Genomic DNA, 136,170 nt, shown 5'->3' on the forward strand with positions numbered 1-136,170 from the left:
AGTTCACACACTCCAGATCGCTCAGCATTCAGAGCGAATGCTCCATGGAGTTGATCAGAGAGGAGGATGCAGCAGGGAGCGAATGCTGTCACCCTGTATAACACACCAATATGCATGACAACTAATCCACACTCGGTTACAACCTTCTCGAATACAGGGGATTCTATATATTCTTGGAAGATTCATTGGCAACCAAAAAGATGTTCCAGGAATATCAGGAATGTCAGGCCCATATAAGAACTATCCTCAGATGCATTATGTCACATTAAGAATGTCAGGAATGAGGCGAAAATGAAATTCGTAACTCATTGTGCCGATGTGTAAACGCACCTTAAAACAAGTTTTGCTGTCGGATAATACTGCGACAAGAAGAGTGGAGGATTTAGTGGAGGAGCGTTCTTCAGCTCTGATCACCGACTTAAAGAAGCAGAATCCAGAAAAAGACTTTCTGATGCAACATCTTGGCCTCAGGATTGAGACGACAGGATTCATCAGAGGGATTTCCTCATCACATCGCTGTCACTTTTCTCACTGATTGGTGAGTGAATTCATTTATCTTTGTTTATTTGGAAATCTGACTAGTTCATTATAACAGAGAAATACAACAATAGTAGTAATAAGTTCATTTATATGGCAGCTTTTATACTTCAAACGCAACAGATCACAATTAAAAACAAATGGATGAAATGAGAACAGAAACAAAAGCAGCATTGAAACAACAATTGGAATTTAAAAAGGAACAAACTGAAAATCGCTCCCTGTATCTCTGTCTCTGTCTCTGTCTCTGTCTCTGTCTCTCGGTGTGAATAATGAGATAGTTGGTTTTACACATACTTTTTTCAAGAGTACTTTTTTATGTGACCCTCAATACAAGTTTTGAAAATCCCAGGCTTCAATCATTACTACAACCATCTTGACTACTACTACTACTATAATAATAAGAAGAATGGTAACATCAGCTAAAACATCTGCAATTAAAACAACTTTTACTGACATAGAGCAAAAAACCTGCGGCTGTTCCGGCCCTTGGTTTGGCATGCTGGTCTGATTTTGGCCCTCGAGGGAAACTAATTGAGGACCTATACGTCTATACGCTATACGCTACATGCAACACTCCACATGTTACACACAACAGGTTACACACTACATACTACACACTACATGCTTCACCCTATGGCCCTGTTTACACGACAACGTTTCACGCGACAACACCTAATCCGCTAAATAAAAGTAGAGTGTTTCCACTGCAGCAGCGGACACAGAGACAACAATGTAGTTAGTATGCCGGGCCACTGGAGGGCGCTGTTGCTTGATTTTGTAATGAAACTACACAGACGTGTGCAGAGAACAAAACACTATAAACGTGAAGAAAATGGAGAGAACCCGACATCCACATGGACTGATGACACATCGGATGCTATCAGGGGAGAGTCTCAACTATTAAACTACTGATCTGGACGATAAAAGTAGAATATGGACCGCGGGTCGTACCACTACGCGGCCGCCATGTTTGTTTACAACTGAATGAGCAGGAGGGAGGGGGGGAGATGTGCATGCGCAGTAACAGGCTCTGTAGCCTCCATCAGTCTCCGCAAGAGGGATTAGCTCCGTGGATGAATCTTTCCACCTTGGGAGCCGGATTAAAAACTTTGTGGATACAGTGGATCCGCAATCTGGTGCCGTGTAAACGGACCCCCCAAAAGTGAAGAAAGTTTTGTGGATACACTCGAATTCGTTGTCGTGGCCTTAAAGTTTATGTGTATCACGTGTTGTGCTAGCTGGCCATTGAGGTGATTAGCCTAGCGTTGGCATGCAGTGTGTGTGCTTCACAGGTAGAGTCACCTGGACACGAGAAGATTGAATGGGAATGTGTGAGAGTTTGAAGCTGCTTTAAATTTTAATGTTCATCTCTTTTAAGGCCAAAAACCGTTTTATTAATTTAACACGCTCACCACAAAAGCAACAAAACATCGGCACAGTGTGTGTGTGTGTGTGTGTGTGTGTGTGTGTGTGCGTGTGCGTGTGTGTGGGTGTGTGCGTGTGCGTGTGTGTGGGTGTGTGCGTGTGTGTGTGTGTGTGTGTACTCTGTACAAACAGCTTTAAATCCACTCTGCAGTCAAGCAGCATGTTTCCACTCAGGCACATTTCAAGCCTCAGAAATCAACTTAAACCCACAGTGAAGCCAAACACTCGATTAGTCTTCACTTCTCTATGTTTTCTTCAGAACAACCAAATCACAGCCATGTTACAAAAAGATACCTTCTTCTTTTATGTATTTTATGTATTTATTTCCATTGTTTTGCAGGTATCTATATATTTGTTTGTCTTAAATAGAAAAAAATCCAACAATAAACAATCGAAAATTAGGTTTTGAGGTCTTAAAGGCAGCTGCTGGGAACTGATCGCTGTCAGCCAATCAGAGGTATTCCTATGGATCAATAACCGACTCTACAATCAGCCAATCAGAAACCTTGTGAGCATCGTGAAACATCCAGCTGGTTCCAGCTCGTTCTCTTCCACACTGAGTGAACGTCGTTCTGCTCAGATTGAACACTGAGAATACAAACTGAACCTGAAGGTCTCGTGTTGCCTTCGCTGACCACCCGCATCACAGGAAACGGCAAACATTCAAACAGCCTCTTTTAACAAACACAAATTATTCCGACTGTGGCAGAACCAACGCTGACCGGAGAACAATACTTTCAGAACTGTTGAAACCTCTCGAGGAACCAATACTCTCTAAAACAGACAAGCAACTTCCACCAGATAACAGGAACCATCACAGTAACTTCCACCAGATAACAGGAACCATCACAGTAACTTCCGCCAGATAACAGGAATCATCACAGTAACGTCCACCAGATAACAGGAACCATCGCAGTAACTTCCGCCAGATAACAGGAACCATCACAGTAACTTCCGCCAGATAACAGGAACCATCACAATAACGTCCACCAGATAACAGGAACCATCGCAGTAACTTCCGCCAGATAACAGGAACCATCACAGTAACTTCCACTAGATAACAGGAACCATCACAGTAACTTCCGCCAGATAACAGGAACCATCACAGTAACTTCCGCCAGATAGCAGGAACCATCGCAGTAACTTCCGCCAGATAACAGGAACCATAACAGGAACCATCACCGTAACTTCCACTAGATAACAGGAACCATTACAGTAACTTCCACCAGATAACAGGAACCATCACAGTAACTTCCACTAGATAACAGGAACCATCGCAGTAACTTCCGCCAGATAACAGGAACCATCACAGTAACTTCCGCCAGATAACAGGAACCATCACAGTAACTTCCGCCAGATAACAGGAACCATCGCAGTAACTTCCGCCAGATAACAGGAACCATAACAGGAACCATCACCGTAACTTCCACTAGATAACAGGAACCATCACAGTAACTTCCACCAGATAACAGGAACCATCACAGTAACTTCCGCCAGATAACAGGAACCATCACAGTAACTTCCGCCAGATAACAGGAACCATCACAGTAACTTCCACAGTAACTTCCGCCAGATAACAGGAACCATCACAGTAACTTCCACTAGATAACAGGAACCATCACAGTAACTTCCACCAGATAACAGGAACCATCACAGTAACTTCTTATTGAGTCTGAATTTAAGGAGCTCTGAGCAGATGAAGCTTCAGACAACTGTGATGTCAGAATGTCCCTCAGGAGAGCCATGAACCACGGGTGGTTCAGCTACCGACCGACACTATAACTTTTTCATTAATCGCTGAGCAGTCGTGTCCTTGGGTGAGGACGCGGAGTCGGGGGACTCGTTCAACACCGGGGGGGGGGGTTCGATTTCTGAAGGCTTTCATGGCTTTTTGCCCCGAAACACCGACGTCTCCATGAGGGTGAAGAAGAAATGTAACCGTGGGAGGAACGAGGAAGAGAGGAGATAGACGACAGGAACAAGGAAGTGTTGGAGATACAGAAGCTGAAAGATGAGAGATAAATGATGTGTGAGACCGAAGGGAGGAGGTAAGAGATGAAGAGTGAGGACAGCTGTGAATGGCTGAGTCCTCAGCAGGACCCACCAAGAACCGACACAGCGGTGAGCGCTGCGGCTAACACGTGAACCGCGAACCAGAACCAGGTGAGTCGTTAACGTCTTTAGATGCTTCGCTGGAGTGTGTGTGTGTGTGTGTGTGTGTGTGTGTGTGTGTGTGTGTGTGTGTGTGTGTGTGTGTGTGTGTGTGTGTGTGTGTGTGTGTGTGTGTGTGTGTGTGTGTGTGTGTGTGAGTGTGTGTGTGTGAGTGTGTGTGTCCTGTGGGAGATGCTAATCTCGTGTTACGTTCTTTAATGTGAAACTGCTGATAAGTGACCCGTGTCATGTGAGCGTCGATTTAGGATTTAGAAGCATCAGCTGGAGGCAGGATTAGGTTGGGTTGCCGTGGGCAACGTAACCTCATAGCTCACTGCAGGTTAGCATCGATCGCTCTACGGGTATTACCAGAGAAGTTGGGACAGCAGCAGCATTCGAAGCCTTTAAAGGAGCTTCCTGCTTCCCTGCTCTTCATATCTGTAGAACAAGTGAACAGAAGCTTATTTCTATGTCTGTGCTTCACGGAGTTGAACTACAACCACTGTGAACTTTGAATTGTGAAAGTTTACCTCGGGTGCATGTTTTTAAAAAAAATGCAATGCCCAAAAGGAGAAGACGCAAACTGCTCCACCTGGAGCTTGGGACCTTCTCACCATTGATTAACGTCAACAGAAAGATCTGAACGGCTCAACAGAAAGTCTCTGAGAAGTGTGAAATGTGTTGTGATTGACGATGTCAGCAGAATCAATAAGACGAAAGATTTGACATTTGACGGAACAATGGAGTGAACTCAAGAGTGTTTTTAATGGGAAATGTTGTCAAGACTGTAATTGAAAACATGAGCTTCCAGACCTCCTCGGGCCTGGTGGTCCAGACCTCCTTCACAGCTTCCCGACTAAACCTCACAGCTTCCCGCTTTGTATTGGTTGAGTTTGAGGATCTTCAGTTGAGTATTTGTAGAACTCTAATCTGCCTACGCACACAAACAAAGCTGCCCACTGTTTTATCCATTTGTCTAGCGGTGAGCACACAGACGGAAGAACGGAGAAGCTGGAGAGAAAGAAGACAGGAAAACACAGAGAGGTACTCACAGAGCGCGGTGACGCCAGCCCAGACACTTTCACAGGATTCCCTGGGATCACCGAGTCCAGTTTAAAATCCACGGCGGTGGGGGGTGGGGGTGGGGTGGGGGGGGTAGCCTCGGGGTATCTGCCACCGAGGAGGAACACAACACAGTCTCTGCTCAGCCACTTTTATCTGAGTTGTGATGTGGAGACGCCTCGGGGAGACTCAGAGGATCAGACAAACCTTCTCCGGCCTGAGGAACCTCTAAAGAGCAGCCCTGGACCAGAAGACGAGACAGAGCAGAAGACGAGAGAGTCGGGCGAGATAATGGAGCATATCATCAGCGCCTGCTCTGCCTCCTCTTCACTTTCCTCCGCCTGCTTCACCAGGAGGATGAAGCTATGATCAAACAGTCTCACGGCCCCGGGGGAGGCGACCCCGGCCTGTCAGTCACCGCTCGGGGCACAGCAGCCCTCCACACCTGCTCCTGCCCACTCAGCTCGGTCTGGTGTCACCTCTTTCCTGTGGCCATATTCTGCTCCTACTTCCTCCTCTGGATTACCCAGAATGCCCGGCGGCGGCGGCCTCTCTGCTTTTTCCCTCTTTGTGTTTATTGGCTCTTCTTCTCCTCGGGTCGAATTCACATCTCGATCTGCTGCTAATCGGTTTCAGGTGCGAAGAGGGGGAGTGTGGGAGGAAGGGGCAGGAGGGGGTGGGGGTGGGGGTAGGGGGTGGGTGTATGTCACGCTGTCGTCACCATTAATTAGAAAGATGATTGCTCAGAATAAAGAGATTAAAGATGAAAATAGGAAGCGCAGCAGACGATAATAAGGTGGAGAGCTCAGTGCTACGCCAGCAGCAGCTTCTCCAGACGTCGGAGAGGATCCACGCGCCTCCTCCACAGAATCCACATCTCAGTCACATAAATCCACGTCTTTCCAACGAGGTCACATCCACGAGAACAAATCACCCCAAACCGATCAGAGGCAAAACCCAGAATCCCCTGCTGCTCCTCTCTCAATCTCCTGGAAGTCCTCAATGCTGAAGGAGGTGAAGCGACAGGCGTCCTCCTCCAAGCTCACGCCTGAGGCATTCTGGGTGACGTGGTGCTTTGAGGCCACGCCGAGGAGGATCTGAGATCTGCAACGACAAGAAGAGTTTCAGAGGTTTGACACAGCGAGACCAAGAACTTTGTTATGAGTTGAATCAACCACAGCGGCAGGACGAAGCTGCAACATTTCAATCCGCATTTATTCATCCAACAAAAACCGAAAACAACCGAATGACGAAAATGGTTCCTTCTACAACCGAGGAAACCTTGTGGCCTTCACCTCCGTGTCACTTCCTGTTCCTTCTCCCAGACTCTCGGCCCCGCTGCCGATCAGGTCGGAGTGTAGAGAACAGGTCAAACATGTCAAAGAAAGTTAAAGGAGCCATCTGCTGGTATTTTCACGAATCCAGTGTGAAGATAATCCCTCATGGAGCTGGTTCTGGCTCTTTTTCATACCGTAACTTCCTGTCTGAGAGTACATGGGAGATTTTGATGGGGACTGATGTTAGGCGTGCTGATTGGCCACAGGGACTGTCAGTCATGACAATAGCATAACATTAGCATAGCCATAGCACAGCAGTCCTTTGCACACATGAAAAAAAAAATTTAAAAACCAATGGTGAAGCGTCTAGGAACGTCCAGCCGCAGAGCAACGCGCACGGAGATTTGAAATGAAATATTTGTGACTCGCATGGTTCAATGTTTATACCAGACCTGTTAGCAGTTAGCCAGTTAACCAGGGGTGGTTTACAATATTTGTGATGACGACAATCAAAACGTCCCGTTTTAGGGTGCGCCCCCTTGTGGGCAATTCTGATTTGAACAAAGAGCCCAAACAAACAATGTCAGCCGCCATAAAACTCCAAATTTCCAGTTTCATCTGACGTCCAACATTATCAATATTTCAACAAGAAAAGTGGAATTTCCAGGTGACGTCTCCGTCATCACATTTCTCCTCCAGCATCAATACAGAACTTTATTTTTAAGAAACAAAATATCATCAGTTTCCCTTCTTACAATGGAGCTGCTGCTTCATAACAGCCCACCCCTCCATCACCTCTCCATCAGCCTTCCATCAGCCTTCCATCACCCCTTCTCCACCCACAAATCACCCCTCCATCACCTTTTAATCACCCCTCCATTACCCTCCATCACCCGTCCATCCCCCCTCCATCCCTCCAACACCCTTCCATCACCCCTCCATCACCCCTCCTCCACCCCTCTTTCCCTTCTGGTTCACAAACCTCAAGTAAACCTGCGAGACAGTCTGCGGATAAAGTTGAACTTCTACGACTGGAGAGCAAAACTTAAAACGAATCGTACTTTATTGAGCCTTTGGTGAAAATTCTTCTCTCTGCCTTGACTTATCCTATTTCTCGGGGCAAGGGGTCAAGAGTTGGGATCAGCCACCCACAGTGGTGACCTGTCTGCTTTGGGAATCCAACCTACAAACTGGAACTTGCAAAACCTAAACCGTGAAAACGATGACCCACAGGGAAGTCCCTGGAAATGCCACCGCCGGATGAGGCGGTTAAACTTCTGTCACATTTTCAAGACGAATCTGTACGACAAACCTCTAAAGATGATCCAGAGAATCAAAGTGAAAATGCAGAAATGAGCTAGGATAACACAAATCAGCTCAATCAAGAAAAAAACTATTGGGAATCTTGGAAAATGGCGTCTAAAGTAACTTTCTGGGATTCTCAGTTGATTCCGTAAAGTGAGTTTAGTTTATCTGGAGGATCTGCTGAGCGTGGAAAGCGTGCGAGCTGCAGCTGCGTGAACAAAGCTTTGGTCTGATGAGTTTCACTTCCAGCGACGGAGGGTGTTCCAGAGTGAGTGGCGGCCGGCGAGGATTTGAGCTGATAAATCAGCTGCAGGACGACGCACAGGAACAACAATGCAGAGCTTGCAGATGAATCACGTTTCCACACATCAGCAGTGTTTCTGAGCCTCTGCCAGCCGCTCAGGCTTGTCGATAACCGACGGGAAGGACGGAGCCTCCGCGGCGCTGCAACGCCGCCGGTCGCCACTGATGAAGGAATTTATGTGTCGAGGTGAGATCTGCTCAGCTGCCCGTGAAGAGACACTCAATCAAGATCTGTAACGAGTTCTTTAACTTCTTTTATCTTTAACTCTGAACTCGTTCTGTTTGTTTTCCTCGTTTTGCGTTTGACCTCTGACCTGCTTAAGACTGATGTGAAGAGTTTTTCAGGCGAGCTTTGGATGGTTTCAGTTTAACTACTTTCAGGCTGGTTTAAATCTGAACTCAGTGACTTTTGGTTTAGTTTAACTCTAGACTCAGTGATGTTCAGGCTAGTTTAACTCTAAACTCAGTGATGTTTAGGCGAGTTTAACTCTAAACTCAATGATGATCAGGCTAGTTTAACTCTAAACTCAGAGATGATCAGGCTAAACTCAGTGATGTTCAGGCTAGTTTAACTCTGAACTCAATGATGATCAGGCTAGTTTAACTATAAACTCAGTGATGTTTAGGCTAGTTTAACTCTAAACTCAGAGATGATCAGGCTAAACTCAGTGATGTTCAGGTTAGTTTAACTCTAAACTCAATGATGATCAGGCTAGTTTAACTATAAACTCAGTGATGTTTAGGCGAGTTTAACTCTAAACTCAATTATGATCAGGCTAGTTTAACTCTAAACTCAGTGATGTTCAGGTTAGTTTAACACTAAACTCAGTGATGTTCAGGCTCGTTTAACTCTAAACTCAGAGATGATCAGGCTAAACTCAGTGATGTTCAGGCTAGTTTAACTCTAAACTCAATGATGATCAGGCTAGTTTAACTATAAACTCAGTGATGTTTAGGCTAGTTTAACACTAAACTCAGTGATGTTCAGGCTCGTTTAACTCTAAACTCAGAGATGATCAGGCTAAACTCAGTGATGTTCAGGTTAGTTTAACGCTAAACTCAATGATGATCAGGCTAGTTTAACTCTAAACTCAGGCTACTTTTGAGCTTGATTTGAGCTACTTTGCGCTGGTTTATGGTTGAAAGTATAAGACAAGTTTTGGACTGATTCAGCAGACAGACTGTCCACTGCACACTGTCACCTACAGATTACTGCAGGTTTGCCATTGCATGCTGTAGCTCTGTACTTCTGCATCTCTGTACCTCTGCAGCTCTGTAGCTCTGCAGCTCTGTAGCTCTGTAGCTCTGCAGCGTTCTCGCACAAACAAGCTACAGGGAAGAATCAGAGTCGAACACAAACAATTATCAAACAGTTGAGCTACAAATCGAACCGCACGGACCGATTTAAAAAGGCAGCTCCTCTGTGATGAATTATTCATAAACATCCTGTGTGTGTGCTTTGTGTTAACAGCTGAACACCAGCGTACACACACACACACATGCACTCACGCGCTCTGTGCCCCTGTGGAAGTGTGTCATCATGATTCAGTGGGTTTTTGGGGTTTTTGTGTGTTCTTTGGGGGGTGGGTTCCAATTGGAGGAGAGGAAGCTGTGTGTGTGTGTGTGTGTGTGTGTGTGTGTGTGTGTGTGTGTGTGTGTGTGTGTGTGTGTGTGTGTGTGTGTGTGTGTGTGTGTGTGTGTGTGTGTGTGTGTGTGTGTGTGTGTGTGTGTGTGTGTGTGTGTGTGTGTGAGAGAGGCAGGCAGATGATGGATGAAGAAGAGGATGGAGAGATTATCAGGGTTCAACCCCAGACTGTCGATTTTATGTCAACTGTGATGTTACTCAGCTTCAGACAGACCACTTCCAGGGAAGTGTGTGTGTGTGTGTGTGTGTGTGTGTGTGTGTGTGTGTGTGTGTGTGTGTGTGTGTGTGTGTGTGTGTGTGTGTGTGTGTGTGTGTGTGTGTGTGTGTGTGTGTGTGTGTGTGTGTGTGTGTGTGTGTGTGTGTGTGTGTGTGCGTGCGTGATGGCTGCAGGAGGAAGAAGATGTGAAGGTGAAGAAACCAGGTGATCAATGTTGTTGTTCGATGAATGAAAATGAAGAAATGAGGAGTCACAGTGACGAGGAGACGAGGCGGGAAAACAGCAGAGAGCTGGAAGAGAACAACCCCCCCGACCACCACCTCCCCACCTCCCTTCACTCAGTCACACTTACCCATCTGCTTCTGCTCCCTGTAGACGAGCCTGAGGAGGTGCAGGAGGAGATGCTCAGGGAGCTGGCACAGTGAGGAGGGGTGGGGGGGGGTGGGGGTTGGGGGGTGTCCCTCCTCCGGTGGGGGTGGGGGAGGCAAGATGCAACAGACAGAAAAAAACTCCAGCAGAGGAAAAATCCTGCAATTACTCCGAATCATCCGGTTGAGACACACACACACACACACACACACACACAGGCACGCACACACACACACACACAGATAGACTCGTTCACACACACACTAAGACACGCCGTCGCAGTGATACCATCAGGCTGACAGTGTGAGAGGAAAAGCAGCCCAGCACCCCCTGTGTGAGTCCGTCACAGAGACTGAGGCTCCCTGTTCCTCCTGCTCCTCCTGCTCCTCCTGCTCCTCCTGGTTCCTCCTCCTGCTGCTGAGGAGTCGCTCCTCGCTGTGTCCTTCAGCGGTGGACTGATGCTGCTGCTGCCTCACAGTGCAGAGTGGAGGCTGCACTGCATCCAGCTCACTCTGCTGCTGCTGCCCCCCCCCCATCCCCTCTTCTCCTTCCTCCTCCTCCCTCTCTGCTGCTGATCAACGCTCCTTACCTCCGACAGCTCGCTGCATTTCATTCATACGTCTCATAATTCTTCCGCTTTCTCACACTTTCAATTGTTTAGCTTCACATCTGAGTAACAAGTTACTATCATCCATCCATCCATCAATCATCCATCATCCATCATCAATTCCATCCATCATCATCCCTCCATCCATCATCTATCCATTATCCATCTATCTATCCATCCATCATCATCATCATCATCATCATCATCATCATCATCATCATCATCATCATCATCATCATCATCATCATCATCAGCAGCAGCAGCAGCATCATCATCATCATCATCATCATCAGCATCAGCATCATCATCATCAGCCTCCATCTATCATCTATTTATCATCCATCTGTCCATCCATCATCATCCATTAATCCATCTATCCATCCATCCATCCATCATCATCCCTCTATCCATCCATCCATCCATCATCATCCCTCCATCCCTCCATCCATCCATCCATCCATCATCATCCCTCCATCCATCCATCCATCCATCCATCATGTTTTAGTAAAGTATCAACAAAGTAACTGAGTGTCTCCGAGCTGATGACAAACAATGAGATTTAAATGTCTGTCGTTGTAAACCTGGCACCGAACATGTTTTTTTTTCTTCCTGTGAAATGTTGTGTGATGAACTCCTGTTAATGATTTTATACAGTGATGGACTTCAAGCTCACCGGACTGATCCTGGCAAATTTACTGTCCCAGCAGCCAAAATCGGATTTTTCTCCCTCGATTGTTTGTTCAGCAGAGAACAAACAAGAATTTAGGCCGTAGGGTTTAGGGGATGAGAACGAGTGGACAGAAAGCGAGGTAAAGGAGAGTGAGGGGATGGAGAACAAGGAGCTGATGGGGGGATGGGGTCATGGAGATAGAGACAAGAGCCGGACAGCAAGGAGATCGGGAATGAGGGTTAGTGAGAGTCCCGGAAGGCTGATTTGGACAGGGGGATGGAGTGATGGTGACGGGGTGAAGGGGGGTTGGTGTGGTGTGATGGGGGGTGGTGGGGTGGGGGGGGGGGGGGGGGGGGGGTGATTGGGTGAAGGCGTGGTGTGATGGGTTGACAAAGTGAAGGAGTGGTGGTGTGGTGTGGTGGGGTGTGGTGTGGTGTGGGGTGAAGGGGTGGTGGGGTGTGAGGTGGGGTGAAGGGGTGGTGGTGTGGTGTGGGGTGGTGTGGGGTGGGGTGAAGGGGTGGTGGTGTGGTGTGGTGTGGTGTCGTGTCGTGTGGTGTGGTGTGGTGGGGAGTGACGGGGTGTTGGTATGGTGTGGTGTGGTGTGGTGTGGTGGGGAGTGACGGGGTGATGGGGTGGTGGTGTGGTGCGGTGTGGTGTGGGGTGAAGGGGTGGTGGTATGGTGTGGTGTGGTGTGGTGTGGTGTGGTGGGGAGTGACGGGGTGATGGGGTGATGGGGTGGTGGTGTGGTGCGGTGTGGTGTGGTTGGAGGGTGACAGGGTGAAGGGGTGGTGATGTGGTGTGGTGTGGTGGGGAGTGACGGGGTGAAGGGGTGGTGATGTGGTGTGGTGTGGTTGGGGGGTAACAGGGTGAAGGAGTGGTGGCGGGGTGATGGACTGACGGGGTGGTGTGACGGGGGTGACGAAGTGAAGGTGTGGTGGTGTGGGTAGGTGGGGGGGTGACGGGGGTCAAGGGGTGGTGTGATGGGGTGACGGAGTGAAGCAGTGGTGGGGGAGTGTGGTGGGGGGGTGACGGGTTGGGGGGGTGTGGTGTGCTGGTGTGGTGAAAGGGTGAAGGGGTGGTGGTGTGGTGGTGTGGTGACAGGGTGAAGGGGTGGTGGTGTGTGGTGTGGTGACAGGGTGATGGGGTGGTGGTGTGTGGTGTGGTGAAAGGGTGAAGGGGTGGTGGTGTGTGGTGTGGTGACAGGGTGATGGGGTGGTGGTGTGTGGTGTGGTGACAGGGTGATGGGGACGAGGAGGACGAGGAGACAGACCTGATGTGAGGAAACAGAGGAAGCTCAGGATGTAGATGAACCAGTTTAATTGTGATCGATTGGAGTCCGGTGGTGAGTGTGATGAGGTGTGACGAGCTCTGACATCGGTCTGCATTCAATCATTCGTTCATTCGTTCATTCGTTCATTCGTTCATTCGTTCATTCGTTCATTCGTTCATTCACCCACTCTGCTCCAGCACAGATCAACGGATCAAAAGCATGAGTGTTAACTGCTAAAGAACCACTTTGACTCGTGGAAATCAATTCTATAAACTGAAGGAATCAAAGCCAGAAACTCTAATAAGAACCTCGACGGAGAACCTCTGGTCACCTCCACACACCTCCCCCTCCACACACCTCCACACACCTCCACACACCTCCACCTACACACACCTCCACCTCCACACACCTCCACACACCTCCACCTCCACACACCTCCACACACCTCCACACACCTCCACCTATACACACCTCCACACACCTCCACCTCCACACACCTCCACACAACTCCACACACCTCCACCTACACACACCTCCACACACCTCCACACACCTCCACCTCCACACACCTCCACCTCCACATCTCTCCTGGATTCTTCAGACTGACAGAAACCGACTGACAGTCAGAAAACAGGCGGATCAGGAGGTTCAACACCGACACGGGAACTTCTCGACGTCTGGAAGTCTCAATGGAACTCGTTCACCATGTCATCATGCTGAGTCATCATTTAGTCGTCATGGAAACACGTGAAAACGCTTCTCATGTCGTCATAGAAACACAACACTTCTCACTAGTTCAACTCCAAACTCAGGGCCTCTCTGAGTGTGTGTGTTTAAGTGGCGGCCATGATAAGGAGCGCTGGAATTCTCACTAAGCTAAGCAAAGGAGGCTCAATGCTTCTTTTAGAACCTCTTTAGTCGAGGAAACACTGATGCTTCCTTTAGAACCTCTTTAGTCGAGGAAACACTGATGCTTCCTTTAGAACCTCGTTTAGCCGAGGAACCACTGGTGCTTCCTTTAGAACCTCCTTTAGCTTAGGAACCACTGATGCTTCCTTTAGAACCTCTTTTAGTCGAGGAACCACTGATGCTTCCTTTAGAACCTCTTTAGTCGAGGAAACACTGATGCTTCCTTTAGAACCTCTTTTAGTCGAGGAACCACTGATACTTCCTTACCAAAGGAGACCACCTCATGTTCCCCCACAGTTCCTTGCGGTGACAACATTTAAAGGGACCCGCTCATCGCAGCGTTCAGGGAAACTCACCATGACTCAACACAGATCATGTTAAGTTCCCAAAGCAATAATCTGCCTTGAACAACTTTAAATAATCTAGAACCAGATCCCAACTAGGAATGTTATGTGGATGTTTTAAAACCAACACAGTAACTTTTTGTGCAGCCTGTTCTCACTCTGATTGGTTCTTTATTCACTTGGCAGCTGCTTCACTTTAGTTCCTCGTAGCCTGGAGCCTCTTTTCCTTTGAGTTACATTCAGACTTTGTGATATTTGAGATTAAATCAGCAGTCAGAAGGGGAAAGTAGTAGAAATGTACTTTTTGTAGTCGTTTCAGACAATTTGTAGTTTTTTCACCAAGACAGACGTCATTATCTTCACCGCCGTCAAATTATTATTACATCACCCAGTGGAAGTGGGGTCGGATCGTCAAGACAACATGATCGCCTTTCCCTTTAAGGAGTCTCCTAACACCTTCTCCTAACTCCTTTAGGAAGCCTCCTAACACCTTCTCTTAACTCCTTTAAGAAGTCTCCTAACACCTTCTCTTAACTCCTTTAGGAAGCCTCCTAACACCTTCTCTTAACTCCTTTAAGAAGTCTCTTTACACCTTTCCTTAACTCCTTTAAGAAGCCCCCTAACACCTTTCCTTAACTCCTTTAAGAAGCCCCCTAACACCTTCTCTTAACTCCTTTAAGAAGTCTCCTTACACCTTCTCTTAACTCCTTTAGGAAGCCTCCTAACACCTTCTCTTAACTCCTTTAAGAAGTCTCCTTACACCTTTCCTTAACTCCTTTAAGAAGCCCCCTAACACCTTTCCTTAACTCCTTTAAGAAGCCCCCTAACACCTTTCCTTAACTCCTTTAAGTAGTATCCTTACACCTTTCCTTAACTCCTTTAAGAAGCCCCCTAACACCTTCTCTTAACTCCTTTAAGAAGTCTCCTAACACCTTCTCTTAACTCCTTTAAGTAGTATCCTTACACCTTTCCTTAACTCCTTTACGAAGCCCCCTAACACCTTCTCTTAACTCCTTTAAGAAGTCTCCTAACACCTTCTCTTAACTCCTTTAAGTAGTATCCTTACACCTTTCCTTAACTCCTTTACGAAGCCCCCTAACACCTTCTCTTAACTCCTTTAAGAAGTCTCCTAACACCTTCTCTTAACTCCTTTAGGAAGTCTCCTAACACCTTTCCTTAACTCCTTTAAGAAGTCTCCTTACACCTTCTCTTAACTCCTTTAAGAAGTCTCCTAACACCTTCTCTTAACTCCTTTAAGAAGTCTCCTAACACCTTTCCTTAACTCCGTGATGTCATCCACGGGGTTGAGGAAAAGTGGATGTGAAAGGAGATAGGAGGGACTATTCAGACACACCCACTGAGGTTTCCCAATGTGGCCGTAGTTTTCAGGAATCATCGTTTGGGGTGAGTCATCGCTGCATTCATGTGTAAATGCGAAGCCCGAACACAGAGAAATATCACCGTGTTTTAAATGCCAGGTACGTGTGAACGTGGCCTCGGACGCCAACGTCTCAGGATTGAATGAAAGCTGCTTGTAACTCACCTCAGGAGGATGAAAACACTCCGACCTCCAACGACCAGCTCCAAATACCAGATAACCACAGCTAATGCTAACCACAGCTACTGTGGATACAGGCTAATGCTAATCACTGCTACATGCTACTCAGAGCTAATGCTCATCAGCTACTGCAGACACAAACTAACGCTAATCACTGCTACATACTAAATGTCAGTGGAGCAGTCGCCGAACTCTTCACTGTAAATAAATCGTTTTATAATGCTAATGCTAACAGCAAGCAAGAAATGGCGGGAGACAGCAGCTTTGTGACAAAAAAAACCCCCCAAAATATTCAAATTAGATTCCAAGCTTGATGTTTTATCATAGCTGCAGTGTTAGCATTAGCATTAGCATCAGCTAAAGTTGCCTTCAGTCAGCTGCTTTCGTATATTCACACACAAGAGAGGAGAGGCGGCAGCGGGGGGGGGGGGGGGGGGGGGGGGGGGTCTAGAGAGCCAGGAAGAGAAGGATTGAGGAAGAGAGAGAGAGAGAGTGAGATGGAGGTGAATTTACTCTCCCTCTGACTCCTGCTGCTCGCTGGCAGAATAATGATGAGCTGCTCGACATGCTGGTCACATCTCTCCACTATCAATGAAGGAGGGGGGGACAGAGACAGGGGAGGAGAGAGAGAGAGACAGAATGAGAGAGGGAGGGAGGGGGAGAAAGAGGGAGAGGCAACAAGGTGAATAAGAGGAAGGAGAGACAGAGGTGCAGTGAAAGAAATATTAAAGAGAGGGCGAGTCAGGCAGGTTATAAAGGAGAGAGAGAGCAGGAAGAGGAGAAATGCAACAAGGTGACTAAGAGGAGGAGGATGTATGAGAGGGAGGAGGAAGTGAGAGAGGGAGGAGGAGGTAAGAGAGGGAGGAGGAGGTAAGAGAGGGAGGAGGAGGAGGTGAGAGAGGGAGGAGGAGGTAAGAGAGGGAGGAGGAGGAGGTGAGAGAGGGAGGAGGAGGTAAGAGAGGGAGGAGGAGGAGGTGAGAGAGAGGAGGAGGAGGTAAGAGAGGGAGGAGGAGGTGAGAGAGGAGGAGGTAAGAGAGAGGAGGAGGAGGTGAGAGAGGGAGGAGGAGGTGAGCGAGAGGAGGATGAGGGGAAATGAGATGAAGGGTGGTGATGAATGAAGATTTATGTGAAAACACAAACAAGCAGCAGAAAATGAGAAGAAGATGGAGGAGGTGCAGAGAAATGAGAGAAAGGTGTGATTCTGTTCACCAGAGACAATAAACATTGTGGTGATCAGAAAACATACTGGAACTGAATGCACCACGAGACACCTGAACACACCACAAGACACCTGAACACTCCACAAGACACCTGAACACACCACGAGACACCTGAATGTACCACAAGACACCTGAACACACCACAAGACACCTGAACACACCACGAGACAACTGAATGTACCACAAGACACCTGAACACACCACAAGACACCTGAACACACCACGAGACAACTGAATGTACCACAAGACACCTGAACACACCACAAGACACCTGAACACTCCACAAGACACCTGAATGTACCACAAGACACCTGAACACACCATAAGACACCTGAACACACCGCAAGACACCTGAACACTCCACAAGACACCTGAATGTACCACGAGACACTGAAACACACCACGACACACCTGAACACTCCACGAGACAACTGAATGTACCACGAGACACCTGAATGCACCACGAGACACCTGAATGTACCACAAGACACCTGAACACTCCACAAGACAACTGAATGTACCACGAGACAACTGAAGGTACCAGGAGACACCTAAATGTACCACAAGACACCTGAACACACCACGAGACACCTGAATGTACCACAAGACACCTGAATGTACCACGAGACAACTGAAGGCACCACGAGACACCTGAACAGAGACCAGACGGTACACAAATCTATTGATCAGTGAAACAGGATGATACTGATCAACTAGATGAGCTGGAACTTTCTGCTTCTGAACTCAGAAAACAGAAATCAGACATGAGGCCCAGTTTTCTAAAATGCAAGCTAAGAAGCTAATGTAAGCTGAGAAGCTAATGTAAGCTGAGAAGCTAATGTAAGCTGAGAAGCTAATGTAAGCTAAGAAGCTAATGTAAGCTGAGAAGCTAATGTAAGCTAAGAAGCTAATGTAAGCTGAGAAGCTAATGTAAGCTGAGAAGCTAATGTAAGCTAAGAAGCTAATGGAAGCTTGAGAAGCTAATGTAAGCTAAGAAGCTAATGTAAGCTCAGATTCTCAACATCTGAAACCATCTGAAAGACAGAAGCATTTAAAGCTTGACTTCTATAAATGTGCTTCCTGTTAAATGATTGTGTCTAATTTAAATGTTCCAAATGCTCTGTAATGACAGTCACGGGGAGCCCCCAGTGTCGGCGAGCACCGTGTGGGAGTGAAAACAGACATGCAGAGAGGTGACTGATGGTTTCTGGTCCTCGTGCAGAAGCTCACACACTGAACAGGTAATAAAAAAAGAGGTGCTAACGTTTAGCGAGGCTAATTACATGTGACAGCGGCTGTTAGACGTCAGTGTGCCTGAGGCGAGAGCGTGGGGACGGGGTGGGGGGCGTGGGGGGGGGGGGGGGGGGGGGTACCGAGTCCAATGTGAAGTGAATGAGTGAGTGACGATCACCATGAATTAACCAAACTGCTGATTCTCATTAGCAGCCGGCTGTGAAATGAGTTGTGACAGGAGAAGAATGCAGCTGAATCGTGGCTCGGTGACAGACGGGCCACGTTAGCGCCGCAGAGGACAGTTTGAAATATTCACACACACACACACACACACACACACACACACGCACACGCACACGCACACGCACACGCACACGCACACGCACACGCAAACAGCTTCACTTTGCTGCTCACACCGCCTTGAGGCAGCCGCAGTTCTACAGCGGAGATAAATTCATCAGCGCTGTTTTTAACAGATCAGTCTGGGTTCAGTAAAGATGGCAGTTTGTGGCTCATTAAACCAAACATCCTCCTCGTCTTCTCAATAAAACCCCATCATCCACAGAGAAACCAAACTGACCGTCTTAAGCCTCCGTACACAGAGGATACGCAAAGGCTCTGAGTAGCCTTGAAACCCCTCTGTGTAGCCTCGAACCCCTCTGAGTAGCCTCGAACCTCTCTGAGTAGCCTTGAAACCCCTCTGTGTAGCCTCAAACTCCCTCCAAGTAGCCTCAAACCTCCTCTGAGTAGCCTCGAACTCCCTATGAGTAGCCTTGAACCTTATCTGAGTAGCCTTGAACCTAATCTGAGTAGCCTTGAACACCCTCTGAGTAGCCTCGAACTCCCTATGAGTAGCCTTGAACCTTATCTGAGTAGCCTTGAACCTAATCTGAGTAGCCTTGAAACCCCTCTGTGTAGCCTCAAACTCCCTCCAAGTAACTTCAAACCTCCTCTGAGTAGCCTCGAACCCCTCTGAGTAGCCTCGAACCCCTCTGAGTAGCCTTGAACCTCTCTGAGTAGCCTCGCACCTCGTCTGAGTAGCCTCGAACTCCCTATGAGTAGCCTTGAACCTTATCTGAGTAGCCTTGAACCTAATCTGAGTAGCCTCGAACCCCTCTGAGTAGCCTTGAACCTCTCTGAGTAGCCTCGCACCCCATCTGAGTAGCCTCGAACTCCCTATGAGTAGCCTTGAACCTTATCTGAGTAGCTTTGAACCTAATCTGAGTAGCCTTGAAACCCCTCTGTGTAGCCTCAAACTCCCTCCAAGTAGCGTCAAACCTCCTCTGAGTAGCCTCGAACCCCTCTGAGTAGCCTCGCACCCCGTCTGAGTAGCCTCGAACTCCCTATGAGTATCCTTGAACACCCTCTGAGTAGCCTTGAACACCCTCTGAGTAGCCTTAAACCCCTTCTAAGTAGCTTCAAAGCTCTTCTGAGTCGCCCTGAACCTCTTCTGAGTATTCTTGAACCTCTTCTGAGTAGCCTCAAACTCGCTCTGACGTTGGTCTACTTCTGGTGTGGATCTGGATGGTTTGGAACTGAGTGGGCAGTTTTCTGGACCCCACCATGTTTTCTGACTGGTGTTATGGACTTTGTCTTGCTTTCGACTCCTTTGGGATCAGCTGTACACACTGCGGCTGTGGACTATTTCTGCCCAGCTCTGATCTCCTGCCGGACTCGATTCACCCCCTCAGAGCCTCCAGACAAAAACAAAATGTGACAATGACGAAACCAATAGGCAAAGAAACCCCAAAAGAGAGTGAGCGAAGCCGTCACAGCGTCTGGGAGATAACAATCAAACACTCTATCGGATCCGAAAAACTGTAAATCACACAAACTGTCCAACACGTTCACACCGACATGCAGAAGTAATCAGCTAAGTGGGGACATTCACAGTGTGTGTGTGTGTGTGTGTGTGTGTGTGTGTGTGTGTGTGTGTGTGTGTGTGTGTGTGTGTGTGTGTGTGTGTGTGTGTGTGTGTGTGTGTGTGTGTGTGTGTGTGTGTGTACATGTATCACACTCACTTTAATTAAGAGATGGAGATTTCTCCTCCTCTCGGGGTTCACCGGCACCAAGCTGGATTTAAAACATGAAATATGGCTCCAATATGTCCGTGCAGTTTGCCTCGGCCCCTGTAAAGGTAAATCAGACATTGTTAACGTGTCGGGGATCACGCGGTGGCGGAGGTTCAACAGCAGCGCTCTAATGCAAACGTAATGACGTGAAGGAACAATTACTTCTCGCTGCAAACTTCAATTTAACCCCAGAGAAGACAAACAGGAGAAGAACTCAGTAGGACATGAAGCATCAGGTCTTATCCATCCATCCTTCATCCATCCATCCATCCATCCTTCCTTCATCCATCCATCCATCCTTCATCCATCCATCCATCCATCCTTCCTTCCTTCATCCATCCATCGAGCCATCCTTCATCCATCCAGCCATCCTTCATCCATCCATCCATCCATCCATCCATCCACCCATCCATCCAGCCATCCATCCATCCATCCATCCATCCTTTATCCATCCATCCATCCAGCCATCCATCCATCGAGCCATCCTTCATCCACCCATCCATCCTTCATCCATCAATCCATGCTTCATCCATCCCGCCATCCAGCCATCTTTCATCCACCCATCCACCCTTCATCCATCAATCCATCCTTCATCCATCCTTCGTCCATCCAGCCATCCTTCATCCATCCTCCATCCATCCAGCCATCCTTCGTCCATCCATCATCCACGAGCAGCAGATCTCATCCATCCATCCATCCATCCATCCATCCTTCATCCATTCATCCATTCATCCATTTGTCCATTCATCCATTCATCCATGCATCCTTCATCCATTCATCCATTCATCCATTCATCATCCATGAGCACACATCCAACACACACACACATACCCACACATAGACACACACCCAGGCTCGGAGCTCAGTTCAGCAGGAAAAAGAGTGGAGGAGTTTCTTCTGATGATGAACTGAAACGTTGGAAGTGAGTTTGACGTCAGTCTGACGAGACGTCCCAGTCGTCTGCGAGCTCAAGATCACTGATTTCAGAAGACATCACTTCCCCGGAACGACAGAGAGACACATGTGGGAGGAAAATACGTGACATGAACATTAAAACTGAAGAGATTTTAAACAGATATCGGGTGCTTCCGAATAATCCCTCCTATCTTCTTTCCTATCCACTTTTCCTCAATCCCGTGACGTCATCCACGGGGTTAAGGAAAGACGTTAAGAGACTTCTTAAAGGAGTTAGGGAAAGGCCATCACATTGTTGTGACCGTCAGACCACACTTCCACTGGGTAATAATAATCCAACGGCGGTGAAGGTTAGTGACGTCTGTCGTGGTGAAAAAACTACAAATTTTCAAAAATGAACTACAAAAAGTACATTTCTACTACTTTCCCCTTCAAACTGCTGATTTAATCTCAAATATCACAAAGTCTGAATGTAACTCAAACTCAACTCAAAGGAAAAGAGGCTCCAGGCTACGAGGAACTAAAGTGAAGCAGCTGCCAAGTGAATAAACCAATCAGAGTGAGAACAGGCTGCACAAAAAGTTACTGTGTTGGTTTTAAAACATCCACATAACATTCCTAGTTGGGATCTGGTTCTAGATTATTTAAAGTTGTTCAAGGCAGATTATTGCTTTGGGAACTTAACATGATCTGTGTTGAGTCATGGTGAGTTTCCCTGAACGCTCCGATGAGCGGGTCCCTTTAAATGTTGTCGCTGCAAGGAACTGTGGGGGAACATGAGGTGGTCTCCTTTGGTAAGGAAGTATCAGTGTTCCCTCGGCTGAATGAGGTTCTAAAGGAAGCATCAGTGTTTCCTCAACTAAAAGAGGTTCTAAAGGAAGCACCAGTGTTTCCTCGACTGAAGGAGGTTCTAAAGGAAGCATCAGTGTTTCCTCAACTAAAGGAGGTTCTAAAGGAAGCATCAGTGTTTCCTCAACTAAAAGAGGTTCTAAAGGAAGCATCAGTGGTTCCTCAACTAAAAGAGGTTCTAAAGGATGCATCAGTGTTTCCTCGGCTGAAGGAGGTTCTAAAGGAAGCATCAGTGTTTCCTCGGCTGAAGGAGGTTCTAAAGGAAGCATCAGTGGTTCCTCGACTAAAAGAGGTTCTAAAGGATGCATCAGTGTTTCCTCAACTAAAAGAGGTTCTAAAGGAAGCATCAGTGGTTCCTCGACTAAAAGAGGTTCTAAAGGATGCATCAGTGTTTCCTCGGCTGAAGGAGGTTCTAAAGGAAGCATCAGTGTTTCCTCGGCTGAAGGAGGTTCTAAAGGAAGCATTGAGCCTCCTTTCCTTAGCTTAGTGAGAATTCCAACGCTCCTTATCATCAACACACTTAAACACTTCTGGGGTAAAGCAGAAGTGGATTTAAGGAAAAGTGGATAGGAAAGGAGACAGGAGGGACTATTAGGACGCACCCATCGGATATAAGGTAAAAGGAAACAACTGTGAAAGTATTGGATCTATATTTGTCGTCGTGATTATCGTCAGTGTGTCGACTCACAGATTCACCAGAAACTCTCCAACAAAAACATACTTATGATAGTTTATAAGAATGTTTAAGTTAATATATTATAAAGACTGTCCAATTCTAAAATATACGGATGACAAAGGGCAAGTAAAAAGAATCTGAAAATATGTCTTTAATTTAGTCCATTTTGCAACGTATGATTCCTTTTGCAGGTGTAGTAAGAAGGTCAGTCTTTCCATCTCGTGAATCTCCCTGATAACTTCAATCCAATTATCTAGTGTCGGAGCATCTTTCTGTGGACATTTACGAGTTCTTGCTTTCTTTGCTGCAGCAATTAGTGTTTTCAGCAGGTTTCTATCATGTCCCGTCAATCTTTGCGGTAAATCACCCAGATAAAGGGTTGTTACCCAAAACGTCCATTGAAAGTGATATCGACCAGGTTTAATGAGATTTTTGTTAATGTTGATCAGAACCTGGCTGATGAAACTCTTCCTCCGACGTGATGAAGTACTAATAGAACGAAACCCCAGTTCAATGGGGGTAATGTCGATTGGTAGAGGGGCTGTAATCTGTCTGTATAAATCCTCACCTTCTTTCTCATTCGGGAGTAGGATAGAACAACTTTGACATGAAATAAGAAAAAAGAAAAAAAGAAACTTTTTCGTGATTTGCATTGATGAAGATGAAAATGGGTATAGGATGTAAAAAGTTATACTTCTTCCTAAACCTCTTTTCAAGCATGTAGCGCACGTATTGTAAAATTGGAGTGTGTGTCAACCTGTCTCTGGATTACTCATTTGGTCTCTTTTTCTTTTTATTCATTCTGTTTGTTTCTCTTGTTTCTTTTATCATTTTCTTTGCACGTGTTCGCAAATAAATAAATAAATAAATAAATAAATAAACATTAACAATAGGAATACACAGACATTCTAGTGGACAAACGACCAGCGACCCCCTGAGGCAACGTGAGACGACTTGAGTTGGCGACCTGAGATGACCTGAGATGATGACTTGGGATGACCTGAGATGACCTGACATGATGACTTGGGATGACCTGAGATGACCTGACATGATGTGAGATGACCTGAGATGACCTGACATGATGTGAGATGACCTGAGATGATGACCTGACATGATGACCTGAGATGACGACCTGAGATGATGTGAGATGACCTGAGATGACCTGATATGACGACTTGAGATGACCTAAGATGACCTGAGATGACCTGACATGACGACCTGAGATGACGACCTGACATGACGACCTGAGATGACCTGACATGACAACCTGAGATGATGACCAGAGATGACCTGACATGATGACTTGAGATGACCTGAGATGACGAATTGAGATGAACACCTGAGATGACCTGACATGACAACCTGAGATGACGACCTGAGATGACCTGACATGACAAACTGAGATGACGACCTGAGATGACCTGAGATGACCTGACATGACGACTTGAGATGACCTGAGATGACCTGAGATGACCAGAGACGACCTGACATGACGACTTGAGATGACCTGAGATTAGACCTGAGATGACGAATTGAGATGACGTGGGGGCAATTGTGGATCAGTGGTAGAGTCGGTCGTCCAATAACTGGATGGTTGGTGGTTCGAATCCCACTATATCACTATATCATAGTCTTTGTCGTTGTGTCCTTGGGCGAGGCACTTTACCCACAGTGAATGTTGGTGGTGGTCTGAGGGGCCGTGGGCGTGAAATGGCAGCAGCACCAGGGCAGCTGTGGCTACAATGTAGCTTACCACCACCGCCAGGAGACGACCTGAGACAACTGGAGATGACCAGAGACAACTAGAGACGACCTGAGACAACTGGAGATGACCAGAGACAACTGGAGATGACCAGAGACAAATGGAGATGACCAGAGACAACTGGAGATGACCTGAGACAACTGGAGATGACCAGAGACAAATGGAGACGACCTGAGACAACTGGAGACGACCAGAGACGACCCAAAACTACTGGAGACGATCCAAGATGATCAGAGACTGGACTGGAGGTGACCGTTCACATCAACACATCTTCACACGTCGTTATTTCACAACAAGGGGATTCAACAAACTACGGCGTCAGCATGGAAAAGAAAAGTGATCAAGCTGTAGTTTCTTTGGCAGGTTTCATCCTGCTTAGTGATTCTGTTTGTTTCTTCTCCTGAGTCCTTCATGTTTATGGCTGCGCTGAATAAAGAGAATAGTGAATGAAGAGCAGCGTTATGAAGCTTGTCTCATGTGACTGATCATTTCTCGTCTTCATGTTCAGAGTCGGAGTGTTGGAAGCAGTGAGGCTGGGACGTCCATCTCCGATCCACTTGTTACAGGAATTCTGGGATTAATTCACAGAAGCAAACACAATCATGAGTGATGGAAGGGAAACAAACACGTTCACCTCAGGTTTCTTTCGTCAAACACAAAACATCACAGTTACACGCCGTCATCTTCAAACCGTAACACAGGGGACGGGATGTTTACCTTCTCTCAGAGGGAGTAAAGTTACTTCACTTTAGTTACTTCAGTATAGTTACTTGTTGAAGAAACTCTTGCTTTTCCGAATAGTTTCCCAATGGAAGTGTGTCAGAGTGCCGCTCGCAGTTAATTCTTAACAATCACTAGTTACTGTTTCTGTATGTAGATGAATTTACATCAGTTAGTGGAGGAAGATGCTCTATAATCTGGACTTTAGTGGAGGACGATGCTCTATAATCTGGATCCAAGTAGGCAGAGATGCTCTATAATCTGGATGTTGGGGGGGAGATACTCTTATCATCTGGATGTCAGTGGGGGACAATACTCTATAATCTGGATGTTAGGAGGGAGATGCTCTATAATCTGGATGTTAGTGGGAAGATGTTCTATAATCTGGATGTTAAAAGGAAGATGCACTATAATCTGGATGTTAGAGGAGGAAGATGCTTTATAATCTGGATGTTAGAGGAGGAAGATGCTCTATAATCTGGATGTTAGTGGGGGAAGATGCTCTATAATCTGGTTGTTTGTGGAGGAAGCTGCTCTATAATCTGGAAGTAAAGTCTTGACGAGATAATCTACCAATATAGTCTCAGAAAGAGAAGCTAACTGCTATTCAAGCATGCTAATGCTGAAGCTCCTCCTCGTTGGACTCGTTTCATGTTGTCAGTTGTTCAGATTAACGGGTTCCTCCTCTAGTAAACAGGAGTTTCTACTAACAGTCAAGACAGCTCAGTTTTATCAGCAGTCAGTCACAGTTCGTCCTGCAGCTTCACATTTCCCAGCAGCTCAATAAAACGTCAAAACTTATTCAATGTTTTATCTGTGAAACGTCGACGTTTGAGGAAAACGAGCAGCAGGCTTTGATTTGGACGATAATCTCCTCCTGTGATCTGCTCCAAGAGCCTCGTCAATCCCTCGACCCCTCACCTCACGGCAGTCCGGGCCTCTGGTCCGTTCCTTTTGGAGGAGGCAGAGGCAGCGGACCATCTCCATGGCAACCAGTGACTGACAGCCGTCACAGCCGTTGTGAGGATACAAGCTGAACACAACAAGATCCTGTTAGGGTGGAAAGATAAATCCAGAGGTGACCTGTGACCCGAAGTAACTTCTGAGGAGTGGAGGAAGAGGAAGAGGAAGAGGAAGAGGAGGAGGGCACTGCTGGTCCTTGGCACAGTGTCTGCTGCTGTACAAACTAATTCCTGCACCGATAAAAAAAAGCTACTGAGTCGACAGTTTGGACCACAGCGTTTCATAACCGGGCCGCGGACATTTGGACGGGACTCAAACTCAGCGTCACGTTTCTGCTCCGAGTCGAGCGATCCGCCGTGTCCCTGGCGCAGGTTTCCCCTGCTGGAAAACGAGCTCTCCGCTGGTCCACTGTCTGTGGTCAACGACTCCGCACACATTCAGCTGTTTAAACGGTCCTTTGCTCACGGTCTGTGGTCATTTCATTGTCTGTGATTGTCCCGTGTCTGTGGTCACTTCATTGTCTATGATTGTCCTGTGTCTGTGGTCACTTCATTGTCTATGATTGTCCCATGTCTGTGGTCACTTCATTGTCTATGATTGTCCAGTGTCTGTGGTCATTTCATTGTCTATGATTGTCCAGTGTCTGTGGTCACTTCATTGTCTATGATTGTCCAGTGTCTGTGGTCATTTCATTGTCTATGATTGTCCAGTGTCTGTGGTCACTTCATTGTCTATGATTGTCCAGTGTCTGTGGTCATTTCATTGTCTATGATTGTCCAGTGTCTGTGGTCACTTCATTGTCTATGATTGTCCAGTGTCTGTGGTCATTTCATTGTCTATGATTGTCCAGTGTCTGTGGTCACTTCATTGTCTATGATTGTCCAGTGTCTGTGGTCATTTCATTGTCTATGATTGTCCAGTGTCTGTGGTCACTTCATTGTCTATGATTGTCCAGTGTCTGTGGTCAAAACTTTTAAAGACTTTAGAATCATAAATGTCTGGGTGCTGAACAGTTTAGCGTCTCCTGCAGTCTGAATGCTCGAACAGATCGAGCACTGGACGGCTGTTACTTTAAAGGCCAGTGGGTCGCTGGTTTTGTTTTGACTGTATTTCCCAGAATGCTTTGCATCTCAATGATGCTGTTTTCCGTGTTTACCCGGACAAATCCCGCCAAAAACATTTAAACCAAAAATGTCTATAAACCTTATAATAATGGTCAAAACAACACAAAAGAGCTTAATAATATACTGGAGTGAACAATGTGCACCGGAGAATTCTCCATAAAGGAACAAATAGATTCCAAAAGACGACAGTTAATTACTCCACGACTACCTCAGCAACGGACCAGCAGCTATGGAGGCCCGGGAGGGACGAACAAGGCGGAGCGCAGGAAGGTGAGTCACACCATCAAAATCAATAAAACAACAGCAATTGACAATAACCCATCAAAATGATGGACTCAGTTTTAACTCAGTTACATGTGGCTTCACTACTGGAAACAAACAACAGGGTGCACTGGTGAGCCAACGTGAAAACCACATGGCGTTCAGAGCGCCGCTGTATAATCGTGAACATGTTCTGTGACGTGTATTTTCCTATATGACATACGGATTATATGATATATCATTGTGTCCTTCTCCCATGTGATCATATAATATGCAGTGTTTCAAAATCAGGCTAAGAGTTAAAGTTCCACCCCGTTATGGTGACGGGCCCCTGAGCAAAGATCGATGTTTTGTGCTTATTCTGATGTTCTGATTATTATCATATCTTTTGTTATGCACCGAATATGTAACTTACATGTTTGCCGTTTCTTAAACGGTATATAAACCAGCCTGAACTTTGATACTGGGGGAAAAGCATTTTCGAAACCAGCTTCTCCCGCAGACCTGTTCCACCGGTCTGTGGTTTTCCTGATGCTGTTCAACATTAAACATCTTTAATTCAAACAAAGAAGCATCATCAAAGCAGTTCTTTTTCAAGCCTTTCATCTCAGCTGATTTCCTTCATCTGAAACACATAAACAATCTTTCCACAGAAAACATTCTATAAACGAGATTTTATTCAGTGAAAGGTTGTCAGTATTTGTGAGAATACGGCAGATTGACGGGTAAATTAATTCATCTTTTAGTTTTAGGCACTTTTAGTTTTAGACCTTTGAACCCTGAAGAGGAACAGTTCGTCCGGTTCTGCCCGCTTCTGCCCGCTTCACATGGCAGGATAATGAGGCCGATTTTGGCCCCGATTCTCCCGTTCCGTCAATCTTAAGGACGCTCAGATTATCATCAGATAATCTCATCAGATATTCCTGCCATGTGTGGTGTGTTAAGACTGCTCTCGTCTGCTTGGAAGGATGTCGGGACCGCTCCGATCTCCAATCGGGGACATTCAACATGTTGGATTGTTTTGGCCCGAGTTCTCATGGTGTGTGGTGTCCCTCCCGGGGGGGAAAACCAGCACCAACCTGTTGACTGTCACGCGTACCCAATCAGAAAGCGAGGTGGCGTAGTGGCGAGGAAACGCCGGACCCGGACCGACAACCGTGCTCCCGTTGTCTCCACTCTGTTGACCGACGCCTCTTCTTTTTAAAAGGTGGTTTTTACCGATAAAAACACCACAAACGATCGCCAATGCTTCCTCTTCGTACGCCATGTTTGTTGACGTCTGGGAATCACGTCGGATCTCGAGAGGTTTTGCGAGATTTCCCGTCTGATCTGGGGGTGTTCCCGAGTGGAATCGGTTCATGTGTGGTGTGTTGATGTTGCCGTGCGGCTGCACGCCACACACCGTTACGACCAAGCCGTGTGTGTGTGTGGTCTCTTAGGTTTGGGAAACCTGCCGACAATTTTCAAATCCTGCCGTGTGAACCAGGCATTGGCTGGTGGAAACATAAAAAAATCTTTCCTGGCTTGGTTGGTGGAGTGCTCATTTTCCAATTGGAGGGTTGCAGGTTCGATTCCCATCTTCACCTGTCCACACTGCCTCTGTCGGAGTGTGATTTGCGTATGAATGGGTGAATGTGATTGCAGCTGCACATGCAGTTGAAAAATGCTCCACAATTGAAGGTCAATTCCAATTTCTTTCTGGCTGTGTGTGGAAATGCTCACACACACACACTTCCCTGGAAGTGCTGCTGGTGGAGTCAGAAGACGGGTGTAAGGCTGTTTGTTGCTCCTCCAGACCAGCTGGAGCTCCGGTTCAAATTATCATCCTGTGTGTGTGTGTGTGTGTGTGTGTGTGTGTGTGTGTGTGTGTGTGTGTGTGTGTGTGTGTGTGTGTGTGTGTGTGTGTGTGTGTGTGTGTGTGTGTGTGTGTGTGTGTGTGTGTGTGTGTGTGTAAGAGAGAGCAACAATGATTTCTTTTCTTCATTCAGTCATTCATTCTCACCATGTGTCTCAGTTCGACGTGTCACTGAAAGTAGGTCTGTCGTCACCATTTGTTTCAGTTGTGTCTCTTTATTTCTTCCCATGTGTGTCAGGAGTTATTTTCCTCCTGCTGATTGATTGTCTCTGTCTCCCTCTGTTGGATAAAAACAGGAAGAACAACAGAAACCTCTAGTCAACATGATCATCTCTTGGTCATGTGTCATAATAAACTCCTTTAACATTGGGAGAGACTCATGTTGGAAACCCGACAGATCCGTAAATGGTTCAAGCAGAAATGTCAAAAAATCAACTGAGCTGCTCCTCCCTCTTTCTCCTGAACAAAAAGGTTCGAACGAAGCGTAATGATTGGGTCGTCACAGGACTGTCCACGTAGATGCAAGCTAAATGTTTCAGTAGCACAAAGACAGATTTATTAGCACAGACAGGTGCACATCTTAATATTTATATTTGGTTAAATCCATTTGATTGTGGTAAAAAAAAAAAAAGGTATTTGCTGAGGTTGTCTGGCAATTAAACTGATTCCTTCAGTAACAACTTTCTGACATAAAAAATGCTGAATAATTTTTGAACTTTTGAATATCAGATGATTATAATGCAAAAATTATACATTTTGATATTATATAATTATACTTCGTAATGTTCTGCCTCTTACTGAACCCTTAAGTAAAACAGTAGATAGTATAATAGACCTACTTAGTTTGAAACTCAATACAGCCAATTTGGCCAATGAAAATAAAGATTTGTTCTTTTCCAGTAACATCTGATTCAGCGCAAAGGTCTGGCCATGAAAAATAAATCAGAGTGATACCTCTTACATCTAATAGACAAGCTTAGTGTCTCGCAGACACTCAGTGCTCCTGCACTTAACAGCCTTGAATTCAATAATCTGAACGTCGGAGGGTTTCTTCAGTGTCAAACATGAACCGACACACAGCAGGTTAAAAGACAATGACCCGAGTCAAGGAGACTAAATGTTTCTTCCTCTTGTCATTTGCAGCCATAAACTGCTCACATCTTGACTTCTTGTTCAAAAAGTCTCCAAAAAGTAGAATAAGTCTCAACTTACTACGAGCAAGTGTAACGCACATTTTAATTAAGTTACAAGGTTAAAGCTCAGTAGTGCAATGGACCCAGATTCGTTTATAGGAGCTTGGGGTGAATGAAAAGCGGAGACACAGAAATCAGGTTTTGTAGGTGAATTATATTGAAAACAAAATAGTTAAACACATTGAACATATAAATATTAATTAGTTTAAAGTGTACATGACAATAACAAACACAACAATGACAACAATAACTACACGAAGATACGGTTTAACAAAAACCCGTATGACCTTTAGTCAGCGTTTTTTAGTGTTTCTGTCAAAAGAAAAGCAGAATCTTGTTTCCAAAAAAAAAACAGAGTTCAGAGTTCGTCAGATTCTTTTTCCAAAAACAAAGTTCATGGATCAAAAAGAGAATGGAAAAGAATCATAATCCAACAAAAATGGTATCCGGTGGATGCAACCAAAAAAAGGAATAAAGGGGGTCCTACCGGATCGGCTTGCCACCTCTCGCAGAGGAATACTGGGGCAGGAGGGGGGTGGGGGGGGAATAAAAACCTGATCTGAAAACAAGGTCAGGAGAAAATCTTATAAATTTCACCAAATTAACAGTTCATTTTCATAAATAAAAATAACTTCTTTCCCGAATCACTCATCAAATAACAGTTGCGCAACACAATCAAAAACAATCTGAAATATAAACACTTTAAATAGTGATATCCGCGATCGCGGCTCCCGCTAACCCGGAAGTCGCGATTTTCACACAAAATAACTTTTTTCCTCACTGCGATCAGAAATCCAACGTACTGGTTCAGTGGAGACCGGGCTTGGACCACTCACCGTCAAATCTTGTGAACTGTCCTGATGTGGTTCCAAAGTTATGGTACTTTTCTGAAGGTTTGTTTGTATCTCGAGTCAGTACGTTGTCGCAGCGGAAGCATTGACTTGCCGACCGGAAGTGCCGGCTGTCGGCCATTTTTATGCTAGCGCCACTTGTGGCGGAGGGCTGAAGTGCATCAGCCGTCTGCAGCAGACATGGGTACACAAGCAACTAAATTTTTTAACTTTTTAGTGGACTTTTATAAAACATCTGCTGCTATATGTTTCTCTCTCAGTGGAGGACTCTGCTGCTTTTCCGCCCTGGGCGAACCGCCCCAACCCCACCCCCACCCACGCAACCCCACCCCCACTCTGCCGAAACTTGGGCACTGTGCTGCGCATGCACGTTCCACCTTGCTAATGACTATCCGTCATATTTTAATCATGTTTAGCTTGAAACGTCACTACTGTGTGAGCCCCACAGCTCGTTAACGTGTGGGAGGGCGGACTTACGTGATGCACCTGAACGCATCACTCAAAGCCGTCAGCGTTTTTCAACTTTTCAACAGCTTATTTGTTTTCAGAAATATGTTTCTCTGAAGAAAAGTTTGTGTCCAAGTCAAGATGTTGGTTTTTACTGCAGGAGCTGATGGCTGTGTGCACAGACAGGGGGCGGAGTCAGAAGACGTATCTGAGCCGGTGCTCGGTGTTGAACTTGCGCCCTGGACAGTCGTCCACTTCACCCAGAGCAAAATGCACCACTGGAACGTTAACCTCTTTTTTATTTTTATTTCTTTTATTGAACTTCAAGCATTAGTCAGAATGAGAAGGGATTTGAGCCACACACACACACACACACACACACACACACACACACACACACACACTGCACACCGTGTGTCAGACGGAGCCTCCAGTTGTTGACGTTCTTCCAGGTTGTGGTTCTTCTTAAAACGTCGTTCCAGGATTCCACAGTTTCTGGAGTTTCCCTCTATCTGCATTCGTGACGCCCCAACACCACTTTATTCAATGACGATTATTTTTTAGTCCAAATACTAACCTTTAGGTACATGCCGATACAAAGTACTGATAAGAGTACTTTTAATTAAATTCTGTGAAGCCTCATTTATACTCGAAACGATACATGAAGGCTTTGTGACCATGAACTACCTCCACCAGCCTCTGTATCAACGCTACGTCACCTCCACCAGTCTCTGTGTCGACGCTACGTCACCTCCACCAGCCTCTGTGTCAACGCTACGTCACCTCCACCAGCCTCTGTGTCGACGCTACGTCACCTCCACCAGTCTCTGTATCAACGCTACGTCACCTCCACCAGCCTCTGTGTCGACGCTACTTCACCTCCACCGGCCTCTGTATCAACGCTACATCACCTCCACCAGCCTCTGTGTCGATGCTGCGTCACCTCCACCGGCCTCTGTGTCGACCCTACGTCACCTCCACCAGCCTCTGTGTCGATGCTGCGTCACCTCCACCGGCCTCTGTGTCGACCCTACGTCACCTCCACCAGCCTGTGTGTTGACGCTACGTCACCTCCACCAGCCTCTGTGTCGACGCTACGTCACCTCCACCAGCCTCTGTGTATCCTGAAGCTGATGTAATCCTGAAGGTAAAGTAATCCTGTGTGTGTGTGTGTGTGTGTGTGTGTGTGTGTGTGTGTGTGTGTGTGTGTGTGTGTGTGTGTGTGTGTGTGTGTGTGTGTGTGTGTGTGTGTGTGTGTGTGTGTGTGTGTGTGTGTGCGCGCGTGTGATCAATTCAGTTAAACTCACACTGGATTTTCGAACCTTTTTTTATTTCTACTTTGAATTTAAAGAGAACAAAGAACTAAATCATGATATTTTATAACAAGGTGAGAAAATGAGAAGCAATGAAACCATCAGGGGGGAAAAATGAATGAAATACTCAAAATGAATAAATTAAATCCCATCGGATTAATAACTAATCCAAAGACAGTCAAACTTAATCCAGACACCAATTTTAACCACATTTTCCTTCATGGTTAATCCCAGATTTCTTTTTCAAGTTAAAGGATTCCGAGGAAGGAAAACCATTTCCATGACAAGTTTCAAATTGAAAACATATCGTTTTAGTGTTTACACTCCAACATTGTGAAAACAATGTAGTTTTCATGTTGGGCCACTAGGTGCTGCTTGTTTTTATAATGAAAACCACACACAGAGAACAATCTGCTCGAAACATTAACAACGGGAGAACACGGACATTCTAGTGGACAGACCACCAAGTTGGATTGTCATTGCGATGACTGTCAAAATAAAACTACCCAGTCCCAGGAGAATATGGACTGGGAGTCATGACACCACAGAGGAGACATTGTGCTCGTTGTCCAGCTACTGAACATGTGCAGAACTACTAAGGTGGTGACCAGGAGCAGGACCAGGAGCTTCAGAGCTCCAGCATTTATGAGAAGGTGTGTTTTCAGTGGCTCCAGGCACTATTGTCTATTGTCGTGTAAACGAACGCAGATCACTATGAACGATTTGTGTTTTCACTTTAAATGTTGTGGTGTAAACGGGTCCAAAAACATGCAGGTGGAGGTTTCTAAACCTCTATATTATAATTATTATAACTCATAAAACTATTTGCTTTGAGCAAATAATTGATAGTTTTTCCTCATTCATTGATTTCTGGTTCAGTCTTGATCAAAAAGAGTTAAAAAAAAAAGAAGCAATAAATACATTATTCAGATTAGCGTTAGTTACACATCACGCATTGAACCCAGAGGTCAAAAACATCTGACGGATTATATCAACTCTTTAGGTCCAAACGGCAGAAGTCACCAACATCAGCAGAACCAGGCTGCTGGTCTTCAACACATGTAGGATCAAGGCTGAAGACTCTGTTGGGAAACAGTCATCTGTAACGGTGGTCATTCCCATGGCAGCAGCGGTGGTTGCTGTTGGGTCAGGGGTGGTTGTTGTTAAGTCTGTGTTGGTTGCCATGGCAGCAGTGGTGGTTGTTGCTGGGTCGGTGATGGTTTCCATAGCAGTAGTGGCGGTTGCTGTTGGGTCAGGGGTGGTTGTTGTTAAGTCTGTGTTGGTTGCCATGGCAGCAGTGGTGGTTGTTGCTGGGTCGGTGATGGTTTCCATAGCAGTAGTGGCGGTTACTGTTGGGTCAGGGGCGGTTGTTGTTAAGTCGGTGTTGGTTGCCTTGGCAGTAGTGGCGGTTACTGTTGGGTCAGGGGTTGTTGTTGTTAAGTCGGTGTTGGTTGCCTTGGCAGTAGTGGCGGTTACTGTTGGGTCAGGGGTTGTTGTTAAGTCGGTGTTGGTTGCCTTGGCAGTAGTGGTGGTTACTGCTGGGTCAGGGGTTGTTGTTGTTAAGTCGGTGTTGGTTGCCTTGGCAGTAGTGGCGGTTACTGTTGGGTCAGGGGTTGTTGTTGTTAAGTCGGTGTTGGTTGCCTTGGCAGTAGTGGTGGTTGTTGCTGGGTCAGGGGTTGTTGTTGTTAAGTCGGTGTTGGTTGCCTTGGCAGTAGTGGTGGTTACTGTTGGGTCAGGGGTGGTTGTTGTTAAGTCGGTGTTGCTTGCCTTGGCAGTAGTGGTGGTTGTTGCTGGGTCAGGGGTTGTTGCCATGGCAGCAGTGGTGGTTGGATCGGTGGTGGTTGCTATGGCAGCAGTGGTGGCTGTTGTCGGGTCCGTAGCCGACTGTGTGTTGCTGGAAGCTGTTCAGGTGATTGATCATTGTTACTCTGAATTTCAGAAACATTTGAATTCTGTATTTGCTGAACTCACCAACAAACAGCAGCAGTGTCACACAGATCTTCATCAACATTGTGCGTCACACGTCTTCCTGTTTGAAAAAACTTGTTGTGAATAATTTACATGTCAGATAAAAACTGAACTTCATGGTTTTAAGATCTAAATCCACAAAAACGACATTTTATTTGAAATGTGTTTTTTAACTACATGAGATGGTTTGTTGTTGTTGTTGTTGTTGTTGTTGTTGTTGTTGTTGTTGTTGTTGTTGTTGTTGTTGTTGTTGTTGTTGTTGTTGTTGTTGTTGAAAGACAATGACAATTTTCCAGTTCCTGGTCACATTATTGCAGTTTAAATATTTCATGCAGCATCTTATTTCAAGATATTTCAGGTTTTTTCAAAGTTGATTGACAATATTTTTGACAGCATAGATAAATTAAATCATTTCAAAATACTTTAATAATACTATTATGTATTGAAAAAAAACATCTTAAATTTTATTGAATGTCAGCAGCAGGAAAAGTGAATTTAACCCGACAAATGTTGGTGAAAGTATCTCGTCCAGGGGACATCATGCTGGGATGTTAAATGAGTGTGTGATAAAATCACAGCCGCTCTAACTGTGACCGGTGAAAGTACTCACTGTTTCTGTGGTTTTCTTCAGATCTGTGATGTTTCCGCCGGTTGGCTCCTGACGACACGCGGCTGGTTGAACGTCCACGGGGAGCAGGTGAGATAACCCCCGTCCCCGAACAAAGACAGAGATTATGAGAGCGGAGGACGTCCGGCTGCGTCCACTCCTCCCTTTCTTCTCTCACAGTCGACACTGTTTACTCATCTCATGAGGGAAAAACTGGTCCAACCACAAGTCTGATTACACAGGATGATGATGATGAAGATGAAGATGAAGATGACGATGACGATGACGATGACGATGACGATGACGATGACGATGACGATGACGATGACGATGACGATGACGATGACGATGACGATGACGATGACGATGTGATGGTGGTGACGGTGACGGTGACGGTGACGGTGGCGGTGGCGGTGGCGGTGGCGGTGGCGGTGGCGGTGGCGGTGGCGGTGGCGGTGGCGGTGACGGTGACGGTGACGGTGACGGTGACGGTGACGGTGACGATGTGATGGTGGTGACGGTGACGGTGACGGTGACGGTGACGGTGACGGTGACGATGACGATGATGATGGTGATGGTAATGATGAAGATGGTGAATTTTATTATCGCCAGTTTATTATAATAAACTAAGAAAAACAAAGTGGTTGTCATGGCAACATAATTGTAACGTACTTATTACTACTATTTTTCTTTTCTTATGGAAAGGTCTTCTCTTTTCCTTGAGCTTAGCTTTATACTCTGAACATTCTAAGTTTATATGAACAATAAATAACTGAACTACGCCATGGAGGAGGGGCTACCAGCACATCACTCCACCAGGCAGTACGCTCCACGCCGGCCCCCGACGACTGATGGAATTCAGATGTGAACCGTTCCTGAGTTCAGTTTGTCCGGGGGTTTCACGGCTTCTCGTGTCTGGTCCCATAGAGTTCACCTGCTTGGGTTTGTGAGCACTGGGGGCATCACGAGGGGGGATCATCTCAACGGCGAGGACAAGAACTGCATGCAGGCCGGCAACTTTATTAAAGTGAGAGTGAAGATTCACCCTCATGCGCAAATAAAAAAATAATTTAAAAAAAAAAATAGCCTAATTTTACACATGATTGTGACAAAACTGAAAACAAACAAAAAACCCAAATGAAAAAACATAATTTTACCCCCCAAGATTTTACAAATCATGGCTCCTGGCCCCCCGTAGTTCGCACCCTGGTGGTCCCCTTAAATCAGTTCAATTCTTATCTAATGCAGTCTAATCTAATCCAGACTAGTCCAGTTTCATAGTCTATTAAGGTTTAACGAATCTGGTTTAATCCATCCAATCTGTCTCGTCTAATCCAGTTTAATTTGATATTTTCTTGTCTAATCTAACAATCTAACAACGTGTAAAGATTAAAAAGAGATATTAAATAAACCGTTTTTTAGTAGAATTGCTGTCGGTTCATCTTAAAAGCTCCACGTGGTCGGGTCTGTCTTTAATTCATAACTCGACCAACAAAGTCCAACAGGAATTAAAGCTGCAGGCAGCCTCGGTCAGGACCTCCCTTACCGCGGGACGGCTCCGTGAGTTTTGGTTTGACCGTCGGTCAGTTTCTCTCTACGACGTTCCTCCAGACAGTGACGGCTGTTTTTCACAGGTTTTCCCACGAGAGCAGGCAGACGGTGGGATTAGGGACTCGAACTTACGCCTAATAAACTCCAAACTGCTCCAGTTATTACAAAGTTCGACACAAATCTTCAGCAGAAACGTCTCTCCTGTCATTTAACAGAAGTCTAGTCCAGTTTCATAGTCTATTAAGGTTTAATGAATCTGGTTTAATCCATCCAATCTGGTCTGAACTAATCTAGTTAAACCGAGTCGGGTGTCTCGTCTAATCCAGTTTAATTTGATATTTTCTTGTCTAATCTAACAATGTGCTCTAGTGTAAAGATTAAAAAGAGATATTAAATAAACCGTTTTTTTAGTAGAATTGCTGTCGGTTCATCTTAAAAGCACCACGTGGTGATGAAGTCACTCCTGCAGTGTTTTGACCTGACGAGTCCAGATCAGCCTGCGGCGGATTCACCGAATAATGGAATCAGAGAGAGAGCGAGAGCGAGGCTGGAGCTCTGCGGTCGGGAAAACAAACAGAGAGACGCCGATGTTTGAGGCAAAGCGGCCGCAGACGGATAAACACGCGAGGAGAATGAGACGTGATTTACAGCCGGGACACGCCTCGGGTCTTTGTGAGTCTCTGTTGTCACCGGGATGGCGTGCTATAAAAATCATCATCCTCACATCACGAGACCTCAGCCGACATCCGACAGGTGCAACCTATCCCGGGAGACGAGCGTCACACGGTGAGATCCTCATCCAGTCACCATTCCCAAAACTCTTCACTTGCAGATTACTACAACTTCAAGGGATTAACAGAAGATGGAATGTAATATTTAAATCAGGTGGAATAAACTCGTTCAAATTTAAAAAAATTTTTAAACAAACCGGGAGAATTCATTAAAATTACTAACTCATTTAAATTAATGTTATTCTAATTTAGCTCATAAATTAATAAGACAATTCATTTAAAATGAACTGAAGTGATATAATTACAATAAATCAGTAAAGGACAATTATATAACTAGTCAAGTATAAAATTCAGTTCAATTCAGATTATAAATAGATCAGATACACAAAACAGAAAATGTAAGACGGCGTAAAAAGAAGCCTACATTCTGTAAAATTGTATTAAAATAAACTAAAGTTAAATAAATCAAGAATCAATTCAATTCAAAAAATAGTCAAATCAAAGTCAAATAAAATAATTTAATCAAATAAGAAAGAAGAGATCACAAAACAGTCGATAATAATCCGCCAAATCCAGTTTTATAAGAATGAATGAGAATAAATTTAATTAATAATAAAGTGTGGAAAAACAATAACATAATGTAACAATATAATTTTAATAAAATTGTATGTATATGAAATAATTACGGACAATAGAAATTAGGTACATTTTTATTTAAAAAACAAACAAACAGTGAATAAGCGAATAAAAAAAAACTTCAAATAAATCTGATTAGTTACAATGACTTAAATCAACATTTAAAAAAGTAATGAACTGAATCAAAATGAATTCATTTTATGGCATTTTATGTGATTGCGAGGATAAAATATTAAAATAATCTCCTGAAGATGCTGTCACGTTCTCAGACTGTCTCATCCAGAACAGCTCCAATAATCCAGAGAATCCCACTGGGATTATTATTCCTCCAGAAGAACTAATCCGAGTCAGAAATTAAATAAACATTCCCCGGAGCAACTTTGTGATTCTTTGAATGTCGACATGTTGTGTTAGTGAAAACAAACAAATGTAATGTGTAATAAAAATACACAAAAAAAAAATACCCGCAATTTGATGTTAGTGGCGAGGAGACGTTCAGCAAAACCTGAAAAAAGGTCAAACAAAAAACTGCAAAAGGAAAATGTTCCAAAAACATGATCCAACATTTCCGAACTTTTAAACTGAGCTTTGCTTGTTTTCACACTCGGTCCCAACTTTTCTGGGACTGAACTGAGATTTATTCTAAAAGATGAACGATTGAAGCGGTTCCCGTTTTTGTGGCTCAGTCTTCTGACCGAATGCTCCGCCTGCTGGTATAAAGTGGAACTGAAGCGCCTATTGGGCAGCTCGCGGAAGATTACAGCTCCTAGATCAGGCTGGCCAAGCAGTCAGAGACCAAGAGCCGCAAGAATCACGGTGTTAGTACAAAGAGTACAAATCTGTCTGACAAACAAACTCCCTCTCTCACATAGACACAAAATGACATAAAGTCAAATACATATACAACGGATGACACCATTTCCATATGGAACAAAAGTTAGACAACAATCGGCAAGGCGTGGATTTACAGCATTAAAAGAAGGATTTCATCCCCTCAGCCCACACAAATGGTTCAGGGACCGTCTGCAAGTTGTAAAACCGTTAGATGGACAGATACGACAAACCATACATCACTTTCAAACCAAGTGCAGTAGGATCAAGTGAAGCCTACAGCGATACTGCACTGAACTGAAGTCACGTTATTTGGTATTTTTTATGGCTTTTTGTCTTCACTTTTTGCAGCAGTTTGTAATTTGCAGACGATCCCTGAACTCTGGTCACAACCGGCCGAAGCAGTGTTGTTTCTGCTGCTCCAAAGACGGGAACGTTTGGCCAAAAAATGAGCTTGTAGCATATTTTCTACCGCACACTGATGAGAAAGAGGCGTCGTCTGTGTGTTGATGACGTTTCATTAAAGAGTTATTGATGCTGGAACTTTACCGAGCTGCTCCCAGCAGGTGTATCTGTGTCAGGTCAAATTCACCAATTAACTCCATCTTCTTCACATACCTGCTCCGTGTGGCGTTTCTGAAGTGTCTCTGTACCTGTAGTCTTTGTTTACGGGCCATCGTACGCTCTCAACTATCGCGACATGACAAACATAGCGTAGCAATGGCTGTGAGGTGAGTGAGCGGGACGTTGAGGTCATGGTGCTGCTCTGACTGGTGCACTTAAGTACAGCTTCAGGGAATCGGAACTCTGAGTTTCACACGTGAGCTATTACTACTTGGAGGGCTGCAACCTGACAGGTACGACCAGATAAAAGGTACCGCACCGTTAATCGCTGGGTTGTCTTCGCAGAATTCTGAACCTTTATGAAGATGTTGAGAGAGAAACCGTCTCCGTCAGTCATGGCGACGACCTGCGTCGTCCTGCTGCTGCTTGTTGGTGAGTCGGAACAACGAACGCCAGTAACTTCGCTCGACGTCAAAATAGTCGCGTGATATTATTACCGAGAATGATGACGCATTCGTGGGGATTTGTCAACAGCCAATCAGCAAATTGGAGGATGTGCAACCACCGCTCCTCCCACCACCGCTCCTCCAACAACCACCGCTCCTACAACAACCACCGCTCCTCCTACAACAACAACCACCGCTCCTACAACAACCACCGCTCCTCCTACAACAACAACCACCGCTCCTACAACAACCACCGCTCCTTCTACAACAACCACCGTTCCTACAACAACCACCGTTCCTCCTACAACAACAACCACCGCTCCTCCAACAACCACCGTTCCTACAACAACCACCGCTCCTCCTACAACAACAACCACCGCTCCTACAACAACCACCGCTCCTTCTACAACAACCACCGTTCCTACAACAACCACCGCTCCTCCTACAACAACAACCACCGCTCCTACAACAACCACCGCTCCTCCTCCTACAACAACCACCACTCCTACAACAACCACCGCTCCTCCTACAACAACCACCGCTCCTCCTCCTACCACAACCACCGCTCCTCCAACAACCACCGCTCCTTCAACCACAAATGCCTTAAATCCCCAAACCGATCTGGCACCCACCTCGGTAGCTCCACCCACCTCTGCAGCTCCACCCACCTCTGCAGCTCCACCCACCTCTGCAGCTCCACCCACCAATCAGATCCTTCTGATCATGGCAGTTTTTTTCTGTTTGGAACTGAACCAGAACGTCTGAACCAGAACCAAGGAGTGAAACACAGGGACTCTATATTCAACCATATCTAATCACTCTCTGCTTTGCCAGTGATTTTTCACCTCAAATCTAAATTTTAGCCTCATAATATTCAAGTGTTTATGCTGACATTTGTTTACGCAGATTCAATCATTTTTCACAGCCAGCTTGGCGTAGCCACACAGAACCAGAACCAAACACAATAACACCGTCTCTGTTCTCTCAGTTGAGTTATGCTGTAGTGATATTTCCTTTGTTTCACGCTCTGCCTGCCTGCACGTCATGTGTCATAGGAAAACCATTAAAGGCTCAGAAATAAAACATCCAACTGTGTTTTTGTACGACGCAGCATCATCGTCGGGTCTGTCTTTAATTCATAACTCGACCAACAAAGTCCAACAGGAATTAAAGCTGCAGGCAGCCTCGGGTCAGGACCTCACTTACCGCGGGACGGCTCCGTGAGTTTTGGTTTGACCGTCGGTCAGTTTCTCTCTACGACGTTCCTCCAGACAGTGACGGCTGTTTTTCCCAGGTTTTCCAACGAGAGCTGGCAGACGGTGGGATTAGGGACTCGAACTTACGCCTAATAAACTCCAAACTGCTCCAGTTATTACAAAGTTCGACACAAATCTTCAGCAGAAACGTCTCTCCTGTCACTTAACAGAAGCCTGAGCAATGTTCGCCCTCAGAGGAGACGGCACATGCACCAGACCCAAACTGGGGCCCAAATCTTATTTTGAAGGGCAAATTGCAGACTTTCTGCTGGATTTAGGTCTGGCGTGTCGGCATGAGACCTTTTTAGATTTTGATGAGATGAACAAGTGAGTTTTGGTTTGATCTTTTGACGATATTCCGACTTGCCGCGGTGGCAAGTGTCTCTAGGTGGCGCTATAGAGCACATTTTGGCACTCTGTGGTTAGTTTTTACATTTTGATCACTTTTATGCCCGTCCTGGTGTCCATGTCGAATTTGGTGAGTTTGTGAGCATGTTGAGGGGTCAACTTTGGGTTAATGACACGTAGGTACAATAATCAGAAACAAAGAAATACTACACTGTGAATGCTAACATACATAATGAAAAAGATCATTTAACCAAACTCAGTTATTATTTTGTAATAATGATAACCTGCTGAGAACACTACTTTTAAATATTTAAGTAGTAATTTGGGGTTGGAAAACATGCTTGATGTATCCCAGTCACGTCACGTGTCTACCGTCATGGCTCAGTTGGTAGAGGGTTCGTCTGCCAGTCGTAAGGTTGCAGGTTCAATTCCCATCCTATGTCTGCCTACGTGCTGAAGTGTCCTTGGGCAAGACACAGAACCCTGAGCTGCCTATGTGTGAGAGTGAGTGAGTGGTTGGTGGTGGTCTGTGGGGTCGATGGTGCAGATGAGCAGCCTCTCCTCCGTCAGCCTGCCCCAGGGCAGCTGTGGCTCCATACGTAGTGTGAAGTAGAAGTGTCAAGAATATACATATTCCATAAATATCCATATATTATTATTGTGTTGACTTTAATATGATGGACTAAAACTAAGCACAAGCTTTCAGTTACTTTGAGTACTGCAAACTCAAAATAAACAAGTTATCATAATCTAAATTTCTTCAAAATACTGCAAACTCACAAGAAGTAATTTACGTTAACATTAATTAGTTTTTGTCAGGCAATGAGTTTGCATATTTTTTAAATGAAAGTCAACATGTTATTGTTTTACAGTGTACAGATACAATAGTCCTGGCCGACTTTGGGGCTCGGTCCCTAATTAGAGTCTAATTCTATGACTACTAGTGTCTGGGTTCCTCTGGTTTCTGAGAAAGTACTGACTATGTACATGTGTTTTTCCATAATGGACCCAGGCTCCGATGACTTTATATTTTCAGTTTATGGCCAAAATATTTTCCTAAATGAGGTCAAAACCAACTAGATGCAAATCAACAAAGAGCTCGACGTTTGGCCAAATTCAGTAATTACAGCAAAAAGAGGAAGAAGGGGAGTGAAGAGGTGAAACACCCCGTCTGTTCTGATCTCCTTTACAGTTTAGGACTGTATTTTCCACTCGTACCAACTCAGCCCTACTTGACTCACCTCCCCTAAAGTTGGACGATTTTTAAATTCCATGTTAGTACCTGGTACCAGGTACTTCCGTGGTACCTGTTCAGCCGAGGTTCCAAAGCAATGTGAAATGGATTGGCCGGCGAGTGAAAACGCCGATGAGTCAGCAGGTGAGCGGCTCGTTCACACCGCCATCCTTAAAACCCGATCACAACAAGAGCGCTCACGAACAGAGACAGATGCACAGAAATGAGGCCGACCAGAGGATTCAGGAGCTCGATGGAGCGACCGGCTGTGAGTACCGGGAGGTCTCTGAGCCAGGGATACCACCGGTATTTCGGATTAACTGGTTTCCCTGTTAACTGGTGACCAGCTTCCTTGAGTGTCCTGAGTCACGGCAGATCTCAAAAACCCGATCAAAATCCACAGCTGTTCTGGCGAACGCCATTTAACCGCATTTCCATTCAAGTTTAAAGTATTGTACCGTTTGTTTGTCTTATTTTAACATCAGCTGCTGCTAAAGGCTGGTGGACGGGGGTTAGTCACCAGGTAACATACTGTAGGCACAAGTTAAACCAACACACAGAACAGTGAAGCACATCTTGACAATAAAGCTTTATCGAAACAATCCACATTTTGCTATAATGATCATTTCAGCTGGAGTTATTACTCCACTCTTCCAAATGCATGTTTGCTCCACTCCAGGAGATTCTGATTCTATCAGTGGTGATTACTTGTGCATGAAGGAGAAAAGCCTTGAAGACTCCGCCCACACCGCGTTGGTCATTTATTGTAATGGTAAAGGAAGGAGGATGAGGCGAGGCGGGCAGACTAATGGAAAAGCACCATATGTAGGGGAAAAAACAACAGTGTGACTGGAATCAACTCAATACTCCCTATACTCATCCCATAAGACATCTTGGGTAGACTTTCTCCAGGTTTACAGACACATATAGACTGGAGTAGATTACTCCCCTTGATAAACCGTGAGGTGGTGAAGAGCTGGTCTGTTGGTCCAGGACAAAATCCTCCTGGATCCTCCTGAGGTTCCACTGTCGGTCCCAGCCTCCTTCCAGAACCCTGCTAGACTTTCCCAGGGAGTCTGGCAGGGTATTTTGAGAAGTTGGGAGGTGTTGAAAGTGACTTGTAATCTAACTTGGGCCCTGTTTACACGACAACGTTTCACGTGACAACACCTAATCCGCTAAAACAAATTTGTGCGTTTACACTGCAGCAGCGGACACAGAGACAACCATGTAGTTAGTATGCCGGGCCACTGGGGGGCGCTGTTGCTTGATTTTGTGATGAAACTACACAGACGTGTGCAGAGAACAAGACACTATAAACGTGAAGAAAATGGAGAGAACCCGACATCCGCATGGACTGATGACACATCGGATGCTATCAGGGAGAGTCTCAACTATTAAACTACTGATCTGGACGATAAAACTAGAATATGGACCGCGGGTCGTACCACTACGGGTCGTACCACTACGCGGCCGCCATGTTTGTTTACAACTGAATGAGCAGGAGGGAGGGGGAGATATGTGCATGCGCAGTAACAGGCTCTGTAGCCTCCATCAGTCTCCGCAGAAGGGATTTGCGCCGTGAAAGAATCTTTCCACCTTGGGAGCCGGATTAAAAACTTTGCGGATACAGTGCATCCGCAAACTAGTGCCGTGTAAACGGACACCCCAAAAGAGAAGAAAGTTTTGCGGATACTCTCAAATTTGTTGTCGTGTAAACGGGGCCTTAGGCTTTAGGCCCCGTTTACACCCCGTTTTGCGGATACACAAGAAGCCTTGTATCCGCCAACTTTCTTCTCTTTTAGGGGGTCCGTTTACACGCCACCAGTGTGCGGATGAACTGTATCTGCAAAGTTTTTAATCCGACTCCCAAGGTGGAAAGATTCTTTCACGGCGCTAATCCCTCCTGCAGAGACTGATGGAGGCTACAGAGCCTGTTACTGCGCATGCTCATCTCTCCTCCTCCCTCCTGCTCATTCAGTTGTAAACAAACATGGCAGCTGTGTAGTGTTACGACCCGTCGTGGTACGACCCGTAGTGGTACGACCCGCGGTCCATATTCTAGTTTTATCCTCCAGATCAGTAGTTTAATAGTTGAGACTCTCCCTGATAGCATCCGATGTGTCATCAGTCCATGCGGATGTCGGGTTCTCTCCATTTTCTTCACGTTTACAGTGTTTTGTTCTCTGCACACGTCTGTGTAGTTTCATTACAAAACCAAGCAACAGCGCCCTCCAGTGGCTCGGCATACTAACTACATCGTTGTCTCTGTGTCCGCTGCTGCAGTGGAAACGCACTCCTTTTTTTTTGTGGATTAGGTGTCGTCACGTGAAACGTTGTCGTGTAAACAGGGCCTTAGATACTTTTAAAAACAAGTAATCAGTAAGGTAACCAAGTCACTTTTTAAAGGAGTAACTAGTAATCAGTAATCGGATTACTTTTTCAGGGTAACTGCATCACTGTTTATTTGTTAGTTCATTAAGAGATTAAGTATCTCCAAGGAGAAGACAGCGGTGGCCGCACCTGGTTTCAATGTAATTTACTGCTGGATGGACGTCCTTCTGTCTTACCTTTGTCTTTTGTGCAATTTGTGTGTTTGTGTTGCTCTGTTTGTGGTGAAGCGACGGCCGTCTCACTGCTCAGTGATAAAACACTGGCTGAAGCTCAGAATGAGCCCAAAGCAAAGAGACGACACGCCCGTGACATCGGGACGTTTCCATTAACAATGACTTGTTTGCACAGCGACGCTCCAGCGGCGAAGGGAAACAACCCCGAGGACGAGTTTACGGGCAGATGTTTCTCCAAAAGCCAAACAGCCTGCAGCGTCACGCTCACCGGGCGACGGGAGGTTTTGGCTCCCTCAGGAGGCGTGGAGGAGCATTACCAGACATTTTGAAACTGGAGATGATGAAGATCCTGCGGGACTGATTGTTAGAAACATACTGAAGTTTTAATTATAATATGAACTCACCGTCTCGCTCTGCTCAGCTGGTGGCTTTGGCACAAAGTGTTTCCCCTCACAGTTACTATTTTATTAACTCCTGTGGCCTCGCTCTGATGGCATGAGCATTCGCCCGGAGCCACATTGCAGATTCATGGACGTCACACGGTGTTTCCTGATCAGAGTATTTAACTGTGCTATTTTAATCAGTCACTCAGGAACCAGACTGAATGTCGCTGCTTCACATGAATCGTTGGCTGACGTCAGTGTGAGTGAAGCGACAGTTTAATCTTCCGAGTCGTGCTTCACTGCCTTTCGTTTGAAAAAGTGAATACATTTGTTTTTCATATGTGTGTGTGTGTGTGTGTGTGTGTGTGTGTGTGTGTGTGTGTGTGTGTGTGTGTGTGTGTGTGTGTGTGTGTGTGTGTGTGTGTGTGTGTGTGTGTGTGTGAAAGGTCATTTAATATCCCAAACGTCCCCTCATACAAACACATTGATGTAATTTCAACAGACACCAAACATTTGGCAAAACCAAACAGATGAATTGTCAATGATGAAGACTGTAGCTTTAGCTCGAGAGCGACTGCATGTATTTTCTTTTGTCCTCTCTGACTCTTCTGTCTTCGTGCAGCCTGCGACTCGGAATGTCCTTCTCATAGCCGGCCCTGCTGGTTCCTGGACCGGGTCGGTCGCCATTCCCCGGCGGCCATTCAGGAGATCTGCTCCCAAGTGAAGCTGCACCCTCTCCTGGACTCCTTTTGAGTGGCCACAACTTCACATTCATATTTTTTTTTCATCTGCAACATTTTACAGAGCTCTATCATTCTTTTTCTTGCTGGCCAGCATTTCCGGATATTTTATTTTTCCCGAGAACATTCGGACATTTTCTGTCTTTCCGGTTTGACAGATTGTTATTTATACTCATCTCCCTTTTCTGAATGAGATACAACTGTTATAACTGTTTATTGTGAAAGTGTTATGATGTGGGATTGCACTTCTGTCCAATAAATGTTTTACATTTGGACCGATAGTAAATAGCTATCAGACTTTTGATTCTTCTGTCTGTTGGTTACATAAACTCCTCTGAATATCATGTTTATCTCCCATATTTGTATGACAGACTGACAGCATGTAACTAAGAGGAGTATCGGCACTTATTTTTTTTCCACTTATAGCACTGATATGACCAAATTTTACAACCGTTCTCTTTATTTTGACACCAAAAGAGCTACTCTGGCTTTTGACGGTCGGACTCCTGCAGTACATGGACTGGCCTCTGGGGGTCTCTGCGTCGAACAGTTTTCGGCAGGACGCAGGAACTGCTTCCGGTGAGAAGAAGAAGAAGAAGAAGAAGTAGAAAAATGGTGGCCGCTAACATTAGCTAGCTGGTTAGCTTCGTAAAGTGTTTCGTTTTTGTTTTTTCGGAGTTTTAATTATCCGAACGGCCCTCTGACTTTATTTATAAACCCTCCGCAAGTAGTGTGAAAGTTTCGTGTGGTGAACAGTTGATGGAGTGAGGGGTGTGAGCAGATTCCAGGCGGCGGAGTGTGTGTGAGTAACGGGAGGAGGGTGAACTGTCTCCGGCCACAGAGCCTCCAGAGAGCCGGGAGAAGGGTGGACTGTTTCCGGCCAGAGAGCCGGGAGGAGGGTGGACTGTCTCCGGCCACAGAGCCTCCAGAGAGCCGTGAGGAGGGTGGACTATCTCCGGCCACAGAGCCTCCAGAGAGCCGGGAGGAGGGTGGACTGTCTCCGGCCTCAGAGCCTCCAGAGAGCCGGGAGGAGGGTGGACTGTCTCCAGCCAGAAAGCCGGTCTGTCTGTGCCTGTGCCTGTGTCTGTGTCTGTGTCTGTGCCCTCGCGCTTTTGTTTGTTTTTTACCAATCGATCACGTTCCAAAAAGTTGGCACATATTATATTCAGACTGCAGTTCACCACACACATCTGGTACACAAATGACATAATATCAGTTATTTAGTATCCTGGAACATCTTTTCAAAATGTCAAAGTGTCAGAAGGCTCAATGCATCTTACTTTAAAGGTGAAATATACACATTGTGAAAAAGCTCCTGAACAACAAATCTTCTACCGACTCACTTCTGTCCCGTGTTTGTGATTATTGAGTTGTTTGTTGAGTGATTCCAGTATTTAAGGTTGCTGTGTGTGGACATAGTTTTTAGACGTATCAAGCTGAGGTTTGTAGAAAAGTTCAGAAAACTTATTTGTGTCTCTGTTTCAGTGCGCTGGCACCATGACGGCTCCTGTAAACATCCCAGCTCCCAGTAAGACCTGGGAGCTCAGCCTGTATGAGCTGCACCGCAGCCCACAGGTACCTGTGTGTGTGTGTGTGTGTGTGTGTGTGTGTGTGTGTGTGTGTGTGTGTGGGTGTGTGTGTGTGTGTGTGTGCGCGCGTCACTGGGTGTGTGAGCTGTTGTAGAAATTGTGGAGCTACTTATTGCTGCAGCGTTCCTTCAGCAGCAGCTCTGAAACGTGTTTGTGTTTGTGTGTTCAGGAGGCCATCGTGGATGGGACGGAGGTGGCTGTGTCTCCTCGCTCCCTGCACAGCGAGCTCATGTGTCCGATCTGTCTGGACATGCTGAAGAACACCATGACCACCAAAGAGTGTCTGCACCGCTTCTGCTCCGATTGCATCGTGACGGCGCTGCGCTCCGGGTCAGGACCTTCTGCTGCCGCTCCTCCGTCCTCCTCCCTCCCTCCCTCCCTCCCCATCCTCCTCCTCCCCCTCCCCCCGCCTTGCGAGCCGCTGGTCGGCAGAGCGGCTCTGAACCTGACTTGATTCTGTTTCCTCCTCAGGAACAAGGAGTGTCCCACCTGCAGGAAGAAGCTGGTGTCCAGACGCTCGCTGCGCAGAGACTCCAACTTCGACGCCCTCATCTCCAAGATCTATCCGAGCCGTGACGAGTACGAGGCGCACCAGCGCCGCGTCCTGGAGCGCCTCAACCGGCTCCACAACAAGGAGGCGCTGAGCTCCAGTATTGAGGAGGGGCTGCGGCAACAGGCCCGGTACAGGTGAGGAGGAGGAGGAGGAGGAGGAGGAGGAGGAGGAGGAGGAGGAGGAGGAGGTGGTATTGACGTGTGTGTGTGTGCGTGTGCAGGAACCACCGTGTGAAGAAACCCACCCAGGAGAGCGATAACACCACCTTCAGTGGCGGCGAGGACAACGGCGACTCGCGGTCCCACCTCTCACATGACTCCGCCCCCTCACACTTCCCCCACCCACCTGGACACACCCCGCCGGAGCCTGGGCCCAGCCGCAAGCGACCCCACGCCTCGGAGGACGGCTCGGGTCCCGAGGCAGACAGCGGCAGCCCGACTCCTCCTCCACCTAGGAGGCGCAAGGAGGGGCCGTCCTCCGAGATTGAGCTGGTGTTCAGGCCACACCCACAATTGGTTCACGCACACGACTACAACCAGACCAGGTGAGGCCCCATCGGCACCACCACGACCTCTCTAATCGTCACCGCGACGACCAGGTGAAGTCGTCCACATCTCGTCATGAATGCTGATGTCTCCTGCAGGTACGTGAAGACGACGGCGAATGCCACCGTGGATCACCTGTCCAAGTACCTGGCCCTGCGCATCGCTCTGGAGGACAGAGGCCCCGATGCAGAGGGGGGGGACAGAGGGAGGGAGGAGGAGGAGGGAGCAGGTGAAGCAGCAGCAGGAGGAGGAGGGGGAGGAGAAGGAGGGGGAGGAGCAGAGGGGGCGACTCTGAGCAACGTCAGTGAGAAACAGTACACCATCTACATCCTGACCAGAGGAGGACAGTTCACTGTGAGTACACGTTCACTGTGGGGACGGGGGGGTTCTTCTGTGCAGACCTCTGAGGTTGTTGTTTGTCCTCCTTAAGACGCTGAACGGTTCTCTGACTCTGGAGTTGGTCAATGAGAAGTTCTGGAAGGTCCGCAAGCCTCTGGAGCTTTACTACGCCCCCACAAAGGACCAGCAGCCTCCACCTCCTCTTCCTCCTCCCCCTCCCCCTCCTCCTCCTCCACCTCCTCAGGAGCGTTCTGACTGAAGGAACCTGTCCGCTGACAAGTTCTCCTCTGTCCAGAACCTTGGTTCTGGGTAGGTGAAGTAAACTCAGGCTTACCTCCGTCTCTTTTACCTTCACAATGTTTTTCCACCAAACGGCAGCTTTAAGTTCCACTGGTAGACGTTGTTCATTGGTCCCTTCAAGGTCAAGGTGTCTTCTGCAGACCAGAACCAGGAAGTTCCTGACGGGCTTTGGGCTGGGGAAACCACATCAGATCTCCATGTTTGGACCTGTTTGCCCTCCTGTAGAGTCTGTTATTTAAAATAGTTTCAAATTGAGAAAAGGTTATTTTTTAAGTTTACAACTTGTTGGATCTCCAAGGCCACCACTTCCTGGAGACACGAAGAGAACGTGGCTCCTGTGGTGGGATGTTCAGAAGAATCTTAACTTCTACATTTTTGTTCCTTCAAAAAGAAACTTCAGTTAAAATCTTTTTGAGTTTTCGGTTCTTTTAAGTTAATGAGGCTGGTGTAAAATTACAAGCTTATTTGGGCTTACTGGGGGAACCTCCTCTGTCCTGTAGAACCTCCTCTCTCCTGTAGAACCTCCCCTCTCCTGTAGAACCTCCCCTCTCCTGTAGAACCTCCCCTCTCCTGTAGAACCTCCCCTCTCCTGTAGATCACTGTCTCTAAACTCACTTTCACACTTCCTGTTGTTTGAAAGCCATAGTTCTCACCCTGCAGATCTAAAAGCAATAAATGACAGAGGCTTTTATTTTGAAATTAAAAACGTTCATTAAGCTCTTAAATTGAAAATCTTACTTTTAATGCATAAATCTTTTTCTATGATACAAACTTATAAAGTTTCTTTTTTTTTTTTCCAAGTCTTATTTATTTATTGCTCTTTTTCTCATTTTACGTTTAATTTTCACTTCTTAAAGGGGTCATATTATGCAAAATTCACTTTTTAAAGGTTTTCCATTAGTAATATGCGTCCTCATACCTGGAACGACGCCCTGGAAGTGAAGAAAATCTATTCTCTCGCTCTCGGGCTGTGTTGCTCCAACCAGCCAATCAGAAATCAAACCCTATATAGTGTCATCCGGGGGTTTAGCCAATCCCAATCAAGGTAGGCCCTCCCTTTGACTCCTCCCACAACATCCCTCTAACATCAGCACCCATACCACAGACGGTCCCGTGGTGCTTTTCACACGGGAGAATATGACGTCATGGTGAATGAGGTCCATCAGGCTACGTTCACACTGCAGGTCTTAATCCCAATTCAGATTATTTATTTTGCCGGTGTCCGTTTTTTTTTTTTTTGCGTGATCGTTCACGTTCCATTTTAAACGTGACCTCTATTAGCCTGCCGTCTGAACGCGATCGCACCCGATGGGTTCCGTCCTCACAGCGCGGAGGTAAATATGGGCGCCACGCCGGCGAGCACCAGGGTTGCCAGATGTGACGGACTTGTTTTCAGCCCAAACAACATAAAACTCCCACACCTCAATAAAAACCGGCTCAAATCTCAGGCTGTGGGAGATCATGTTCAAACCCTGGAACACGCCACCAACACACAAATAGATCAAGTTAAAAGAGAATTTGGTCGGATATGAGTCACGGTGAGCAGAACCTCAGAATTGGGTCACATTTCCCTGCAGTGTGAACGAGGCCTTCGGCAGCTCTGCTCTGACAGCCCAGCTCACACAGACACAGCAGATTCTGAATGCAGCTCACGCTGGCTTTCAAGCAATAAACTGTGAACACAATGGTTTTGGACCAAGAAGGCCACGTGAAAGTGTTGGAAAATCGGGATAATATGACCTCTTTAAAAGGTTAAATTCAGACCACCAAAATAAAACCAATGTTTGATACATGAGAATATTTTAAAGAGATTTGTTTCCTGTTTGATGAAGAGCTCAAAGTAAAATGTTTGTGTAGCATTTCAACGTTTTAGTTTTTAGTTTATTAAAAGAAAATGATAACCGAAGGTGAGCTTGATCGCACTTTCAATCTTTGACATTGGAGCGACTCTATTTAAGAAATCTTCATATAATTTCATGTGTGTGTGACGACTCAGCATTGAAACTGTCGGACCGTTCGAGTTGAAGGAAACATTTCATACATTTTAGTATAAAAACGACGCTTCACTGCTCAAACTTTCAGCCTTTCAGGCTGTAAGTACGTCTGGTGTCATCATCCTGCTGCCCTCCCGGTGGCAGGGACGAGTCCGTCTGCTCCTTCCCTGCACCACCTGCTGGTCCGGAGGGGTATTACAGGCTAGCGGCTTAGCTTTTCAGCACCATGACCAGAAGGCTTTGGGAAAAAATTGCATTTTTTTTTTTCTTTTTTACAAAGGTTGTTACACACACACACACACACACACACACACACACACACACACACACACACACACAAAAAGCCATAAAGCTTGTGTATGAGCTTTCTGCTTCTGCACTTTATCGAGCAGCTGCACCGTTTCCTCCGTGACCTCAGAACCTTAAAACCGTTTGTATCTCCAGAACTTTTAACTTTCTGTCAACAGCACAATAAAAACAAACAGTTCCACAAAAGTTTGCACGTCACTGTGTTTACGTCCGTTTCTTCCGTTTGGAGCTGCTTTACGTTTCCTTCAGTTATCCCCGTTAAAACCCAAACCAAGAAGTAACTTAGAAAATTCCTGTTCTTTGAGACTGGAGCCTTTAGTCGTCCCTCTGAACAAATAAAAAAAAAAATAGAAATATAAATTAGTTTTCATTTGTATCATATTTGATGTTTTTGACAAAACCAACATCAGTGGAACCGGCAGGATTGAAAATGAACATTTCACTTATTTTGACTCATTTTGTGCTTCCTAACATTTTTATCTTCGATGGTGGAAAGCCTGAAACCAGTTTAAGTAAAAGTGGCCTGTTGCATGAGTCTCTGTGGTGTTTCCCATGTTGGGGAATGATCAAGGCCATCATTCCTCACGTCGGGAACCCCACTGGTTTTCTTCTTGTGGGAGGGTGTTGATGTTCCTTCTGGGCAGGATAATGGTCTGCTCCACCTTTTTGCTTTCACACTGGTGAGGGATTTGCGAACCGAAGCCTGAAACCTTCTCGGGGGGGGGGGGGGGGGGGGGGGGTTCCTGCTTGGGATCCAGTTATTCCAAGTCTCTCTTGCAGCTCATCAATACATTGATTACTTCCACTGTAGCAGTTTGCCACCTAATATATAAACGAACCTTTGGGATCTGAAGCTGAACTTGTAAAGTTCAGAATGCGGGTCAAGAAGGTCAATGCCGCTCATGGACTCGTTTGTGTCGACGACGGCTGTGAAGCTTCTCATCCATCAACACATAAAACAGGTTATTGTATCTTTTGTTTGAATCGGTCAGTTTTTTTGTGAAAATCAGTAAGTAAAAGGAAGTTGCCAGTCGGGGCAGGAATCAACAACCGGCTCCTGTTTAGAACCGATTCCCAGTGTTTCAATTCTTCGGAGTCGTTTGGCAATTTTGTAAAGGATTCCCCGATGGATTCCAGTGGGCCTGAGTGACGTCGCCATCTAAACATCGCCTCGGCAACGTGCGTGGCGACGCCATTCACCCCTACAGTCAGCAGGAAACGTGGCGGCCAAGTGGCACAAACGCCCAAAAGTTTGGTTCATTTACACGAGAAAGGACGACAAACAGGGCAACTTGCAAAGTGGATATTTCACCAGGAAGAAAACACGACCAATATGCAGGAACATTTGCACACCGCTGCGAGAACTTTGAAGGATTTGTGTTTTTGAAACTCAACATAGCAGCAGCGTCAGCGTCAGCAGCAGCAGCAGCAGCAGGTCCTCTATTCATCCTGCAGGTTTCAGTTCCAAATGAGAATAAGAGAATTGATAAAGAACCAAATAATTCAGCAGAAATGAAAATGGAATCCAAATTGTAAAAATCATGTCCAATCCCTGGTTACCAGCAACGATACCATGGCAACCATGGCATCGTCACGATACACGAAGTTGCGTATTCTAAATGTGTGGTGTCCCAAACTATGGGATTTAAACATTTAATCAGTTAATTTGAAAAATGAAAAGACTGTTGCTTGAAATGACAATTTCCTGATTTATAGTTACATGATCTTATAAACCCGCTGTATCAAATATATACACATTTTAAACAGTTTTACTAAAACATGAAATACAAAGTATTTTCACATTGCATCAACTGAGTCACTTGTTTCAGTAGAAATCAGTGTTTTTCTTACTTTCACCTTTTGAAAATTAGAAAAAAGAAAACCCCACCACCGTCTCAATTCTTAAGTGGCATCGTTGTAGATTTACTGGAGAGCCGTCAGGCCAACTAATGACTGCCCCCTTGTGCATAATCTGTGCACTGCATGTAAATAATTGTATACAATGAATTTTTAAAGAAAATGTATGGTGTCATTTTAGTGCCAAAAACCCCCAAGCACATAAAAACTAATCACACACAGTTAGACCACTTCCTGTACGCTTGCTGTGGATTCTGAGATTTCTGCGCCGTGATGTTGAGTTTTGGCACTTTAGGGACGGGCCTCGTAATCCCCCCCTCCTTTCTCCTAATCTGAGTTGATTGCAGAAAAGCACACAGTAATATTAATTCTATTGATAGTCTGTCATTTATAGTTCTACTAAAATGACTAAACTTGTAATTATAACATCAATAATAGGCCCATATGATAATCCTGCGGTCCTCACGAATTAGCAGATTGAAGTGGGTTCAGCTGGACTCACTCTAGTGTAAAGGAGCACAACAGCAGATGGTGGAAAGATGAAGAGTTCCACATCGCTGCATACGTTCTACATTTACATATGCAAATGTTAAAAATATATATTTTTATTGATGTAATTGCAAGTATAGTCAGTTTAGAAGAGATATAATTAATAACAGACTAATAGAATTAATGAATAGGGTTTAATATTACTTAAAAAAAAAGATTTACGTTTCTACAATCAACTCAGATTAAGGAAAATTAGGCGTTGACCAGGCGTCAGTTTAGCTGGCAGTTAAAAAGAAAAACAACCATTCTCCATACCTCGGTCCCAGAATAAAATCTAAAGAAATCTGAGGGATAACTGTGTGAGACTTACTTTGTTCAGCCATGATGGCCTAATAAACGTTTTTTCTTCCAGGACACAGCCACTTGCTTTTCACTGTGATGACCCGCCCTACTGTACCTCTGATTGGCTCGGAGCGGGAACAAGTGATGTTTACAGTGACCAATCAGAGAGGAGGGGGATTATTAAGTCACCTACGCAAGGCCCGTCCCCAAAGTGCCAGAACTCAACATCACCACACAGGAATCACAGAAAGCGTACAGGAAGTGGTCTAACTGTGTTCCATTAGGCTTTATGTGTTTGGGGGGGTTTTTGGCACTAAAGTGACACCATAGAATTCCACACCGGTGACGTAGAAGGTTCAAAGTCATGGACCAATTATAAGTTTTCAGGTTTAGAAATATCAAGTTCAGGATAACATATATCTTCACCCAAAATATAGAAACTAAAATATATATTCATGAGAAATGGTCATTCTGGCACATGATTGAAATAAAATATGAAGTCTGGAGAATTTAAAAGATTTTCTCAACTTAACTTTATAAAGAACAACAGAATCGAGTCATTTGTACGTAATGAATGTAAACCGGTCCACCATGAGCCCTGTGGAACCCCACAGCTCTGGAACCAATGGTTTCTAGTTTAGACGTGTTTGGGTCCAGATTGTGGAACGTGCAGCGCCAAGCGTGAAACGTAAACAATCTCCTGCTAAAGTGACGACATGAAACAAACGGAGACGGAGCGTCGGGGTTTGAACTGCCGTTCTTTATTTGACACAAAAAGGGAAGTCGGGGTTTTTACTTCTTCTTGGACACACCGACGGTGCGACCGCGGCGGCCGGTGGTCTTGGTGTGCTGGCCGCGCACACGCAGACTGCAGGAGGAGAGAGAACACAGTCAGACTGGTGGGGTTCTAAACACAAATGTTCCTTCAGGCCTCCTGATGGTGGCCTACAGACTACAACTCCTACAACCTGCTAAACCACAATGTGGAGTTCAAGTTTTGTCCAGGACGGGCTGCAGCTCCAGCCGTGAGTGAGTGAGTGAGTGAGTGAGTGAGTGAGTGAGTGAGTGAGTGAGTGAGTGAGCGAGTGAGACGTCTCACCCCCAGAAGTGCCTGAGTCCACGGTGAGCCCTGATCTTCTTCAGCCTCTCGAGATCTTCTCTAAGCTTGTTGTCCAGACCGTTGGCGAGGACCTGAAAGCAGAGCGGAGACCTCAGACATCGTGTCGCGCAAAGCGTTAAAGACGCCTCACAGACAGCCCGCGGTGGGCGGGGCCTCAAAGACAGGCCCGCGTTGGGCGTGGGCCTCAACGACAGCCCGCGGTGGGTGGGGCCTTAAAGACAGGCCCGCAGTGGGCGTGGCCTTATAGACAGCTCGCGGTGGGCGGGGCAGAACGCTCACCTGGCTGTATTTGCCGTCTTTGACGTCCTTCTGCCTGTTGAGGAACCAGTCTGGGATCTTGTATTGGCGAGGGTTCTGCATGATGGTCACCACGCGCTCCACCTGAGACGAAACAAAAGGAGACGCTGACGTTTCTCTGTTAGGAAGGAGAACGAGCCGACATTTGGGCCCGGCTTCACTACTGAACCCAGACAGTATTTTTGCTGTTGAGGCCAGTTTAAGTTGCAGTAGGTCCATTTCACTGAACAGTTTAATGCAGCGAGACGTCCAGACGTCATTTGGACGGTCAATCTTCAAAACAACACACAGCTGCTCAAAGCCGTCTAACTTCTGTGTGCAGTGGAACCTCGGACTGGGGACCTGGCAAGAACGGATAAATAGTCGAGCGTCGAGGTTTTAACTGTTAACACCTTGATGAGCCGACGGCCTCCAGCAGGGGGCGCTGCTGTGAAGTTTACTTCAAACATGAGGCTCGTGGACCAAAGCCGCAACAAGCTGCAATGAATCCCAGAAACCACCCAGCAAGGTGCTTATATACACATTTCACTGTGTTTTGCAGTAGAAAGTTTAATTGAAATTGACTTTATAACCATTTTTAGTACCAATTGTTTGATCTGGCAAAATTCCTCCCACACACTGTGAGCACAACAAAGAAACACTTTCAAGAGTAACTTCAAAGGTTATTAGAGTATTATTTTACCAGTCCAGCAACTCAAGATGAAACTGGACTGTATGTGACTTCTGAAGTAAAATTTTATTTAGTATACCTCTTTGTATATAAAGTATACATCTTTATATTGGTTCAAGTTATGTGCTTTTAAATAAGTATGTTTCTTCCATAACATTACTTGGTCTTTGGTACGTTCAATATCAACTCGTCCTACAATTTATCCCACGTCACAATGTAGTGTTCAGTAGTACACAACGTAGTATTTAGTCGTCCACAATGCATTACAATGCTCCATTTCCACATTCTTATATTGGATTTTAAAGGTCCCGTGGAAAAAACATTAAAATACAGTAAAAGAAAGCAACCCCCCCCCCCCCCCCCCCCCCCCCGGCTACAGATGCTTTTAAACTCTTTAGGTACGTCAAGGACACAATAAAACCCTCGACGTACATTTGTTTGTAGGTCTGTTAGAAAGGTTGCATCACAACTACTCCACGGATTGAGTCGGAATTATCAGCACAGATGGATTTTAAGCCGTGGAAGATTCCATTCAGTTTTTGGGGGGGGATCTGAAAATTTTTCTTTTCTGAGTCCTGGTCAACCTTTGGGAGACGTCAGAAATCTGATTGCTCTTGTTCCTAAATGTCTTCTGTCTCTTTTAGCCACTCAATGACCTCAATTTGAACCTATTTTTGTTTTTACTTCTGTAGCACTTTAAGATCGCTTAAATAGGAAGTGCGTCACAAATTCTATTAGTATTAGAGATGCACCGATTCAACTTTTCTCCAAAACGAGTAGTGTATGAGTACTCACTGATACCGAGTACTTAGATTTACATTTTTAAAGGCACTACATGGCCCCTTTAACAGAACGCGCTACCGGCTTGACCAGTGTGCCTGAGAGAGCGAGTGTGCTTAAGCATGAAGCTCTACATAAAACTAACTGGCAAATAAATACAAGTGTTCCTCTCAGAATCTGAGTACCTTGTCCGACTTTCCCCCCGGCTGTGAGGCGAGGGATTTAACCGCTCCCCATTGCCCGCCCGTGATGTGCTCGCCTCACCATGCCTTGTAGCGACGTGCCATAAACCTGCTGCTCTGTCTTCAGTGTAGCTTCCTACATAACGAGGATACGGACTCCAGTAGCCGATTAATCTTTTATTTATGTCCAAACCGAACACACAGGGAGGGGCTGCGGTCTGCAGGAGAACTCAACACACACACACACACACACACACCACAATGCCTTGTGTCCGTCTCGACTACGGCAGCCCTTGTAGGTCTAAAGACAGAACACGCACGCTGCTGTAAAGCGGTATCGGTGCATCACTAACTATGCTTTTAATTCTATTTTATAACTGTTTACAGTCTTTCAGTATCATTGATGTAGTCAAGGTAATCAATGTTCACCGTGCACCGTGAGACATATAGCCTTTAATCTGAAGTTAAACCTGCCTCTGACCAGGTTTAATTTACGTCTTGATTTAGACCTGGATTAGCTCTAGTCTCCCTTCAAGATAGGAGATTATTTAACTAAAGTCTGAGACTATTTTAATCCACATCTGAGAAAGCCATTTCAGTAAGGCCTGGTTTAAAATGTGATTTAGTCTAGAGCTAGGCTTAATCCCTGAACATGAAACCAGAACTTGAAGTCCACAGTTGTCGTCCAAGTACCAGGAACTACAGGAACGTCACACCGAGACTCTGTTTACACGACAATGTTTCAAGTGGAAATACATCTTTTCACTTTTCCAAGAAAACATTTTGAAAACTTTGTTTCCATGGAAACAGCAGAAACACTGAGAACGATGTAGTTCTGATGTTGGGCCACTAGTTGGTACTGTTTGTTTCTATAATGAAACCACACACATTAGAGATGCACTGATCCACATTTTTTCACTTCTTATCAAACCCCGATACCCGAAATTGCATATCTGCCGATACCGATACTGTTCTGATACCAGAGCTGTTTGGTTTAATGTTACGATCATCATTACTGTTGATATAATAAACTAGTTCTGTCTTTCAAACCTCAGAATCACTTTAATAATCCTGGAGAAATTATTTAGCGACGCAGCACAAACAGAACGTTTCCAGCACTAATACAGAACAAATGATTGGGACTATTTTCACAGAGTTTTACGTGGAGTAGGACGCAGCTTCACGGAGGTGTGAATCAACTGCTGAGCTGCTTTTCATTGTTTTGATGCCGCGGTCAGCGGCGTTCTCCTCGGAGAGCTGGCGTTTTAGAACGGCGACACCTGGATGGAAGCATCCACGTTGCTGCGTTGCTTTGTGGTGTTTTGAGTGTAAAATCCGTCCAAACAGCAACATGTTGACATGAAAAGTCGGATAGCCACAGTGCTACTTCCCTAGCCTGCTCGCTGGCTGCAAACTGTGGAATGGATTTCCTGACTCATTCCTCCTGGTCTCATTGAGACCCGCCTCCCTTCAGGAAATCCAGTCCACAGTTTGCAGCCAGCGAGCAGAGCAGCAGCAGGGAAACACTGTGGAGTCATTTCAGTAACAGTGAAGCAGACGAGGATCATGGATCAGAAATCTCCACAGGATGGATCGGATATTCACAATCCGTGAATTACGTTGATATCAGAACCCGATGCCAATACTTAATCGGAGTTTTACGTGGAGTAGGGCACACCTTACTCCACGTAAAACTGTGAGACAGTCCCGTAAAATAGTGCCAATCATCTGTGTTGTTCGAGCTGGAAACCTTCCGTTTGTGCTGCGTTGCTCAAGAATTCCCCAGCCGGGATTAATAAAGTGATTCTGAGGTTTTAAAGACAGAACTAGTTTGTTATAAGACGATGACGTCACGCAGACCCCCACATTGTCCACATGGAACAAAAATACTTTGTACTGCTTCCTTATTCTGATCTTATACTAACCTCAAGTTGTCTTTTGAGAGAATACATGTATACATTCATACATTACTGGAGAGAGGAGTTTATTTCAGCCTCATATAAAACCAACAGTAATGATAATAATATTAACGCAAACAAGAGTTCTGGTATCAGCAGCGATCCAAAATCGGGTATGGGGATTGGATCAGAAGTGAAAAAACGTGGCTCGGTGCAGCCGACCAAGTTGGATTGTTATTACGGTGACTGTCAAAATAAAACTAAGTCCCGGGAGAATATGGACTGGGAGTCATGGCCCCACGGGGGAAACGAGGTTCTGATTGTCTCTACTGAGCATGTGCACAACTACTAGTTAATATGGCCGCGGAGACCAGGAGAGGAGTTTCCGTCAGCTTTACAGAGATGGAGACAGGAACGTTTCCAGTCCTGTAAACACGCCTCCAAAACACTACAAAGTTTAGTGTCTTCACTTGAAAACATCATGGTGTAACCGGGTCCTGAGAGAGTCGCCGCTGGAGAAGTGGAATGTTCAGCTCAGACTGTTGGCGCCGTGTGAGATTCTGTAAACATCTAAACAAGAGTGTTGTCTGGTCGCCCCTCACCTCCTCCTCCGTCAGCTCCCCCGCCCTCTTGTTCAGGTCGATGTCGGCCTTCCTCAGGACCACGTGAGCGTATCGTCTGCCAACACCCTGAAAGCAGAACCGACGTTACAACCGGCCACTCGGCGAAAACGACAAGCTGCCCACACACCGAGGTCCGAGCGCCCGGCTCACCTTGATGGCAGTGATGGCGAAGGCGATCTTCCTCCTGCCATCGATGTTCGTGTTGAGAACACGAAGAATGTGCTGGAACTTCTCAGGAATGACCAGAGACTGAAACACAGCAGATCAGACACACTTCAATCAGAGCGGGTTTAGCCACACGAATCACACTAAACGTGGAGGAAGGTAATCTGACTTTATAATCTACGTTTAGACAAAGACGCACGCAGGACGTCTCAGATCTCAAATCAAAACCCGTCAACTACAACTAAAAAGCATTCTCACCTTTAAACAGCGGTATAAAACCCATTATTCTCCACTCTGACAGATTAAAGACATCAAAACCCAACACTATATTAAACCTTCATATCAGAACATCAACAGTTCCTCTGAGATAATCCACCAGCTGTAACAGTCTAATCTCCAGGGAACATTTCAAACAAGGAAAAAAGAAGGCATACATCCTACCCGACCCTTCTCCTCATGTTGTTACAGCTCCATTCATTTCTTTAATCTGACTCACGTGAACCAAAGTCAACGTTTAAGTCTTCACCTCAACCAACATCTCAAATTAATGAACCGAGAGAAGAAGCGGAGATCTCCAATCTGCAGCCAGATCTTCCAATTTAATCTCACACTGGTATGCTAATGCTAGTTAGCGCACACAGCTAACTATGTACATTTCTGTGTATTTCTCCAAATGGTGTTTTGTAATATCACCTGACGGATTACCGCTACTACTTAGACAAGGAGTTATTTAAAACTTCTCCATAAGTGTCCGAAAACGTGGTTAAATGATGAGATTATGGCCGAAAGCGGTCTCTACACACAGGGACCAACTTTACACATTTCTGCACTGTGGCACGGTCATTTCACAACAATCCTTCACGTGACCGCTCCCCCGAGCTGTGTAACGTTCATGTTCGGAGTGGAAGCACCAAAAACGGCAGATTAAAACAGGATGGCTGCAGATTATCAAACGATTCCAGCTCGGTTGTGAATGTTCTCTCACCATCTTGGTAGAAGGTTCCGCGTGAAGAGGAAGTTGCTGAGTTCTCGCGAGAGTTTCAGGCTGTCGGAGACCGGAAGTGGACCCGACGTCAGCAGAAGACGATGAGATGAAAACATCTCGTTCCTGAGCGATTTCATTGACTAACTCGGTGGATTTTAGTGCGTTTCTGGAGTGTTGCTGCAACCATGGCAGAGGGAGCCACCGCAGTCCGGCCTGCGGAGGGAAACAGAGCAGAAGAAGTGTTTTTACATGACGAGGTGAGACGGAGACACGCAACTGAGAGACTGCTGGACATGGAGGAGGAAGACACGCATTGACAGCTAGAAAACAACAGTGAAAAACATACGTACACACTTAGAGACACACAGAATGTGTGTGTGTCTGTCTGTCTGTCTGTCTGTCTGTCTGTCTGTCTGTCTGTCCCCGTCCTCTCTCACTCTGACCTGGTTCTCCTGCAGAAGAGTGAGGAAGACATGGCCCAGCTGAACCTTGGAGATCTGGACCTGACCACAGATGAGTTCATCCTGGACGAAGTGGACAGTGAGTGTCTCCTACATGAGCGTGAAAGAGTTAAGCCTCAGTCTGATGCTCTGTCTCTGTCTCTGTCTCCTGCAGTTCACATCCAGGCTAATCTAGAGGACGACCTGGTGAAGGAGGCTCTGAAGACGGTGAGAAGATCACACTGAAGACATGACGAGACAGGAAGATGCTCTATAATCTGGATGTTGGCGGAGGGAGATGCTCTATAGTCTGGAAGTTAGTGGAGGAAGAAGCTCTATTATCTGGACGTTAGAGGAGGAAGATGCTCTATAGTCTGGATGTTAGTGGAGGAAGAAGCTCTATTATCTGGACGTTAGAGGGGGAAGATGCTCTATAATCTGGATTTTAGTGGGGTGCTCTATAATCTGGATGTTAGTGGAGGAAGAAGATCTATTATCTGGATGTTAGAGGAGGAAGATGCTCTATAATCTGGACGTTAGTGGAGGGAGATGCTCTATAATCTAGACGTTAGAGGAGGAAGATGCTCTATAATCTGGATGTCAGTTCTGCAACTAGTCTCAGAGAAAGCTAATGATAAAGTAGATTACTTGTAACTTAGTTACTAAAATGTTTCCAGGGTGTGGACCTTCGTCAGTACTCCAAGCAGGTGGAGGCGGAGCTTCAGAGGATCGAGCAGGTGTCCATCAGAGACTGTATCCTTCAGCCAGTAAAGGGTTAAATAATCCCGTCCTGGATTAGAGCAGGGGGATTGAGTTCTGCGGGGCTGCACAGTTTTCCTGAGCGTCAGACTCTCAGACATCAAAGAGAGTCAGAACATCGCTCTGCTGCACAACCAGATCACCGCCTGCGACTCCATCCTGGAGGTGAGCTCCCACAATGCACTGCACAGAGGCGTCGGGCCCACGGACCCTGAGCGTGTGTGTGTGTGTGTGTGTGTGTGTGTGTGTGTGTGTGTGTGTGTGTGTGTGTGTGTGTGTGTGTGTGTGTGTGTGTGTGTGTGTGTGTGTGTGTGTGTGTGTGTGTGTGTGTGTGTGTGTGTGTGTGTGTGTGTGTGTGTGTGTGTGTGTGTGTGTGTGTGTGTGTGTGTGTGTGTAGCGGATGGAGGGCATGCTGAGCGGCTTCCAGAGCGACCTGTCCTCCATCAGCAGTGAGATCCAGACGCTGCAGCAGCAGTCCGTCAGCATGAATGTCCGGTTGAAGAACCGCCAGGCGGTGCGGAGTCACCTCAGCCAGCTGGTGGACGAGCTGGTGGTGCCCGGCGCCATGATCTCGTAAGTCCCACCGCTGCACCTCCCCGCACACCAGTGTCATGACGTCCGCAAGCGTGTTCAGTCAACAGAGCAGCATGGCTGATAGGAAGCTCTGGAGAGGCTCCTGGTTTCAGAACGCGATGCCGATTGTGCTCGCTGAAATATTTGTGACGTGAAGTGCCAGGCCAGCGGCGGGAATATCTCTAATCTGAGGAAGCTCCTGCTACGGAGATTACTCAGTTTAGACGTATTTGCCCTCCGTGGAGCCCATCACATAATGCTTCCAGAGGGGAAAGGAGTAGGAGGAGCTGGGTTATAATTTGTGCATTATCAAGAAAAAAGTTATGTTATGAAACAACTCCGATGTTACAAAAGAAACTTTATATATTGATAAAAAAAATATTGTGTGTGTGTGTGTGTGTGTGTGTGTGTGTGTGTGTGTGTGTGTGTGTGTGTGTGTGTGTGTGTGTGTGTGTGTGTGTGTGTGTGTGTGTGTGTGTGTGTGTGTGTGTGTGTGTGTGTGTGTGTGTGTGTGTGTGTGTGTGTGTGTGTGTGTGCAGCACCATCCTGGACAGCCCCGTCACAGAGCAGGAGTTTCTAGAGCAGCTCCACGAGCTCAACAACAAGATCAACTTTGCCAAAGAGCTGAGCTTCAGAGAGACGCTGGCCTGCTCCGACATCCAGGACATCGTGGACCGCCTCAAACTCAAGGTCTGTGACACACACACACACACACACACACACACACACACACACACACACACACACACACACACACACACACACACACACACACACACACACTGATGAATGATAAAAGAAGAAAGGATGTGAGGAACTATAATTAAACTTTAACGGTTGGGACCTCCGTTCTTCTCTGCAGGCCGTGACCAAGATCAGAGAGTTCATCCTGCAGAAGATTTACTCCTTTAGGAAGCCCATGACCAACTACCAGATCCCCCAGAACACCCTGCTCAAGTACAGGTGAGGCTGCTCACATCTGTGGACGAGCATACGGCTCAAAGATCCGTTTGAAAGGTATTAACGGAAATAGTTTTAGATTGTAGGATTAAACTGCATTTTTTGACTCATAAATAAAAAAAATTTGATCAATCATCCAAACTGCATTTTAATTTTCTTATACAAGACTGCTTATTCTGTGCTTTAATTAAAATGAAAAAGAAAATGACATTTAAGTTTTAATTTTTAAATTATGCCCCAGCAAATAGTGACCACGAGCATGAGCTGGTCTCCTTTGGTAAAGGAAGCATCAGTGGTTCCTCGGCTAAAGGAGGTTCTAAAGGAAGCATCAGTGGTTCCTAGGCTAAAGGAGGTTCTAAAGGAAGCATCAGTGGTTCCTCGACTAAAGAGGTTCTAAAGGAAGCATCAGTGGTTCCTAGGCTAAAGGAGGTTCTAAAGGAAGCATCAGTGGTTCCTCGACTAAAGAGGTTCTAAAGGAAGCATCAGTGGTTCCTAAGCTAAAGGAGGTTCTAAAGGAAGCATCAGTGGTTCCTCGACTAAAGAGGTTCTAAAGGAAGCATCAGTGGTTCCTAGGCTAAAAGAGGTTCTAAAGGAAACATCAGTGGTTCCTAGGCTAAATGAGGTTCTAAAGGAAGCATCAGTGGTTCCTCGACTAAAGAGGTTCTAAAGGAAGCATCAGTGTTTCCTAGGCTAAAGGAGGTTCTAAAGGAAGCATCAGTGGTTCCTAGGCTAAAGGAGGTTCTAAAGGAAGCATCAGTGGTTCCTAAGCTAAAGGAGGTTCTAAAGGAAACATCAGTGGTTCCTAAGCTAAAGGAGGTTCTAAAGGAAACATCAGTGGTTCCTCGGCTAAAGGAGGTTCTAAAGGAAGCTACGAGCCTCCTTTCCTTTGCTTATTGAGAATTCAGACAGTCCTTATCATGGCCGCCACACAGAACTCTTCTGGGGTAAAAGAAAAGTCGATAGTTACGGAGTTCGGAGGAACAATTCAGACGTACTCCAGGTTTTGTTTCTAGTCTTTGTCACGGTGAAGCAGAACAGGGCCACCCAGTGGTAGACGGAGGTATAACGTCCGCTGGAGGTGGTTTGTTGCAGAGCTGCTGTCTGTCTCTCTCTCTCTCTCTCTCTCTCTCTCTCTCTCTCTCTCTCTCTCTCTTCCCGTCCTCATTGAGTTCCCGTTAGCATCATCCCCAGTCGTTGTTATTTAATCAAACTCCTGATGCTCCCGCCATTCGCCTCCGTCGGACCTGAGAAATGAGGGTAAATTCACGTGTTCATGTAAGACGTTACGATCCGTCACTGTTTGGTCAAACCTGAAGCCTGAAGTGACCTCTTGTCCCAGACCAGTGACCTCTTGTCCCAGACCAGTGACCTCTTGTCCCAGACCAGTGACCTCTTGTCCCAGACCAGTGACCTCGTCCTGTCGGATGCTTCCTTCCAGATTCTTCTACCAGTTCCTCCTCGCCAACGAGCGCACGGTGGCCAAAGAGATCCGAGACGAGTACGTGGACACCATGAGTAAAATCTACTACAGCTACTTCAAGTCATACAGCGGGCGGTTGCTCAAAGTGCAGGTCAGGGATTGAAACTTGCGGCCGCTTCCTTGTGTGTTTCCTGCTCTGAAACGAGGTGTTTGTCCCGCTGCAGTATGAGGAGGTGGCAGACAAAGACGATCTGATGGGGGTCGAGGACACGGCCAAGAAAGATATCCTTCAAATCCAGAACCAGAACACTCCGGCTCAGGGCTCGTTTCCACGGCAACCATTTCAGTGAAAACGTTTGTTTTGTTTTGGGTCTATTGACATGACAACAGAGCTTCATGAAAACGCTTCCACTGTGTTGCTGTGTAAACTGGCAACAGCGGCATGTTATGAAAACGCTCAAACTCTGTCGTCATGGAAACGGCAGAAACTCTGCTCCTGGTCACCACGTTGGGAGTAACTAGTACTTGTGCACATGCTCATTAGAGACAAATCAGAACAATGTTTTCCTCCGTGGTGTCATGACTCCCAGTCTACATTCTCCAGGGACTTGGTACTTTTATTTTGACAGTCACCATAATAACAATCCAACTTGGTACTTGTTAATGTTTAGAGCCCTTTGTTCTCGGCTCCGTGTGTGTTTCATTAGAAACTAACAACAGCACCCACTAGTGGACCAACATGATAACTAAGTCATTTTAGCTGTTTCTGGCGTTGCTGTCTAAACCGACATTATTTCCGAAAAAGTTGCAATAGAAACGTGAAACGAAAACGCAGAAACAAAATGTTTTCACTGAAACATTTTTGAGTAAAAATTTATTTTTGGAGGTGAAAGGTGACTGGTGAGTTGTGTGTGTGTGTGTGTGTGTGTGTGTGTGTGTGTGTGTGTGTGTGTGTGTGTGTGTGTGTGTGTGTGTGTGTGTGTGTGTGTGTGTGTGTGTGTGTGTGTGTGTGTGTGTGTGTGTGTGTGTGTGTGTGTGTGTGTGTGTGTGTGTGTGTGACCAGCTGAACAAAGTCGAGGCTCTTTGACTGCAGGCTTCACGTTTCTTCTCCAAACCGTCGCTAAAGAGCAGGAACACCATCTTCACCGTGGGACAGCGAGGGTCCATCCTGAGTCCTGCTGAGCTGGAGGGGCCCATCCTGGTCCCCCACACGGCCCAGAGGGGGGACAGCAGGGTGAGGCTGCACCCGGTTGTGAACCAATCCTCTCAGTCTCCTCTCAGTCCTCTCAGTCTCCTCACAGTCTCCTCTCAGTCCTCTCAGTCTCCTCACAGTCCTCACAGTCCTCTCACAGTCTCCTCTCAGTCTCCTCTCAGTCTCCTCTCAGTCCTCTGTCTCCTCACAGTCTCCTCACAGTCTCCTCTCAGTCTCCTCACAGTCCTCTCAGTCCTCTCAGTCTCCTCTCAGTCTCCTCACAGTCCTCTCAGTCTCCTCACAGTCCTCACAGTCCTCTCAGTCCTCTCAGTCTCCTCTCAGTCTCCTCACAGTCCTCTCAGTCTCCTCACAGTCCTCTCACAGTCTCCTCACAGTCTCCTCTCAGTCTCCTCTCAGTCCTCTCAGTCTCCTCTCAGTCCTCTCAGTCTCCTCTCAGTCCTCACAGTCTCCTCACAGTCTCCTCTCAGTCCTCACAGTCCTCACAGTCTCCTCTCAGTCCTCTCAGTCCCCTCACAGTCCTCTCACAGTCTCCTCTCAGTCCTCTCAGTCCCCTCACAGTCCTCTCACAGTCTCCTCTCAGTCCTCTCAGTCTCCTCACAGTCCTCTCAGTCCCCTCACAGTCCTCTCAGTCCCCTCACAGTCCTCTCACAGTCTCCTCTCAGTCCTCTCAGTCTCCTCACAGTCCTCTGTCTCCTCACAGTCCTAACAGTCCTCTCAGTCCCCTCACTGTCCCCTCACAGTCTCCTCACCCGCTCCTCCACATGGCTCAACCGCAGAAGAAGAGGAAGGAAGACGTGTCTTTAAGCCATAGTCCAACATGACACCAGAACTTTGTCTTTGTCAGAACTTCATGGTTATAGTGTTTTCTGTCTCCGTCCATCAGTACCCGTACGAGATGCTGTTCCGCAGTCAGCACTACGCTCTGCTGGACAACGGCTGCAGGGAGTTCCTCTTCCTGTCCGACTTCTTCATGGTGACAGGAAACTCTGCGCTGGACCTCTTCAACAGCATCATGGGGAAAACCCTCGGCATGTTTCTGGTACGAGCAGGATTCCTCAGGGGAAGGGGGGTGATGATGATGATGATGATGATGATGATGATGATGATGATGATGTCGTCTTCCTGCAGAAGAGCATGTCCACCTACGTGTCGGACTGCTTCGACAGCATCGCCGTCTTCCTCTGCATCCACATCATCCTGCGCTTCAGAGCCATCACCGCCAAGAGGAGCATCCCGGCTCTGGACAAGTGAGCACACGCCACGCTGTAGACCTCCGCTGTAGACCTCCGCTGTAGACCTCCGCTGTAGACCTCCGCTGTAGACAGTGTGTGCTCATACTGTGTGTGTGTGTGTGTGTGTGTGTGTGTGTGTGTGTGTGTGTGTGTGTGTGTGTGTGTGTGTGTGTGTGTGTGTGTGTGTGTGTGTGTGTGTGTGTGTGTGTGTGTGTGTGTGTGTGTGTGTGTGTGTGTGTGTGTGTGTGTGTGTGTGTGTGTGTGTGTGTGTGTGTGTGTGTGTGTGTGTGTGTGTGTGTGTGTGTGTCAGGTACTGGGAGGCCGTGTTGGAGCTGCTGTGGCCTCGGTTTGAATTCATCCTGGAGCTGAACATCCACAGCATCAGAAACACAGACCCTCAGAAACTGGGAGTGCTGGACACCCGGCCGCACTACGTACGCACGCACACACACACACACACACACACACACTTTCATTCATCGGGACACACAGCACGGTGTGCGTCAGCGTTTGTCTCTGGGTTTCAGATCACACGACGTTACGCCGAGTTCTCGTCGGCCATCGTCAGCATCAACCAGACGTTTCCCAACGAGAGAACCAACGCTCTGCTGGGACAGCTGCAGGTCACACACACACACACACACACACATGATGACTCAGCATTTATTGAACATTCAGGTTAAGTGCGCGCGTGTGTGTGTGTGTGTGTTCGTTCTCCAGGTGGAGGTGGAGAACTTTGTGTTGAAGATGGCAGCAGAGTTTCCCTCCAGAAGAGATCAGCTCATCTTCCTCATCAACAACTATGACATGATGCTCAGTGTCCTCATGGTGTGTGTGTGTGTGTGTGTGTGTGTGTGTGTGTGTGTGTGTGTGTGTGTGTGTGTGTGTGTGTGTGTGTGTGTGTGTGTGTGTGTGTGTGTGTGTGTGTGTGTGTGTGTGTGTGTGTGTGTGTGTGTGTGTGTGTGTGTTGCTCAGTGTAACCTGCAGTGTGTGTGTGTGTCCAGGAGAGGGCAGCAGACGACAGTAAAGAGGTTGAAGGTTTCCAGCAGCTTCTTCTGGCTCGAACTCAGGTAAAAGAAATAAAATCAACTTTTCACCTCATTGATTCTCAATAACGTATCGAACAGCCGCCAACGTTCTGAGCTCCTCCAGACCTGCCCCGGGTCTAGGACCTGCCCTGGGTCTAGGACCTTCCCCGGGTCTGAGACCTGCCTCAGTGTTCCCTCCAATGAAAAATACTCTAAATAAACACATAACAAATGTATATTCAAATTTCATAGTTTAGAGTCTCGTCTAAAAAAAAATTATTGAAATGATTTGAAGTCTGTTTCCTTTATTGGCCTCCATCTTGATCTGAACCCGAGTGTCAGACTCTTCTGGTGACCTCCACCAGGGAGCAGACCAGGACCAGAGGGTCCAGGAGATCCTCAGTGGTTCTGGGGGAGCTGGTGGTTCTGGAGGACCTGGTGGTTCCAGGTCAGAGGTCGACCTCATCATGTGGTTTCTCCTCCAGGAGTTCATCGAGGAGATCTTGTCTCCGCCGTTTGGAGGGATGATCTCCTTCGTCAAGGAGGCCGAGGCTCTAATAGAGAAAGGACAGCTGGACCGGCTGAAGAACGACGAAGGTTCTACACACACACACACACACCAGTTTCTTCTCAGATTGACCACAAACAGTTTCACGTTTCCCCAACAAGTGAAACAAGTTCTTTAACTTTAAACTCTAATTCTGTTTGTTTTCCTCGTTTTGCGTTTGACCTCTGACCTAATCATCCTGTCTGTCTGTCTGTCTGTCTGTCTGTCTGTCTGTCTGTCTGTCTGTCTGTCTGTCTGTCTGTCTGTCTGTCTGTCTGTCTGTCTGTCTGTCTGTCTGTAGCTCGGATCACTCAGCTGGTTCGAGGGTTCTCCAGCACCTGGAAACAGTCTGTGGAGATGATGAGTCAGGACGTAATGAGATCCTTCACCAACTTCAAGAACGGGACCAGCATCATCCAGGTGTGTGTGTGTGTGTGTGTGTGTGTGTGTGTGTGTGTGTGTGTGTGTGTGTGTGTGTGTGTGTGTGTGTGTGTGTGTGTGTGTGTGTGTGTGTGTGTGTGTGTGTGTATGTATTGACCCTGTCTCCCCCCCCCCCTGCAGGGGGCGCTCACCCAGCTCATCCAGTACTATCACGGCTTCCACAAAGTCCTCAACCAGCAGACGTTCCGCAGCCTCGCCGTCCGATCAGAACTCATCAACCTGCATCACCTCATGGTGGAGGTGAAGAAGCACAAGCCCAACTTCTAACACACACACACACACACGCACACGCACACGCACACGCACACACACACACAGATATTTAACCTGAATGTTCATTAAATGCTGAGTCATCAAAGTAAATGTGCAGAATGATTTTCTTGTTACATCTATTTTAAGCAACGGAGGCAAAACACTGCTTCAAATGGACAAAATGACCTCGAGCGAAAACACAGAGACAAACACACACCAGGTGCACAAACAAGAAGAGAAACACTGACTCCCGCTCCTCTTCAGGCTGATTTCATGGTTCTGATGCTCCTGATTCTCTGTTTGTCTGGGTGATCAGTAAAAAAGAGAAAAGAACTTCTGTAGAGACACAAAGGACCAGATGGACACACTGACAGGAAACATGACTAAACAAGCTGCCGAGTGTAGAAAGTGACGGGAAGGAAAGGAAGTGGCTTCAAACACTCAACTGTTCTGAGGAGGGTCTGGACATGTGGACGGAGGAACCAGGTCCTCTCATCCTCTGAGCTTATCATGAAGTCCAGACCTGGACCGGACTGGACTGGACCCGTGTAGGTTGAACATCCAGACACGGATCTGAATGAATGAATGGTTTATTCCTGGTTATAGATTAAAACAGAATCATCAACAAAACTGTCATGTATTTGAACAGTAAAACTTTAGTTAAAGGCCTTTTATGTTTACGTTTCTGTACATGGACCTTCAGAGACGCCGTACCCTTTGTTACGCGTGACGTCATCGGCCCTGCGTGTGAGGGTGAAACTAAAGACAGACCATCAGTACTATTCCGTCTCCCATGTCCGATTACTGGTTATGAGGACGTAACAGAAACACTTCATTTTAAATTCTATTACTTTATTATAGGGATGATCCGATCGGTAGATATCGGATCGGGGCCGATATTAGTGATTTGTGAGTGATCGGGGAATCGGCAAATCCAGCCGATCACCCCGCCGATCTAAAAAAATAAAAAACGCGGTCCGCAACGTCCCCTAATAACCAGAACAATCAGGGACTAGAAGCTCCGGTCGAGCTGCAGAAGCTAGAAGCAGGCGGAGCAGGGCCATAGACCTATAAAACTAGAGTTATATAGAGTGGTTTATGTGTTTATGTGCAGAAGTCTACTTCTAAATTTCTATGTGGTCTGTCTTCTTCTGCTTTTTATTGTTTGAGTCACAGCGCCCCTAAAGGCCTGGCATGTGTACTACATGCCCTGAAGCCTCGTGTTGAGCCGTGTTCATAGTGAGGTGTGGACGGAGGTTTGTTGGGAGAAGAACAGGGAGGACAAAGATAGTTTTTTCATCGTGAGGATGTTCCTCAGTTTACAACATCAACTAAAGAGAAAGAGAAGAATTTTGATTCAATAAGTGAGTTTTAAAATAATTTCTAGCTAAACAAAGCTTCTGCCAATAGTGCTTTTAGCTTCAGACGTCTTAGTCGCTCCAAAAATAGACTATTGAGTATATTTGCAATAGTAATGTGAGTATCGGATCGGGAAAGTATCGGGATCGGCCGATACTCAATTCTGAAAAATAGGATCGGTATCAGGGGCAAAAAAGTGTGATGGGGACATCCCTACTTTATTACATTCTCTTTCATTTATTTGCAACACACACACACACACACACACACACACACACACACACACACACACACACACACACACACACACCTTCCTTCCATAAAGTGCTGTAATATTTGACTGGATTTCATTACAGGACAACCAGTTTTATTATTGTTGAAACAAACAACATGAAGTTCTTCATAAAGATATTAATGAAAATTTATTCTAATCACGATAATAGATGATAATGTTATTTCACACATAGATTCAGCAGATTTTCTGGATTTCGTTTCTCCACTTTGATCCGTCAGAACTTTAGAATCGATGTAGAAAATGTGATTAATTTGAAATATTTCTCATCTTTGTTCAAAAATTTAACTCTTATTTTAGTGTTAAATGTTTGTTTTTCTTTATCAGATTATTTATTTTATTAATAGTATTCAATATTCAAATTCTTCATTTAACAATAGAAATATCAAATTTGACTTTTTCTGTAATTTACACTCACAACTAATTTAGTTAAAATCCGCCCATCATGAAATATTACAAATTTAGCTTTTCTGATGTAAAATCAACCAAACTAAATTGAATGAAATTGTTCTTCTTTTCTGCTCTGGTTTGTTGAAAAAATATTTGATCAGGATTATTAGTTAATCTGAGTCTTTAAAATGTTCAAACTTAGTGAATTACTTTGGAGAAAAGTTGAGAAACATTTTAAATGTGAGGCTGAAGAGTAAACTATTCAGTTTTTACATCAATCAGTTCTGCTCATTTTTACATCAAACGGTTATAATTACAGCATTAATATTTAATCAGATTATTTTCTTTGATTTTCTGTGAGATTTTACACATTTTGAACATGTATCCAATACAAGACAGTATTTTGTAAAAACAACACAATTTGGCTCCAAAATTTGAACCTTATGATAACTATGTCTTTTATTACTATGCAGAATGAGGAATTTGGGATTTCCTGTTTTATAAACTTGTTGGTTTTAGTATTTAACATTTGTAATCTAAAACTAAAGCACCCCCTCCTCCACTGCACGGAGCAGCTGAGTGGTCATAATGTAATCACATAATAATCACACATTCACTGGAGGTTTACGAGCTTTCCAACTATGGAGAAGCCGAAAACTGACGGGGACCCAGGGCTGAACCCTGAGGAACACCTTCGGTAGCCTTGTGTTGTCTTTAAAGCATTCCGCTCACATTTAGAATTACTTACACGAACTAAAATATCCAATGAAACGGATGTAACCGAATACTTCTTGGGACTCACATCCGAGTTTGAAAACTTAAAAAGTTTTTCCGGTTCTGAAGCCACAACGTCAAGAACGTTCACGATCATTTCACAGACTGACGTCAAAAGAAGCTTGTTTGAACGTGTGGAAGTTAAAAGTTTCTGAATGGATCAGGAATTTTAAACTTCAAATGACGTTGAAAAACGGCGCTTTTCTACTAGTCGCTACTCAGCCTTACTCGACTCGACCCCCTCGCCGCTTTAGACGCTTTTCCATTTCGCGATAGTCCAAGACCAGGTACTGTCATGGTACCCGCTAGACCAAATTTACAAGCGCGCTAATGGCTAAAGGTCCAGCTGTCGCTATGCCTCCCCAAATATCCAACACATTCTTGAAAGTTGTATTCTAACTTGGTTACTTTTTAAAAGGAGTAACTCGGAATCAGATTACATTTTCAAGGTAACTGGCAACACTGGTGGTGCTGTATTGTGATGGAGAAGGACCCAGGCTGACTCGGGGAGAGGTAAGGTGTGTCAGGCTGAGTAGGAGCTCCTGGAAAAGCACCATTTCTGTCGCGTCGACAGAAGAAAACAAATGTTTTGAACGTAAAGAAAACAAAAACGAAAGTCAACAAACTGTCGTTTTTGTTTTCAAAGAGAAAAGTGAATGCTCTTCTGGAAAGATATGAATGCACAAATAATCTATGGTTCCTGGAATAGCACCCTGAGGAACACCATGAGGGAGCGCTGCTAGTTTTTTCAGATGACCTTGTATTTTTTGATCTTCCAAAGTTTAACAGTAATTAAATTCCTGAACCAAACATCAGCTCAGATCTCTGAAGTACTGAAACATCCGTCTGGAAACGCTGTTTGGAGATCAGCTGGAGCTTTTTCCATCGTGAGTTCAGAACCCCAAGAGTCCTGATGACGGAGTTCCTTTAATCTGGTGACTTTATGGGCCCTCATCAGAACCGGAACCGGACCGGCCACAGCCACTCAGCAGCTTCACCTGGTTCTTCTGATCTGACTGTGGCTGCAGGTTTCAGGGGAAAAGTTCACTGAAAGCTAAAAGGTCATAAAGTCAGAGCAGAACGGCCTCACAGGAAACAAGTGATGGAGAGAGCAGGAAGGAGGAGAAGAACCGAGCTGCTGCTTCGATCTGCCACACCTGGAAGACATGAGAGCAGGAACATAACGGTTACTACATACAACACTTACTACATACAACAGTTACTACATATAACACTTACTACATACAACAGTTACTACATACAACACTTACTACATACAACAGTTACTACATATAACACTTACTACATACAACAGTTACTACATACAACACTTACTACATACAACAGTTACTACATACAACACTTACTACATACAACACTTACTACATACAACAGTTACTACATACAACACTTACTACATACAACACTTACTACATACAACAGTTACTACATACAACGGTTACTACACACAACAGTTACTACACACAACACTTACTACATACAACAGTTACTACACACAACAGTTACTACACACAACAGTTACTACATACAACACTTACTACATACAACAGTTACTACACACAACGATTCTGTTACGCTAAGTATGTTTCTTCGACCACGTATTTGGTGTTTGGTTCATTCAATATCAACTGGTCCTACAATTTGTCTTCGTGACCTGTCCCTCTGAAGAGAGGACACCTGTCTTCTGGGGACAGTTGCTCCTGGATTTCAGGGCGTCCCTGCATCAAAGGTTTTACTGTACTGTGTATAAGGCTAATTCTCAGAGGTCAGTGGCAAAGTAACCGAGCGGCTCTTTAACTGGAGCTACAAGCTTGATTGTAATGCTCACAGTGAGCTCAGCCACAACCTGAAGGAACTATAGTAACTGATTCATTTCAATCAAGTCGTCCTTTATATACTTCATGTCCTCACCTGTTGGCGCTCTGTCCTGCACCTGAGCTAAACTGACAGTCGGGAGCTTCTTCTCTGTGGGACGCAAACAAGGTGAGAAAAAAAACGTGATTTGATAAAATACACAAAAAAGTAGAACAAAAAAAGATTTTGATAAATTGGCAAAACATTTGTATCAATGACAAACTGAACTCTGCGGGAGAGACTGAGTGTGTGCAGCAACGTAGAGAGTATCAGCTCGGACTAAAGTGTAGAGAGTATCAGGGATCAGCTCGGACTAAAGTGTATAGAGAGTATCAGGGATCAGCTCAGACTAAAGTGTATAGAGAGTATCAGGGATCAGCTCAGACTAAAGTGTATAGAGAGTATCAGGGATCAGCTCAGACTAAAGTGTGCTGGAAGAGATGGAACGTTTCAGGAAATGTTCCTGTTGGTGGCAAAATAAAAACTGCAGCTTCTCTGCAAACGGAGTGAGTCCTGATGAGCGTCGAAGCGAGCACGGCCTTTGAACCTAAAGAGGAACGTTAAGTTTCTTCTAAATGGGTGAATGGATCGGGGGGCGTAGTTCCTCAGGAAGCTCCTCTGTTCTCCTCACATCTGTGGAACATCTGTGAACTCGTCTGCTTTTATCCGCACTAATTCGTAAAGTAACTTCAAAATGCTAAAGAGTGATAACTGCTGATTCGGTATCAGTTGCAGGACGGAGTTCATTACACGTTTCTAACGATGTGTTTGTGAGTCTGCTGACCTTCCAGCGAGAGCTGCACGGTGCTGACCGACAGGCCCTGCTTGTCCAGGACTTTGTACGTCCCCTCGTCGGAGCTCTTCAGTTTCTTGAGCGTGAGCTGCCTCAGCAGGGGGTGTTTCTTCAGGCGGGGGCTTCCCCCCCCCCCCTTCACCCACAGCACGGACCACTCGGAGCTGTTCCTGTGGAGAACCGGGTCACGTGAGGAACGGCGGCCATTGAGGGGAAACGTTCAGGAGATGCGAGCGTCTCACCTGCCCTGGAACACCACCCTGACGGAGTGCTGGGTGTGGAGCTCCAGGACCATGTCGCCCCCCGGGGACCCCGTCTGGACGGACTTATGGTCTGAGGGCGAAACCACAACAATCACTTTAATCAGATGACAAGTGTGTGTAGTGTGACGCTTCAGGTTAATAACGCTGGTTATGACCCCGGTTTGAATCTCGCCTGCAGCAAGGGAGTGGAAGCTACGCTAAGCGTAGAATCGGGTTTGATACGGCACGGAGTACTCGTACTTGGAGAAAGCTCCCCGACACAACTGGACTACTATCGCATGAGGTCGTCCGTCAGCAGCAGGTCGACGAGACGGAGGACGAGCGACGTCTGACGCAGAGGCTGTTGGAGGTCGTTGACTGGAACGCATCGCCTTCACGTATTGTTTACATATGGAGCATGAATTAGACTTGACAGCATTTAACAAGTACTTGGTATCGGCAAGTCGCTAAAATTAGTACTCATACTCGTACTTGCTAATAACTGGAGGTGGGCATGATGTGCTGGTGTGAGAACGCGGTGGGAATCGAACCACTGACCGTGCACGGACAGCCTGATGCTCTGGATGAAGACGCGGGTCCGTCTGGACTGCTCCGCGTCCACGACCATGAAGCTCTCGTAGCTCCCCGTGTCGCCCAGCTGAACGTCAGTGATGATCAGGGAGCAGTCCCCGGACCCCAGCTGGTCCTCAGGAACCTTCAGCCTGCCCCTGAACTCCTCCGCCTCGAACCGCTCGTCCCCCCGCTGCTCGAACACAGTGTCGGTTGGGTTCGCCCACTGCACGTGACACTGGGGCGGGTGCTGGACCCCCAGCCGGGTCCTCCAGCTGCAGGGCAGCACCACCTGGTTCCCCACCGACGAAGAGATGCTGAGGGTCCAGGTGGAGGAGGGCACCGAGGAAGAGCCTGAGGAAGAACCAATGTTAGTACTCCACGAGGAAGAGCCTGAGGAAGAACCAACATGAGCAGTCTACCTTCTGCTCCACACATCAGTTTATCTCCACAGAACATTCAAACGTCACACAAGCAAAAATAAATAGTGAATAAGTAAATATTAAAATGTACCTCATGGAGGACCTTCATGGAGGACTTCCAGGACCTCATGGAGGACCTTCATGGAGGACATTCAGGACCTCATGGAGGACCTTCATAGAGGACATCTAGGACCTCATGGAGGACCTTCATGGAGGACTTCCACGACCTCATGGAGGACCTTCATGGAAGACTTTAAGGACCTTCATGGAGGACCTTCATGGAAGACTTCCAGGACCTCATGGAGGACCTTCATGGAGGACATTCAGGACCTCATGGAGGACCTTCATGGAGGACATTCAGGACCTCATGGAGGACCTTAATGGAGGACTTCTACAACCTCATGGAGGACCTTCATAGAGGACATCTAGGACCTCATGGAGGACCTTCATGGAAGACTTTAAGGACCTTCATGAAGGACCTTCATGGAGGACTTCCAAAACCTCATGGAGGACCTTCATGGAGGACTTCCACAACCTCATGGAGGACCTTCATGGAGGACATTCAGGACCTCATGGAGGACCTTAATGGAGGACTTCTACAACCTCATGGAGGACCTTCATAGAGGACATCTAGGACCTCATGGAGGACCTTCATAGAGGACATCTAGGACCTCATGGAGGACCTTCATGGAAGACTTTAAGGACCTTCATGGAGGACCTTCTTGGAGGACTTCCAAAACCTCATGGAGGACTTCCACAACCTCATGGAGGACCTTCATGGAGGACTTCCAAAACCTCATGGAGGACCTTCATAGAGGACTTTCAGGACCTCATAGAAGACCTTCATGGCGGACCTTCACGGAGGACTTTCAAGACCTCATGGAGGACCTTCATGGAGGACCTTCATGGAAGACTTTCAAGACCTCATGTAGGACCTTCATGGAAGACTTTCAAGACCTCATGGAGGACCCCCCAGGACCCCATTGAGGTGTGTGATCCAGATTTCTCTAGAAAGGCAGTGGCCACTTCAGGTTCATTATTTCACTTTCTAGTAGAAACAAGTTCCAGGAACATTTGATGTGAAACTGATTGAAACTCACCGACTAAACGTCCAATCAGGAAACAGTGAAGAAGGGTTAACAACCTGAAGAGAAGCGAGAGAGCAACCGTGAGTCTCCAGCTGACAGAGACACCGAACCACCACAGAGGAAATAAACTGTTCAGCTGAAGAGTTTACGATCTGACAGCTGCAGAGGCGACCAGGATGGAACCTTCTCGTGTTTAAAGTAGTGCAGTCAGTCCGTTAAGAAAACCCAACTAGTTAATTGCACAATTTTCCATAATTAATTGCAATTATTTACATTGTTTTTCTCCTGAAGACTGAAGCTTGTTTTAGATATTTATTCAGAGAAAACCACGGAATGAATGTCGACTCAACACACAGAGACTATTTGTAAATTCAAAGACTATCTTATAACGTCCTTTCAGCTTTTGGTGAAACTGTTTCTCTCCAAGATTAGCAAAATAATAAAAACATTAATTAATTAATTAATTAATTAATAAACGTCTAACATAAGTCTGGTTGAGTGCAGGTCCACCACTTTGAGAATTTGACTATTTCTAAAAACAAAGTTGGGAACTTACTACGTGAACGAAGTGGCAATACTATACTGTAATACACACACACACACACACACACACACACACACACACACACACAGTATACAGGAAATTAATATTTTACCAGTATTTCCTCCAGTTTTAGCAGTTTGGTGGCTGCTGGTCAGCCAACATGGCAACCTGCTATTTTGCTGCAGAGTTACTTCTGATGGTCGTTAAATTCGACTTTACAAAGTAAAACTAATGAATTTTACTTTCTCAACCAGCCGTCAGGGAACTTTTATTATTTCACTCAGTACTGTGCTGCTCTGTTGTCACAGTGCTGCTCCGGTAAGGGAGTAAAAAAAAATAAAAAATAAGTAAACAAAATTGCGGTAATTATGTTATATTTTTTTTAACGAGTTAAACATTTCAAATCAATTAATTGAATTAACACCGTTATTTTTGACAGCACTAGTTTAAGGTCATCAGAAGACACAGTGAAGTACAAAGGTAAATAATATCACATCACAGTGACACGTCCGTCTGTATTTCAGCACTGGTCCCACTTCCCAGGGGGGAAAACTCCCCTGAAGCTTATCTGACTGGGAACTTCCCACTTGTAAAGGGGAAGTTTGTGGACGCTGCCACACGTTTGTTTGTCTTAATGAGAAAATGTTATTAACTTAACTGGAGACGGCGCGAAAACAAATCTGACAGCAACAAATCAAAGATTTGAACATTAAGTTTCCTTCAGGAAACTCTTCATTCTTAATGATTTACTCTTTTTTTTTATATAACTAAATTCAGAAAAACTGATTAAAAAAACTAAAAAGATGAAAATTAAAGAATGAACTAAAAAACCTTAAAAAAAATACTCGTTTTATAATGACAACAATTTTTAAATTCACACTCTCACAGTATTAATAGTCACATATGAATATTTCTAATCCTCTATCTATGACGTCATCAACAACAAAATCTAAACTAATTCAATGATTTCTCTTTCAATTCCTTTTTATAAACACGATCCTGTTTCTCTTACGTAGTTTTTAATTGATAGATTTAAACTTCAACGGAAACGAAACCTAACGTGACGTCACCACGCCCGTTCCTATTCGGAGAAGACCAGACGGGAGAACGACTTCCCGTGAAACAAAACTGAGACGCGCACCGACACGCTCGTGTGCAGAAACCCATGGAGACACAGAGACGCACAGAAACACCCCACCTCAGAAACCTCTGCAGCATCAAACCTCAACACTGACATCAAGCACGAGTGCAAACAACAACAACAACAACAACAATAGCAGCAGCATTATTAACAACAGTTATAATAATAAATCAAAGTCAGTAAAAGCTGCAGATAAAGAAGCTTTCAGAATAAAATCCTTCTGTCCTCACCACAGTGAGTTCTTCATGATGATTGCAGATCCTGGTTCTGGTCCTGGTCTTGGTCTTGGTCTTGATCCTGGTCCTGGTCCTCTCTTCTCCTCTGACCTCCTCCAACCTGCCGCAGCTCTCAGTCCATCAGGGTGAAGTTAGTCTCTTCACCTCCACAGTTAAGTTTCTCTTTCCAGTTTCCTCCCAAACAGAACCAGAGAGGAGGCTCCGCCCACAGAGGAGAACATGACGTGTTCTTAATGCAACTTCGTTATTTATCAGCAGCTAATAATCTGGTTCGGACCTTTTACTGGATCTGTGTCGAATTATTCAATTGTCGACTTTATTACAGGTGAAATTATAAGATTCAGGATTCCTCAGTGACAGACTGAGTGCCATATGACGGATGGGTGTCACCTGGACTCCCGGTCTCACCTGGACCCCCCGGTCCCACCTGGACCCCGGGTCTCACCTGGACCCCCCCGGTCTCACCTGGACCCCCCCCCCCCGGTCTCACCTGTTTCCTCTCTGCTGAGGAAACAGAACTTAAACTCTCATAGTTTTGGAGGTTTGACTCCGCAAACGAAACCTTAAGAGTCTGAATGTGAAACTTCCTGTCTGGGTGGGAAATGTTCCCACTGCAATGACCACACACACACACACACACACACACACACACACACACACACACACACACACACACACACACACACACACACACATGCACACGCACACACACATCCTGTCAGAGAAAACTGTGACCTGATCAGTCTGCCAGCTGCAGCCAACAGTTGCACATCTCAACTGAAGACCACCTGGACACCACCTGAAGACCACCTGGACACCACCTGAAGACCACCTGGACACCAACTGAACACCACCTGAACACCACCTGGACACCACCTGGACACCAACTGAAGACCACCTATGTATGTGCACACGGTTATGATGCTGCTGCTGATATGGATGTTCTCCCTCCTCTGTAAGTACTTGTTGATCCTCCAATTACCCATGTTACCCTCTTTGTAGTCCTTTAGTTGCATGTTACCCTCTTTGTAGTCCTTTAGTTACATGTAACCCCCCATGTTTGTAGTCCTTTAGTTACATGTTACCCCCCATGTTTGTAGTCCTTTAGTTACATGTTACCCTCTTTGTAGTCCTTTAGTTACATGTTACCCCCCATGTTTGTAGTCCTTTAGTTACATGTTACCCTCTTTGTAGTCCTTTAGTTACATGTTACCCCCCATGTTTGTAGTCCTTTAGTTACATGTTACCCTCTTTGTAGTCCTTTAGTTACCCTCCATATTTGTAGTCCTTTAGTTACATGTTACCCTCTACGTTTGTAGTCCTTTAGTTACATGTTACCCTCCACGTTTGTAGTCCTTTAGTTACATGTTATCGTTATCCCCCCCCCCCCTTCAGGTGCAACAGGCTGTCAGGTGACTCTACTCGCCCGTCCGGGTCAGAACGCGTCTCTCCCTTGTAACGTGACCTCCAGTGAGGAGGTGGTGTGGATGCGGCTGCTCTCCAACCGACTGCTTCCACTGCTGACGGTGCGCCAGAGCAAGCTGCCGGGGAACGAGGACACGGTGAACGTCCTCCCCGCCGATCGCCGGCGGGTCAGCTGCAGGGGGCAGGTGAGCAGCGGCGTGGTGTCGCTGCAGCTCCAGGATGTCCAAGAGGACGACAGCGGTCTGTACTCCTGCATCGGGCGCTGCACCGAGAACTCCTGCGAGCACACCGAGGTGCAGCTCGTCGTGCAGGGTGAGTCACACTGACCCCGACAGAGTCTGACTGACGACCTCTGACCCCGACAGAGTCCGACTGGTGACCTCTGACCCCGACAGAGCCTGACTGAGGACCTCTGACCCCGACGGAGTCCGACTGGTGACCTCTGACCCCGACAGAGCCTGACTGAGGACCTGAGACCCCTCATCACAGATTGGAGGTCTTACCTGTGTGAGGAGTTGAAGGTGGGCGGAGCCTCTGATCATCTGCTGTGTGTGTGTGTGTGTGTGTGTGTGTGTGTGTGTGTGTGTGTGTGTGTGTGTGTGTGTGTGTGTGTGTGTGTGTGTGTGTGTGTGCATGCAGGAGCTGATGGACCCTCTGAGGCAGTGAGGCAGCCATGTTGGACTGTGAGTGTGTGTGTGCTTCCAGCCGTGATCGTATTCGGGTGCCTCGTCTGCGTGGGCGGAGTCTACCTGTGCTCAGGTGTGTGTCACTGTCTCCAGTACTTTGTACTTTTACTCTGAGTAGGATTACTTTTCTCTGATTTCCACCCACGAGCATCTTCTGCCCCCTGGAGGGCAGAAGGTGAAGCTCTCATGCTCCTCTGCTGTGAGTTACTGCAGCAGCTCTTATCAACCGAACCTCCTCAGTGTTTGATGGTTTTGACTTGTGTGAACCTGAAAACACACAATCACTGAATGAGAAGATTCCAGAAACACTAAATGATTAGGATGCAGACAGACTCCAGATCAATGGCATCAGATCAGCTCAGCTCACATCAGAGGGGGAAACTCCAGAAAACGACAGTCAAACACACACTGATTTGGCTTTTGGTTGATTTGTTGTCAGTGAGTCGAATGAAACTCAGCAGAAAGTCCACGTTTTAATCTTTATTCCACACAAACATCCAGTGACAAGAGTCCAACCGAGAGCAAAGTTCTTCAAGATAACACTGAGAGTGCAGTTTCACGAGAAATCTAGTCGGATGTCGAGGAAGTAACACGGCAGAATGTGTGAACACACTGAGGCCGAGAGAAACCGCAGCTTCTTCAACTGAAATATACTTTAAAATACGTTCAGGAGACAGAAACTTTACTAAATGACCCAGGATCAGCCAGCAGGGGGCGACTCTTCCTCTATGTGTGTGTGTGTGTGTGTGTGTGTGTGTGTGTGTGTGTGTGTGTGTGTGTGTGTGTGTGTGTGTGTGTGTGTGTGTGTGTGTGTGTGTGTGTGTGTGTGTGAGAGAGAGAGAGGTCAAAAAAGCAAGAAGCAAAAAAGAGCGCTAAAGATTACTCAGATTTTAGTTTTAAACTAATATTTTTCTTCAAACTGAGGCGACATCCACACGACGAAAAAACAATCTTTTCTCTCCCTGGCGTTCTTCCAAAAACTTCCGTCCACGCCTCACGATGAACACGGCTCAACACGAGGCTTCAGGGCATGTAGTACACATGCCAGGCCTTTAGGGGCGCTGTGACTCACCAAACAAAAACAAACGCAGAAGAAGACAGACCACATAGAAAAGTCGACTCTTGCATATAAACCATTATATAACTCTAGTTTTATAGGTCTATGGCCCGGCTGCTCCTGCTTCCAGCACCAGTAGCTCCACCGGAGCTTGTTGGTAGACTGTGGTTATTAGGTGACGTAGCGGACTGCGTTGGTGGGGTGGGGGTGGGGGGGCGATTACGTCATCTTTTTTCCACGGATGATCGTCTTTGCCGACTTTGCCGGAGTTTTAGAATTTCCCCACTCTGGACCCGTCTGCCCTCCCCCCCCCCACCCCCCCCAAGCCCACTCAACCCCCTTAACCCCCCCCACTCAACCCCCCCACTCCACTTCCCCTCCCACTCAACCTCCCAAGCCCCCGGCCGCCCTTCATCCCCCACTCAACCCCGTTGACCCCCCCCCCCCCCCCCCCCCCCCCCCACTCAACCCCCCCACCCCCACCCACCTTCCTCACCTGGGCCCCAGACCTCTCCTCTACCTCCCCTCCCCACCCACACACTTCAGCCCCCCCCCACCCCCCCACCCTCACCTGGGCCTCTCTTCATGCCCCACTCAACTCCTCCCACCTCCCCACTCAACCCCCTCCACCCCATCCCCCTAACCCCCCCACTTAACCCACTTCATTCCCCCACTCATCCTCCATAACCCCCCCAGTCATCCTCCACCTCCTCCACCCTCCAGTCACAGCTCTTTGAGCAGCAGGCCATAGGGCCGGATGGCCTGCTCCACCGTGGCCCTGGTCTGGATGTGGTTCAGGTCTTTCTGGATGTAGACCAGCCACACGTCCTCCCGCTGACAGCTGGCCCTGGCCTTGGGGTTGATGCGGTTCTGCAGCAGGACTTTGTAGGTCTTCCCGTCCACCTGGGACCTGAAGGTCTTGCAGTGCTTCTCGGCCAGCGTGACGTCAGGGGTGGAGTACACGCCGCGGCCGTGCGTCCGCTGCTCCGTCAGCGAGGCGGCGGCGGCGTCCAAGTACTCAGGCTCGTCCTGCGGCTCGCCGCCGTGGACCAGGATGACGCCCAGCGAGCCGTCCATACCGTGACCGTGGTACGAGACGGGCCAGGCGCCGCTCCCCGTTCCCAGCCAGGCGTCCCCCCCCTCGTGCAACTGTGTGACGCGCAGCGCAGCGCGGTTCCACCCGCAGGGACGGACGTACGGCTCGTTACCCCGCAGGAACTGCTTACCTCCGTCCTGGACACACACACACACACACACACACACACACACACACACACACACACACACACACACACACACACACACACACACACACACACACACACACACACACACACACAAAAACGTTTTCAATGGCCTCAGTTCAGAAATCACTGATCGCACCATCACCCTCTCACCCATATTTACCGTCTCTCACCCATATTTACTGTCACTCTCTCACCCTCTCACCCATATTTACTGTCACTCTCTCACCCTCTCACCCATATTTACCGTCTCTCACCCATATTTACTGTCACTCTCTCACCCTCTCACCCATATTTACCGTCTCTCACCCATATTTACTGTCACTCTCTCACCCTCTCACCCATATTTACCGTCTCTCACCCATATTTACTGTCACTCTCTCACCCTCTCACCCATATTTACTGTCACTCTCTCACCCTCTCACCCTCTCACCCATATTTACCGTCACTCACCCTCTCACCCATATTTACTGTCACTCTCTCACCCTCTCACCCATATTTACTGTCACTCACCCTCTCACCCATATTTACCGTCACCCACCCTCTCACCCATATTTACCGTCACTCACCCTCTCACCCATATTTACCGTCACTCACCCTCTCACCCATATTTACCGTCACTCACCCTCTCACCCATATTTACCGTCACTCACCCTCTCACTCAGTCTGTGGATCAATAGAACCGATCAGTGAACTGGAGGATCAATTCTTCTCTGAGGTGAATCAGGTTTCATGAACGATGAAGGAGTGACTGTGGAGCCTCAGACTTCATCTGATTGGTCAACACAGTCACGTGACTGTCTAAACTAATGGCGTAAAAGTAACGACTTTTCTCTGAACTGTACTCGAGCAGAAGTTACGTTACTCTAGTGACTCGGGTGAATGTAACGCAGCTCTGCAGTAACGTTCCGGTGCCGTACCGGGTTCGGTCCCGGTCTGGACTCACCTGGATCTTGGTGAAGTCGTAGTCGTACTGCGGGTGGAAGAAGTCCTCCGGGTTCAGCATCACGCGGTTCCGTTCCGGCTGCCGAGCGGGACCGGGACCGGGACCGGCGGTCAGAGCCGGGGCTGGGCTGTACAGGTCCGCGTCGTCCTGGTCCGGGTCGTGCAGGGACATGGTTCCGATGCTGGGGTAGTCCAGTTCCCGGAACCCCTCCTGCTTGTAGAACTCCCGCAGAGCCACGATGTTGACCAGGTCCTGAGGACTGAGCTGGGACCGGCCCGAGGTGGACTCCACCTGGCAGCCCGACAGGACCGACACGGCCTCAAGCAGGACCCGCGGATCCGGCATGCTGAGGGGGTCAGAGTGTGTGTTTAGCTCGGGTCTCTGGTCCTGCTTCTGTTCCTGTCAGCTCTCTGGTCCCGTTCTCTGGTCCTGGTCCTGGTCCTGGTCCTGGTCTCTTGTCCTGGTCCTGGTCTCTGGTGGAACAAACAGGCTGATCTGGTTTCACACTTTCACTTTCACTTCATTTAAGTCACACCGTGATCAAGAAATAGGACCAGGAGGAGGTCCGGGAGGGGGGGGGGGGCTGTCAGAACCAGCTGACGGGACACTTTTAAATCTGGATCACAATATTTACATAATAATATTTACCTCCTCTCTCTGATTAGGTAAAGCAGGTGTGTGTTGTCCTTCCTGTTGTCTTCCGGACCTTCAGGTGAGTCCACCCCCCCCCCAGAAACATGTATTATATAAGGTTCCTGAAGTCGAACCTGATATTTAATACAGTTTATTAATCTGTTGTCTTCATTTTACTCAATAAGTTTATTTGTAATTTCAGTCATTTAATGGTTTAAAATATTCACAGAATAAAAATCCTCCTTCTTTATTACTTGTGTTAAAAAAAACAAATGGATTTTTTTTGTTTTCTCCATCATTTAGATTAGAAGCGAAAAGAGTTTTTGGAACAACGTGAGAAATGTTAGGATGGAGAGTTAAAATGTTTAAAGGAGACATATCATGCTTTTAAATCCTTCCTTTTTACATATAAATCATACAGTTGTGGTCTATACAACGCGAAACTGCAATGCTTGGGTCTGAATCCCTCATTATTAGAGCTCCACAGGCCCCTTTTCAACCCCTTTTCTGATGTGCTTCTGAGAGCAACTCGTTTTGGGGCGGTCTCTTCATACCCCGCCTCCTCTCCAGGTTGCAGAGGTGACACTCGGTTCAACGTCACCCTGTTCGGCCATCTTTGTAGTTTGATAGAACAGATACAATTATCTAGCGGCGCAGAAACTTTATATTCACACATTATTTACAAAATGTCAACAAGGGAAGATTTGTCCATCCAGCCATACATGTTGGAGCCAGAGTCGGACCCGGCGGAGCGAGATGAAAATGACGATGATGCACCTACAGAACAACGTCTTCATATGGATGTAACGCAATGGTGTGTTACTATATTTACACTAACTTCTCCATCCATGCCCACTACTACAATACTGCCTGTATTACAACGACTATTTAACACAGAAGTTACATTATAATCTAAAACGAGCACACAGCGCTAACATATGAAGACGGTGCAACTGCTAATGCTAACAAAACAATGACAGGGACGTCTTATCATCACACTTTTTAGCGTTATATACAGCTTACCGAAGTGCTCTGTTCGTCGTCTCCATAGATAGAAGGAACTGACCGCTCAATCAGACCAAGTCTTTCGGCAAATCCTTCTTTATACTGGCGGAGGTTGCTGAAGCAGTCGTCCTTAAAGTGATTCGCGCACACAAAAATGACCTTACCCACAGATGTGGGTACATTTCTGTGAAAAATAAAACTCAACCAGGCACTTGGAAAAGGTTCTGATGCTGGGAGACGGTGTAACGAAGCTTGTGGGTTACTACATCCAACAACCGAACATTTCGACTTATCCTCTCGTAACTTCGGTTGGACTACAAAATCGCAGCGAGAAACAAAAATGGCGGATTGCTCGAAACGTCGATGTCCTAATTTGGCAGTTCCGCTGAGAATACTGTGACGTCATTGTTCAAAAAACGTAATAGAGAATAGAAAAATCGAAACCGATCGCAAAATATGACCAAAACAGAATATAAAGATATCAACGGAGCACCTGAAGAGACTACTTTGAACTTTTCTGTACTTCTAAACACTCTAAATATACAACAAAATGCATTTAAGGGCTAAAAAAGTGGATTTAGCATGATATGTCCCCTTTAAGTTATTTTACCTTCAACCAGAGTATGTCTCTGTTTCTGTTGTTTGTTTTTGTTTGTTTTCTTGTTTTTTAATTCGTTTTTTTTGTCTTTCTTTCTTTGTTTTTATTCTTGTTGTTTGTTTTCTTGTTTCATGTGTTTGTTGTGTGTTTGTGTCTCTGCAGGAGGAAACTCATTACTCCAGCCTGAAGCTCCCCGATAAGCCCCGCCCCTCTGGCAGGGGAGCCACCCGATTGGCGGAGGAGTCTGTCACATACTCCACAGTGGCCAGTCACAAGACTCCAAACAGACCACGTGACCACAGTTAAATTATTCATGAATCAACTTTCAGTACTTTAAATGCAGCTCTTATAATCTGATAAACGTTTGTGTTTATTAGATGATTATTAAAATAAAGATTAACTGAAGCTCTTGTTTCAATCAATACACATCCTGAAATTTCAATTGATCTGTGGCGTCGTTCTTCAGTTCAGTTTCATTTAAGAAAACCTCTCCAGAAAAATATGGCGGCGAGGTCGACGCGTCCTTACCAGCTCCTGCACAGTTTTCATCTAAGTACTGTAAAAACATCCTCTCTACTTTCTCAGTGAGCTGTTGTCAATCTCCCAAAAGATGGAGACCCATTGCAATATGTCTGGGAAAGGAAACTCTCGCCAAGAACGTGCCGCTCGGAGTCCTGCGGGCCGTACCACTCCACATGTTAGCGAGAGAGCGAACCCCAGCATCGCCACGCAGACACGCGCTCCGGTAACCGGCCCCCTGGGGGAGGGGGTGCCGTCTCACCTCTCCGCCACGCCGCTCATCTTTGGACACTTCACAGTCTACCGTTGACTCGGGCCCTGTTTACACGACAACGTTTCACGTGACAACACCTAATCCGCAAAACAAAAGGTGGGAGTGTTTCCACTGCAGCAGCGGACACAGAGACAACCATGTAGTTAGTCTGCCAGGCCACTGGAGGGCGCTGTTGCTTGATTTTGTGATGAAACTACACAGACGTGTGCAGAGAACAATACACTGTATACGTGAAGAAAATGGAGAGAACCTGACATCCGTCTGACGCTTCGGACGCTATCAGGGGAGAGTCTCAACTATTAAACTACTGATATAGACGATAAAACTAGAATACAGACCGCGGGTCGTACCACTACGGGTCGTACCACTACGGGTCGTACCACTACGGGTCGTACCACTACGGGTCGTACCACTAAGGGGCCACCATGTTTGTTTACAACTGAATAAGCAGGAGGGAGGGGAAGAGATGTGCATGTGCAGTAACAGGCTCTGTCGCCTCCATCAGTCTCTGCAGGAGGGATTAGCGCCGTGAAAGAATCTTTCCACCTTGGGAGCCGGATTAAAAACTTTGCAGATACAGTGCATCCGCAAACTGGTGCCGTGTAAACGGACCCCCCAAAAGTGAAGAAAGTTTTGCGGATACACTCAAATTCGTTGTCGTGTAAACGGGGCCTTGGTTGCCTCACGACTCGATGCGGTCGAAACTTCACTTGAGGAACGTGACAGCGGGCTAACAGCACTCGAGGCTAAATGTGAGACTCTGGAGAAAAGCAACAAGTTGCTGACGGCCAAGACGGAGGAGCTGGAGTCACAGAATATGTGCATACTGAGCATCCCAGAGTACTTGGAGGGACAGATTTCTTCGCCGTGACACTGAACATGGAGATCAGAGACGACCTGGAGCTGCTGGACCGGGCTCACCGCCTCGCCGGGACGCTGCAAAGAAAGACTCTCCTGATTCATCAACTTCGTCTTCGTCTCCTCAGCCTGCAGAACGCAGAAGACTGGCTTCTATGTTCTATTGTTCACCAACACCTGGTGGAGACGAAGGACAGACTTCCTGCTCTCTGGTAACCTCCATTCTGATTGGAGTTTATTGTGATCCGCCATCTTGTTTTGTAGTTCCATCACATCACATCATCGCTGTTTTATTAATGAGCACAAAGGTGAATGAAATGTTGACCTCTTCTGTGTCAAGAACTCCAAAATCCTTCAAGCTTTACTGTTAATTCTGGTAATTGTAATTATTTTAACTATTAAATCAAATTCCAAATTGATTGTTTAGTAAATCTTATGAGACTGATATAACTGAATTGAATCATTTCCTGTTAAACAGGTGGCGCTCCTGAGGTATCTGATACAGATCAGGTTAAATTTTCAATAACATAATTAATAACTATCTTTGATCATTATTAATCATTATCGTTTGCCAAACTGCCAAAACACTACATAAATAGTACCTAGTGATCCAAACTCTGAGTTTCACACGAGAGCTATTAATACTTGGAAGAGTATGATGATTTCAGTTATGGATCAAAGCTGCAACCTGAAGGGCAAAGAGCAGCGTGCGGCTCGTGAGCCACGGTTTGGCAACCATTGTAGTGTTACCATTGTAGCGTTACCATTGTAGCATTACTATTGTAGTGTTACCATTGTAGTGTTACCATTGTAGTGTTACCATTGTAGTGTTACCATTGTAGCGTTACCATTGTAGCATTACCATTGTAGTATTACCATTGTAGCGTTACCATTGTAGCATTACTATTGTAGTGTTACCATTGTAGTGTTACCATTGTAGCATTACCATTGTAGTGTTACCATTGTAGCATTACTATTGTAGTGTTACCATTGTAGCGTTACCATTGTAGCATTACCATTGTAGTGTTACCATTGTAGCATTACCATTGTAGTGTTACCATTGTAGCGTTACCATTGTAGCATTACCATTGTAGTGTTACCATTGTAGCATTACCATTCAAGCATTACCATTGTAGCGTTACTATTGTAGTGTTACTATTTTAGTGTTACCATTGTAGCGTTACCATTGTAGCATTACCATTGTAGCATTACCATTGTAGCATTACTATTGTAGTGTTACCATTGTAGTGTTACCATTGTAGCATTACCATTGTAGCATTACCATTGTAGCATTACTATTGTAGTGTTACTATTGCCGCGTTACCATTGTAGCGTGACCATTGTATCATTACCATTCAAGCATTACCATTGTAGCGTTACTATTGTAGTGTTACCATTGTAGCATTACTATTGTAGTGTTACCATTGTAGCATTACTATTGTAGCGTTACCACTGTAGCATTACTATTGTAGCGTTACTATTGTAATGTTACCACTGTAGCATTACTATTGTAGCGTCCAGCAGGACGAGTTTCTTGTCTGTAAAGCCGCTACATTACTGAAGAGAACAGACAGAGATGAACCGGGTTGCTCCTCCATTCCTTCTCCTCCAACCAGGTACACAAACACAGGCACTCCATCTCTCCACTCTCAGCCAATCACAGACCACCTCACTCTAATGGTGCGTTCAAGTACCATAAAATAATAGGAAGCTACAATACATCATCATTGAATCATTGCAACAAGAACACAACTGCAGAGATGTTACACTTATTTTATAATTTTCTTTGGTAAAAAGATATATTGGTAGGAAGTACTCATCTGCTGGTTTTTACCCACTTTACCTTTCAGTACTCTAAACAACAAGGAGAGATCTAGACAATAATCATGATCATTTGGGCAACAAAAAAACAAAAATCCTTCAAATTTATTTTTCTAATTATTGCTTTTTTTTTTTTTTTTTCCAATTTCATAAAAGTAAATTCATTATCCCATTTGGCTCCAACAAAGTCTAATGGAAACAGTGGGGGTCCTGACACTGAGCCCTGAAGCTCCAGCTGAAGTGCCTGAGTGTTTTTTCTGTGTCTGGCTGAGTCAGTGTGAAGAAGAGGAGGAACCGTGAGGCAGAACGAAGCTCCAGCTCTCCCTTTAACTCCGGCTGCAGCACATTCAGTCCTTTTGATGAAGATGTTCAGTCTTCTGCTCTTTTCTTCTTTTTGTCTGCGGCTCGCCGATCTGATCCACTGCGCTGGAAACCTCTCAGGTACAGGAAACCGCTCGTCCGTGTCAGACTGCTGGTGATTCTACTGGAGTGTGAAGCGGTTATTGATGGTGCTACTCACTTGACGGACCTTCATCGTGTTACTGGGCTCAGTGTCGACTCCCTCCTTCTGTGAAATACCTCTTTTCTTTACCGGTGAATCTCATTTCAGCGGAGCAAAGCTTCTCCTGCTATTTGATGGGAAACTGTTTCCTTCTGACGGTTTCTTGGTCTTGATGTCACTTTGGGTTTCGGTTATGGCCACCTTGCAGTTGTTTCTCTTCATCTGAGTCCCTTTTCTGATGAAAGCTGCAAGTCCTCAGCCGAATCGGAACCTCAGTCAAACTTTTGCTGAAAGTGTGGCAAAGTCAGAGAAGAGACAGATCTTAAGAACGAAGGACCTTTGTTTCCCTTTTCCTGCCGTCTGTTTTCCACTTGTTGTTATTTGCGTCCGGCAGCATGTTTCCACGAGATAAAACAGGACTGAGTGTCAGCAGGACGTGAGTGGAACAGATCCTGTAAATAGAGATGCCTGGTGGACGCAGTGTTTTGCGATTTATTCAGAAACAGTCAAAGATATATAAAAAAAACAACATACAGCATTAGCTGGAATGTCCGAAACAAGCTGCACGTTTTGATATTTGGTTCAAATTGATTAAAGATTGTCAGAGGAGAAGAAGTCAGAAGAATATTATTAAAGATTTGGATCACAAAGTCCTTCAGCATTCACACAAATGACTGTTGTCAGTCCAGACGTGTGAGTGGTGGAGGCAGACATTCTGATGTTTCACATGAAGTGAATCACTTTACCTGCAGCTTCACCACGTCTTGTTCACCCAGTTTCCATGGTATCAGATGACGGATGAGATTTGTGAAGATTTAGAGTCTGTGTGTGGAACCCGGTCCCTGATTCTTCTGACTGTGGACCCTTGTCTGTCCTCAGCAGTGACCCGGTTCTCGGTCCCGGAGAACCACGGCCTCTGTCTGCCCTGCAGGGGGTCCGGTAGCTCTGACCTGGTCTGGACCCTGCAGGACCGGCAGGTCCTGGTGAGCCGGCAGGGCAGCCACGAGACCAGCAAGGACCCGCAGCGCTACCTGCTGCGCCCTGACGGCGGCCTGTGTGTCCTGCGACTGGACCAGACGGACGCCGGCCAGTTCCACTGTAACCAGTGCCTGGTGGCCGATGTCCAGGTGCTCACAGGTACACACCCACCACTCAGCCGGGGGCGGAGCTCCAGTTTCGGGGGACACTACGTCACCTGGTGTCAGTTAGCCATCGTGCCTCTGTCCTCAGGTCACCAGTACCTGGTGTTTGAAGGTCGCACGCTGCTGCTGCCCTGCAGCGGCTCGTCGCGGCCGAAGCAGCGGTGGAGCCGCCAGCGGGAGGAGGGGAGGAGGGAGCTGCTCCTCACCCGCTTCAGGAATGGGACGGTGCGGGTGGAGGGGGGAGCGGAGGCAGAGGGAGGGCGACTGAGCGTCGTGGACGGAGCGCTGCAGGTGGAGGACCTGAGGCCGGACGACGGAGGAGAGTATCTGTGTAACGGCGTGCTGCAGGCCAGCGTCTCCGTACTGAGCCGTGAGTCACCGGGGGTCAACACACAGAGGTCAACACACAGGGGTCAACACACAGGGGTCAACACACTGAAGTCCACGCACAGAGGTCAACACACAGGGGTCAACACACAGGGGTCAACACACTGAAGTCCACACACAGAGGTCAACACACAGGGGTCAACACACTGAAGTCCACGCACAGAGGTCAACACACAGGGGTCAACACACAGGGGTCAACACACAGGGGTCAACACACTGAAGTCCACACACAGAGGTCAACACACAGGGGTCAACACACAGGGGTCAACACACTGAAGTCCACACACAGAGGTCAACACACAGGGGTCAACACACTGAAGTCCACACACAGAGGTCAACACACAGGGGTCAACACACAGGGGTCAACACACTGAAGTCCACACACAGAGGTCAACACACAGGGGTCAACACACAGGGGTCAACACACTGAAGTCCACACACAGAGGTCAACACACAGAAGTCCACACACAGGGGTCAATAGAGGTCAACACACACAGAGGTTTGAGAGTCGGGCAGTTTCACACATTTTTAAAAGTTCATGAAACAAGTTAAAATGTTTCCAGAAGCGACCAGCAGCCAGACGTTGACCAGCTGGACCGAGACGACCTCTGACCTCATGAAGACAGGTAACGTTTCTCCTCCGGGCTGATGCCATGTGCACAACCTCAGGTCCACTACAAAGAACATCAGGACACATCATGTAGACCTCACACACTCATTGTTTATTAACCACAACTAGAACCAGAACCTCAGATCCATCTGAACCAGAACCAGTGATTCTGTGAAGTTTCTCTTCTCTTTAGAAGAAGTGGAAACAAAGAAGAACGAGAAGAGACCAGAAAACAGTGAGTGTGTGTGTGTGTGTGTGTGTGTGTGTGTGTGTGTGTGTGTGTGTGTGTGTGTGTGTGTGTGTGTGTGTGTGTGTGTGTGTGTGTGTGTGTGTGTGGGTGTGTGTGTGTGTGTGTGTGCGCGCGTGTGTGTTGTTTATTACTCTGTGTGTGTGTGTATTGTATATTGTATATCACTCTGTGTGTGTGTGTGTGTGTGTGTGTGCAGTCCTCCTGCTGGTCTTCATCACTGCGCTGTGCCTGATGATCGTCCTTCTGGCTGCTGTGTGTGTTCTGCTGACGGGGATGAAGATCAGGAGGAGGAAGAGGAGCAGAAGTGAAGGTGAGGTTGTGAGTTCATCACTTTGTTCATTATTTATCACTTCACCTTTATTTCTCTTCATTAAGTCATTGACTGGTCCAGTTTGACTCTGTGTGTCTCTTCCTGCAGGAGTCCACAGAGGAGACGACACCGAGCTGCAGGCCTGGACCTCGTCCCCCCAGGACCAGACCGGTACGGTGAGTCCAGTCCAGTCTGTTCTGTCCTCAGAACAGGGTTTTTAACACGAGTCCGTCTGCAGACTACGAGGTCCTCGGGGGTGTGGCCCTGCAGGACCACTCCGTCCACTACGCCTCTCTGGGCCGACCCACCTGGAGATCCGAGACCACCCGGACTCCACCGGACCAGAACCAGCATGTCATCTACTCAGCCGTCCTCCCCAGACCTGCAGCCCAGAGTCCGGTTCAGTCCCACCAGAACCAGAAGGACCAAGGAAGCACCTTCTCCTGGAGGTCTGCTTCAGGAGTTTAGAAACAGATTCAGTTCACTGTGGACCAGAGGTCTCCACATCTGGGCCAGAGGTCTCTACATCTGGACCAGAGGTCTCTACATCTGGGCCCATTTGGACCAGAGGTCTCTACATCTGGGCCCATTTGGACCAGAGGTCTCCACATCTGGACCAGAGGTCTCTACATCTGGGCTCATTTGGACCAGAGGTCTCTACATCTGGACCAGAGGTCTCTACATCTGGGCCCATCTGGACCAGAGGTCTCTACATCTGGACCAGAGGTCTCTACATCTGGGCCCATCTGGACCAGAGGTCTCTACATCTGGGCCCATCTGGACCAGAGGTCTCTACATCTGGACCAGAGGTCTCTACATCTGGACCAGAGGTCTCTACATCTGGACACGTTATTTTTGTATAAACATGGTGAAAGAACTCATTGGGATCATAAAAAACTAGACAAACATCAGAGCTCATCCGTCCATTTTATCCTGCTTATCCGTTTCCGGGTGGTGGGGGTGTCAATCTGAGCACCGTCACCCAGATCCCATTGCACCGATTAAGAACCTTCCTGCAGGTGGTGAGCCCACCGGAAGGTGGCGCCCCGCGTGGGACATGAACCCACTACCTGGAGAGTCTCATGCTCTACCAACTGAGCTAGCCGGGGGCGACGCATCAGAGCTCATGACATATCTAATTTATTTCTTTATTGCCATGACCTTTGAGCAAAACTGAGAAAGAATTCAACCAAAAAAACATAAAATGTTTTATGTTATGTAATGAATCTGAGATATCTGAAACTTTCTGTCTGAATTCATTAAAATAACTTTTAACTGTTCGAACTGGTGTGTGTGTGTGTGTGTGTGTGTGTGTGTGTGTGTGTGTGTGTGTGTGTGTGTGTGTGTGTGTGTGTGTGTGTGTGTGTGTGTGTGTGTGTGTGTGTGTGTGTGTGTGTGTGTGTGTGTGTGTGTGTGTGTGTGCGCGTGTGCGCATTACAGAGAGAGAGAGAGAGAGAGAGAGAGATTTTCGCCACCTAGTGGCTGGTGTGTACATAGACATTATAAAAGGAAAGACGCCGTATCGACCGGCGGCGCTGATGAGCGGTGGCGCCGTCATCTTGGTCCGGTCGCCCGCTCAGCTCAGAGTAATCTTCTTGACAGGAGTAATGAAGTGTCTGCGACGAATACGAGTGAATCCACAAAACCTTCTTCACTTTTGGAGGGTCTGTTTACGCGACACCGGTGTTCTGATCCACTGTACCCGCACAGTTTTTTATCTCGGTTCTCAAGGTGGAAAGATTCTTTCACGGTCGCTGTTCCGTCCTGCAGAGACTGATGGAGGCTACTGAGCCTGTTACTGGACCCCCCCCCCCCCCCCCCCCTCCTTCTGCTCATCCACTTGTAAACAAACATGGCCGACCCGGAGTGGTTTTCTAGTTTTATCGTCTATATCAGTAGTTTAATGTTGAGACTCTCTCCTGACTGATAGCATTCGATTCATCATCCATCCAGACGGATGTCAGGTTCTCTCCATTTTCTTCACCTTTATAGCGTATTGTTCTCTGCATGTCTGTGTGGTTTCATTACAAAATCAAGCAACAGCGCCCTCCAGTGTCAGGATGTCTGCTGCTGCAGTGTAAAGGCACTCCTTTTTTTTAACGGATTTCGGTGTTGTCGCGTGAAACGTTGTGTAAACGGTGTGTAAACGTGGCCAAAACCAATCATAACTCGCTGAATACTAAACTCATTTTCACCCGGTTATCTTTCATGCCTGAACGAGTTCAATGAACGTTCGTTCGTGAACTCGTTCATATTTTTGGCCAACGTGAACTGAGCGTTCTGTATTTCTGTATTTCCGCCAGAGCGAGTTCTGGCGTTGGTGAACGGCGCTCTCACAGTTCAACGCTGTTTAAGATGGTGCCACATTTCTGAGCCTTCCAGTGGAAAACCCCGGCTGAAGCAGCCACCACAGAGACGCACCACTGCATGCCTCATCAAAATGCAAAAACAAGTAGAAGACAGCAGCACCACCTCAGACTCTGCCTCCACCATTAATACTTCATCTTCGTATGGTTACCGTACTTTCCGGACGATAAGCCACTCCGGTTTTTTTGTTGTTGTTGTTTTTTACATGCTTTGAAAGCTGCGGTGGACGACTCGGCTTTTTAAGGGTTAAAGAGCTTCATGCTGCTAATACGTGGGCGATGCGTTCAGGTGCATCACGTAACTCCGGTATTTCTTTTTCTTTTTTTCCTTTTTAAATTTGGTGGCTGCAGCTTATATTCCGGTGCGTTCAATAATCCGGAAATACTGGTATTTAAAAGAATTTTATGAAAAAGTCAGTGATGATCCAGGTGGGAAGCATCTTACCTTTTTGTATAAACTTTACCTGCTGGGTTTCAAGAGGCAACTTATCATCAAACCTGAGAGAGCACATTGAACCCCGCTCGCCTTTCAAAGTATGGGCGAGTAACTAAAGCATTCCTTGAGGGTTTTACTATTTTAAGTTGTAATTTGTTTATAGAACCTGCCCGGCGTATTTCCCTTTGCACCTTAAGGACTACTGTCCGTTTTGTTTTTGTTTTAATAATTCCTCATTCAAAAATTCAACCATTCAAGCAGCAAGTTTTTCCTCATGTTTTTGAGAATATCCTGTCGGGGTGGGGGGCTGCAGCTGCTACCAGTGTGGACTGAATGGGTGGCAACAATGGAGAAATGCCAGTATTCTGAGGGTAATAGCTCGGCAGCAAAATATTGAAAAAGAAAGAACTATGAACTAGTTCATTTCTGGAACTGTGAATTTAGAACTGTGATCTGAACTGGTTCATTTTAAAATTTGTGAACTGAACTTTGAACTAGTTCCTGTAGAAACTGAACTTTCCCAACACTGCATGTAGGTCTGATACTGGACACGTGGTTTGGAGTATTTTAATGTTCATAGTGGACTACAAAATAATAGAATGTTCTGATACGTGAAATATGATAGGTCATTTGTAACACACACACACACACACACACACACACACACACACACACACACACACACACACACCCACACACACACACACACACACAGATTTACACGCTGGAAATGGTTTGATTGGTTCTCTGCAGCAGGATGTACTCGTCGTTCCTGGAACCTAAAGAGAAACGACAGTCCAATAAGAGGAGTGTAATCTGAGGAAAAGTTACATTCTGAATGAGTTACTATTTCATTGAACTTCTGTATAAACCTCCAACATACTGACGTGTGGTTTACATGTGACACATTGAAATGACCTTGATGATTCCACTGATCTTCATAGTTTCCTGATGTGCCGACCAGCGAGTGCCTCGATTCTGTGGAAGGAAACTTGAAATATTACTGAGGTGAATCTCTCAGAGGTTCCTCACGGTAGAGTACAAGTGTTTCAGCTAAAGTATCTAAAATGACAGTTTGATGCAAAAATCAGTAGCTGAAGGTGTTTTACCTTGACTGTGTCCGAGCAGAGAATACGGAGACTCTGGAGGAAACAGTGAGAGTGTGTGAGCAGAACACTGAGCCTGTACCACACAGTGTATTGGTGTGTGTGTGTTCTCACTGTGTTCTCACTGTGTTCTCGGTGTGTGTGTGTTCATGGTGTGTGTATTCTCACTGTGTTCTCACTTTGTTCTCACTGTATGTGTGTTCTCGGTGTGAGTGTCCTCAGCGTGTTCTCGGTGTGTGTGTTCTTGGTGTGTGTATTCTCACTGTGTTCTCACTGTGTTCTCACTGTGTGCGTGTTCTCGGTGTGTGTGTCCTCAGTGTGTTCTCGGTGTGTGTGTTCTCAGTGTGTGCTCGGTGTGTGTGTGTTCTCGGTGTGTGTGTCTTCAGTGTGTTCTCGGTGTGTGTGTTCTCGGTGTGTGTGTCCTCGGTGTGTGTGTTCTCGGTGTGTGCTCTGTGTGTGTGTGTTCTCGGTGTGTGTGTCCTCGGTGTGTGTGTTCTCGGTGTGTGCTCTGTGTGTGTGTGTCCTCGGTGTGTGTGTCCTCAGTGTGTTCTAGGTGTGTGTGTCCTCGGTGTGTGTGTGTTCTCGGTGTGTGTGTTCTCGGTGCGTGTGTCCTCAGTGTGTCCTCGGTGTGTGTGTTCTCGGAGTGTGTGTTCTCGGTGTGTGTGTCCTCAGTGTGTTCTCGATGTGTGTGTTCTCGGTGTGTGTGTTCTCGGTGCATGTGTCCTCAGTGTGTCCTCGGTGTGTGTGTTCTCAGTGTGTGTGTCCTCGGTGTGTGTGTTCTCGGAGTGTGTGTTCTCGGTGTGTGTGTCCTCAGTGTGTTCTCGATGTGTGTGTTCTCGGTGTGTGTGTCCTCGGTGTGTGTGTTCTCGGTGTGTGTGTTCTCGGTGTGTGTGTCCTCAGTGTGTCCTCGGTGTGTGTGTTCTCAGTGTGTGTGTCCTCGGTGTGTGTGTTCTCGGTGGGTGTGTTCTCGGTGTGTGTGTTCTCAGTGTGTTCTCGGAGTGTGTGTTCTCGGTGTGTGTGTTCTCAGTGTGTTCTCGGAGTGTGTGTTCTCGGTGTGTGTGTCCTCAGTGTGTTCTCGATGTGTGTGTTCTCGGTGTGTGTGTCCTCAGTGTGTTCTCCGTGTGTGTGTTCTCGGTGTGTGTGTGTCCTCAGTGTGTCCTTGGTGTGTGTGTTCTCGGTGTGTGTGTTCTCGGTGTGTGTGTTCTCAGTGTGTGCTCGGTGTGTGTGTGTTCTCGGTGTGTGTGTGTCCTCAGTGTGTCCTCGGTGTGTGTGTTCTCGGTGTGTGTGTTCTCAGTGTGTGCTCGGTGTGTGTGTTCTCGGTGTGTGTGTCCGGTGTGTGTGTCCTCAGTGTGTCCTCAGTGTGTCCTCGGCGTGTCTGCAGTTGTTACCCGTCTCATTTGATGTCTTTGGCGGTTCCCAGATTTCGGTGTACGTCGGATCATTTTGAGTCGATTCAGCTTCTTGAAATATGGAAACAAAAGCAACGTTAAGGAAATTTTCACTTATTTTCTTTCACATTTAATAATAGTAGTAATGTCGATGTTAAACTCGGGGCCAGTCCACTCGACAACGCCGTTTCATGCAAACGCACCGTTTTTGGCCGATCATCCACCCGTCCCGGCATGTTGGCAGCCCGACAACAGTTTGTTTAAAACACGGATCACAGAGTGGGGAAATTCTAAAACACCGGCTTGTCTTTGACGTGTGGATGGGAAAGATGCACATCTGTGGAAATGATGTCATCGCCCCCTGATGGTGGTCGGTTTAATTAGATGATATATTGGATTTCTTCAGTACCAGGAGGAGGAGCTAGAGCACAGACCTATAGAACTCAGAGGTATATAGGAGTCTATGAGAAGAGTCAACTTCTAAAGTTCTATGCGCTCCGTGTCTTCTTCTGCGTTTTTTGGTGTATTTGGTGAGTCACAGCGCCCCTAAAGCCCTGGCATATGTACTACATGCCCTTAAGCCTCATGTTAAGCCGTGGTCATGGTGACGTGCGGACGGACTTCTTTGTGAGAATCTCAGGGAGAAAAAAGATCGTTTTGGCTCGTGTGGGCAGGGCTTCAGATGGACACAAATTCAAACATCATCATTTGGTAAATCATCAGATTTCTCCTGAATCTCCACTTTTAATTGATGGAATTGATGATAATGAGTCCAGCTTCCTGCTCATGCTCATGTCAAACCATCAACTTATTCCAGTTAAAATACAATAAGCTGCATGTCCCTCCTCACTGTGGTGACGCACGCAAACAATCACAGGGAGCCTGAGTCATTTTATCAGCTTCCCACTAAATTTGAGATCCGTCTGAGTTAAAAAAAGAGAAATAGCAGAAGCTGCTTCTTTCATACCGGCTCGCTTCTCTTTTCTCACCGTTACGGTCGGGACTTCAGCTACATCTGTTTGGGAGTAGACGTAGCGCCACTCATTTTGCATGAAATAATCTTAACTCAAATCCATATGGTGTGAGAAACGCTCCTACACTTCACAGGGAAAAGTTTCAATCTGGTAATTGTGGTTCAACAACCAGCGACACGTCTTCAGGTTTTCTCACCTCGTCTCTTCAGCCTTCTCCAAACAAAACCGATGGTCAGCGTGAGCGCGACGAGGAGCACAGCGCCACCTGCTGCTGGCAGCCAGAGCGGAAGGGATGTTTTCGCTACAGACACACACACACACACACACACACACACACACACACACACACACACGCAGTCTGTTTAATTATTGATTTTATCAAACAAACCAAAGTGACTGGATTAAAATGAATGATGGGCTTTTTTTTTTTATCACATTTTAATGGAATATTTTATACAAAAGCAAAGTTTTCCGATTCTAAACGTTTTGCTGCAGTCAGCAGACTTTACTTAATGAACGTTTTCACGTTTACCGTGGGATTAACCTGGGCACCCTCGCTCGGTGTCACAGTGGAGGACGGACTTCCTGCTCTTCCTTAGACTTGAGAGGATTAAATACACAATGAGAGGGTGTACTGAGAAGTTCTTTTGTAAATATCAACCATTCATCTCATATTTTAAGGACTTGCAGGTCCTGCCAGAGTAATAGATCTGTTCCACGGGAACCTATTCCACTCAGTTCCGTTCCTTTTCCAATGCTATATAGTCCCACCGCAGCGTGGGCGGAGTCATCTGAGCTTTCCCCATTGTGCAAAAGTAATCCTCCTGATAGAATCTGTACCTCCTGATGCATTGGATATCAGCTCAAATGAAAAATCAAACAGTATACATTTTTATATAATGATCAATAAGAAATATTGCAGCATGTGGACTGTTATGATCATGTGAAGACGTGCTTCACTGTCCAGTGTTTCGGTTTAACTGGTTCCCCTGTTAACTGGTGACTTCTGCCACCAGCCGTTAGTAGCAGCTAATGTTAAAATGAGAAATAAACTTTAAACTTTATTGGAAATATGGTTAAACGGCATTAGCCAGAACAGCTACAGATTTTGGTCAGGTTTCTAACATCTGCTGTGACGAGGGACGTATTTGAGCGAGACATGATGGGAACATGAAGAACCACTGGATGGTATTACTTTGACCTTTGACCTCCAGTACCATTGGATGATATTATTTGTCACAATCTGTTTGGTGCTTTGGTGAAAATGCTAATGCTAACAAGCGGTTCACACAATGCTAAAGCTAAAGCTAACCCTGTGTCAGTGAGACTGTGGTTGAGCAGACGTCTCACCGGTGCTGACCAGCAGGTATGCAGCAGGTTTTCCTCCACAGTGGTACAGTCCGGAGTCCTCATGCCGGATGTCTGTGATCGTCATTGTCTGTGTGTCAGGAGAAACCTGGATCCTGATTCCTGCTGGTGTTTGACCAGCGTCTTTTCTCCATGTGGGAACATCTGATCCTCCAACAGTAGGGCGACACTTCAGAGTGACGCTGCTTTTCTCTGCCACACGTTCAATCTCTGTACCTGTGAACCGACCAGACTGTTCATGTCCTGAAGTCCAGGGCACAGTGTTCAAGACTTCTTGACGTCTGACGTCTGTTTGGTTTCTGATAAATAATCAGTGTGAATGAGTTCCTGTGGATTCATGACTTTTCTATATGGAACCAGTTGCAGAGCTGCTGTCGCACTCAGTGATGCTCACCGGTAGCATTAGCACCAGTCAAAACTGCTCCGTTATTGGCAGAAATGTTCAGATGTTCGTGACAGTGTTTGATTCTCATTCAAGAAGACGTGGAATAGTCAACAGGAAGTCTTACGTTACCTGCTGGGATCACCGTCAGGTAACAGGAAGTGTTACGTTACCTGCTAGGATCACCGTCAGGTAACAGGAAGTGTTACGTTACCTGCTAGGATCACTGTCAGGTAACAGGAAGTGTTATGTTACCTGCTGGGATCACTGTCAGGTCCACGGCTGGCTGCCGGTCACAAAGATACCGTCCAGAGTCTGAGGCAGCCACTTTGCTGATGACCAGGGATTTATCAGCCTGAGAGCTGAAACGTTTTTCTCTGTCCTCAATGTCTTTTATCTCCGTGTCTCCACGAATAGTCAGAATTTTGTAATCTTGTCCTTCTGTGCGTTTGCTCCAGACCACATCACCGTCCACAGAGTGAGGACACGACAGAACGGCCATCTGCTTCTCTTCCAACACGGTATGAGGTAAATCTGCAAAACAAACGCGACTTCCCAGTTATCTGGATGATACGGCTCCATAATCTGGATGTTAGAGGAAGATGCTCTATAAGATGGACATTCACGACTAAACAATCTGAGGAGCGACGTCTCATTATCATCTCACCGGGATGATAATCTGAGTGAGCCCGAGGACAAAAGTATTCTGAAACTGACCATTGAATCTTAAGTCTTGTGTTTGATTAACACACTGATGTGTTTCAGCTGCTTCTCTGCTGTTCAGAATGAAGAGTCTGGTTCCAGAGCCCAGTGGTTGGTTAAATCAGTCTCTTCTTTTCTTCAGTCATTTCATCATATTTACTCCAGATTATTTAATGTCTATAAAAGTACGTTGGACTTGTGGCATCCAGTTATTTCTCCTGTTTTCTTCCACAATGACGTCCGACCAGAGCAACAGGAAGTTTTTCATGCTGCTCGTGTGAAATCATTTTGTTTTGTGTTAGTTCTTTGAGGTGACTAAACTAATTGATTGAATTGATAAAGAAGCCAGGAAATACAGAAGAGAAACTTCTGTTTATGTAATGTTCCACATACAAACCTCTTTGAACTGCCATACATCCAATGTTTTCTAGAAATACTTTGAAACGTTAAAGTAAAAAAGTTTGTCTCTTTGAGAGATTTCACTATTTCTGCATTAAAACTTTGGATAAAATTCGGACAAAGTTCTCACAGATTCTTACTTAAATACTTCACGATGTAGTTATGAAAGCTTTGGGATTATGTTTGAAAATCTGCACCGTGTGTGTGTGTGTGTGTGTGTGTGTGTGTGTGTGTGTGTGTGTGTGTGTGTGTGTGTGTGTGTGTGTGTGTGTGTGTGTGTGTGTGTGTGTGTGTGTGTGTGTGTGTGTGTGTGTGTGTGTGTGTGTGTGATGGTGGATTCTTACCTGCTGTGGTGTCACAGGGTCGATAGAAGAGGAGCAAACAATAGCAGATGTTCAGCTTCATCTTGACTCTCTGTGACATGTCTGAGCTCTGTGTGTGTGTGTGTGTGTGTCTTCAGGTGGTCTTCAGGTGGTGTCCAGGTGGTCTTCAGTTGAGATGTGCAACTGTTCGCTGCAGCTGGCAGACTGATCAGTTCACAGTTTTCACTGACAGGAAGTGTGTGTGTGTGTGTGTGTGTGTGTGTGTGTGTGTGTGTGTGTGTGTGTGTGTGTGTGTGTGTGTGTGTGTGTGTGTGTGTGTGTGTGTGTGTGTGTGTGTGTGTGTGTGTGTGTGTGTGTGCGTGTTGCACAAGAAATCGGCGCTTCCTCCTGACCACACGTCTGTGTTTCATGAATAGCAACATTAAGTTCAGGATAGGAGGAGGCAGAGTCTGCAGGTTTCTCTTCCTCTGACTCTGAAATGTTCAGATGTTCGTGACAGTGTTTGATTCTCATTAAAGAAGACGTGAGAGTCAACAGGAAGTGTTACGTTATCTACTGGGATCACTATTAGGTAACAGGAAGTGCTACGTTATCTACTGTAATCACCATTAGGTAACAGGAAGTGTTACGTTACCTGCTGGGATCACCGCCACGTAACAGGAAGTGTTACGTTACCTGCTGGAATCACCATTAGGTAACAGGAAGTGTTACGTTACCTGCTGGGATCACCATTAGGTAACAGGAAGTGTTACGTTACCTGCTGGAATCACCATTAGGTAACAGGAAGTGTTACGTTACCTGCTGGGATCACCATTAGGTAACAGGAAGTGTTACGTTACCTGCTGGGATCACCATTAGCTAACAGGAAGTGTTACGTTACCTGCTGGGATCACCGCCACATAACAGGAAGTGTTACGTTACCTGCTGGGATCACCGCCACATAACAGGAAGTGTTACGTTACCTGCTGGAATCACCATTAGGTAACAGGAAGTGTTACGTTACCTGCTGGGATCACCATGAGGTAACAGGAAGTGTTAGGTTACCTTCTGGAATCACTGTCAGGTCCACGGCTGGCTGCCAGTCACACAGATATCATCCAGAGTCTGAGGCAGCCACTCTGCTGATGACCAGGGATTTATCAGCCTGAGAGCTGAAACGTTTGTCTCTGTCCTCAATGTGTTTTTTCTCCGCGTCTCCACGAATAGTCAGAATATTGAATTGTAGGAAGGGTGCAGGAAGCGACAGTTCCTCGGAGGCTTGACAGTGGAGGCTTGGCGTCGTCAGAATGTCGGCAGAACGTCAGCTCGGCAGCGGTTCTTCGGCGACTCCTCGGTGGCTTGTCGGCGAGGCGTCGTCAGTGGTTCCTCGACGGCTTTTCGACTGTGCCGACACGTCTACACACGGAGCAAAGACGCCAGCCGCACTGACTGAGAATTTAAAATGCCACCGAATAAAGAATCCCGCCACAGAAGAAGTGGAGGAATGAGCGCTCAAGGCCCTGCAACATGACACAAAAGCCACGTCATCGGCTGAAGACGTTGGTGAAATCAAAAGGTCGCTGGACTTTATCACCGCGGAAACTTCGGCGATACGGAGCCAGCAACAACAGCTTCTACGCCTGGTGGAGGAAGTTAAACCGCTGCGCCTACAAAATGCAGAGAAGGATAAGAAGATCGTGGACCTTGAAGAATCAACGACATTGTCGTGACCGGGTTGAAGATCAGGCCCCGGTCATATGCCAAGGCAGTGACCGCTGGGAATGGAGCCGATCCCGCGGTGCGCTCAGTGGAACAACGGGTGGCGGCCTTCCTCAGGACCAAAGACATTTTACTGGACTTGGACGCTCTCGAGGCCCGTCACCCTCTCCCCAGGAAGGACAACGACACGCCAGCTGTCATCATGAGATTCACCAACAGGAAAAATAAGATTGCGCCGCTCCAACAAGGGAAGCGAGGTCTTCCTGAATGACCACCGAACACGGAGAAACGCGGACATTGCACGTAAAGCCAGGTTTCTGAGGAAGCAAAGCAAAATCCAAAACACAAGGTGTTTATCAAGCCCGATGGAGCACCAGAGGCAGCCAGAGTTTTGGTCATCAGACGTATGGAGGAGCTGAGTAGATACGAACGAGCCAGCGACTTCAGAAAATAAGGTAACGCGCACTATGGAAATCTCATTCAACAAATATCACTGGTTCACAACTCACCTATTGCTGCTAGAAGCGTGGATTGACACCATATGCGTTTGGAAATCAACACATTTGAGAACACCAGTCTTAATGAACATGACCCGGATTATGAAGCGGACCCAGATAATCTGTTTTTTTCATGAAGTGATTTTGACTAAATATTACTCAGAAGACCAACATAATACAGTCGATGCTCATGGTAAACTATCAATTATCCACTTCAATAGTAGGAGTATGTACTCTAACTTCAACAGCATTAAGGATTATCTACAAAATATTACACACCCATTAGTGTAGTTGCTGCTTCAGAAACATGGTTTAAGGAAGGAAACGTTGGCAATTTTGAATTGGATGGATCTAATCTTAATTTAGTAAATAGAACAAACAAAGCAGGTGTGTGGTGGTGGTGGTGGTGGTGGTGTGGGTGGTGGTGGTGGTGTGGGTGGTGGTGGTGGTGGTGGTGGTGGTGTGGGTGGTGGTGGTGGGGGGGTTGGAATATTTGTCAATAAGAATATAAAATGTAAAATCATTGAAGAAATGTCTTCAACGGTAAACGGTTTGCTGGAATGTATTTCTCTTGAAATCTACTGTGAAAAGAAAAAGAATATTGTGATTAGTTGTGTATGAAGGTCACCAGGTTCAAGTATTGAACTATTTACAGACTGGATGGAGAAAACGTATTCAACTACAAACAAAATATTATTTACATGCGATGATTTCAATACGGACCTGCTTAATCCTAACAATCATGCAGTGACTGATGAATTTATAAACAGAATAGTAATATAGTATGAGTCTATTTACAACTATAATGCGACCCAGTAGAATCACATCTCATAGCGCTGCACCCATTGACAACATTTTTACACAATAACATTGAATGTACCTCAGTCAGCGGAGTAATGGTGTGCGACATAACAGATCACCTACCTGTTTTTGCTTTATATAATGATAATCACATGAAAGAGAAAAATATACAATATTCTATCTTTAAACGAATAAGGACAGAAGATGCCATTTCAAACTCTAAACTTGGTGACCTTTTAAATCAAAATTGTAATGATGTTTTTATCGAAGAAAACGTCGACAGAGCCTTCAACAATTGTCTTGAAATATTTTGCACACTTTACAATAAACATTGCCCAATTGCCTCGAGGCAGTAAACCTAAAAATAAAACAAGATCTCCTCGGTTATCCAAGGGTTTACTAAACGCTTGGAAAAAGAAAAAATATTTATACAGGCAGTCGCTCAAATTAAAAACAGATGAGGCAGAAACGCGATACAAGCAATACAAAAATATATTAACAAACATAATAAGAAATAGCCAGAAGAAATATTACACTGATGTATTGAATCAAAATCAAAATAATATTAAAGGGATTTGGAACATACTAAATAAGCTATTAAAAGGTGAAACTAAAAAAGATCTTAATCCAAATTACTTCCTTGAAGACAATTAGGAAATTTCAAACATGCATAATAGTGCAAATAAATGTAATGATTATTTTGTAAACGTAGGACCTGAACTGGCAAAACAAAATCCAAGAACACGATAATATGGATGATTGGAATTTTATTGAAAGAAATACAAAAACTATTTTTCTCTCATGTGAGGCTGAAGTTAAAAAGCAAAACATCAACTGATTGTTAAGGTATAGATATGTTTATTGTAAAAAAAACAAACAATTGAAGGTATTGAAAAACCACTCGCTCACATATGGAATCTTTCATTCCAGACAGGAATATTTCCTAAAAACATGAAAACAGCCAAAGTAATACGTTCAACAACACATCGTCACCAACTCCAGACCGGTCTCTCTGCTCCATCAGTTCTCAAAAATATTAGAAAAACTGTTTAATAAACGATTCTTAGAAATGTGTGACATATTTGATAAAGGAGGCAAATCTGGAGAACGCTGAGGCCCAACTCTGGATCGGAGCGCTGCAGGTACGACCCAGGGTCCCAGTCCTGAACAAACCAGGGTCCAGGCCTGAAGGCACCATGGTCCAGTCCTGAAGGCACTAGGGTCCAGTCCTGAAGGCACCAGGGTCCCAGGGCTAAACTCTCCAGTATCCCAGATCTGACCCTTTTAGGGTCCAAGTCCTGAACTCTTCCTGGTGCTTTTGGGGGTCTTGAGTCCTGGTGGGTTTTGGGGGTCTTGAATCCTGGTGGGTTTTGGGGGTCTTAAGTCCTGGTTTCTTTTTGGAGTCTTGAATCCTGGTGGGATTTGGGGGTCTTAATTCCTGGTGGGTTTTGGGGGTCTTAATTCCTGGTGAGTTTTGGGGGTCTTGAATACTGGTGGCTTTTAGGGGTCTTGAGTCCTGGTTGGTTTTGGGGGTCTTAAGTCCTGGTTGGTTTTGTTGGTCTTGAATCCTGGTTGGTTTTGGGGGTCTTGAATCCTGGTTGGTTTTGGGGGTCTAAGTCCTGGTTGGTTTTGGGGGTCTTAAGTCCTGGTTGGTTTTGGTAGTCTTGAATCCTGGTTGGTTTTGGGGGTCTTGAATCCTGGTTGGTTTTGGGGGTCTTAAGTCCTGGTTGGTTTTAGGGGTCTTGAGTCCTGGTTGGTTTTGGGGGTCTTAAGTCCTGGTTGGTTTTAGGGGTCTTGAGTCCTGGTTGGTTTTGGGGGTCTTAAGTCCTGGTTGGTTTTGGGGTTCTTGAGTCCAGGTGGGCTTTAGATCCCATCAGATCTATAACCACATGAAAACCAAAGTGGTCTCTGCAGGTCCTCCAGTATCAGACGAGCTTTTGAGACAGACTCGTGGATTTGCTGGATTTCTGGAAGCTTCAGAATCAAACGGGACGTTTTATGTCACAGTGACTTTCCTCTGAGACGAAGATCCTTTCCTGTAGCTCACTGCTGTGATGGTGACGAGGACGAGGAGGAAAACCAGGACCAATACGGCACGAAGGATCGGCTGCCAACCAGAGGACGCACCTGCAGGAAGAGGACACCATGAGACATCTTCATCATCAACATAAACATCATCATCATCATCATCATCATCATCATCATCATCATCATCATCATCTCATACCTCTGTGTTCCTGCTCGGGTGATGGAGGGTCAGACTTTTTCTTCTCTGTGTGAGAAAAATTATTATTCTTGAGCTGAGATCGAAGACAGACTGTTCTCAGTCTCAGAGAGACAGACTGTCCTCAGAATCTAGAGACCGACTGTCCTCAGAGTCTGGAGACCGACTGTCTTCAGAATTTAAAGACAGACTGTCCTCGGAATCTAAAGACAGACTGTCCTCAGATTATCTAGGAGACAGACTGTCCTCGGAATCTAAAGACAGACTGGCCTCAGAGTCTGGAGACAAACTGCCCTTAGAATCTAAAGACAGACTGTCCTCACGTCATCCAGGAGACAAACTGTCCTCAGAATCTAAAGACAGACTGGCCTCAGATTATCCAGGAGACAAATTTTCCTCAGAATCTAAAGACAGACTGTCCTCAGTCTCCTGGAGAATTCAGTAAGTTTGTACTCCAGACGTCTCACCTGGAATCACTCTCAGGTAGAAGGCCGCCCCCCCACCACAGTGGTACAGTCCGGAGTCTTCAAGCCGGACGTCTGAGATGACCAGTGTCTGACTGAGAGGAGAAACATGAAACTTGCTTCCTGGTAACAACTCAGCAGCTTCTGTCCTCCATGAGGGAACATCTGAGTGTCCAGCAGCAGGAAGACACCTCAGAGTAATGCTGCCTCTCTCCGGAACAACCCGGACCCTCCATCCTGAAACACACACACACACACACACACACACACACACACACACAGAAAGTGTCAGATCTTCTTCGAGGTGTGAGGTTTGTGTGATGTTTGAGATGTTACCTGCTGGGATCACCACCAGGTCCACGGCTGGCTGCTGGTCACACAGATATCTTCCAGAGTCTGAGGCAGACGCATTGCTGATGACCAGAGAGCTGGACTGATCGGACCCAGACCTGAACCTCCCATCTGGATCTGCGATGTACTTCCTGTCCTGGTGACCATCAGCTGAAAGGATGTCAGTGTCACTTCCTCCACGCTGTCTGCTCCATAGCACTGTGTCCTTCACTGGCCAAGGACAGCGCAGCGTCACCTCCTGCTGCTCCTCCACCTGCTGCTCCTCCACCTGCTGCTCCTCCACCTGCTTCTCAGACAGACCTGCAGGAACAGACACAGCGATGAGGGAACGTCTCCTCTGAGTCAGTCTGACGGTGTGGAGAAGGTGAAGCGTTTCTACCTGCAGAGGCGTCAGAGAGCAGGACGAAGACCATCAAACAGCAGCAGACCTCCACCTTCATCTTCACAGACGCAACTGGTTCACTTCCGACAGCCCAGCTTCTCTGAGTTTCAAAACAGGAAGTCTGTGGTCCAACAAGACCGTTTTATCGCACTGATCTGAAGAGAGCTTCCTGTATTGGTGTCGGTGCTTCAGATACTACAGCTCGCCTCCAGGGCCCAGACTCTTCACATCCGGGTCTTAAGGGGTGACAAGTCCACAGTGAGCTTGCATGTTGTCCCGCAGCCTGTCTGTGTGTGTGTGTGTGTGTGTGGGGGGGGGGGGGGCACACAACAGAGCTCACAGATGTTCTACTGATGTGATGAGGAGAACAGATGAGGTTCTCAAGGAGGCTTCAATGTTTCACCGAGCTGATTTTGGTGCTTCGGACCTCAACAACAGAAGCTCCTCTGTGATCTATATTTGTTTGGAGTTTTTCCAAGATAAAACAGTTTTCTCAACCGTGTACTGTCATGGAAAATAAGCACCGGCAAGTGAAGCCCTTTTAGTGGCATGATCAGATATTTAAAAATTATTTTAATATGTGAAATTGTTCTCCGTTCTACATTCCTTGTTTCCTTTAGTCATGCCAAAGAAGAATACTATGTTCAATAGATTCATCTCTGTGCCAGCAAGTTATAATAGACAAAATGAGTCAGAAAGGTATGATTGAATAAGGTGCAGAATGTATGGATTTAAAAGCATCCTGCAGAACTGATCAGAGCTGATCGATCAGAGCCTCTTCAGGCCTCCTCTATCCTGATTCATCCCTGTGTTATGTAATCATTCCTCCTCCACACCCAGTCAGCTCTGCTCTCAAACGGCCACTATGACAGGCGGAGGGAGGGTAAACTGGCTGCAGCTGCTCAGATTCTCAACATGTGGCCGGCAGGTTTTGATTAAACATCTCAATCTGACATGTTTTCGTCCCAACGCCTCAAACAACGTGAGCGAATCTTCAGGAAGTAGGTGGCTTCCTCTGCTGGATGCTGATTGGCTGCCGTGGTTGTCAGTCACCACAAACCCCAGTGTTTATTGGCTGTTTACTTCTGTCATTCAAAAGGCTGTCGTTTGTTTTGCCCAAGTCACCTCCACCAATTGGACTCTCTGGAAGCTGTAAGTGGTCCGTCACGCTATCAATCATTCGTACCTGTACTGCCATTCGCTGCTTTTTGAGAGAGGGGCGGGACCTGAGGGGAAACCCGTTTCCTGGACTGTCGTATGCTGATCACCGAGCACGACCGGAACCGAGACAAAAACAAAGCTTGTGGGCCCGGTTCGAGTCGTTAACGTGGTGTGGTCCGGTCCCTTCATGCTGCTGAAGCCTCGGGCCGAACACACAGCGAGTTTGTTGGCTTTTTGCGTCGCGACGTCGTCTCTTTGTGGCGATGAGCGCGGAGCTGCTGTCGGAGCTGGACTGTCGCTTCTTATCGGACAACCTGCTGACGAGCGACGACTGGGGTGAGTCCGAACCGGGCCTGGGCACAGGGGGCTGGGGTCAGTCCGAACCGGGCCCGGGCCTAGTGGGCTGAGGTGAGTCCGAATCGGGCCCGAGGCCCATGGGGCTGGGGTGAGTCTGAACCGGGACCGGGGGTTGGGGTGAGTCCAGACCGGGGGCTGGGGTTAGTTCGAACTGGGGCTGGGGGCTGGGTTTAGTCCGGACCGGGGCCTGGGGTGAGTCTGAACCGGGATCGGGGTCTGAGATTTATTCCGAACCGGGACCGGGGGCTGGGTTTAATCCGAATTCGGGCTTTGGTTAGTCCGAACTGGGACCTGGTACAAGGGGACTGGGTTCAGTCCGACTCGGGGCCTGGGATGAGTCCAGACCGGGACCAGGGGGCTGGGGTGAGTCTGAACCAGGAACGGGGTCTGGGGTTAGTCCGAACCGGGACCGAGGACTGGAGTCAGTCCGAACCAGGACTGGGTACAAGGGGACTGGGTTCAGTTCGAATCGAGGGCGAAGGTTAGTCTGAACAGGAACCGGGGCTGGGGGCTTGGGTGAGTCTGAACCAGGACAGGTGGACTTCAGTGAGTTTTAACTGGGACCTGGACCGGTGGACTGGTCTGAGTACAAACTGGGACCGGGGTTCTGGGCTGACTGTGGTGAGTCCAACCAAGGGAGAAATGGGGACCTGGGATGGACCGGAGACTAAACCTGAGTGAACTGGTCCGGGACACGAAGCGCAGAACGGGCCGTCGACTTAACGTCCCTCGTTAAGAGACGAGTTCGCAAACTCAACCGAGACCCTTCAAGTGCGGCACCAAGCAGTCGGACTCGAGGCTCCGACAGCTCGATTATCGGCCGTCTCAGATTAAAGATCGGATTGTGGGACAGTCGCTCGTAAAAATCCGCGTCGCGGCTCAAATCGGACGGGCTTTGTGCTCGGTTGTAGGACGGCTGGGGGACCCGGGGGGGGGAAAGCCGGCGACCGCGGTCAGATTGTGTCTGATATCAACAGAGGCATCGCGGCAGCTGCTGCTGCTGCAACCCGCATGAAACCAACTGCTTCTGTTCCGAGGAGTGAGCTTTGTTGGAAAACTGAAATACCACAATAGTAGATGCAAACAAGACTTGCTGACTGTCCAGGTTGTCCTCTGTCTCTCTCTCTGAGCTACGACCCGGTCGATATTCTCGGGATTTCTTTCCAAACGCTTAAATGCCACGACGCTGAGGCTCGTTGGCCGAGGACCGTTTTCAAGTTCAAATGGGAAACATACGTACATACGTTTAACGACAACCGTGCTCGGAGTCACTGAAAATGCAACATTTCAAAAAGATCCGTCGGATTAGCATGTAGCCTCGCTACTGTGGAAGCCCTGAAGCTCATTAGCATGTAGCGCGGTCAGAAGTTACACGATGCCCCTGAACGTGTCACTCAGGGCTCGTCGGCTCCTGCAGGTAAAACCTGCAGTTAAAAAGGGACCAGCATGGCGGCCTGGACAAACTTTCTCTTTTACTACTGAAACTGTTCCGAGAGATGCGTTTCCGGAGACATTTTAGGCGAGAAGTCAACACGCCACTTCACAGACGTGTGGCCGCGTTGAGGGGGCGTGGCCTGCCAGTTCGACAGCTTCTTCTCGGAGTATGAACTCTCCTGCCGAACTAGAACTTTATCCGGCAGCTGGCCGACGTCAAAGCTGAACTTTTCTTCTTGCTCTTGTGGGAGTATGCAGGGGCCTTTACCGCCTCCGTAGTAGCGAGACTCCCAGTCCATATCGTAGTTTTATCGTCCATATCGTAGTTTTATCGTCCATATCGTAGTTTTATAGTTGATTCTCCTCTAATAGCGTCCGATTCCTCATCTGTCCATATGAATGTAGATTTTTCTCCATTGTGGTCATTTTAAGAGCGTATTGTCCTCCGCTGCGTGTCTGTGTGGTTTCATTACAAAAATAATCCACAGCGCCCCCGCGTGCCCCAACAGCTGCTGCAGTGTAGACGCAACACTTAAATGGAAAATGGCCCCCCAGACAGTGAAGGAAGTTTTGTGTTCACACTCGTGTTTGTTGTCGTGTAAATGTGGCCTTAGTGTCTAATCCTAACCAAATGAGGTGTTGTCACTTGGAACAGGGACACTTTCTCACTTATACAAATGGAGTTAATTTACTCTCTGTCTGTCTCTCTCTCGGTCTGTCTCTCTATTTCTGTCTGTCTCTGTCCTGCAGATGCCTGTCTCTACCAGTGTGAGAGCATGGAGGAGGGGGAGGACGGAGACCTTGGTCGCCTTGGTCGGGGCTTGAAGTTGAACTCAACGGTATGAGACAAAAGTTTGAGTTTGACACAGTGGACGGGCGAGGCCTCTGAGGTTTCATTAAAGCGTGTGGCTTCTCAGATGACCGACTGCGGGTCTCACACCCAGAAACACAATATTTGTCGTGTTCAGGAAACACGACTCGGCGCTTTTTCTAAGGACGATTTTTACACTGTGGGGAGAAACACGCTCATCCTGTCGTTTGTCTCGTCTCAGTTCGACACCAACCTCGTCCTCACCCTCGACCCCGACAACCACACGTCGCCATGGAAACACTTGGACGACCACCTGCTCACAGGTAAGCTTGAAAGGTGTGTGTGTGTGTGTGTGTGTGTGTGTGTGTGTGTGTGTGTGTGTGTGTGTGTGTGTGTGTGTGTGTGTGTGTGTGTGTGTGTGTGTGTGTGTGTGTGTGTGTGTGTGTGTGTGTGTGTGTGTGTGTGTGTGTGTGTGTGTGTGTGTGTGTGTGTGTGTGTGTGTGTGTGTGTGTGTGTGTGTGTGTGTGTGTGTGTGTGTGTGTGTGTGTGTGTGTGTGTGTGTGTGTGTGTGTGTGTGTGTGTGTGTGTGTGTGTGTGTGTGTGTGCGTGCGTGCGTGCGTGCGTGCGTGCGTGCGTGTGTACTCTCTTTACCTCTGCATGAGGTGTTTTTTTAAAAACAAAGTTTCTTAGTGTTTATTTGTAATAATTGTTCAAATGGATATCGGAAGACATCAGTGAGTGTTTTGTTTTGTTTTTTTGAAGGAGAGCCTCCGGTGTTGAAGAGTGAAATGACCATCACTCGACCCCTGCCCGTGGACATGTGTAAGTACCACAACACACAGTAAAAGGCCACATTACACACTCTAATACACACTAAAAGATCACAATACACACTGCAACACACACTGAGGCCCACTTTACATGAAACCGTTTTTTTTTTTCCTTTCAAAAGAGTTTAACATTTCCATGAAAACATTTTGACGTCTGTTTCTAGAGATACTGCAGAACATGTTTCACTGGGTACTTTGGATTTGGGGAAGTTTTTAATGTGTGTGTGTGTGTGTGTGTGTGTGTGTGTGTGTGTGTGTGTGTGTGTGTGTGTGTGTGTGTGTGTGTGTGTGTGTGTGTGTGTGTGTGTGTGTGTGTGTGTGTGTGTGTGTGTGTGTGTGTGTGTGTGTGTGTGTGTGTGTGTGTGTGTGTGTGTGTGTGTGTGTGTGTGTGTGTGTGTGTGTGTGTGTGTGTGTGTGTGTGTGTGTGTGTGTGTGTGTGTGTGTGTGTGTGTGTGTTTCAGTGTTCCAGGTGAAGGCTGAGCCTCCCTCTCCTTCCTCCTCTCTGGAGTCCGACTCCTCCATCTCTTCTCCGGACCCACAGGTTCACTTTCTCTTTCTCTCCTCCAGAAAGCAGCGTTATGTTGAATAAACTCACTTTCTTTCATTCAAAGTTTCTAGAAGGTTTTAATTTGGCGTCCAGGTCCAGGTCCAGGTCCAGTCTGTGTGTCGGCCTCTGACCTGCTCTTCCTCCTGTCAGGTCATAGTGAAAGGTGAAAACCCCCCGACCCCCCCCTATATGTACGGAGACGTGCTGTCCCCCCCGCTGGGCTCCATGGAGGTCACCGTGGCGACCACAGCGGTTCCCCCGCTTGGCAGCATGCAGACGGCAGGTAATCTGGGATGTCCGGACCAAAGCTCACAGATTACGCTTCACGTCAAACCAACTTCAACGTTTCAATCCCCCCAGTGCTGTCCGGCTCCTCCTCGGTAAAGTCCAGCGGCTCCCTCCTGGGTTCGAAGCCGTCCCTGCAGCCCCGCCCCCCGGTGTGCGTGGCGGCCGTCCCCGTCCCTCCCAGCTCGTCTCCAGGCGGCGCCCTGATCCTGCAGGGCCTCCCGTCCCTGGACCAGACCCGGCCCGGTAGGAGAGCTCTGATTGGGTGACCTGGTCTAACTCGGCGTCTGATTGGCCGCTGAGTGCTCACGCAGTCTCCCTCTCCCATCCCCCAGTGGTCCTGTCTCAGTCCGTCTGCCTCGGCTCGGCGCCGGCCATCGTCAAGGTGGAGCCCGTCACCCCGAGCATCGCCCAGCACGCTGCTGGTCCCGCTACCCCGAGCGCCAGCAAGCCCATCGTCCCGGCAACCACCACGATACCTGGCAACAGCTGCAACGACATCGATGTGAGTGGGACAACGCTGTCAATCACACCAAGGACCCGCCCACACCGTCGTGTAATGAGAACATGGACACAGAGGGGGATGTCATTTTGCTCCTCTTCCTCCTCCTCCTCCTGTAGATGAAGGTTCTGAAACGACAGCAGAGGATGATAAAGAACCGGGAGTCGGCGTGCCAGTCGAGGAAGAAGAAGAAGGAGTATCTGCAGAACCTGGAGGCTCAGCTGAGGGAGGCGCAGCAGGAAAACGAGCGGCTCCGGCGGGAGAACCAGGCGCTGAGGGAGAGACTGGCTGGAAAGGAGGTGAGGACCCCAGAAGGTCTCGGAGGGGAACCGGGTTCTGTGTTCAGACACAAACTGTCTGAATGGGTTTGTTGTTTCAGGGCAGCGACTCGGCGAGCAACAAGCGAGCCGTGTGCGTCATGGCCGTCCTGCTCTTCATGACCTTCAGCTTCGGACCCGTCAGGTAACTCCAGAACCTCCCGAGATGTCTCGCCGGCTCAAGTCGGCCGTCCCTGACGTCTCCGTGCTCTTCAGCATCACAGACAGGAAGCTGTCCGGCCTGCAGGACGGCGCCGTGGAGTACACTGGCCGCCGGCTTCTGGAGATGGAACAGCAGGAGGCGCCGCCGCCTCCCAGCAGACTGGAGGTGCAGACAGAGGAAGACGGAGGAGACTGGAGACGGGGAGAGGACAGGTTCTCCACGGAGTCGGATCAGTTCAGGTGAGCCATACAGGGAGTCACTTCCTGTTGATCTCTGACCTCGCAGACCTGGTTCCTACGGTCTGAGCTGCTCATGTTGATGGAATGGAACACTGGTCCGTCCCACTGACTGCAGAGTGTCCGTCCCACTCAGACAGTCTTCAGCTGTCCTGTAAATGTCTCTTGAGGCGTTGAAGGACCGCGCTGAGTGTAGGATTAAAGAGCTCCGAACAGAATGAACCGACTCGTCTTGGTTCTACTGTACTTCAAACTGTGTGTGTGTGTGTGTGTGTGTGTGTGTGTGTGTGTGTGTGTGTGTGTGTGTGTGTGTGTGTGTGTGTGTGTGTGTGTGTGTGTGTGTGTGTGTGTGTGTGTGTGTGTGTGTGTGTGTGTGTGTGTGTGTGTGTGTGTGTGTGTGTGTGTGTGTGTGTGTGTGTGTGTGTGTGTGTGTGTGTGTGTGTGTGTGTGTATAGAAACCTGAGCGATGTCTTCAGTGACATGAAGGACCTGGTTCTGCAGGACATCGATCGTTACTTCTCGTCTTCAGACTGTCGTCAGTTTAACCGCTCCGAGTCTCTCAGGTGAGTCTTCCTCATCTTCCTCTTCCTCCTGGGAGCAGTACAGGATTGAGCCTCCAGAGGGCGATGGAGACCCTCTGACTTTATTCTGCTCATCTTCTGACCTGCTGTTCTCACTACAACTGCTCCATGGGGGGGCAATTACAAAAATATGGCCACGAGCAAATAGCGCTCATCTGAAAGTGAATCATCACTGTGGCGTGACGGTTCCTGTTCTCCGTCTGGGTGGAACCGTAAAGAACTGACCTGCTCTGAAAAACTCATGAGAAGATTCAACTCTAACTGTCATTGATGAGCTAAAGAACAGCGAGTGAAGGTGAAGTGAATCTCAGAAATCTTAAAGTTCTTTGGAACGTCAGGGGACAGAAGTGATGACGCAGAACTGAAAAGAAAACCAAGAGAAATGTTGAAATAACGTTTGAAGAGGTTTAGTGGAACCTCCAGTCAGCCGGGGTTTTTCCATTAGAATCGTGTCTCTGACTCAGTCCGGTTCTCCTGATGCGTGTCTGACTCGACCCGGTTCTGCTTCCTGTTCCAGACTGGCGGACGAGCTCAGAGGTTGGGTTCGTCGTCACCAGATCGACCGCAAGAAGTCCGGAGGGAAACCCAAGATCGCCAAGAAAGCCAAGATCGCCCAGGTTCTCCTGAACGCCATGTTCTCTCTTCCGACGGAGGCCCAAGTGACCAGAACCGAGAGTCACATTGACCTTATTCTGTTTGTTCTGCAGCAGAAAGCTCAGCTGAGGAAAACCAACATCTCCAGATACCTGCCCATCCAGACCCACCGGTCCATCGAGAGGTACCACAACCACAGCAGCAGAACCCGGGTTCTTCAATAGAACCACAGTGTTTTTAAAGGGAACCTCTGGGTTCTTCAATGCAGTTTCTCTCAATGTGACTTTAGTAAAGATTGTTTTTATAAGTCCTGTTCTACTGTCTGTGGTTCTTTAACTGGTTCTGGTTCTGCAGTCAGCTGCAGGTGCTTCCTGGTCCTGAGGTAACCTACAATGACTTCCTGGACGCCATCGACCGTAGAGAGGACACGTTCTACGTGGTCTCCTTCAGACGGGTACACACACACACACACACACACACACACACACACACACACACACACACACACACACACACACACAGCCTTGTTGATGGCTTTGAATCAAAGGAACCGTTCTCTCTGCAGGACCACTTGCTGCTGCCGGCCATCAGCCACAACAAGACCAGCCGGCCCAAAATGTCTCTGGTGATGCCGGCCATGTCCGTGAACGGTGAGATCCACGCAGAACACTGACGACACCGGCACACGCAGAACACACACTGAAAATAGTTTCCCATGATCAGGAACATGTTTAGATTTAGTCTGCGTTCTGTCTTATGAATGATGCGTTTATGAAACCGGACATTTCTCCACGTCTACAGAACCGGATGGGAACTTCCTGATGGAGGTGTTAGTTCATGGAAACTGAAGTTTAGTTGAGATGAATAGAGCAATTTTGATGATGAGCTCCTCAACGTTCTCCCTGACGTTCTCCCTGATCTTCCTTTGACATTCTCTGTGACGTTCCCCTAACATTTTCCGTGATCTTCCTCTGACGTTCTCCATTATATTCCTCTGACGTTCTCCTTGACATTCCTCTGACGTTCTCCGTGATCTTTCTCTGACTTTCTCTGTGATCGTCCTCCGACGTTCTCCCTGACGTTTTGTGGTCTTCCTCCGACGTTCTCGCTGACGTTCTGTGGTCTTCCTCTGATGTTCTCCCCTGACATTCTCTCTGATCTTCCTCTAGCGTTCGTCTAACGTTCTCCCTGATCTTCCTCTGACGTTCTCCCTTATCTTTGCTTGACGTTCTGTCTGATCTTCCCTTGACGTTCACCCTGACGTTTTGTGATCCTCCTCCGACGTTCTCTGTGATCTTCCTCTGACATTTTCCCTAATCTTCCCCCAACGTTCTCCCTGACATTCTCCGTGATCTTCTTCTGAAGTTTTCCTTGATCTTCTCCCAACGCTCTCTATGACACTCTGTGACGTTCTCCCTGATCTTTCCCTGACGTTCTCCCTGAAATTCTCCCCGATTTTCCCCTGACGTTCTCCCTGATCTTCCCTGCTGATCTTCCCCTGACGTTCTTCCCGATTTTCTTGACGTTCTCCCACATCTTGCCCTGATGTTCTCCCTTATCTTACCCTGACGTTCTCCCACATCTTGCCCTGACGTTCTCCCAGATTCTCCCCTGAAATTCTCCCCTGACGTTCTCCCGTATCTTCCCCTGACGTTCCTCTGCTGTGTCCTCAGAGAGCCTGTACAATGCGTCTCAGGGCTACGAGATGATGATGCAGGTGGACTGTGAAGTCATGGACACGCGAATCGTCCCCATCAAGTCGTCGGCCGTCCCCCCGTCCCTGCGAGACCCGCCCCCACGCCCTGCTTCTTCCCACCATCACCATGGTAACCACTCCTCCCCCCAGAGGCAGCCCCTCCCCCCCCGCAGACGGACAGCCGAGTACTTCATAAGCCAATCGGAGGGAGTGTGATACGGTTGCCATGGCGACGGTCAGGCAGCAAGTGAGAAACTTTCCGAAGTTAGAAAGTGTAAAAATGTGAGAGAAACTTCTACGTTGTACTAAAAACCACTCGAGCGACTTCGTCCGAATCATGTTTGTTTGTGTGATTATTTAAAACTTGTAAATACCACTGTACATATTTTATTTTTTAAAGTTTTTTTTATTTTTATTTTCACAACAAAAGGTTTCCGTTTGCGTGGATCAAAAAGTCCAACTTTTATATTTCAGCTTCGCTCAGATTAATGTAAATTATTTAAAGTTGAAATTTGTGTTTCCACTCAAAAAAAGAAAAGGGGGAATTTCTAAATCAACTAATTTTGTTTTGGTCTTATGTTTGTTTTGTTTTTTTCGTTGCCCAGCGGCATCATGGGTCTGCTTCTGTTTTATTTCTCCAGTTTTATAAATGTTTATTACTTTTTTTAAAAAGTTTTTTCACCTTGTGGATCCAATGAAAAAGTGTAAAAAAGAAAAAAAAAAAAAAGCCGTTGAAATGTGGAGGTTGTTTTTAATAAAAAGATGTTTAAAGGTTCTTTTGGGGGAGTTTTATCGGTATGACAAAAGTTTTATGTTTATAGAAAGTGGAAAATTTATCGCTTTTAATCCGGTAAATGTTATTTTTCTGGATTTTATTACAATTAAAACAATTAATTTGAAGAAAAATAGTTATTCATTAATAAAAATATTTTCAAACTATTAATTTTAAAAGCAACTCCTGACCTTCAAGGAATTTTGTCAAAAATGATCACATTTTTATAACTAAAACAAAATGATTTAATAAATATTTACTTAAAGATGAAATTACATTTCATGAACACATTTTGAAATTTCAGTTTTTCCAACAAAATTTCTTATTTAAAACATTTTTCTATGTAAATTTTCCTTCAAAAAGTCAAAAGGGTTTGTCATCGCATCACTTTATTTTGAAGGAGACTAATGGTAAATCATGTAATCCAACTTCACCATCAAACGTTTAATTATGAGAAAAAACATTTTTTTTATTCTGAACTTAACCTCATCGTCACGTCACACCAGATGAAATGTTGCTAACGTTCAGCGACATTAAAGTTGAGCTAAAGTTAGCCGTGGCTAACCGCGCTGTAAATATCGTTTGTGGGATTTTGTTGAAATGGGATTAAAGTGTAAATATGTTTGTAATCCGCCGATGAGAAGACACCTTTGAAATTCTTCATACACAAAGAATAAAGGACTAAAAAAACTAAGTGTTTTCACTGTAATTTAACCTGCTGTAAGATTACTAAGTAATAGATTACACCTCGTGTATCAGTTTTGAGAAGCTGGAACACTGACGCTCTCTAATCCCACTTTCTACCAGCAGGTGGAGCTCTGAGTCTGCTGCCGCCCAGTGGGCAGAATGGGAATTACTCATGCGGTCCTTTAAAATAGTGAATCTTTTTACACGTTAACCCTTCGAGTCCCGAGAAGCTTCTGCTGTTGTTCACTCTGATCTCACTTTCTCTGCAATATGAAGAGTCGTGCACCTCCACAGATGGAGGATCGCCAGGGGGAACCACCAGGAACACCAGGAAGAGAACAGCCAGGAGAACCAGGAAGAGAACAGCCAGGAGAACCAGGAAGAGAACAGCCAGGAACACCAGGAAGAGGTTGGTGGAGGTTTGAGGTTAGTGGAGGCTTGGTTTCAGGCTGGTGGTGGTTGGTGGAGTTTGGGGGAGTTTGGGGGATGCTGTTGTAGGTTTGAGGCTGGTGGAGGTTGGTGGAGGCCAGTGGAAGTTGGTGAAGGTTTGAGGTTGGTGGAGGCTGGTGGAGTTTGGAGGCTGGTGAAGGTTGGTGGAGTTTTGTGGAGATTATTGGAGGTTGGTGGAGTTTGCTGGAGGCTGGAGGAGGCTGGTGGAATTTAGGGGAGGCTGTAGGAGGTTGGTGGAGGTTTGAGGTTGGTAGAGTTTGGTGGAGGTGGGTGGAGTTTGTGGGAATGCTGTTGGAGGTTGGTGGAGGTTTGAGGCTGGTGGAGGCTGATGGAGGTTGCTGAAGTTTGATGGAGGCTGGTGGAGGTTGGTGAAGTTTGATGGAGGCTGTTGGAGGTCGGTGGAGTTTGGTAAATGTTGGTGGAGGCTGGTGGAGGTTGTTGGAGGTTTGAGGTTGGTAGAGTTTGGTGGGGGCTGTTGGTGGAGTTTGGGGGATGCTGTTGCAGGTTGGTGGAGGTTTGAGGCTGATGGAGGTTGTTGGAGGTTTCAGGCAGGTGGAGGTTGTTGGAGTTTGGTGGAGGCTGGTGGAGGTGGGTGGAGTTTGCGGGAATGCTGTTGCAGGTTGGTGGAGGTTTGAGGCTGGTGGAGGCTGATGGAGGTTGTTGGAGGTTTCAGGCTGGTGGAGTTTGGGGTAGGCTGTTGGAGGCTGGTGGAGGTTGCTGAAGTTTGATGGAGGTTGGTGGAGGTTGGTGAAGTTTGATGGAGGCTGTTGGAGGTCGGTGGAGTTTGGTAAATGTTGGTGGAGTTTGGTGGAGGCTGGTGGAGGTTGTTGGAGGTCGTTGGAGGTTGTTGGAGTTTGGTGGAGGCTGGTGGTGTTTAGAACAGATGGAGTTTCCAGATAGTATAATTTCTGCTGACGGTGCTGTTTAGATTTCAGCTTTAGAGAAACTACGATTGTGCAGCAGAGTTTTTGTTTTACGATGGAAAGCGACTCGGCTGCTTCTCTAAACGTTTCCTGAGTTTGTCTTCGTAAACATAATGAATCTCATTAGCAGAGTGTGAAACATGTAACCAGCGTTACAGCCCAGTTTACAGCCTCGATGTGGACCGGCTGCTGCAGAGGTGATGGTGCTGAGGTGATGGTGCTGAGGTGATCGTGCTGAGGTGATGGTGCTCTCCAGCTGCTGAGGTGATGGTGCTGAGGTGATGGTGCTGAGGTGATGGTGCTCTCCAGCTGCTGAGGTGATGGTGCTGAGGTGATGGTGCTCTCCAGCGTCAGACTTTCTGCAACAGGAAACCGAAGCTGCGACCGCAGGCGGATTCACAGGACGAGAGAAAAAGCCTGTTCTCACCTCAAAGTGTCAGAACCACCAGGACCAAAGGTGAAAGGTCAGGGAGAGGGTCGGTATAAAGAGTGTCAGGGAGGTCAAAGGTCGCTCTGTCTGTCTCTCTCTCTCACTTGTTAATGGAAGTCTTTCTTCTGGTGGGTTCTTGGTTCTGGTTTTTTCTCTCGTGGAAGGTTCCTCTTAGTGACTGGTTTAGACTCGACGGTTCAACTCAATGACTGGTTTAGACTCGACGGTTCAACTCAGTGACTGGTTTAGACTCGACGGTTCAACTCAGTGACTGGTTTAGACTTGATGGTTCCTCTCAATGACTGGTTTAGACTTGATGGTTCCTCTCAGTGACTGGTTTAGACTCGACGGTTCCTCTCAGTGACGGGTTTAGACTCGACGGTTCCTCTTAGTGACTGACTCAGACTCGACGGTTCCTCTCAGTGACGGGTTCTGAGTCGACGGTTCCTCTCAGTGACTGGTTTAGACTTGACGGTTCCTCTCAATGACTGGTTTAGACTTGATGGTTCCTCTCAGTGACTGGTTTAGACTCGACGGTTCCTCTCAGTGACGGGTTTAGACTCGACGGTTCCTCTTAGTGACTGACTCAGACTCGACGGTTCCTCTCAGTGACGGGTTCTGAGTCGACGGTTCCTCTCAGTGACTGGTTTAGACTTGACGGTTCCTCTCAATGACTGGTTTAGACTTGATGGTTCCTCTCAGTGACTGGTTTAGACTCGACGGTTCCTCTCAGTGACGGGTTTAGACTCGACGGTTCCTCTTAGTGACTGACTCAGACTCGACGGTTCCTCTCAGTGACGGGTTCTGAGTCGACGGTTCCTCTCAGTGACTGGTTTAGACTTGACGGTTCCTCTCAATGACTGGTTTAGACTTGATGGTTCCTCTCAATGACTGGTTTAGACTTGATGGTTCCTCTCAGTGACTGGTTTAGACTCGACGGTTCCTCTCAGTGACGGGTTTAGACTCGACGGTTCCTCTTAGTGACTGACTCAGACTCGACGGTTCCTCTCAGTGACGGGTTCTGAGTCGACGGTTCCTCTCAGTGACTGGTTTAGACTCCACGGTTCCCTTCAGTGATGGTTTAGACTCGACGGTTCCTCTCAATGACAGGTTCAGACTCTACGGTTCCACTCAGTGACTGATTCAGACTCAACGATTCCTCTCAGTGACGGGTTCTGAGTCGACGGTTCCTCTCAGTGACTGGTTTAGACTCCACGGTTCCCTTCAGTGATGGTTTAGACTCTACGGTTCCTCTTAGTGACTGGTTTAGACTCTACGGTTCCTCTCAGTGACTGGTTTAGACTCTACGGTTCCTCTCAGTGACTGGTTTAGACTCTACGGTTCCTCTTAGTGACTGGTTTAGACTCTACGGTTCCTCTCAGTGACTGGTTTAGACTCTACGGTTCCTCTCAGTGACTGGTTTAGACTCTACGGTTCCTCTTAGTCACTGACTCAAACTCGACGGTTCCTCTCAGTGACTGATTCAGACTCAACGGTTCCTCTCAGTAACTGGTTCAGACTCCATGGTTCCTCTCAGTGACTGGTTTAGACTCGACGGTTCCTCTTAGTGACTGACTCAAACTCGACAGTCTGAACTTGGGGGATTCTGAGTTTCTGATCTGGTTCCACGCATGTTTTCCGACTTTGTTTTTTCTCGAAGCATTCAGAAGATGTTCCTGTGTTTACATGGAAAAACGTTTTCATGGCGACGGCAGAAGTCGATCCAGAAGCCGTGAAGAAGTTGGTTCCTCTGTCTCAGTCCACTGTAATAATTCCCAGCTGAAGGTTTCTGAGCTCACGTCTCTGCTGGTCGCTCCAGCAGCTCGTAACGAGAAGCTGGACGAGGACAAACTATTTAAAAAGTTTTTCGGAGCTTCCAGAGGGAAAACTGACATCACGACTCGTAACGTCACTGAGTTCTCTAGAACAAGTGGAACGACGTGGACGGCTGACGTCCTGCCGGTTACTTTAACCTCCCGCAGCTCGTTGGCATCGTTACCTCGTTACGGGTTTTTGTCTTCATGGGAAATTCTTGAGAAGTTAAACCACGATAAAAATTTTTTTTAAATATATTTAATGGAAAAAAATCTTCATGAACATCAACATGAATTTAAAAAAAATTTACCTTTTTTTTTTTTTTATTAAAACCTCAGTGAAAAGGATTCAGCCGCTCTGAGGACACAGACGTAATGAGATTACATGAATAATCTGTGAAGATTTGGCTTCCTGTTTCAACAATAAAGTTTTTCAGTGGAAAATGTATTAAATTAAACCTGTGTGTGTGTGTGTGTGTGTGTGTGTGTGTGTGTGTGTGTGTGTGTGTGTGTGTGTGTGTGTGTGTGTGTGTGTGTGTGTGTGTGTGTGTGTGTGTGTGTGGTGTAAAGTTGGGAACAGATTATACGATCCCCATATGGAGCCCCCCCCCCCCCCCCTCCCCCCCGCGGCTCTCAGATGATAGACCGTCTGCCGCTCGCTGGACGGAGAGCCAGGAAACTATTCGTCTCCAGAGAGAAAACCTCAGAGTTTTTATGGCTCCTCGTGGCCACAGTCAACAGACGGGATTATTTCAGCCCCTCGTCTTCACTTTTCACCCCTTTCCCTTATTTTCTAATCCAGCAGCAGCACAGGATCAGTTATTTCTCCTAAAGGGATCAGTCTGATCAGTGTGGGTAGAAGTAGTGACTAATCCACTTCTACGTTCATCTGAAGTTACAATGGAGGAAGATGCTCTATAATCTGGATGTTAGTGGAGAAAGATGCTTTATAAACTCTTACAAGAGAGAGATGCTCTATAATCTGTTAAAAGAGTAAGATGCTCTATAATCAGGATGTTAGACGTTGAAGATGCTCTACCATCTAGGTGTTAGAAGAAGATGCTCTATAATCCGTTAGATAAGGAATATGCTCTACAATCTGCTAAAAGAGTAAGATGCTCTATAATCAGGATGTTAGACGTTGAAGATGCTCTACCATCTAGGTGTTAGAAGAAGATGCTCTATAATCTGTTAGATGAGGAAGATGCTCTATGATATGTTAGCTGAGTAAGATGCTCTATAATATGGATGTTAGAAGAGGAAGATGCTCTGTAATCCAGATGTTAAAAGAGGAAGATCCTCTAAATCTTGGTGTTAGAAGATGAAGATGCTCTGTAATCTGGGTGTTAGAAGGGGAGATGCTCTATAATCTGGGTGTTAGAGGAGGAATATGCTCTACAATCTGGGTGTTAGAAGAGGAAAATGCTTAAAAATCTGGGTGTTAGAAGAGGTAGATGCTCTATAATCTGGGTGTTAGAAGAGGAAAGTGTTCTAAAATCTGGATGTCAGAAAAGGAAGATGTATAATTTTGGTGATAGAAGAGGACGATGCTCTATAATCTGGGTGTAAAAAGAGGTAGATGCTCTTTAATCTGTGTTTTAGAAAAGGAACATGCTCTATATTCTCAGTTTTTGAGGAGGGAGATGCTCTATAATCTGTTAGATGAGGAAGATGTTCTATAATCTGGGTGTTAGAGGAGAAAGATGCTCTATAATCTGTTAGAAGAGGAAGATATTCTATAATCTGGGTGTTAGAGGAGGAAGATGCTCTACAATCTGTTAGAAGAGGAAGATGTTCTATAATCCGGGTGTTAGAGGAGGAAGATGTTGTATAATTTGGGTGTTAGAGGAGGAAGATGCTCTATAATCTGGGTGTTAGAGGAGGAAGATGCTCTACAATCTGTTAGAAGAGGAAGATGCTCTATAATCTGGGTGTTAGAGGAGGAAGATGGGATCCCTCTGTGAAGCCCTCCAGCTTTCTGCAGTCTGTAAAGCGTTTCCATGTGAGGAACATCCGTCTTGTTCTTTTAAACCTCCAGATTTAATTGAGAGACAAAGAAGATAAGTTTGTTGGAAAACGAGTCTGTAAACATCCGGCAGGGTGAGCGTGGAAATCCTCACTAATCTCTTCCTTCGGCTTGTAAACGTGAAGTTTCCTGAAGCACGAACTGATCCCAGATCCGACGGTTCATCTCCGTCTGAGAAACAAACAGGAACAAGTTCCAACACCCGGCAGAGGAAATGAAGCTCTGACGAACACGCAAAGAAGCTTCGGTTCCCGGGAAGTGACCGACAGGCTCGGTTTCCACGGCAACGGTTCAAATGAAAACCTCGTTTTTGCTTTTTCATTTAATTTTCAGAAAGGTTTTGTGTTCACACCGCAATGTTCTGAACACGATGTCTATTTCCATGGAAACACTGAAAATCATGTAGTTTTCATGCCGGACCACTAGTTGGCACTGTTGGTTGTTTTCTAATGACGCCACACACGTCAGGTAAGTTCAGTGCAAAAAGCTTTTACATTTTTCGGAAGTTTAAAAAATTTGGCTGAATATTTCAAGCTTTTTGTGTTTTTATGACGCCACGTCAAACATATTGAAAGATTAAATGTAGAAAAAAAGATTTATTTTTGTTTGTGCATATTAATTGATTTAGCTTATTTGGCATAAAATATGGAGTAAATATATCGAAATAGTATTTCATTAAATATTTCCTTTAAAATGGTAAATGATTATTAATCCAACTATTTTACAGATTAAAAGCTCCACTTAACATGAGACCTCTCACGATTATTGTTCAGGTTTTTTTTTCTTCGCTGGTGTTTGCGTTCCGGTGCACAGCTGCGCCCTCTGGTGGTTGAACTGTAACGTGACGCTGATCTGCATGAGGGGTCTCATGTAATGGGAAGTTTTATTAATGAAACAAACTGGGGGTGAGGGTGGGACCTTTCAGCTGGGAACCATTAACACACAGTATTTCAGGGTAGTGCGACGCAGTCATGTGTCCCCTGTAAAGGTCCCCCCCCCCCCCCCCCCCACCCCCACCCCCACCCCTCTCCCCCCATTGCCAGCCAGATGGTTGGTGATGTTTTCAACAGCTGTGGTGTAATATGCAGCTCTAATGTAGTGCAGGAAGCTGCTTTCTGTCCTTTCACTACTACAAAGATCAATAAGGTGACAGGAAGCTCATCAGCCCCTGCTCGGAGCCCCGGTTCGATCCCTCGGAAGTGAAGGGAGACTTGTGAAATACTGCAACCCACCACCAGAGGGACATTTCAGCACTTGAGCTTCATTTCCGATGAGCTGGCTGAGCTCAATCTGTGACGACTGCGAGAAAGATCAAGTGAAGATGTTTCTGTAATCAAATCATGAGTGAACGCCAGGTGGCGCCAGAGGAAAGTTAAGACTGAATTATCGTCGTGATACCGAGAACAATGTGACAACATGAACAACTTCTCTATTTTTAAAAATGGAGCGCAAACGGAACTGTTCCTGAAAAAGGTGAGTAAATAAGACGGACTGGTATTCATGAACTCATCGTGCGCTCAGACGACTTCCTGTTTCCACTGGATATTTGTGTTTACAGAGAGATTAAAGTCTGATCCTGATACTACAGGTTCTCATCTTAAATTAAATCCAGCCTGTGACCAGTTTTCTCTCCTGGAAGCTGCTGCGTGCTTTGATTCATAAATCCTCGGTGAGAACGTGTGTGTGTGTGTGTGTGTGTGTGTGTGTGTGTGTGTGTGTGTGTGTGTGTGTGTGTGTGTGTGTGTGTGTGTGTGTGTGTGTGTGTGTGTGTGTGTGTGTGTGTGTGTGTGTGTGTGTGTGTGTGTGTGTGTGTGTGTGTGTGTGTGTGTGTGTGTGTGTGTGAGAGAGAACTGGCATCTGACCTTTTCCTTTGATGTGAGAGCCAAGCAGGTTGTAGAACAAGTTGGATTGAAGCCATGAGGAGATGAGTAATCCCAGTGGAGGGCAGATTAGAGCGTCGCTGTGAAAGATCATCCAGCTCGAATCAAAGCAGAGGAACCAGCAGAAAGGCTTTCTCTCTGCAAGACATCCAACAGGATCACGTCAACCTGCTCCAGCTCTCTGTCCTCCGTCTCCTCCACCACAGAGTCGTTATCGACCACATGGACGGACGCTGGACGCTCCTGAACCAACATGTGTCCGGCGAGAAGAAGACAAAGGATCCAAATGAAGGACGAAGAACTGAAGGAACAAGAAATTCACACAAATCAGCTGAAAACAAAGACAACACAGTGATTTACAGTTTGTTTCTGCTTGTGTTTACGTGGGAGTGGAAATTCAATTCAAACTTTATTTATATAGCAGCAGATACAGCGCAGTCATTTTATTTACATAGAGAAACCCAACAAATCCACGTGAGCAAGCATAAGAGACTATGGAGAGGAAAACCTCCTTCTAACAGGAAGGAACCTTTGGCTTCTGCTGGCCGGTCGGGGTGAAGGGATAGAGGAGAGAGGCAGAGAGAGAGAGAGGGGCAGAGGGGTAGAGAGAGAGAGGGGTGGGAGAGGAGAGGGGCAGAGGGGTAGAGAGAGAGAGAGAGGCAGAGGGAGGGGGGTGGGAGAGGAGAGGGTGAGCGGGAGGAAGGGAGAGATAGAGTTGCAGAGAGGTGGAGAGAGGCTGGGAGGTAGAGAGAGGGGCAGAGGGGTAGAGAGAGAGAGGAAAACAGAGGTCGAGGTAGAAAGAACGGTGTGTGTGTGTGTGGGGGGGGGGGGGGGGGTCTTGAAACAGCCCTAACTGTAAGCTTTAGTATATAAACGTTCTATTAAAAGTAGAGACTGTCCGCCTCCAGAACTGAAACTGGGAGCTGCTTCCACACGAGAGGAGCCTCACAGCTGAAATATTCCGTAGGTGGAAAAAGACAGACCTGCAGATTTCTTCAATGTGGGAGTTGAAGGATCAGTCCTGCTCAAAAAAGAACTCCCAGGTTCCTCACAGTGGTACTGGAGGTCAAAGTAATACCATCGAGTGTTACTATATCTTAAGATAATTTCACTCTCAAATGTTTTGGGCGAAATATAATAATTTCAGTTTTATCCGAGTTCAGAAGCCGGAAATTATGGCTCATTCAACCTTTTATGTTTTCAAGACTTCTAGTTTAGAACGCTGGTTATTGTCGTCAGGTTTCATAGATAAATACTTTTGTGTGTCATCAGCATAACAATGGAAGTTAATGGAGTGTTTTTTTAATAATAATCCCTACAGGAAGCATGTATAAAGTGAAAAGTATAGGACCTAAGACAGAACCCTGAACGAACGAAGTGGAACCTGATAAATTTGATCGAAACCAATTTAGTGCTGTACCTTTAAGCCCCATGATGTGTTCTAGCCTCTGTAATAGGATGTTCTGATCAATAGTATCAGTGCAGCACTGAGTTCTAACAGGACCAGAACAGAGACCAGTACTTTGAGGCTACGAGAAGATCATTAGTAACTTTGACCAGAGCGTCTCTGGGCTATGATGAATCTAAAACCCGACTCAAACAGGTTGTTTTTGTTTAAATGGTCACATAACTGACTTACAATCACTTTTTCTAGGATTTTAGAAATAAAGGGAAGGTTGGATATTGGTGTTGGGATTTATGGTTGGTTATTAGTGTTAAATTACTGTAAGTAATAGATTACAAAAAGTAATATATCACTGGAAGTAATTTATTACATTTTTTAATTATTAACGGAAGTAAACGGTTATTTACTCATTAACAACTCCTAAAGTATTTGAGTAATAAACTAAAGATAATAAATTATCAAAAATGATTTGTTAATGAAAAACTATTAATTTGAATAAATTGTTTGTTTATTCATTAATAATAAAAGGGGGGCACCACCACATAATCTGGAAATAACTAATACCAAAATATTAGTCTCGTTTGTAAAAAGTTTTTTATATCAGTTCATTAATATTTCTGTATAAAAATATAACAGTCTTAAATAAAAGGGAAGGTGTGAGATCCGAGCAAAGACTCTTACAAACCAGTGAATTGTCAACAATAAATACACAATAATCCCTCGGACTCGTTCAATTCAGCTAACCGCCGTTTAGTAACATAAATCAAGAGAGATTGCGATGACGCACGCGACCACTAGAGGCGTTTGACTCGCTGACATTTCCTCTACAATTTTCGTGCCGACTTGTGTCGTCCTAATGTTCGCAAATGATCATTATACCATGGAGCTATCCTCCATAGACTTTCTGGATAGTTTTAGTTCTGGAATCAATAAGAAGACTAGAGTTATAAATAGATGCTACTCCTCCTACTCGTCCAGTTTCTCGGGGGATGTGATGATTAACACGAGTGGTGGGAGTTGCTTCATTTAGGCTGAGATACTCATCTCCTCTGAACAGGCTTTCAGTGAGAGTAAATAAATCACATTTGTGATCCATCATCAAATCACTTACAAGTAAAGAATTGGACGAGAGCGAACAAAATACTTAATCCACATTTGATTGTTGTGGGATTTTGTTCAACTACGGAGGCAGTTTTGATTTTTATCAAGTTTCTAAGTTCATCTCCTGTCCTGTGGAATTCATTTTGTCTTGGATAAAATGGTCCTGGAACAGACCCAGTGTCCACATGAAGGGTTTTGTTGTTAGAGCATGAAGAGGCAGCGGGAAGAAAGTTTTGTTTTGAGAACACAAAAGGTGATGAGAATGTCAGTGACGGGAAAGGACAGTGGGGGGCGCTGGAGGAAGCGGCAATGGGTGGGTGAGGTGACTCATTTTCAGAAAGCGGAGACCCAGGAGGACAGTAGGGGGTGCTGGTGCTGCCAACAGCAGCCTAAAGGCTGCCTCAGGGGTGTGTCCCTGGAATGTAAACAGTCCTCTAACGTTCACATCAGCAGATCCAAGTCCAACAGGTCATACAGATCAACAAGTATATACAGATACCTGTTGGGCCTGTTTGACCTGTTGGACTTGTTGGACCTGTGTATATTTAATAAACAGATATCTCCAGAAGCTCCGCCCCCACAAATAGAAGCTTTTTGTCCAACCTGATCTTCTGCCATTGGACCATCAGAGCCAGAGCCTGAGGGTTTTAGCGGGGTCTGGACCTGAAACCGAGAGAACAGCAGCATCTGTCTTAAGGACACTGAAAGAAGTAAGTAGAAATTCAGACGTGTTCTGCAGTAAACTCGAGCTTCTTTATTTGTTTGGATCGTCGGAAGCAGCAGGGGAGTCGTTCTCGCGCTTTTCTCCAGAATGAAAACTCGTTGGTTGTTTATCCATTCCACCAGGATGAAGGATTAACCTGATGACACCAGAAGGTCAGGAAACTTTGTTCATCCTCAGAGGGAGTTTTCTTCTTCCAGGTGCACCGTGATGCAAACACAACAACATAGAAGGAAAGAAAATAATACAGCAATTTAATAACCGCTGGTAGAAACACAAATGTGCAATAGGTTCGTTTATAGGCTAAATTTATGCCACCCTGTCCGTCTTCTAAAACACTTCATCCAACATCATGTATCACCCTGGAGATGTTGAGTCTCCAGGGTCTCGTGTAGTTCCAAAAACATCTGATTCATCACATTTTGCCCTGAAGTGACGACAGACATACAAACACAAAGACACACTCAGTTCCCAGCATCCTCTCTGGTGTGTGTGTCACTGCTCTCCCACCAGTCAGACGTCTGGAGGCTTCAGATTCTTGGTCGTCTTCGTCCTCTGATGAGACAAAAGAAGCTTTCAGCTGATCTGCTGCCGTTTTCCTCTTCAGCATCCTACACACACACATTCACACACGCACACACGCACACACGCACGCACGCACGCACGCACGCACGCACGCACGCACGCACGCACGCACGCACAGTTTAAGCAGTTTTTTCAAGGTTTTTCACACCTTTGTGCCTCAATTCAGGTTTGAAACCAGCATCTTTTCACTGTGTCTTCATTGGCTGTCATTCACGATGTTTCTGTTGTTCACGATGTTTCTGTTGTTCACGATGTTTCTGTTGTTCACAATGTTTCTGTTGTTCACGATGTTTCTGTCATTTACGATGTTTCTGTTGTTCACGATGTTTCTGTTGTTCACAATGTTTCTGTTGTTTACGATGTTTCTGTTGTTCACGATGTTTCTGTTGTTCACGATGTTTCTGTTTTCGATGTTTCTGTTGTTTACGATGTTTCTGTTGTTTACGATGTTTCTGTTGTTCACAATGTTTCTGTTGACAATGTTTCTGTTGTTTACGATGTTTCTGTTGTTCACAGTGTTTCTGTTGTTCACGATGTTTCTGATGTTTACGATGTTTCTGTTCACGATGTTTCTGTTCACGATGTTTCTGTTGTTCACAGTGTTTCTGTTGTTTACAATTTTTCTGTTGTTTACGATGTTTCTGTTGTTCACAATGTTTCTGTTGTTCACAATGTTTCTGTTCACGATGTTTCTGTTGTTTACGATGTTTCTGTTGTTCACGATGTTTCTGTTGTTTACGATGTTTCTGTTGTTCACAGTGTTTCTGTTGTTCACGATGTTTCTGATGTTTACGATGTTTCTGTTCACGATGTTTCTGTTGACAATGTTTCTGTTGTTAACGATGTTTCTGTTGTTCACAGTGTTTCTGTTGTTTACAATTTTTCTGTTGTTTACGATGTTTCTGTTGTTCACAATGTTTCTGTTGTTCACAATGTTTCTGTTCACAATGTTTCTGTTGTTTACGATGTTTCTGTTGTTCACGATGTTTCTGTTGTTTACGATGTTTCTGTTGTTCACAGTGTTTCTGTTGTTCACGATGTTTCTGATGTTTACGATGTTTCTGTTCACGATGTTTCTGTTGACAATGTTTCTGTTGTTAACGATGTTTCTGATGTTTCTGATGTTTCTGATGTTTCTGTTCACGATGTTTCTGTTGTTTACGATTTTTCTGTTGTTTACGATGTTTCTGTTGTTCACAATGTTTCTGTTGTTCACGATGTTTCTGTTGTTCACGATGTTTCTGTTGTTTACGATGTTTCTGTTGTTTACGATGTTTCTGTTGTTCACGATGTTTCTGTTGTTCACGATGTTTCTGTTGTTTACGATGTTTCTGTTGTTCACGATGTTTCTGTTGTTCACGATGTTTCTGTTGTTTACGATGTTTCTGTTGTTTACGATGTTTCTGTTGTTCACGATGTTTCTGTTCACGATGATTCCAGCTGTTTTCCATCCATGTTCAGGGGCAGTCAGATCGGAATCCGTCTGGTTGTGTCGTCACATGACGGGGGCTGAAAACCTCAGTGTCATTGTGACATATGAGTCATTTCACAAGCATCCAAGCGTCAACCCCCCCCCCCCCCCCCCCCCACACACACACATACACACACTCCAAATGGACACTCGGCTCCTCAGAGCAGATCAAACCGTGGTTGCACACAGAAAGAGATGAAGTTTTGACCTGTGGAACAGCGGTTTGAACCCCGTCATATATGTTGAGCCTGTGTCGGTTGTTCCCAGCAGTCTGCTCCTAGTCCACATTCCCAACTTTCCATCCTACTCTGGGTCTGTCTCGTTCTCCAGTGGGTTTCTGGTTCGGACCCTCCAGGAATACGTCTCTGCTTTGTAACCAGGAGAACCCTGGTCCAGTGACCTGCTGGGTCATAGGTTTCCACTCCCCCCTGACCTTTGACCCCACCAGTCTGTACCAGAACCTGAACGTCTACTTGTAGACTCTCTGCTGTATCGTACCTTTGTGTTGTATCTGAAGTCCCAGAGTTCTGCCGAACGAGTCCAGTTCAGGTAAGATTCAGACATGTGTGAATCTGCAAGTCCACACTGGGGGCTTTTCCACCAGAAAGAACCAGGTTCTAGTTTGGAGCCAAGGCCAGACTGAGCACCAGTTCATTGTCTTTCCACCGCCAAAGCCCCGGCCTATCAGGGGCCAAACGGGTGCTACGCTGGCCCCACATTGTTTCTGGGCCAGAGCGGTGCCAGAGCGGAGCCAGAGCGAGGCCAGAGCAGTGCCAGAGCGGGGTCTGACACATCACCAGCTGGGGTCGGAGTTATCGTTACCTACGAGGCAGAAGAGACGCTGAACCGGCTTTCTGAAATCTCCAGCGAACACGGAGCCCCGGAGTGGTTATAGAGAAAATAAATAACGCGTGTGAACGAGGTAATAAGTCGTTCCCTCAAGTTAACAATACGAGGGAACGAGATCATTTAATCCTCGATCGCAGAGCTGTGGTTCTCCAGAGTGCTGCCTTGCTCCTGTGCTGTCAGTCAGCTACGTCAGATATATAATTTAGAAGCAGTTTTCCATTGTCGTTCTTTTCACACTTTTCATGGTGACATCATTGTAACTAACTTCACTTCCAGGTCTTGTTTCACGTTATGACGGCAGGCTGAGGTCTGCATGAGGCTACGTCGCTCTACGAGACGCTTCAATTTTGTTTTCTTCCCACAGAACTTCTTTATAATGAAGCCAGACTTTTGGTTCATCAGCAACGACTAAACAAACTACAAACTACTGTAAATGAAAGCTTGGATTATTTTAACCATAAAATGAGTCTTTTAGTGGCTTCATGTGAAAGAGAACTTTAATCCATTCCTCCATGTTGAAGCTTTTGATTCAGACTCGTCTAGAAATAAAGTGAAAGGAGCAGAAATCCACCATGTAAGGCCCAAATGTTGAAAAATAAGCCCCGAGCTCATTCAGGTGTTATTTATTTATGTCCTATGGCCACTCCGGGGCTCCGGACTAAAGCAAGACGGACGTGAAAAAACAACAATGGAGCAACAAGGAGACGCTTGTCTTCTGGCTCTTTGGTCTGCATCCGAGGTTCAGGTCAGACCCGATGGAGCGATCCGGACTAAACCGATGGATCCAGTCCGTCTCCTCGTTCCTCTCTGCTCACTAC

The 136,170-nt window shown here is 46.4% G+C and overlaps 10 protein-coding genes and 1 long non-coding RNA gene across 14 annotated transcripts; 6 read left to right on the forward strand and 5 right to left on the reverse strand.

The window, feature by feature from the left end:
• Positions 1-37,960: 37,960 nt before the first annotated feature.
• LOC308123084 (uncharacterized protein) lies at positions 37,961-41,556 on the forward strand. Its single transcript, XM_080485350.1, has 3 exons — positions 37,961-38,018; positions 40,340-40,426; positions 40,529-41,556. The coding sequence occupies exon 3, from the start codon at positions 40,548-40,550 to the stop codon at positions 41,253-41,255; it is 708 nt and encodes a 235-aa protein (XP_080341476.1). The 5' UTR covers positions 37,961-38,018; positions 40,340-40,426; positions 40,529-40,547; the 3' UTR covers positions 41,256-41,556.
• Positions 41,557-47,569: 6,013 nt separating this feature from the next.
• Positions 47,570-50,402, forward strand: LOC308123086 (E3 ubiquitin-protein ligase RING2-A-like). Its single transcript, XM_080485352.1, has 7 exons — positions 47,570-48,028; positions 48,454-48,543; positions 48,727-48,887; positions 49,029-49,244; positions 49,331-49,654; positions 49,754-50,009; positions 50,086-50,402. Exons 2-7 carry the CDS (start codon positions 48,466-48,468, stop codon positions 50,251-50,253), a joined length of 1,203 nt encoding a protein of 400 aa, XP_080341478.1. The 5' UTR covers positions 47,570-48,028; positions 48,454-48,465; the 3' UTR covers positions 50,254-50,402.
• Positions 50,403-56,024: 5,622 nt separating this feature from the next.
• Positions 56,025-62,040, reverse strand: rps18 (ribosomal protein S18). The gene is made up of 6 exons (XM_080485351.1): positions 62,006-62,040; positions 61,006-61,104; positions 60,835-60,921; positions 56,685-56,786; positions 56,385-56,476; positions 56,025-56,153 (listed from the first exon to the last, which is right to left on the reverse strand). The coding sequence occupies exons 1-6, from the start codon at positions 62,006-62,008 to the stop codon at positions 56,078-56,080; spliced, it is 459 nt and encodes a 152-aa protein (XP_080341477.1). The 5' UTR covers positions 62,009-62,040; the 3' UTR covers positions 56,025-56,077.
• A 22-nt stretch (positions 62,041-62,062) lies between these two features.
• Positions 62,063-70,992, forward strand: vps52 (VPS52 subunit of GARP complex). 2 transcript variants are annotated; one of them, XM_080485333.1, is made up of 20 exons: positions 62,063-62,262; positions 62,464-62,545; positions 62,621-62,673; positions 63,123-63,198; positions 63,302-63,369; positions 63,602-63,777; positions 64,317-64,467; positions 64,640-64,740; positions 66,176-66,308; positions 66,382-66,439; positions 67,258-67,391; positions 68,254-68,409; positions 68,499-68,617; positions 68,913-69,036; positions 69,130-69,225; positions 69,323-69,430; positions 69,607-69,672; positions 70,116-70,227; positions 70,479-70,597; positions 70,739-70,992. In XM_080485333.1, the coding sequence occupies exons 1-20, from the start codon at positions 62,191-62,193 to the stop codon at positions 70,883-70,885; spliced, it is 2,151 nt and encodes a 716-aa protein (XP_080341459.1). In that variant the 5' UTR covers positions 62,063-62,190; the 3' UTR covers positions 70,886-70,992. The 2 variants fall into 2 exon arrangements, with proteins under 2 accessions (XP_080341459.1, XP_080341460.1); XM_080485334.1 differs by having other exon boundaries at positions 62,088-62,262; positions 62,467-62,545; positions 70,739-70,978.
• A 1,579-nt stretch (positions 70,993-72,571) lies between these two features.
• On the reverse strand, positions 72,572-80,770 carry LOC308123082 (uncharacterized protein). The gene is made up of 7 exons (XM_080485348.1): positions 80,591-80,770; positions 78,688-78,731; positions 77,154-77,519; positions 76,596-76,686; positions 76,345-76,523; positions 75,618-75,671; positions 72,572-74,842 (listed from the first exon to the last, which is right to left on the reverse strand). Exons 1-7 carry the CDS (start codon positions 80,605-80,607, stop codon positions 74,772-74,774), a joined length of 822 nt encoding a protein of 273 aa, XP_080341474.1. The 5' UTR covers positions 80,608-80,770; the 3' UTR covers positions 72,572-74,771.
• Positions 80,771-84,471: 3,701 nt separating this feature from the next.
• LOC308123081 (uncharacterized protein) lies at positions 84,472-86,299 on the reverse strand (the record flags this gene model as incomplete). The annotated part of the gene is made up of 2 exons (XM_080485347.1): positions 84,472-84,997; positions 85,955-86,299. The coding sequence occupies 2 exons, from the start codon at positions 86,297-86,299 to the stop codon at positions 84,488-84,490; spliced, it is 855 nt and encodes a 284-aa protein (XP_080341473.1). The 3' UTR covers positions 84,472-84,487.
• LOC308123087 lies at positions 85,796-88,630 on the forward strand. 2 transcript variants are annotated; one of them, XR_013936189.1, is made up of 3 exons: positions 85,796-86,308; positions 86,620-86,666; positions 88,353-88,630. It is a non-coding gene; the product is annotated as an uncharacterized lncRNA (long non-coding RNA). The 2 variants fall into 2 exon arrangements; XR_013936190.1 differs by having other exon boundaries at positions 85,804-86,316.
• A 1,232-nt stretch (positions 88,631-89,862) lies between these two features.
• On the forward strand, positions 89,863-96,144 carry LOC308122975 (uncharacterized protein; the record flags this gene model as incomplete). The annotated part of the gene is made up of 8 exons (XM_080485158.1): positions 89,863-89,998; positions 93,044-93,301; positions 93,395-93,676; positions 94,257-94,319; positions 94,497-94,538; positions 94,750-94,863; positions 94,972-95,034; positions 95,102-96,144. 8 exons carry the CDS (start codon positions 89,863-89,865, stop codon positions 95,329-95,331), a joined length of 1,188 nt encoding a protein of 395 aa, XP_080341284.1. The 3' UTR covers positions 95,332-96,144.
• Positions 96,145-98,216: 2,072 nt separating this feature from the next.
• Positions 98,217-104,550, reverse strand: LOC308123080 (hepatic and glial cell adhesion molecule-like). The gene is made up of 8 exons (XM_080485346.1): positions 104,329-104,550; positions 103,139-103,417; positions 102,484-102,717; positions 101,330-101,434; positions 100,160-100,231; positions 98,775-98,807; positions 98,584-98,643; positions 98,217-98,444 (listed from the first exon to the last, which is right to left on the reverse strand). The coding sequence occupies exons 1-8, from the start codon at positions 104,405-104,407 to the stop codon at positions 98,383-98,385; spliced, it is 924 nt and encodes a 307-aa protein (XP_080341472.1). The 5' UTR covers positions 104,408-104,550; the 3' UTR covers positions 98,217-98,382.
• A 4,321-nt stretch (positions 104,551-108,871) lies between these two features.
• On the reverse strand, positions 108,872-110,934 carry LOC308123083 (uncharacterized protein). Its single transcript, XM_080485349.1, has 5 exons — positions 110,722-110,934; positions 110,328-110,642; positions 109,995-110,228; positions 109,531-109,575; positions 108,872-109,430 (listed from the first exon to the last, which is right to left on the reverse strand). The coding sequence occupies exons 1-5, from the start codon at positions 110,780-110,782 to the stop codon at positions 109,300-109,302; spliced, it is 786 nt and encodes a 261-aa protein (XP_080341475.1). The 5' UTR covers positions 110,783-110,934; the 3' UTR covers positions 108,872-109,299.
• Positions 110,935-111,940: 1,006 nt separating this feature from the next.
• Positions 111,941-121,014, forward strand: atf6b (activating transcription factor 6 beta). Of its 2 annotated transcripts, none has more exons than XM_080485337.1 (17): positions 111,941-112,221; positions 114,427-114,515; positions 114,729-114,810; positions 115,250-115,309; positions 115,779-115,858; positions 116,015-116,147; positions 116,225-116,395; positions 116,485-116,654; positions 116,771-116,950; positions 117,031-117,113; positions 117,185-117,370; positions 117,823-117,930; positions 118,466-118,565; positions 118,656-118,726; positions 118,897-118,996; positions 119,108-119,192; positions 120,216-121,014. In XM_080485337.1, exons 1-17 carry the CDS (start codon positions 112,149-112,151, stop codon positions 120,452-120,454), a joined length of 2,010 nt encoding a protein of 669 aa, XP_080341463.1. In that variant the 5' UTR covers positions 111,941-112,148; the 3' UTR covers positions 120,455-121,014. The 2 variants fall into 2 exon arrangements, with proteins under 2 accessions (XP_080341463.1, XP_080341464.1); XM_080485338.1 differs by having other exon boundaries at positions 118,659-118,726.
• The last annotated feature ends 15,156 nt before the right edge of the window (positions 121,015-136,170 follow it).

Source organism: Lipophrys pholis (genome assembly GCF_963383615.2).
Source record: "Lipophrys pholis genome assembly, chromosome: 17".
In the NCBI taxonomy this organism is placed as follows: Eukaryota; Metazoa; Chordata; class Actinopteri; order Blenniiformes; family Blenniidae; genus Lipophrys; species Lipophrys pholis.

What these genes read in the sequence shown, in the direction of transcription:
- LOC308123084 (XM_080485350.1), top strand. Translation starts at nt 40,548, where the DNA reads ATGTGCAACCACCGCTCCTCCCACCACCGCTCCTCCAACAACCACCGC.
- LOC308123086 (XM_080485352.1), top strand. Translation starts at nt 48,466, where the DNA reads ATGACGGCTCCTGTAAACATCCCAGCTCCCAGTAAGACCTGGGAGCTC. An exon ending in AGCTGCACCGCAGCCCACAG is followed by an intron (nt 48,544 to 48,726) that starts GTACCTGTGTGT and finishes TTGTGTGTTCAG; the next exon opens with GAGGCCATCGTGGATGGGAC. An exon ending in CACGACTACAACCAGACCAG is followed by an intron (nt 49,655 to 49,753) that starts GTGAGGCCCCAT and finishes TGTCTCCTGCAG; the next exon opens with GTACGTGAAGACGACGGCGA.
- rps18 (XM_080485351.1), bottom strand. An exon ending in AAGACGGCAAATACAGCCAG is followed by an intron (nt 56,477 to 56,684) that starts GTGAGCGTTCTG and finishes CTCTGCTTTCAG; the next exon opens with GTCCTCGCCAACGGTCTGGA. An exon ending in GGACTCAGGCACTTCTGGGG is followed by an intron (nt 56,154 to 56,384) that starts GTGAGACGTCTC and finishes CTCCTCCTGCAG; the next exon opens with TCTGCGTGTGCGCGGCCAGC.
- vps52 (XM_080485333.1), top strand. Translation starts at nt 62,191, where the DNA reads ATGGCAGAGGGAGCCACCGCAGTCCGGCCTGCGGAGGGAAACAGAGCA. An exon ending in TGGACCGCCTCAAACTCAAG is followed by an intron (nt 64,468 to 64,639) that starts GTCTGTGACACA and finishes TCTTCTCTGCAG; the next exon opens with GCCGTGACCAAGATCAGAGA. An exon ending in CGAGGACACGGCCAAGAAAG is followed by an intron (nt 66,440 to 67,257) that starts ATATCCTTCAAA and finishes TGCAGGCTTCAC; the next exon opens with GTTTCTTCTCCAAACCGTCG.
- LOC308123082 (XM_080485348.1), bottom strand. An exon ending in CCTGATTGGACGTTTAGTCG is followed by an intron (nt 77,520 to 78,687) that starts GTGAGTTTCAAT and finishes GTTCTTCCTCAG; the next exon opens with GCTCTTCCTCGGTGCCCTCC. An exon ending in CGTGCAGCTCTCGCTGGAAG is followed by an intron (nt 75,672 to 76,344) that starts GTCAGCAGACTC and finishes TGCGTCCCACAG; the next exon opens with AGAAGAAGCTCCCGACTGTC.
- LOC308123080 (XM_080485346.1), bottom strand. Translation starts at nt 104,407, where the DNA reads ATGTCACAGAGAGTCAAGATGAAGCTGAACATCTGCTATTGTTTGCTC. An exon ending in ATACCTGCTGGTCAGCACCG is followed by an intron (nt 101,435 to 102,483) that starts GTGAGACGTCTG and finishes GTGTGTCTGTAG; the next exon opens with CGAAAACATCCCTTCCGCTC. An exon ending in TCTGCTCGGACACAGTCAAG is followed by an intron (nt 98,644 to 98,774) that starts GTAAAACACCTT and finishes TTCCTTCCACAG; the next exon opens with AATCGAGGCACTCGCTGGTC.
- LOC308123083 (XM_080485349.1), bottom strand. Translation starts at nt 110,782, where the DNA reads ATGAAGGTGGAGGTCTGCTGCTGTTTGATGGTCTTCGTCCTGCTCTCT. An exon ending in GCTCTCTGACGCCTCTGCAG is followed by an intron (nt 110,643 to 110,721) that starts GTAGAAACGCTT and finishes CTGTTCCTGCAG; the next exon opens with GTCTGTCTGAGAAGCAGGTG. An exon ending in CCTGGTGGTGATCCCAGCAG is followed by an intron (nt 110,229 to 110,327) that starts GTAACATCTCAA and finishes TGTGTGTTTCAG; the next exon opens with GATGGAGGGTCCGGGTTGTT.
- atf6b (XM_080485337.1), top strand. Translation starts at nt 112,149, where the DNA reads ATGAGCGCGGAGCTGCTGTCGGAGCTGGACTGTCGCTTCTTATCGGAC. An exon ending in GGACGACCACCTGCTCACAG is followed by an intron (nt 114,811 to 115,249) that starts GTAAGCTTGAAA and finishes GTTTTTTTGAAG; the next exon opens with GAGAGCCTCCGGTGTTGAAG. An exon ending in ACCCACCGGTCCATCGAGAG is followed by an intron (nt 118,727 to 118,896) that starts GTACCACAACCA and finishes CTGGTTCTGCAG; the next exon opens with TCAGCTGCAGGTGCTTCCTG.